This window comes from Schistocerca cancellata, chromosome 1, assembly GCF_023864275.1.
Source record: "Schistocerca cancellata isolate TAMUIC-IGC-003103 chromosome 1, iqSchCanc2.1, whole genome shotgun sequence".
NCBI lineage: Eukaryota > Metazoa > Arthropoda > Insecta > Orthoptera > Acrididae > Schistocerca > Schistocerca cancellata.
In genome coordinates this window covers 114,688,969-114,833,147 of record NC_064626.1, presented here as the reverse complement: position 1 = coordinate 114,833,147, position 144,179 = coordinate 114,688,969, and the positions used below count along the sequence as shown (strand labels likewise).

Sequence of the window (144,179 nt, the reverse complement as noted above, 5' to 3'; positions counted from 1 at the left end):
CCTTTCCCCTTGAATTTTAATTCCGCTCGTGAATCCTTCTTTTATTTCCATCATTGCTTTTCGACGTACAGATTGAACAGTAGAGACTACGTCGCTGTTTTACATGCTTTTTAATTCGATTACTTCGTTCTTGGTCGTCCACTCTCATTATTTGCCCATGGCTCTTGTGCATATTGTACATTATCCATCTCTTCCTATAATCACTCCGTCTTCAGGCCACAAGTGGCCCATCGGGACCATCCGACCGCCGTATCATCCTCAGTTGAGGATGCGGATAGAAGGGGCGTGTGGTCAGCACACCGCTCTCCCGGTCGTCATGATGGTTTTCTTTGACCGGAGCCGCTACTGTTCGGTCGAGTACCTCCTCAATTAGCATCACGTGGCTGAGTGCACCCCGAAACGTGGCAACAGCGCATGGCGGCTGCACGCCCGGCAGTGCTTAACTTCAGTGATCTCACGGGAACCGGTGTATCCACTGCGGCAAGGCCGTTGCCTATCTCTTACTATAGCTTACCCCTATTTTTCTCAGACTCTTGAACATCTTGCTCCATTTTACATTATTGAACCCTTTTTCCAGGTAGGCAGATCCTATGAACGTGTCTTGATTTTTCTTTAGTCTTGCTTCCATTATCAACTGCCACGTCAGAATTGCCTCTCTGGTGCCTTCACCTTTCCTAAATCCAAACTGATCGTCATCAAACACATCCTCAACGTTCTTTTCCGCCCTTCTGTATGTTATTCCTGTAAGCAACCTGGATTCGTGAGCTGTTGAGCTGATTGTACGAAAATTCTCGCACTTCTCAGCTTTTGCACTCTTCGAAACTGAGTGGATGATATTTTTCCGAAAGTCAGATGGCATGTCGCCAGACTCATATATTCTACACACCAACTTGAATAGTCGTTTTGTTGTCAACTTCCCCAAAGATTTTAGAAATTCTTATGGAATGTTATCCATCCCTTCTGACTTATTTGTTCTTTAGTCATTCTACAGTCACTAAACGATGACATCTTCCTGTACACCACAGCATCTTCAACATGCAACCACAGATTGCTGCCAACTATCCTCTCTAGCCCCCTTTCTCAATATCCATCACCTTCTGTCCTCCTCTAGCTCCATTGGCTGCTCTCTCCATCTCCTTGCTTGCCCTATGTATGCTCATCCACACAGGTAGCCTTGAAAAAGAGGTTAATGAAGCAGGCTAGTACTACTCGCACAACATGCCTTTCACGCTGCATAGCCTGTGTGCCAAGGGCATGGAAACCCTTTTTCTTACCCATTATGTGTGGACTGCCCTGTAAAGCAGGCTGATAAAACATGCAGATACTACTCCAAACACAGCATGTCTGTTGTGCTAGGCAGACCCAGCTGGAAAACCGTATCTTGACCCTGGCATGCCGTTGGGCTGTGAAGCAGGTCGATAATGCAGGTGTCAATAATGTTGTGCAGGACATCCTATACAGAGTGGGCTTAAAAAACATGCTTGTCTTCACTCCATAAATATTAAAGCTAGTGCGTTATAAACCCCTCTACGTTGGTCTTCTCAGGACAAGGAGTTTGTTTGTCAGATTTGGCCAATTTCATTCAGGAGCTTGGGAGAATTTCTTACACATACATACATATGCTCTGCTTCACATATTTACAGGTATAGATATGGATTTGACTTTGTGACATGGTTTTGACTTCAATGTAATGTGCTAATGTGCACATCTCTTAGTGAATCGCCTACTTCCACATCTCTGCCCATCACATCCTTGCTTCCCTACCTGTCCATCACCTCCTCTCACTTCTCACCCCGTCTCCCTGCCCTTATTTCTGTCCATCTCGTTCTCCCTCTTCCTCTGACCATGTTGTCCTCCTCCATCACTGTTCATATACGACCATTCTTTCTCCCTGTCCAGCTCCCACTCCTCCTTCCCCCTCGGTGCATGCCCTACAACCCCCTCTCTCCCTTCTCATCCCCTCTTGCCCCTGTTTCTTCCCTATTCATCCTCTCATACTGTCTGTCTCCAAACCCATTCCCTTCTATGTCCATCCAACCTTCCCTCTGGCAAGGTCTTCCACAGTAAAAGAGGTCGATAAGTGGGCTGCTACTACTCCCAGAACATGTCTGTCGTGCTGTGCATCCTGTAAGGCACAAGCTTAAAGAGCACACACACACACACACACACACACACACACACACACACATATATATATATATATATATATATATATATATATATATATATATATATATATATATCAATAAATATTGGAGCTAGGACGTTGGAAACTCCCCTCTGTAGGTCTTTTCAGGGCAAGGAATTTGTGTGCTGAATTTGGTACAATTTACTCCAGGGGCATGAGTGGAGTTCTAACATATACATACATGTACTTGCTTTATTTACCTAGACTAGCCTTTTGCCCACAGCTTCGCCTGTGTACATGTATGACACATATAGTGAACAGATCTCTCGGTCCATCTCCTCTTTCCATCTCTCTGCGAACCACTTTCTCACCTCCCTACCTCCTTCTCCTGTCTCTCATCCCATTGACATTTCACTCCAATCTTGCTGTCTGTCTCCTCTCACTGTTGATCTACTCTTCTTCTTCCCTCTCAGTATATCCCCAACTTGTCCCTCTCTCCCAACCCATCCCTCCTGACGCCCCCTGTCCCTATGCAACCCCTTCTGCGCCGCTCTCTCCATCTCCTTCTCTGTGCGTCTCCATCTTCTCTCAGGTATTCCCTACTGCATGTGTAACACCTGAAAAAGAGGTTGATCAAGCAGGATGGTACTACTCTCTCTGCACACACACTTCTAATGCAGCAGAAACTATATGCTAAGGGCTTGGAAACCGTTTGTGTTCTTTGATGTGTAAACTGCCACATAAATCAGGGCAGTAAAGCAGGTTTATACTACTCTAATACAAAACGCCTGTAGTTCCAGGCATCGTCTAAACAAAAGGGGCTGGAAAACCATTTCTTGCCTCTGAAGTTTAGGCAGGTCGATAAGGCAAGGCGAAAGTAAACAAAGATAACACACCTGCAGTGTGCTGAAAACATGCACATGCCCGTAGCCCCATAACCAATAGAGCTAGAGCCCAATATACCCCCTTTTATATGCTCTCAGGGCAAACGAGTTCATGGGTGCGATTTCAACCAAGCTTCGTGCAACAATCGTCATCTTGGTAAGAATCACCTACCTGTCATAGTTGAGGAGATATGACAGCAGAAAGAACAAGGTTGCGTGAAAATATATCTCGTATAATGTTTAAGTTTATTACGTGTGTGTTACTATTTCCATTCGTAATAATTCTCACTGGCAGTATTCATGTGGAGCTAAATGGATCTACAAAATTATGTCGTGTTCTCACACATAGTTCAGGAGAGATGACGTCATAAACTGTGAAGTGCGTGAAAATTTGTCACATTTTGCATGACGTTTGAATCTTGTTACTTCTTTACTGCTAACTCTATTCACAGCACAATTTCAAGACGGTATCAAAAAATGGTTCTGAGCACTATGGTGCTTAACATCTGAGGTCATCAGCCCCTAGAACTTAGAACTACTTAAACCTAACTAACCTAAGGACAGCACACAACCGGCCGGTGTGGCCGAGCGGTTCTAGGCTCTTCAGTTTGGAACCGCTCGACCGCTACGGTCGCAGGTTCGAATCCTGCCTCGGGCATGGGTGTGTGTGATGTCCTTAGGTTAGTTAGGTTTAAGTAGTTCTAAATCCTAGGGGACTGATGACCTCAGCTGTTACGTCCCATAGTGCTCAGAGGCATTTGACAGCACACACATCACACACATCAATGCCCGAGGCAGGATTCAAACCTGCGACCGTAGCAGTCGCGCGGTTCCGGACTGAAGCGCCTAGAACCGCTAGCCTACAGCGACCGGAAGACAGTATCCACATATATTGCTGAATGAAACTAAACAAATATATCATTGTACGGCATATAGTTCAAGAGATATGGCATCATAAATTCTGAAATTCGTTAAAAATTGGCGCATCACGCATTAAGCACTAATGCATTCATTCTTTACTACAAATACACTAGCATTTGAGTTAGCTTAAGGAAACCCGCGATATCTGGCAGTGCTTTTGACAGCTTCCAACTGTGGTGTGCAAGGGGCTCTAGGCGGAAACAATGCCTACTATAGAGCTATAAATAGACGTTACCGCTTTGTAGAAACGCGAAACAGCTGAGCCCAGCGTACAGAAACTGTCTGGGATGTTGCAATACAAACACAGTCCATATTTTGCTTTTGTTTATAATAGAAAACCAACAAAATGATTCCCCAGCCAATACAGAGTGTATATAATGCATCCTTTTCCCTGTGGTTTTGTCCCTGTATATGGATGTCACATACAGTACAAACATCTTTTCGTCCATTTACTCCTCTAGACTTGTTGGCCGTCACCTCCTCACCTCCGCAGCTGTCCATCTCCTCCTCTGCCACCTCAGCTCGTCTCACCTTCCCTCTCTGTCAGGCGTGAAGATTTTGTAAATGTGCTCCAAGGTTCAGCCGGTGGGAAGAAACTGTAGTGAGCCATACTGCGGGTCGTCTTGGTTCTCTTTGTAGGGTTCCGCGCTCTGTTGGAAGCCAGACCATATCCTTTAGTTCGCATAGTTGCGGTTGTTTGTCTTCTTCTCGTCTTGATTGGCGCCACTCATTTCGCAAGTGCTGCCTGTCCGCTAGTGGCAGCAGAGGCCATTATCGGTATGTAGTAACTGTTGCCCTATCTTTGGGGCTGCGTCGTTGATTTTCTGTGTCGTGTGAGTGTGGCAGTTCGGCTGGGGACTGAGGAGGAGGCAGGTCCGCACAGTGCGCGAACGCGCCGGGACTGCTGGATGGAAGGGCTGTGGTCACGAGGGAGCAGGACTTCGTCGTAAGCCAGATCCTGCAGGCTTTAAGATGAGTGCATTTCAATTCAAGTAGAGACACCTTCACCACTGTGACATCTCGCGATTCTCCAGTGACTTGGGTTCGTGTTACTGCCTGTAGTGTCGCCGAGGCGAAGAGCAACGAGTAGAGTGCTAGGGTAAAGCGGATCTGATTAGCTTTCCTCGACTTCTTATTTCTATTTACTGCGATCAGCTTGTTACAATTTGTTAAGTTCAACCAGCGGTATTTTTCCTGCCTGCTGGCCGCTAACACCCCGGTTACCTGACTTGGGGGTTAGGGGGTTAGTGTACGTAACAGCAGTGTACGTTTCCTCGCCTTGCCGCTGCTGTCCAGTAAGGCGTGTAGTTTTCACAGCTTTCTTGATTTTGTGATTCTTCTACTCTGGTGGTAGTGATTCCTTACTCGTTCGGGGCACTCTAAGCACAGTATTCTGGGGGCGTAGTGCAGCCCGCCGGTTCCGGCTTTGGCGTTTTGTTCCACTCTTGCATTTGGTTTACTGGACGGGAGGTAGCTTCAGCAAGATTATCATTTGTCATTCGTTAGACTGCCACTAGTCCGAGCTGCCATCCTGTGAAGTGAATCCAACTCTTGGCTTCCTATCTCATCGATCGCGAAAGTGTTTGCTGCGGGATCTTCTCAGAGGTCGATTCCTGCAGCACCGTCTACGACTGGTCCATGTGTTTTATTGTGGTGTCATTTATTACCATACCTTGTTATGCCTACATTAAAGATTATGTATGTCTATTTAATAGTTCCGGTTACCTTCTGGAATAAAGTGTAAGGGTTGTGGTATAATGTCACCATCATATTATTTCACCCGTTTGGTGGTCAGTTGCTTGTTTCTTTTAATTATCTTTGCTTCTATTTGCTGTATTACAGCAGATTTCTAAATTTTTTATATAATTGCTGTTACTGGCGTGTAAGGCTTCAGCTGTGATCCAAATTGCTTGTTTTTGTTTTTAACATTATCTGTATCGGTATTTTATGGTTATTTGCTAAATTGTAACGCACTGAAGACACTATTATTCACACAGTTGTTTATTCCTTCATTAATAACGTGAGGCATTTTTTAAATTTATTGTAGAGTGTTTAATTACTGTTTGAAAAATAAATGTGTGTAACTGTAAAAGGCCCCGTCCACAATCATAACCGAATCCTACCTTTCCTTGACTACCACCAGGTCACATGTTGGTCTTTTCTCCCTCCGTTAATCCTGCCACAAATGATATCCACACGTTCAGGTCGCTTTTATTTGCCCATCTTGTACAAGAATGTTTAAAGAAGTAAGTGTTGAACTTGGAGCTCTTCTCGTACAAAATTGGTAGTTTAAGGCGGTATTTTGAGAAATACTAAACCAAAGCTAGGTATTAGGACGAACCCATTACACATAAAATTTTGTGAATCTTGAAAGTAAAACTGCCAGCTGAAATTCGTGAAGAATTTATTCATGCTAACGAAGAGTACCTAGACGAATTTATGTTGGTAGTATATTTCGATCAACGTGATACAAGAAGATCTCAAGATTTGGCCAAGGAAACTTTAGTATTCCAGGCTCAAGCTCGCACAATAGATGTCCAATAACATGCACGAAACAATGCTAGTCGCTAGCAACACTATCATTATGATTATGACAATAATGAACAAAATAATAACAATCATAGATTAAATGGAAAGGGACACGTTTTTCGTCCAAACAGAGTTAGACTGAATAGGCCAGAGTGAAGATACAACTCAGTCTACAACAGCCATTATTCCAATGCCTAAGGCCACCAGTGGAATCAACAGAGTAGTTATGCACAGCAGTCACAGTAGACGAACCAAAACTGGCGATTGTTGCCACCGATAAAAACAAAAGTGTCCGATCACATTGCTCATCAACATGAACAGCGTCCGTTAAACTAGGACCAAATGTGTCGTGCCTTGAAGGAGCGGTCGCGAATTCGTGAAGGGGCTGTGTGCAAGAGGTGAAAGTTTTTCGTTACGAAGATGGTATAGGTACGGCGGGGAAACCTTGTGGTGACAAAAACGCATGTGAATGGGAATATACATCGGTACTGATTTCAGCGACTAAGGCTACATTAGGGAGCATTCCTGTAACTGCGATTTCAGACACAACAGCATCCAACAGCTTTTTTCAGTGAGTATCTCTAACAAAAGTGCCTGCTCTTCCAGTCAATAACAGCAAGATAGACAGAGCAGTGGACACTCGGTCGCAAAATGTTGGGATACGATGTTGGAATTCAACTTAGGAAATGTGGCGGTAAGATTCTCGTTCATAGTAATAAATAAATTAATCGCCGACTATATTTAAGGTCTGGAGAGCGTTCAAGAGAAGGACGGGAGAACGGACTTCTCTGTGGGAAAAGTGATATTTAAGATAGATGGCGAAGTGGTCCAAATAGACTTGATAAGAATGGAAGGTTCACATGGTAGGTATTTCCGAGGGGCTAGCATCCATTTAATAATGAAAAATAGCCGACGAATCAAGAAGTGTCAGGAAATGAGGGGTACTAGGATTATATAATCAAGTAGAGAATAAATTAAACGATCTAGAATGTTTGACTCAAGAGAAAAATAATCACCTGGCATTCCTCCTGAACAATTATTTTCAAGTTCTGGAGGAAAATACTGGAATAATCAAGGGCTGAATAATTTGGATGTTTTCCAATATAAGACCTTTTCCCACCGTTTCTACTCGATTCATTGGAAAGAAAAAGGTAGCAGGATAAGAACGAATAAATAGGATTATTGAATGGGAAGAATAAACCAGTACTGTACTGGCGAACTTGACTGAAAAGGCCAGGCAGAAGAAGCTGCAATATCATAAGAAGAGACTACAGGTGCAAAGATATTCCACTGTAGAAAAGGTGTTGCTGAGGATACACATATGTTACTCATTATTACACGAGGGAAACTAGAAGTGGCAACTGTTAGATGTGGGGCCTTTGTTATACTTTGTACACCATATCCCGATTCATACTTACTGGGATATCCAGAGACAAAGCATATCAATGGTTTACACCAACATCAATATATTCAAAGTTACAAGGAGTGATGGGTATGCAATGACTAAGAATGATTATTACGAAATTTGATGGTATATCTATGGGTACTATTATGTTAAATGTGAAATGTTAGGTATAGACTAATGACAGCTTTAATTTACACAGAATATTATGAATGATGTGTGATCAATTAGGAAGTCTGCAAAATTATTTATTGGTTGTATATATGAACTAATGAACATTTTGTGCACAATTACGTGAGATCTGAATTTATTTCTGTAAACCTGATGTGTGTATCTAATGATTTCTGCATTTCCCCCTAGGAAACTGATACGATTATTTAGTAATATTAAGCTTTTTCAACCTTTAACCATAAGGAATTTCAGCGTTACCCTGAACGAAGGACTAAGCCATTGAGTAAAGTCTGTTCTCGAGTGAGATTTTTAAAATTGACTTAATTTCAATAACATCTTGATTTGTGCCACTGCAATGGTAGGCTGTGTTGATTACACTTAAGAGAGATGTATGATCCTTTCTAAATAAAGTGCGAGTATGATTAGCGCACTCAGATTTTTCAATAAACTGAGTTATAAATCCATATAGTTCATCTATAAGCTATGATCAATGAGTTTGTGAATATCAATCTATGTAACATAAATGGCCATACCTTTTGATTGCATTGACTTAGTAACACAAATTTTTTACACTGCCAAAGAACTGTAGACCTTAGTTTTCGACATACATTTTAACTTGACAATTCTACCCACCCCTGAGAAAATGAGATTTTAACACAAGGACATACAATCAGATGGACAAAAAAAAAAATTTTTTTCATGTGATGCAAATACAGTTTGTTTCTGGAAAGGAGGATATAAGATGAACATCAACAAAAGCAAAACGAGGATAATGGAATGTAGTCGAATGTAGTCAGGTGATGCTGAGGGAATTAGATTAGGAAATGAGACACTTCAAGTAGTAAAGCAGTTTTGCTATTTGGGGAGCACAATAACTGAAGATGGTCGAAGTAGAGAGGATATAAAATGTAGACTGGCAAAGGCAAGAAAAGCGTTTCTGAAGAAGAAAAATTTGTTAACATCAAGTATAGATTTAAGTGTCAGGAAGTCGTTTCTGAACGTATTGGTATGGAGTGTAGCCATGTATGGAACTGAAACATGGACGATAACTAGTTTGGACAAGAAGAGAATAGAAGCTTTCGAAATGTGGTGCTACAGAAGAATGCTGAAGATTAGATGGGTAGATCACATAATTAATGAGGAAGTATTGAATAGGATTGGGGAGAAGAGGAGTTTGTGGCGCAACTTGACAAGAAGAAGGGACCGGTTGGTAGGACATGTTCTGAGGCATCAAGGGATCACAAATTTAGCATTGGAGGGCAGTGTGGAGGGTAAAAATCATAGAGGGAGACCAAGAGATGAATACACTAAGCAGATTCAGAAGGACGTAGGTTGCAGTAAGTACTGGGAGATGAAGAAGTTTGCACAGGATAGAGAGGCATGGAGAGTTGCATCAAACCAGTCTCAGAACTGAAGACCACAACAACGGCAGTTAAAGTTTATGGATGTTCAGATTTTTTTGAATACTTGTACTGTCGAACCTTGCTTCTTGCTAGATTTCGTGATTCTATATCAACGGGGAGCACCTTAGAAGTTTCGATGAGTGAGCTCGCGAGTGTCAAAATATGTGACAAAAATCGCTGTACCTTTTGAATCCACTGACTTAGAAGCTTAAATATTTACACCGCCTAGGAAGCGTAAACCTTAATATTTGACACATATTTCAGTTTCAGTAGCTCTACCTGCTACTGAAAAGAAAGTGATCCTAACAGGTGTAAAAATGGACAGGAGAACAACAAATGATCCTATAAGATTTCCGTTTTTACTGACTGAGATATGGAACCCTTAGAAGCGTCGGTTTCGCGTCGAATTGCTTAAAAACCCCTTATAGACAGCACACAAACATGATAGAGATTCCCAAGGTTTCACTTCAATAAGAAAACTTCTTAAGAATTTAACTTGATTCATCTGATAAACGAATTAGATATACACAGACAACAGATTTTTTGCGACCTGAATTGTCTGGCTGCTGGCTAAAATTGCCCTTGAAACATCTGTGTTTTGACCATAGAAGGCAGCTAAACCTGGAAATTGTTTGTAGACATTCGTTACGCTCACATGGAACTTGAAAATGGAAAAAAAGTAACCAGATTGTAGGACATAATATCTTTATTAGAAGGGAAGCAAATGCAGCATAGCTCATCAGAGTGTTATGAAGGTAGACAGGAATCAGTCATGAAAGAGTTTTACTCTAACGATAAATGTTCAACTTTAATGTCATGTCTACGCTCATGAACTAGAACACAACATAATTTAAAGTAGTGAGTGTCCAACTTTTGTTTTAGGCCCATCTGAAGTCTTTGCACATTGGTACAGATGCGTACTAGGATACTAGCACCCGCGGCCACTTTTTGCACTACGCTGAAGAGTCAGTAAAGAAATAGCAGTTCGTCTTACAGCCACACAAATCACACAATATTGTCTGCAGTTGGAACTCTACGAGAAAACTGCATTCGATTGTAGGCAAACTCCCCTTTTTCACACTAGCAACTTTTGAGCGTTACAATGCATGTTCAAGTTAGTTCCTTCTTATTGTGTAACAGGTACACGTGGTGTAATTCACGCTAGAAGTTTAATTTTAATGACGTCCCAACGAGTGTGTCGGTGCTCGGTTCTGAATGTATAATGGAATATAGACCTCGATGAAGAGAGCTGTTTGTTTAGCTATCGTAGCAATAGCTTCTTTAGCATGAACAAGTGTTGTCAGTACTTCCACAGGTAATAAATCTCTTTCGCTAAATTTGAGGAATTAATTAGCTATCAGTTCTTTGTGAAGTGTACACGATGTCTCTGTGAAATTCAAAAGGGTACATGAATTATACAATCTGAAAGACAGCCAACGCGCTCTTAAATAGATTGAATGTCATTCTCATTAATATTTATACTTTGGACTTCAGTTCATCAATGCTTAATTCGCATAAATAACGCAAAAATCAATGTTAATTTTGTTCGCTAAACAACTTCGAGGTCAATTACTTATCATTCCTATCCAACGAATATTGCTTCCTTGCTGTGCCTTATGATAAAATACACACACAAGTTGCAAAAAAGCGTGGTTATGCCGTCAGCTGTACAATTTTACTTTTATTTTCTAGCAGTTTCTATTGTTACAGTTATCCTGAAGAAGAAAAATCTGGTACATCAGTGGATCAGCCGTACACAATTGTCATATACCAGCCATACAAATAGGAAACATACGTAACTGCAATAACAGCTTGTCTTAACACAGTCGATATAAACACGCTGCGCCTGTGCACAATTACAGTAGCACACATGTGGTGATAAGTCCAAACAGTAAGAAAATGTTGAGTTATCAACACATGTGCACTACTGTAATTGTGCCCAGGCACAATAAGTTGAAATGGACGATTTTAAGACAGACTATAATTAGAACTGTGTATGTTCCACACAGATTAAGGAAAGGCAAACTTACATTTCTAGCATTTGTAGACTTAGAGAAAGCCTTTGAGAATGTTGACTGGAATACTCTCTTTCAAATTCTAAAAGTAGCATGGGTAAAATACAGGGAGCGAAAGGCTATTTACAATTTGCACAGAAACCATATGGCATTTATAAGAGTCGAGGGGCATGAAAGGGAAGCAGTGGTTGGGAAGGGAGTGAGACGGGGTTGTAGCCTATCCCCGATGTTATTCAATCTGTATATTGAGCAAGCAGTAAAGGTTACAAAAGAAAAATTCAGAATAGGTATTAAAATCCATGGAGAAGAAATAAAGATTTTGAGGTTCGTTGATGACATTGTAGTTCTCTCAGAGACAGCAAAGGACTTGGAAGAGCAGTAGAACGGAATGGACAGTGTCTTAAAAGGAGGATATAAGATGAACATCAACAAAAGCAAAACGAGGATAATGGAAAGTAGTCGAATTAAATCGTGTGATTCTGCGGGAATTAGAGTAGGAATGAGTCACTTAAAGAAGTAAAAGAGTTTTGCTATTTGGAGAGCTAAATAACTGATGATGGTCTAAGTAGAGAGGATATAAAATGTAGACTGGCAATTGCAAGGAAAGCGTTTCTGAAGAAGAGAAATATGTTAACATCGAGTATAGATTTAAGTGTCAGGAAGTCATCTCTGAAAGTATTGGTATGGAGTGTAACCATGTATGGAAGTGAAACATGGACGATAAATAGTTTGGACAAGAAGAGAAGCTTATTAAATGTGATGCTACAGAAGAATGCTGAAGATTGGATGGGTAGATCTCATAACTAATGAGGAGATATTGAATAGAATTGGGGAGGAGTTTGTGGCACAACTTGAAGAAGGGATCGGTTGGTAGTACATGTTCTGAGGCATCAAGGGATCACCAGTTTAGTATTGGAGGGTAAAAATCGTAGAGGGAGACCAAGAGATGAATACACTAAGCAGATTCAGAAGGATGTAGGTTGCAGTAGGTACTGGGAGATGAAGAAGCTTGCACAGGATAGAGTAGCATGGAGAGCTGCATCAAAGCAATCTCAGGACTGAAGACCACAACAACAGCAACATGTTCCACATTTGTATGGCTCGCATATGACGTATGCGTAGGGTTGATCCTTCGTTGTAAGACGTTTTTCTTCTTCAAAATCATTGTAACAATCGAATAAGGTAGGGAATAAACGTAAAATCGTACAGCAGATGGCACAAATAGGCTTTTTCCAAATTATTTAACAGCCGTAGACAATCACGAAAAGCTCTATAGCTCTATATACAAACACGAGTATCTGCGAAAAGTTAAAAACTGTGTGCTGTACTGGGACTCGAACCTCGACCTTGGCCTTTCGTAAGCGAGGTTCTTACTGAATGTGTTATCTCGTACTGGCTACGACCCGAAACTTACAGAGATGCCGGTGTAGAGGATACGCTTTTAATCCACCAGAAGTAATTGAGTACATTTCGATATAAAGTGAAAGACATTCGGCTATACATAGGAAGAAGATTGCGTGACGGGTTTTCTGTCTCGACTTATCTGCACCTCTGCCTTGCGCTCACACGGGCGTAGTCCAGTTAGGTGCTAGCAGTGTTCACTAAGAACGTGTGACGGATGAGATGTGTGGCGTAACTCGGTAAGTGGACTTGCACGCTGCTAGTGTGAAGGGGGCGGTCAGTGGGGCGCTAAGCAGTGCTCGTCCAGACCCGGGGGCGGCGTGAGCGCCAGGTCGACGGTGAGGCCGGCGCACAGGTCCGGGGGCGTCAGCGCGTCGCACAGTTCCGGCAGTGCAGACGAGGAGCAGGGCGTCAGCGACAGCGGCGGCGTCAGGCACGACAGGAAGGCCGCCGAGGCGGAGGCGGCGGCGGTGGCGGAGGCGGCGGGGGCGGCGGGCGGCGGCAGCAGCAGCGTCTGCGGGCGGCACAGCGTCGACACCGGCGGCAGCGGCGCCGCCTGCGCGGCCGGCTCCGGCCTCTGCTCCAGGGGCGGCGCCGCTGCCGGCGACGACGCCGAGACCGCCTCCAGTGAGCGCGTCAGCTCGGCGATGTAGCTCATGGCGAGGCGCAGCGTGGCGATCTTGGTGACCTTCTCGCCGGAACGCTGCTGGTGCTCCGAGCCGTCGTCGGAGCCCGTGTAGAAGCCGGAGGCGGCGTCCTCGGCGCGGTAGGCGGCGGCGTGGGGCGGCACGGCTCGCCGCAGCGCCTCGAACGCGGCGTTGATCTCGCGCATGCGCTCGCGCTCCCTGGCGTTGGCCGTCCTGCGGCGGTACCTGCTGAGCGGCGGAGGCTTCCGCTTAGCCCTCCTGCCGCCCCCGCCGCCCCTGCCGCCGCCGCCGCCCCCGCCGCCGCTGTCCTCCGACGCGGGCGACGCCGCGTCCGTCGAGCCGTCGCCGCTGCACGAGCGGCCGAAGTCGTCGGCGTCGTCGTCGTCGACGATGAGGCGGCGCTTCTGCAGCGAGCGCGGCCGCAGCGAGTACTTGATGGTGACCACGCCGGGGCCCCTCGGCTCTGCGGCGCCGGCGGAGTCCTGCGAGCTGTGCTTAGAGTCCTCCGTCTCGCTGCCGACCGCGCCTCCCGCGCTGCAGCCGCTGCTGCTGGCCGCATTGTTATTCGAGTCCAGACTCGGCAACGTGTTCACCTGCAGTAAGTCGTCCATTCTCCTGGGAGTGGCAGCCGGAGGCATGGCCCCGACACTTCTGGTTACGTTCAACGACCGGGACGCTTTCGTCACAGGGAAGAGTCTGTAATACATGCAGTACCCCCTGTTGCGATCTCGACATCACCTCTTGTGTTCATTGTTCCTGTAAGGGAAAAAGAAAACAGTAATTTAGGAACTGAGTCAATGTGCTCGCACTTTTTCCAACTTTTATAACCTTAGCGTAAGGTCCACCGCCGAGTCAACTAAAGCGAGCCTTTTTGTAAACTTAAAGTTTTGAAACAAATTGTATAACTGGATTTTATTGCTATTTCTTATAACTCGTTCCCACCTTACTGGCGGACTACCGTTACAGTATCTGCGTTATTCGTTACTCGTTCTATCTTAGAAAACGCTAGCACTTAACTATCAATGACTTATCATTTTTATATGCAGACTTAGAGAAAGCTTTTGACAATGTTAACTGGAATACTCTCTTTCAAATTCTGAAGGTGGCAGAGGTAAAATACAGGGAGCGAAAGACTATTTACAGTTTGTACAGAAATCAGATGGCAGTTATAAGAGTCGAGGGGCATGAAAGGGAAGCAGTGGTTGGGAAAGGAGTAAGACAGGGTTGTAGCCTCTCCCCGATGTTATTCAATCTGTATATTGAGCAAGCAGTAAAAGAAACAAAAGAAAAATTCGGAGTAGGTATTAAAATTCATGGAGAAGAAGTAAAAACTTTGAGGTTCGCCGATGACATTGTAATTCTGTCAGAGACAGCGAAGGACTTGGAAGAGCAGTTGAACGGAATGGACAGTGTCTTGAAAGGAGTATATAAGATGAACATCAACAAAAGCAAAACGAGGATAATGGAATGTAGTCAAATTAAGTCGGGTGATGCTGAGGGAATTAGATTAGGAAATGAGACACTTAAAGTACACTCCTGGAAATGGAAAAAAGAACACATTGACACCGGTGTGTCAGACCCACCATACTTGCTCCGGACACTGCGAGAGGGCTGTACAAGCAATGATCACACGCACGGCACAGTGGACACACCAGGAACCGCGGTGTTGGCCGTCGAATGGCGCTAGCTGCGCAGCATTTGTGCACCGCCGCCGTCAGTGTCAGCCAGTTTGCCGTGGCATACGGAGCTCCATCGCAGTCTTTAACACTGGTAGCATGCCGCGACAGCGTGGACGTGAACCGTATGTGCAGTTGACGGACTTTGAGCGAGGGCGTATAGAGGGCATGCGGGAGGCCGGGTGGACGTACCGCCGAATTGCTCAACACGTGGGGCGTGAGGTCTCCACAGTACATCGATGTTGTCGCCAGTGGTCGGCGGAAGGTGCACGTGCCCGTCGACCTGGGACCGGATCGCAGCGACGCACGGATGCACGCCAAACCGTAGGATCCTACGCAGTGCCGTAGGGGACCGCACCGCCACTTCCCAGCAAATTAGGGACACTGTTGCTCCTGGGGTATCGGCGAGGACCATTCGCAACCGTCTCCATGAAGCTGGGCTACGGTCCCGCACACCGTTAGGCCGTCTTCCGCTCACGCCCCAACATCGTGCAGCCCGCCTCCAGTGGTGTCGCGACAGGCGTGAATGGAGGGACGAATGGAGTCGTGTCGTCTTCAGCGATGAGAGTCGCTTCTGCCTTGGTGCCAATGATGGTCGTATGCGTGTTTGGCGCCGTGCAGGTGAGCGCCACAATCAGGACTGCATACGACCGAGGCACACAGGGTCAACACCCATCATCATGGTGTGGGGAGCGATCTCCTACACTGGCCGTACACCACTGGTGATCGTCGAGGGGACACTGAATAGTGCACGGTACATCCAAACCGTCATCGAACCCATCGTTCTACCATTCCTAGACCGGCAAGGGAACTTGCTGTTCCAACAGGACAATGCACGTCCGCATGTATCCCGTGCCACCCAACGTGCTCTAGAAGGTGTAAGTCAACTACCCTGGCGAGCAAGATCTCCGGATCTGTCCCCCATTGAGCATGTTTGGGACTGGATGAAGCGTCGTCTCACGCGGTCTGCACGTCCAGCACGAACGCTGGTCCAACTGAGGCGCCAGGTGGAAATCGCATGGCAAGCCGTTCCACAGGACTACATCCAGCATCTCTACGATCGTCTCCATGGGAGAATAGCAGCCTGCATTGCTGCGAAAGGTGGATATACACTGTACTAGTGCCGACATTGTGCATGCTCTGTTGCCTGTGTCTATGTGCCTGTGGTTCTGTCAGTGTGATCATGTGATGTATCTGACCCCAGGAATGTGTCAATAAAGTTTCCCCTTCCTGGGACAATGGATTCACGGTGTTATTATTTCAATTTCCAGGAGTGTAGTAAAGGAGTTTTGCTATTTAGGGAGTAAAATAACCGATGATGGTCGAAGTAGAGGATATAAAATGTAGACTGGCAATGGCAAGGAAAGCGTTTCTCAAGAAGAGGAATTTGTTAACATCGAGTATAGATTTAAGTGTCAGGAAGTCGTTTCTGAAAGTATTTGTATGGAGTGTAGCTATGTATGGAAGTGAAACATGGACGATAACTAGTTTGGACAAGGAGAGAATAGAAGCTTTCGAAATGTGGTGCTACAGAAGAATGCTGAAGATAAGGTGGGTAGATCACCTAACTAATGAGGAGGTATTGAATAGGATTGGGGAGAAGAGAAGTTTGTGGCACAACTTAACTAGAAGAAGGGATCGGTTGGTAGGACATGTTCTGAGGCATCAAGGGATCACAAATTTAGCATTGGAGGGCAGTGTGGAGGGTAAAAATCGTAGAGGGGGGCCAAGAGATGAATACACTAAGCAGATTCAGAAGGATGTAGGTTGCAGTAGATACTGGGAGATGAAGAAGCTTGCACAGGATAGAGTAGCATGGAGAGCTGCATCAAACCAGTCTCAGGACTGAAGACCACAACAACAACAACAACAATGCAGACTTAGGCCATGAATGCAAATTTGTACGAAGGCCAGGATTCGAACCTCGGTCTCTTGCTCATTATGTAGATGCATTAAGCACCACACCACCCAGCACAGCGGCTTTACACAGCCGTGCATAATACTCTACCACGTCTCCCTCCTCGATCCAAATCCCCATTCGCGCTTCAGCGCACTTGGTATTCTCTCTAAATTCGAACTTAATTGCAGAGGTTCTCCCGCTGTGTTGGAAGACCATCTCACCATCGAATTAAATGGCGTGTCCTGCCAGAAACCGAGCAATATGTCCTTTAATTAAATGATACTATACGGTTCGCGAGTGTTTTTCAGGTCTCAGACATGCATATAATTGTGCAGACTGAAGCGACCAGAACCCGGCAGGAATCCTGGCCTTGGTAGAAATTTTATTACTAATTTAACCATTAAAACCACACTGCTCTTAATATTTAAAGCAAGTATTAATAATAATAAGAGAGGACTAACGACCATAAATTGTGAGAGGGTAGAAGTGAAATGAAGAATACAATGGGAAAACAGTAAACAAAGAACAAATTTCTTATAATTACAAATGGTCTGTGGAGAATGTTACAAGTACTAGGGGAGTTTTCGATTGATGTAATGATGTAATGTTGGTGGCTAGAGAACTCTACGCCCAGTTTTCTTTTAGCGCTAGCTTCAAGAACTAAGTGGACCTGTAATGAACTGAAGTATTTCTTGTCTTCTTGTCATCAGAGAGGTGGTTAGGTACTGAATATAAAGTCTATCTTTGAAACTCGACCTCGAGTCCGAAGAAAACTCGGGTTTGGAAAGGAAGATAAGCTGACAGTAACCACAGTTTCTTCCCTTCGTTTTAATTCTTTCTACAATAAATGTAACGCCATCTTGATGTCTGTTCCTTTCATTAGAAATCACATATTTTTGTCTTAATAGCAGATCATCTTCGGATCTAAGTTGGGAAACGGAAATAAAAATGACACAAAACAGTATAAAAAGTTCTGTAAGGGTAGCAGTATACGTAATACCATAAGTGGTACTAAAAACAACACAAAAGCCCTAAAAACTTATTCACTAGCACAGGCAGTATTATTTATAGGACTAGACTTTTGCAACTATTTGTATTATCGCTAGTCTTTTTTTTTTCTTTTCTCAACTTTGACCTGAAGGTCATCTGCTAGTCAGATCGAAACTTGTCAACTTTAACATAAGGCAAAGTGATAATTAATTGAAACCCTCAGCTGCCGACAGATGTTGCTGAGATACCTCGATGGGGACAGCTGAAAATGTTTGCCTCGAACGACAATCGAACGAGTGATCTCCTGATTACGGGGCAGACGCTCTATCCGTCTTAACCATTGAGGACACAGACGAATAGCGCGACTGCAGGGACCTTTCCCTTGCACGCTTTCCGTGAGAGCCACATTCCCAACTGTCCACAATCTACATATTTTTTCCATTATTCTGCTTCAGAGTAGAAATTTTTAATAGCTTTCTGAGGTGGGAGAGAATGAGACACTTTATTCATACTGCATTTGCAGATCTTAAATGCCTTCATTGACAAAAAATTTTCAGCAGCATCTTCAAAATCAAAGAAGTTAGTCCATTAGTATCATATAGAATGTCTCAACAGTCATGTGTAATATCTTTCTTCCATTAGAGAAGTATTAACACTCTTCTTCTCACAAAAAAAAAAAAAAAAAAAAAAAAAAAACTGACTTTGAATGACTTTGAACTGAATGGAGGAGACGTTGATGCGTAGCAGTTGGAAATCCAGAGGGAGGCACTGCTTCACACAAACACCATTTGCTATCTATTAATGTAACTGTGAAACGTTTTCTTCCATTATAGGAGTATTTGATTCAGAGAATATTGCCTTCCCGTAATACCATGCATCTCTGTTTCCAGGCTATTTTAGGGGTGAACATTATGTGATATGTTTTTCAAAGTTAGTCATAGATATCTTGACCCCTACCGGTCGTAGGGATACGGTATTTCACGAGCGCCATTTCTAGAGTCCTGTACAGGAAGTTGATTGGCCGCATAAAACATTTTCAGTTTAGTATGTAGATTATTACCGAGGTGTGAAATTACCTTTTTCTTGTCTTTCTGTTCTGTTATTCCAATTTGTAAAGGATTGTAGACAGATGAACAACAATGAAACATAGGTTATAAGCTAGACGTTAGCTGGGCGTAAGTTCACTCGCAGTGAATCTCGGTCAAGCATCTGGGTGTCCGGTAACTAGATTTCGTCGCTCGTTCCTTCTTAATTAGCTCTGCGATCCATCGTTTAATTACACGGCACACAATATCTTACCCATTACGCTTTCGTTATAGACCGTTTGCTCTAAGTGAAAATTTAATATCAAAACCAAGTGAAGAATCTCCTGTACTGTTACATACAGCTCATTTGCAAGGGAATCGAAGAACTGTTAACAGTTTCGTAGATCATGTTGCTCTCATACTTCTCCAGGCAGAGAATCGTTTACCTATCGGGAAATCGTTTACCTATACCGTTACTCCATATCGTAATGGCAATTATCTAAATTGCCATTTAAATCCACTGATAGTGACGCAGAGTAAACTACGCTAAAATTGAATAAGTTTATTTTTCAATCCACTACCTTAATTGTTGTGGCTAAGATCTTAAACATATTATGTCTCCATTTATTCGACACTAAGATGCAAAATCTCAAAGGTTATCCCGAGGCCATTGATTTGCAACTGCTGTACAGAAACAGTTTTCCCACAGTGAAGATATACTTTTTCAAATAGTGATGTTCAGGCCCCACAGGCACCAAGTAGTCCAGTCTTTGAAGCCTTCCGTCAGTAACTACTGAAGAATATTTATTGTAGCGAAGGAAAACACCACTGACTACTAGGTGACACGAAAAGTCAAGGTATTCTTTGAGCCTGACTTGCAAACGTCAATTTTGTGCAGTAAATGTCCCAAGCACTCACACAGGAACTCCAAACTGCGTCAGGATCCACTAAAAGTACAATGACAGCTAGGCGGGAGGTGAGAAAACTAGGATTTCATGGCCAGCGGCTGCTCATAAGCCACACATCACGCCGGTAAATGCCTAACGACGTCTCGCTTGGTGTAAGGAGCTTAAATATTTGACGATTAAGCAGTGGAAAAACGTTGTCTGGAGTGACGAAACACGGTACACAATATGGCGATCAGATGGCAGCGTGTGGGTATGGCGAATGCCCGGTGAACTTCACCTGCCAGCGTTTGTAGAGTCAACAGTAAAATTGGGAGGCGGTGTTACGGAGCAGCTCGTGGTCGTGCGGTAGCGTTCTCGCTTCCCGCGCCCGGTTTCTCGGGTTCAATTCCCGGCGGGGTCGGGGATTTAAAAATGATTCAAATGGCTCTGAGCACTATGGGACTTAACGTCTATGGTCATCAGTCCCCTAGAACTTAGAACTACTTAAACCTAACTAACCTAAGGACAGCACACAACACCCAGTCATCACGAGGCAGAGAAAATCCCTGACTCTGCCGGGAATCGAACCCGGGAACCCGGGTCGGGGATTTTCTCTGCCTCGTGATGACTGGGTGTTGTGTGCTGTCCTTAGGTTAGGTTTAAGTAGTTCTAAGTTCTAGGGGACTGATGACCATAGACGTTAAGTCCCATAGTGCTCAGAGCCATTTGAGCGGTGTTATGGTGTCGTCGCGTTTTCCATGTAGGGGCTTGCACCCCTTGTTGTTTTGCGTGGCACTATCACAGCACAGGCATACATTGATGTTTTAAGCACCTTATTGCTTCACATTGCTCAAGAGCAATTCGGGGATGGCGAGCACCTGTTTACAATGCACGGCCTCTGGCGTAGTGGTTACATCCTTGTAATGGACTGGCCCGCACAGAGTCCTGACCTGAATCCTATAGAACACCTCTGGGATGTTTTGGAACGCCGACTTCGTGCTAGGCCTCACCGACCGACATCGATAACTCTCCTCAGTGCAGCACCCCGTGTAGTATGGGGTGCCATTCCGCAAGAAACCTTCCAACACCTGACTGAACGTATGTAGAGCGAAAGCTGTCATCAAGGCTATGGGTGGACGAACATCATATTGAATTCCAGCATTACCGATGGAGGGCGCCATGAACTTGTAAGTCATTTTCAGACAGGTTTCCGGATACTTTTGATTTCATAGTGTAAGTGGAGAATGTATCTGATACCATATTACCGGCCCTTTTTGCTAGTAAATCTATATTTATTACTTGATTCGCTATATGTATGACCTGCAGACAAATTTACTGTCTTTATAAATTTCATAAAACGCAATCTGCAGCGAGTAATCCTTTCATTTACGAAGAAGTAAAGTTCAGAAGGTGTAGGCCTGGATTTAATATTTTGTACTAATACTGACGCCAATAACGCAGAACACGCGTGAATACGATGCAGTCAAAGGAAAATTGTTCAGCAAAAGTATAACAAGATTTTCATGAGTCGTGTGTACAGGAGTAGGAGAAAGGGAAGGAGAAAGAGGAGAAAGAAATGAAGAATATACTAATGAGAGGGAACTGAAAATGTGTGAATGAGACTGGAAGGTGCATTACTGATAAAAAGTAACTGTGAAACACATAGCCTAGAAGAAAATAAGGCACATCCATGTTTCGTACGGTATTATAAATTGCATGAAAAGACAAGAACTGATTTACACGTGCCATTCTGTTCGGATCTCTCCGACACCGGCCAAGACGACAAGAGCAAATTTTACACTTTGAAATGCATGCTATTGGCCAGATTAAAACAAGCCGACTCTAGGTGAGTGTTAAAGACTAAGCCTCCTTTTGTAATACGGGTAGCTCTTCAGGATTGATCTATTTCTCAGGGGCAAAGCGGGTTTCCACCTGTGTACTCCGAGCCCTCATCAAAGCTAAACTCAAAGATTTACTTATTCACAACCTCTTTGTTAGTTTCTGAGGTGCAGTAGTCTATTGAGGACGCCCTCTGCAGCATCTGAACTAAGAGAAGTTTCATATGACACCAGCCATGATTTATATCTGTTACAGACTTTCATTGTCCACTCATCTTCTTTTGGGACAAGTGTAACATATGGTATATAAATAGAGTATCACGCTAGACAAGGAGTTGAGGAGTCTTTACGAAGGACCAATTTTTCGTCCGTTACATCCAAAATCTGGAGGCTAAATGTGAGCTCTCGTACCACGTAGCCCCTCGAATTCCAGTGCGACGCAATTTTTTGTGCTGAAGATGATGAGACATCTTCAGAGATTTTTCTACACAGTTACTCCTCTAGCGCATGTTATATTTAGAATTCGTACTCCACTTAGTCGCTTAGTATTACCCGCTGACGCTAAACTACTGCCTCTGTAGCAGATGTGAACTTGTGGGAGTACTATATATCATGAAAATACATCGAGCACCCTTTTGTGAGTTGTACCGGAAAATTCTATGTTCTGTTTCATTGGAAGGTCGCTTAGTGTTACTTCTGCAGATACTTACTATGATAAATAAGCGGATAAACTGAATAGTGATTTAGCAGTCAGTATATCATGGTGGATGGGGATATCAAAAATGCAGATTACACGCTGCGCACTCGACTCATGAAATAAAACAGTCCCAATGAAAAATAATTTTAAACCGATGTAGCCACTCAGTATAAGGACATTATCACCTAAATTATTGATTCTGAATTTTCTGATGTATATTTAGTGGTTTTCACATGAAAAAGGAATTGCAAATATAATCCTCTGAAAGAGAGAATGTTTATTGCAGTATTCTTTACACCAATTACGTTCGGTAAAAAATTCTTAAAAGCAGAAAACTTCAGTCAGTAGCATTAAGTGCCCGTCTAACTGTCACAAAATACTGCACCATTTACTTATTTTCACATTCATTCCTTTTCCCCTTTTCCAAATTTGTCTTTTAGTGTATATTTATTACTCATTCTCTGTTTCTCGAACAAGTCTTCCCATGCACAGGCATAAAGCATACAGAACACACACTCTCTCCCACATACACACAAACAGTGTTCTGAGTAGATATTCACATTGAAAATATTTGTGGTCTTCAGTAATAAAGTAGTCAAAATTGAACTGGGGTCTCTTGTATCGTATGCTATCCGCCTATCGCAGAGACTACATGTAGTAAAGAAACTACTACGGCTAACTCTAATTTATCTTCACTCAGACTTACACTCTACAGCCGCGCGTGCACCAGTAATTATCTCATATTTCTCTCACAGCACATGGGGACATCTTCATAGCTCACATACTCTGCTGCAAAGTGGTAGTTCCATACAACAGTCAGTCTCAGGCGACATACAGTACGTGTCACGCCACACACTTTTTCGTAAGTGTGTTGGTCCACCGAGCCCTTGCAGAATATGGAGGTTTATTACAGGTACTGGTAGGCTAGATGTCAACGTGAATTTGAAGACTTTTCCAGACACCTTCGTTGGCAGTGTGATGGTTGCTATGTGCAAATATTCCGGCCAACTCTCTATTCACAGTTTTTTTCCTGCCAGGAAGGTGTTCAGTCGAGGTCAGATGGTTGTTGTCTTGTGCAGGGTGTACAACTTTGCTTCCGCCGTTTTTTCCCCAACAGTTGAGTCTTTAATGAAACAAACTGGTTACACATGTATAATTCAAAGTATTTTCCATCGCTGGCCACTACTTTCTCCCATTTTTCGGGAAGTGTACGAATTCCGCATCGAAAAAATTGTTCATCTTTAGAAGCGATCCACGAATCGATAAAATTTGTGACCTTCATGAGATCGGAAGTGTTGGTGGGCCAGGCCTTGCGCCATTGATATAAACAGGAGATAGTCAGAGGGAGCAATGTCTGGAGAATACGGCGGGTGGGATAGGACCTCCCATTTTAACGTATCCAAGTAGGTTTTGACCTAGAGCGTTGTCGTGCTGCAAAATCACTTTCTTCGTACCTCTCGCTGTATTGCGGTCGTTTGTCTTATAATGCTCTGCTCAAACGCATTAACTGCGTTCGATAACGAGCGCCTGTGATTGTTTCACTTTGTCTTAACACGTCGCAGTATACGACGCCGAGCTGGTCCCACAAAATGCAGAGCATGATCTTGGAGCCGTGAATATTCGGTTTGGCCGTCGACGTGGAAGAATGGCCGGGATATCCCCATGATTTTTTTGCCTCTACGGTTATAGTAATGAACCCATTTTTCGTCCCCTGTGACAATTCGGTGCAGAAATCCCAACCGTTTTTGCCTCTGAATCAACTGTTCACAAACACACAAACGCTGCTCAACGTATGTTGGTTTCTGGTCACAAGGGACCCAAGTTCTTTCTTTCTGAATCATGACCATAGCCTTGAGACGTTCTGAAATGGCTTGCTGTGTCACTCCCACTAATCGTGTCTTCACTCAGTAATCATCGAAAACTTTCTCTCTTCCACCACTATGCTGGTCTACGACGTTAAAATCACCGTTCTTGAAGCGTTGAAACCTCTCACGACACCTTTCAGTAATAGCCTCCTTACCACACGTACTAGAGAGCATTCTATGAGATTCATCCCCTGTTTTCTTCATTGTTGTTCTTCTGGTCTTCAGTCCTGAGACTGGTTTCATGCAGCTCTCCATGCTACTCTATCCTGTGCAAGCTTCTTCATCTCCCAGTACCTACGGCAACCTACATCCTTCTGAATCTGCTTAGTGTATTCATCTCTTGGTCTCCCTCTACGATTTTTACCCTCCACGCTGCCCTCAGATACTAAATTTATGATCCCTTGATGCCTCAGAATATGTCGTACCAACCGGTCCCTTCTTCTTGTCAAGTTGCGCCACAAACTCCTCCCCAATTCTATTCAATACCTTCTCATTAGTTATGTGATCTACCCATCTAATCTTCAGCATTCTTCTCTAGCACCACACTTCGAAAGCTTCTATTCTCTTCTTGTCCAAACTATTTATCGTCCATGTTTCACTTCCATACATGGCTACACTCCATACAAATACTTTCAGAAACGACATCCTGGCACTTAGATGTATACTCGATGTTAACAGATTTCTCTTCTTCAGAAACACTTTCCTTGCCATTGCCAGTCTATATTTTATATCCTCTCTACTTCTGCCATCATCAGTTATTTTACTCCCCAGATAGCAAAACTCCTTTATTACTTTAGGTTTCTAATTTCCTAGTCTAATTCTCTCAGCATCACCCGACTTAATTTGACTACATTCCATTATCCTCGTTTTGCTTTTGTTGATGTTCATCTTCTATCCTCCTTTCAAGACACTGTCAATTCCGTTGAACTGCTCTTCCAAGTCCTTTGCTGTCTCTGAGAGAACTACAATGTCATCAGCGAACCTCAAAATTTTTATTTCTTCTCCATGGATTTTAATACCTACTCCAAATTTTTCTTTTGTTTCCTTTACTGCTTGCTCAATATACAGATTGGATAACATCGTGGAGAGGCTACAATCCTGTCTCACTCCATTCCCAACCACTGCCTCCCTTTCGTGCCCCTCGACTCTTATAACTGCAATCTGGTTTCTGTACAAATTGTAAATAGCCATTCGCTCCCTGTATTTTACCCCTGCCACCTTTAGAATCTGAGGCAAAACTGTAACACCTACCGCAAATGACGAGAGTTAGGCTCGTAAACAGACATTTTCAATCAAGACAACTTTATGATGCGGACACAAATCGACTAATGTTTGTGTGAGGCTATGTTGACGGAGGTCCAAGCCAAGTGCCTGACGTCTGTGATCTGTTTCTTTCGACCGCTACTGACCGTTGCAACCACATATCGGCAAACGGCGGAAGCAAAGATGTACACCTTGTAGGTAAATACTGAAAAGTAGCCAACTGGATTTTAGTCACTAGGAGCGACGAAATAGATATTCAGAGAGGAAAGAGTGAAATGTTCATTAGGGAAATAATTGTCTGTCTGAACATTTATCATCTATCCTGGCTTCTCCACTGTCATCCTCTTGTAGTCATTACCACATTATTTAAACATAATAATATGATTTCCTTCGGAGGAGATAATTTGCGTATCCTGTGTAGTAAGATGCACTCACACAATTTATGAAATGAAATAAGGGACTGTACGTCTCTTAGAATGCAAAACGCATTACGTAGGTACATGTAAATAAAGAGAGCATTATAACACGAGTTACAGAACTGAGCTTCGAAATCATTAAGGTGCACCCTTTTTAGGCCACCGTCAGTGAGAAATTTCTACAGGAGGTTCTGGAAACGTACATGCAACAGAGAACAAAGTGTATGTTAAAGACGGAGTTTCAGTAGGCTCACAGAAATCGCCAGGAACAGCTGCCAGCAGACTGCGGTGGTTGTCTTCTGGACGAAGCGCAAGGTGGCGGCGTTTCATCCGCTTTCACTTCCTGCTGGCCTGCTGTAAGCTTTCGCAGGACTCACCGAGCACATGGTCGTCGACAAAAGCCTCATGTCGACGACGCATAAGAGAAACTCGCACACTCATCGGCTGCGGCTTAGCTTTCCGTTCGCTAAAGCTCTCCTAACAAGTCAACCTGCTGTCGCAATAAAACATGTTGCCTGTATACGAACAAACGTTGTGGCGATATTCCATTTCCAAGACAGTGTGTTTTCGATAGATCTTTTCACTTTCTTTTTCTGATTGATAAGCAGTAAGTAGTTGCACGCTACAAAAACAGCCAAAATTGCTATGAAAGGTTATTAAAAAGAAGTCAAGGAACATGCACATAATGTCACAATTCAGTACTCCCGACAACAGACTTAAGGCCATAAGGAATGTAGTAAAACTAGAACAGAACAGCTAGCCACAGAACAAGACAACATCACTATTGAACCAAATGGAAAGGCTGCAAATGATTGCCACAACTAGCAAATGTATTTAGTAATCACTTCAAATATACAGTAAAAAGCATAGGGACAAACAATTCAAGAGAAAAATCATAGCAATATGTTGAAAATTTAACTGTAATAAAATTAAGTCATGCGAATCTATTACCAGCTTCTCCTTCTGAAATTAAGAAATTTATACATTCTCTCAAAAATAAAAGCTCATCTCTTTTTGATGGTGTTTCCAATAGAGTACTACAGATCTGTTCCCAAGTAATAAGCCCAGTCGTATCCGAAGTATGCAATACATCACTAACTCAAGGCATTTTTCCATTTCCGTTGTTAATCCCCTCGTGAAGAAATACGAAAAGAGAGTTCGCAGAAGCTACCCACCTGTTTCAATGCCGACATCATTCTCCTAAATTTGCAGAAGGTGATTTATTCTTGAGTAGTATCTCACATTAGTAACAATAATATCCTTACAAAATCACAGTTTTGGTTTCATAAGGATTGCTCTACTGTGAAGCCATTTACATGTTCAGTCACCATATTTTACAAAAATTAAATAATAAAATAGCGTCGGCTGGTATTTTCTGCCTCCTCTCTAAGTCATTTGACTGTGTGAATGATAGTATTCTCCTAGATAAATTGACGTTTTATGGGACTTAGGTCCACTACTTTTCCTCATATATGTAAACGATCTTCCAGCTTATGTACAACAAGGAGAAATAGACTATTTTATATCATACTAGTATCTCAATACAAACATATATACAGAAACAGACTAAATGGTAACCAAAGTTCTTAAAAGTATCCTGGGTGGATTCCTGCGAATGCTTTCACCATCTTTTTCAAAAAGACACAACATATTCAGTTATGCACATCTAGGTGTCAGGACCAACGATAAGCGTAGCACATGGTGAGTACATAATAAATAGGGTGCAAACTTCACAATTCTTAGGGGTTCATATTGACGAGAATTTAAACGGAAAAAAGACGCAATTTGTAGCTCCTAAAGCAACTTAGTTCAGCCACATATGCGCTTACAATCATTGCAGATCTTGGAGAGAGACAAATCAGTAAACTGACATAATTTACATATTTTCATTGAATAATGTCATATGGAATAATGTTCTAGCGTAACTCATCTTTAAGATAGTAAGTCTTCAATGCGCTAAAACGTGCTGTAAGAATAATATGTGGTGCTCACCAACGATCATCTTATAGACTTCTGTTTAAGGACCTGGGCGTTCTGGCTACTGCTTCACAGTATATTTATTCCCTCATTAAGTTCGTTGAAAATAATTCACTACAGTTCAAAAGGAACAATGATGTACATAATAACAATAGAGGAAGAAAAAATGACATTCATTGCTCCACATTAAGGTTGTCTTTAGCGCAAAAAGAGGTGCATAACGCTGCATCAAAAGCTTTGATCACTTATCCAGTCGTATATAAAGTCTGACAGACAGGGAAGTAAAATTTGAAAACAAACAAAAGAAAATTCTTCTAAACAACTCCTCTTGTTCTGTAGAATTTCTATTACCGTAATGTGTAAAAAGTGATTGGTAGGAGTTACTAAGTGGCAGCTGTATATTTCTTTTTCTTTTTGTAATGAAAATATAAAAAAACAGAAATTTTCAGTGTGTAACCGTATGTACAAGTTAATGTGCGATTTGAATGTAAAATGACTCGTTCCACATCATTACGATCTACAGAACAAAATGTTCCATGGACCATGCAGCCATAACTAATTAATTAACTAACTAAGTATTTCAGCTTTTACATGATTGTTCGATATAGCAGCATTTAGTTAAGAGGGAGATCATTTCTGTGATTATGTCCTGGGACACTTCCTTATGGGCTACAATACCTATTAATGATTTCAAACACGCATGCGAAACGAGAGGGATTATTTATTGCTTATTGGTTACCTACGAACGACTAACATTTACGGCATATCGTGCGGATTATATTCTGTGATGTCTGACGTTCACCGTACTGTATTACAAGTGTTTATAACACAGGTCGTATAGTACAGGTACGACTGAGCAGTTTTATGTACGTGCGTAATTCAGTTCGTGGGGTCTGCTTCTACAATCGCACGTTTTCCATTTACGTCGTAGATTCATTCCCTCGATTTGTCACTCGCAGGATGTAGAAAATAATAATTTTACGGACATTTCTGCACCTTTCATTGTGTCGTTTAGATAGTTGCACTAGATTGGAAATCTACAACACTATTAATTATTTGCATTCAGCCGCTCAAAACTAACAGAACAATTATCGTGCATTGGTCTTCTCAGTTTCAGAAACTACACCGTAACATCATAATGAAAACATGGAAAACTTTTTACTTGTTGACTAACAAATAGTACACATGGAGCAGTGCACCAAATGTGGATAAACCAGTTCAGAATCACGAAGCGGACCACTCAGTAGCCTCCCTAAGGTGCCAGCAGCTGAAAGGTGGATTCCTACGCTATCATATCATAACGACAAAATATTGAACTCCTTTTTCAGTAGTAATGGTAATTCAGCATAGTATACCGTCGTCGTTTCATTCTTTCGTCATATATCGCTTCTCTAACCATTTCTTTTTCGTCTCCATCAGCAGGTAAAGAAGGAAGATAAACCTCACGTGCTGCCAGGAACTGGGAATGTACTGGAACAATGGAAACATTTCGTAACGAGAGAATGGCTGTAATGTTTGCTCGAGAATTACGTTCAGCATCTGTTATCCATGTCTCTAACTCAGGTCTCGCTATTTGGACGTTATGGAAATTTGTGGTAAGGTCTTATGGGACCAAACTGCTGAGGTCATCGGTCCCTAAGCAAACACACTACTTAATCTAACAAACTCACGGTATCACGGTTTGGACAACACACACACCCATGATCGAGGGAGGACTCGAAACTCCGACGGAGGGGGGGGGGGGTGGGGAGGGCCGCACGGACCGTGACAAGGCACCTAAGACCTCGCGGCAACCTCGCGCGGCTTACTATATCTACTGTATTTTATTCACAGAACTAGTTTCGATTTACGGAAGCACAAGAGTAGTCAGCCATTGTAGTGACAGACGAAAGCGTTTTATTTGCCTCTTTGAAATGTTCTACACCAGAAATATCCGAAAATGACGATCGGATCTGATTGTTGGTAAAAAGTTGAGGAAGGTGTTTCAAATGCTAAAAATGAGCCTGAAGGAATGTTACATTTATTTCACATTATTATTTTTACTATAAGTGCTGTTGAAAATTTAGTTCAGATCCATTTTAAATTTAGGATGTGATTTTCCTTTTTTATCATATACAGCAATTCAAAATATGTTTATTTAGACATTTTGCTTGCAAGATGTCCGTTTAGTGCGTCAAATTTACTTGTAAGACTAATCAGTAATCAGCCAATCTATGCAATGAAAATGTACGTACTTGATAACTGAATGGAACCATTATTAAATTTTCCTCGTTCTAAGAGATCAAAATGGTGAGATGAGTCTATTAGTGAACGCACAAAATGCTGGATCTGAAAGAGTTCGTTTATTCTCAGTAAATGCTTCCATATTGAATAGAGCTGGATTCGGATACACACCGAACTATTATATATGTATCTCAGACGAAACTTAAATAGTCTGTGAATGAATTACGCTGCTGATGGCAGCCAAGAAAGCATGTCACTTACTTTAGGTTGTTAAAATCGTGAACACATTCTACTCCAGCACTCAGAACCGACGATGCCAGTGCGGTGGTACTCCATCTAAGGGGGTGTGTTCGAATCTCGGTGGTGGACAATGTCTGTGGGAAGGAGAGAAGAACTGATGGTCAACAATTCTTGTACCACGATTGTACGACTGTGGTTAAACCCTATCCGCATTTAATAAAGAACTGAGAAGAAGTGGCAATATTGATTGTGTAGCGTCTGTTGTACACAAGCCAATATTTGATTGCACTCTCTCCCGAGATAATTAACGTCCTAAACATTACGAGGTGCATTCAAGTTCTAAGGCCTCCGATTTTTTTTCTCCGGACTGGAAAGAGATAGAAACATGCGCACTGTTTTAAAATGAGGCCGCGTTCATTGTCAAAACGTCCCAGAGATGGCAGCACCATACGGCAGATGGAATTTTACCGCCAGCGGCGAGAATGAGAATTGTTTTAAATACTTAAAATGGCGACGTTTTCCTTACTTGAACAGCGTGCAATCATTCGTTTTCTGAATTTGCGTGGTGTGAAACCAATTGAAATTCATCGACAGTTGAATGAGACATGTGGTGATGGAGTTATGGATGTGTCGAAAGTGCGTTCGTGGGTGCGACAGTTTAATGAAGGCAGAACATCGTGTGACAACAAACCGAAACCACCTCGGGGTCGCACAAGCCGGTCTGACGACATGATCGAGAAAGTGGAGAGAATTGTTTTGTGGGATCGCCAAATGACTGTTGAACAGATCGCATCCAGAGTTGGCATTTCTGTGGGTTCTGTGCACACAATCCTGCATGACGACCTGAAAATTCGGAAAGTGTCATCCAGGTGGGTGCCACGAATGCTGACGGACGACCACATGGCTGCCCGTGTGGCAAGTTGTCAAGCAATATTGACGCGCAACGACAGCATGAATGGTACTTTCTTTTCGTCGGTTGTGACAATGGATGAGACGTGGATGCCATTTTTCAATCCAGAAACAAAGCGCCAGTCAGCTCAATGGCAGCACACAGATTCACCGCCACCAAAAAAATTTAGGGTAACCGCCAGTGCTGAAAAAATGATGGTGTCCATGCTCTGGGACAGCGAGGGCGTAATCCTTACCCATTGCGTTCCAAAGGGCACTACGCTAACAGGTGCATCCTACGAAAATGTTTTGAACAACAAATTCCTTCCTGCACTGCAACAAAAACGTCCGGGAAGGGCTGCGCGTGTGCTGTTTCACCAAGACAACGCACCCGCACATCGAGCTAACGTTACGCAACAGTTTCTTCGTGATAACAACTTTGAAGTGATTCCTCATGCTCCCTACTCACCTGACCTGGCTCCTAGTGACTTTTGGCTTTTTCCAACAATGAAAGACACTCTCCGTGGCCGCACATTCACCAGCCTTGCTGCTATTGCCCCAGCGATTTACCAGTGGTCAAAACAGACTCCTAAAGAAGCCTTCGCCGCTGCCATGGAATCATGGCGTCAGCGTTGTGAAAAATGTGTACGTCTGCAGGGCGATTACGTCGAGAAGTAACGCCAGTTTCATCGATTTCGGGTCAGTAGTTAATTAGAAAAAAAAATCGGAGGCCTTAGAACTTGAATGCACCTCGTATAATACATTTTTCACGTTACAGTGACAACAATACACAGTACATACACTGAAGTCACAGTACATATACATGGACAAGGGAAAGTCTAACATAAAAGAGGAACGAAATTCTCCTTGTGAATCTATCAACTTTCTATTCTCCCCTAGGCAACGGTGCTAAGAAATTCGTTTTGGTTTTTCTGTATTCTGGACTTCTGAGAAACAATATTATTTGGGTGGTCACGTTTCAAATTTTCATATCCGGTCACAAGATAAAGAGCAATGAGGAGAACATGGTTGAGGAAGAAAACTGCCGCAGCATCTGTGAAAGAGGCATTGCACAAGTGACGCGAAATGTTTCATTCAAATTATACTAGGATCAGTAATGTGTCTCCCTGCGTCGTAGGTAGAGTAGATTAGAATGATGCGGGTTCGTCACACAGTCGTACGAAGTAAAAAGAAACAGCTTCTAACATCCATAAATGCACTACCGGAGAAGAAATCGCAAGACCACAAAAAGTTGTGCGACATAAACGAAAGTTGGTATGCGTGTTTCTGCACGTGGAAGATGATGTCTATAAATATTTCTCTCCAGACACCTAAGAGTGGAGCTAGCAGCGTCACTATGTGTATAGAGATCAAGCTCGCTTCAAGTAAACGTTGCAACGGTCATGAAGTTATTTACCTTTGAGATTGGACGTAGCAAGTTGATGATAGTCAAGAATGCCTTTAAAAGGAAAAAGACGCCATTACCAACATTCCGCTGAGTTTCAACTAAGTCGTGTAATAGAGCTACGAGAAGCTGGATGTTCCTTCTGCGCTATTGCTGAAAGACTTAGCAGGGATGTGGCCATTGTACATGACTCCTGGAAGCGGTGGTCACGGAAATGTACCGTCGCAAGAAGATCGGGATCCGAATGGCCACGTGGAACCACCGAGAGGAAAAACCATGGCGTTCGGCGTATGGCTCTGGCGCATCGTGTTGCGCCTGCAGCAGCAATTTGAACAGCAGTCGGGAACACTGTCACACCACCAACTGCTAAAAATCGCTTACTTCGAGGACAGCTCCAGCCAGAAGCCCTGTTGCGAGCATTTCACTGCCCATAAACCACCAACATTTGCAACATCATGTTTCATTGGAGGTCAGGGTGGATGTCTGCTGTGTTCTCTGACGAAATTTGACATGTCTCGTCGCCAGTGATGGCCGTGTGCTGTTGAAAGATAGGCAAAACGTTTTGTATTGTTGGGAAATAGGGCAGAGAGTGTCACTGAAATTATACAGCATTTGGGGTGATTGTTATTAAAACAATGGTGTTTTCCGTGGCGGCAGAATTTTCTCACGAAATTTAAATCACCAACTTTCTCCTCCAAATGCGAAACTATTTCGTTGACGCCGACCTACATAGGGAGAAACGATCATCGTAATAAAATAAGGGAAATAAAAGTTCGCTCGGAAATATGCAGGTGTTAGTATTTCCGCGCGCTGTACGAAATTGGAATAATAAAGACTTATTGTGAAGGTGGTTCGATGAACCTTCTGCCAAGCACTAAATGTGTCTTGCGGAGTATCCATTTAGGTGTAGGCGTAGACTTTCCATCACCATGGACCGTATAAGAAATTCTTGTGGTTGTCTTGACTCCTTGCTCGACCAGTTCACCTCTTACCTACACAAACGTGTTCCCAAAATTTCATTACACAACATTAATTACATTTTGGTGCTGAGATTTTTTTGCGTCAGTGTACAAACACACGAACCAGAAACATGTTAATGAGAAGCTGTGTTTGGGGCACTTTTTTAAATGGATAAGTAACATGGATAATGCGGCGAGAGAAACAGAGCGATTAGAAACTTCTTATGTCTGGTAGTTCAGTATCTGGTGAACTGGTCGAGAGTCAAGACAACCGCAAGAATTTATTATACGGTCCATGGTGATGGAAAATCTACATCTACATGGATACTCTGCAAAACACACTTCAGTGCCTGGCAGAAGGTTCATCAAACCACCTTCACAATAATTCTCCATTATTCCAATCTCGTACAGCGAGTGGAAAAACGAACACCTGCATACTTCCGTGCGACCTCTTATTTTCCTTATTTTATTACGATGATCGTTTCTCCCTATATATGTCGGCGTCAACAAAATATTTTCGCATTCGTAGGAGAAAGTTGGTGATTTGAATTTCGTGGGAAGATTCCGCCGCAAAGAAAAACACCTTTGTTTTAATGTCAACCACCCCAAATTCTGTATGATTTCAGTGACACTCTCTCCCCTATTTCGCAATAGCCCAAAACGTGTTGCGCATCTTTGAATTTTCTCGACGTAATCAATCAATCCTATCTGGTAAGGATCCCACTCCTCGCAGCAGTACTCCAAGAGAGGACGGACAAGCGTAGTGTAGGCAGTCTCCTTAGTAGGCCTGTTACTTTTTCTAAGTGTCCTGCTAATAAAATGCAGTCTTTGGATAGCCTTCCCCACAATATTTTCTATGTGGTCCTTCCAATTTAAGTTGTTCGTAAGTGTAATTCCTAGGTATTTAGTTGAAGTTATGGTCTTTAGGTTAGACTGATTTGTCGTGTAATCTGGCTGAAATGATACGTGGCTGGTTATCTCAACTCTGGTCCATCCTATTACAACTCTATACGTCTACCAAACCCCGTAGGAAATCTGAGGGACATGTTGGAACAGCGCCGACATCAGCATATCCACCACAAGGTTGAATTGCGCATTCGAGGCCTTAGCGACTGGCGTAAAATGGATGCAGCATACCTTAACTTGGAGGCAACATAGTGGCACAACCTTTTTGACTCACTTCGTAATAGAATCCAGCCGGCTATCAAGTCCAGGTCCGGAATTACACAGTATTAAATGATGACGCCTGTAACGATTTTTCAAGGAATGAACAATTCTTTGTCAGGTGAGCTTGTTTCAAGCATCTCAACATGGGCATCACACGCAGTCAGTGCAATTGATGAAACGGCTCAAATGGCTCTCAGCACTAAGGGATTTAATATCTGATGTCATCAGTGCCTTAGAACTTAGAACTACTTAAACCTAACTAACCTAAGGACATCACCCACATCCATGCCCGAGGCAGGATTCGAACCTGCGACCGTAGCGGTCGCGTGATTGCAGACTGAAGCGCCTAGAACCGCTGGGCCACACCGGCCGGCGCAAATGATGAAGTTCGGCTGCCTGCCTTAAGGGGCATGAAATACTAGGGCTACTCGGGAAGCAAGGTCCAATCGGGCGCGGAATGGAAACCAATGCGAATATCAAAAAAGTTTTATTTGTAACAGTTAGCTCCTGCACCTTCCACCTAGTTGTCTACATAGTCGCCCCTCCGACTTAATCATATGTTTTAGCGTGGAACCAATATTTCAATGCCAACCATCATAGAAGGCAGCCACCTGTGTTTTCCACCCGACAGTTCGTTGTGTGTGCCGAAATGATGTCTTCATAGTCAACGATAGATGTGAACATCAGAGGGAGCCAAGTCGCGGCTGTAAGGGGATGATCAAACACTTCCATCGAAAACTATGCAGGAGCGTCTTCTTCGTCCCTACAGCGTGCGCCCGAGAACTGTCATGACGCATGTCGCATGACGCATGACGGGTGCGTTATGTGGGGTGTATGACATCAGGCCAAATCTGTTGGCTTGTTGATTTGGGGGGGGGGGGGAGGGGGGGACAAACAACGCGGTCTCCGGGGCATTGGCTTGTGGAACGAACCATGCGGGCATTTGCCTACAGCGATTTAGGGAAATCAAGAAAAACCTGAATCAGTATGGCCGGACATGGGTTCGAACCGCCATCCTCCGGAATGCGAGGCCAGTGTGCTAAGCACTGCGCCATCTCGCTCGGTCGCGAAATCTTACACCGGGCCCTCAAACTTCGTGGGAGACAACATTTATCTAGGCATCTTCACGTGTTGTCTCAGGGCTCAGAACTGAAAAGAGCGGCGTGACGCGATCGACGGCCATACTGGAGACACTGTCAATCACATCTGTGCGAAGCTTCATCGGATTATCACTGTGGTTTCCATTTCGCACCTGATCGGACCTTACCTTTCCAGTTGCCCTCGTGGGTTGTAGAGCGTGTTTTGTGTACTGCAAGTACTTACGTAGCGAGTGAAAGGTTAGAAGACGACAGAGAAGGATATGGAGGGTAGACTGAAAATATTGAAGGACTAAAGGAGTAACAAGCAAAGTAAAAAAGTTATAGAACGGATGTCTTAAGTTATCTGTTGAACCACCTTTACTGGTCAGAATAGATTGGAGGTAAACTACTGGGCATTAATATTACTACACCACGAAGATGACGTGCTACAGACACGACATTTAACCGACAGGAAGAAGATGCTCTGATATGCAAAGGATTAACTTTTCAGAGCATTCACACAAGGTTGACGCCGGTGGCGACACCTACAACATGCTGACGTGCGGAAGTTTCCAACCAATTTCTCATACACAAACAGCTGTTGACCGGTGTTGTCTGGTGAAACGTTGTTGATATGCCTCGTGTAAGGAGGAGAAATGCGTACCATCACGTTTCCGACTATGATAAAGGTCGGATTGTAGCCTATCGCGATTGCGGTTTATCGTATCGCGGAATTGCTGCTCGCGTTGGTCGAGATGCAATGACTGTTAGCACAATATGGAATCAGTGGGTTCAGGAGGGTAATACGGATCGCCGTGCCGGATCCCAACGGCCTCGTATTACTAGCAGTCGAGATGACAGGCATCTTATCCGCATGGCTGTAACGGATCATGTAGTAACGTCTCGATCCCTGAGTCAACAGATGGGGACGTTTTCAAGACTACAACCATCTGCACGAATAGTTCGACGACGTTTCCAGCAGCATGGACAATCAGCTCAAAGACCGTAGCTGCGATTACCCTTGACGTTGCATCACAGACAGGGACGCCTGCGATATTGTACTCAACGACGAACCTGGGTGCACGAATGGCAAAACGTCATTTTTTCGGATGAATACAGGTTCTGTTTACAGCATCATGACTCTGAGCACTATGGGACAACATCTATGGTCATCAGTCCCCTAGAACTTAGAACTACTTAAACCTAACTAACCTAAGGACATCACACACATCCATGCCCGAGGCAGGATTCAAAACTGCGACCGTAGCAGTCGCGCGGCTCCGGACTGAGCGCCTAGAACCGCTAGACCACCGCGGTCGGCCTACAGCATCATGATGGTCGCATCCGTGTTTGGCGACATCGCGGTGAACGCACATTGGAAGCATGTATTCATCATCGCCATACTGGCGTATAACTCGGCGTGATGGTATGGGGTGCCTCTTGTTCGCACTGACGGCATTGAACAGTGGACGTTACATTTCAGATGTGTTACGACCGGAGGCTCTACCGTTCATTCGATCCCTGCGAAACCCTACATTTCAGCAGGATAATGCACGACCGCATGTTGCAGGTCCTGTACGGGCATTTCCTGATACAGACAATGTTTGACTGCAGCCCTGCCAGCACATCCTCCAGATCTCTCACCAACTGAAAACGTCTAGTCAATGGTGGCCGAGCAACTGGCTCGTCACAATACGACAGTCACTTCTCTTGATGAACTGTGGTATCGTGTTGAAGCTGCACGGGCAGCTGTACCTGTAAACGCCATCCAAGCTCTGACTCAATGCCCAGGAGCATCAAGGCCGTTATTACGTCCAGAGGTGGTTGTTCTGGGTACTGATTTCTCAGGATCTATGCACCCAAATTGCTTGGAAATGTAATCAGATGTCAGTTCGAGTATAATATACACTCCTGGAAATTGAAATAAGAACACCGTGAATTCATTGTTCCAGGAAGGGGAAACTTTATTGACACATTCCTGGGGTCAGATAAATCACATGATCACACTGACAGAACCACAGGCACATAGACACAGGCAACAGAGCATGCACAATGTCGGCACTAGTACAGTGTATATCCACCTTTCGCAGCAATGCAGGCTGCTATTCGCCCATGGAGACGATCGTAGAGATGCTGGATGTAGTCCTGTGGAACGGCTTGCCATGCCATTTCCACCTGGCGCCTCAGTTGGACCAGCGTTCGTGCTGGACGTGCAGACCGCGTGAGACGACGCTTCATCCAGTCCCAAACATGCTCAATGGGGGACAGATCCGGAGATCTTGCTGGCCAGGGTAGTTGACTTACACCTTCTAGAGCACGTTGGGTGGCACGGGATACATGCGGACTTGCATTGTCCTGTTGGAACAGCAAGTTCCCTTGCCGGTCTAGGAATGGTAGAACGATGGGTTCGATGACGGTTTGGATGTACCGTGCACTATTCAGTGTCCCCTCGACGATCACCAGTGGTGTACGGCCAGTGTAGGAGATCGCTCCCCACACCATGATGCCGGGTGTTGGCCCTGTGTGCCTCGGTCGTATGCAGTCCTGATTGTGGCGCTCACCTGCACGGCGCCAAACACGCATACGACCATAATTGGCACCAAGGCAGAAGCGACTCTCATCGCTGAAGACGACACGTCTCCATTCGTCCCTCCATTCACGCCTGTCGCGACACCACTGGAGGCGGGCTGCACGATGTTGGGGCGTGAGCGGAAGACGGCCTAACGGTGTGCGGGACCGTAGCCCAGCTTCATGGAGACGGTTGCGAATAGTCCTCGCCGATACCCCAGGAGCAACAGTGTCCCTAATTTGCTGGGAAGTGGCGGTGCGGTCCCGTACGACACTGCGTAGGATGCTACGGTCTTGGCGTGCATCCGTGCGTCGCTGCGGTCCGGTCCCAGGTCGACGGGCACGTGCACCTTCCGCCAACCACTGGCGACAACATCGATGTACTGTGGAGACCTCACGCCCCACGTGTTGAGCAATTCGGCGGTACGTCCACCCGGCCTCCCGCATGCCCACTATACGCCCTCGCTCAAAGTCCGTCAACTGCACATACGGTTCACGTCCACGCTGTCGCGGCATGCTACCAGTGTTAAAGACTGCTATGGAGCTCCGTATGCCACGGCAAACTGGCTGACACTGACGGCGGCGGTGCACAAATGCTGCGCAGCTAGCGCCATTCGACGGCCAACACCGCGGTTCCTGGTGTGTCCGCTGTGCCGTGCGTGTGATCATTGCTTGTACAGCCCTCTCGCAGTGTCCGGAGCAAGTATGGCGGGTCTGACACACCGGTGTCAATGTGTTCTTTTTTCCATTTCCAGGAGTATATTTGTGTGAAGAATACTTGTTTATCATGTGCATTTCTTCTTGGTGTAGCAATTTTAATGGCCAGTAGTGTATATTGGTTGCCTTAAATATGGACTGAAGTGTTTCCTCCTTACATGGCAGCATCGACTGACTCTTGATTTCGGATATGCGGCCCTAGGAACCAGTCGGGTGGCTGCGCGCGGCCAGCGCCTGCGGTCGGCTTCTCCGCTACCGAGCGGCAGCAGCCGCGAACCGCGGCCTTTGCATGAATGGCGCTCTCGCGTTTCATTCAAGATCTGTATTCATCGGAGCGTGAAAGCTGCCGCCCTTCCCTTCCCTTCCCTTCTGCGCGGCGTGCGTGCGCGGCCAGCCTTCCGCAGCGGGCGGGGCGCGCCCTGCTCGGCCGGTCACCGTTTGTTTAATTAGCGGCACGCGCCGCCGGCCGCGCGGGACCGGAGCGGCCGTATCTCTGCGGGGCGGCGCTCGCCGCTGCCCGCTGCGAGTTTTATGCATATAGGTGTGGCGCGGCGCAGCCCGGCCCGGCGCGGCAGACGAGGCCCGAATAGCGAGCCGCGCCGGAGATTTATGAAGCACGCGGGAGCCGCGCTGTTGCCTTGTCGGCCGCGCAGCGGGAACAAATAAAAGCGACCGGGCGCCCAAAGAAACAGGGAGGTGCCGCGCGGAGCCGAGCCGGGGGTCCGGCGAGTGCGCAGGGAGTGGCGCTAGCAACTTTCGCCCGCATCGCCTCCTGCCACCGCTCCCTCGTCGTTCCAACGCGGTTCAACAAGCTTCCAAAGAACCCCTTCCATCGATTAAAGTTGTGTGCTCACCGGAACTTGGACATGAGGTCCGTAGAGCCAGTTTAAAATAGTCGTCTCCGTACGCTCGAGGACTCGAGTCTTCACTCTCAGCCACTGCCCAATGAACGCAAGACTCGTCGCTTGAGTCTGTTGTCTGCTACAAGTGGACTATACGAGTTCTTAAGTATAACCAAATATTCTCGGCACTGTAACAACATACACAACCGAAACTTCCCAGCAGATTAAAACTGTGTACTGGACCGAGACTCGAACTCGAGACCTTTGCCTTTCGCGGGCTAGTGCTCTACCATCTGAGCTACCCAAGCACAACTCACGCCCCGTCCTCATAGCTTTACTTGTGCCAATATCTTTTTAAAAAAAAATCTTTATTTACAAAACCTTACTAATTATACAATCTAGCCCACTGCCTCATGTGATTAGTGGGCTGAAGATCTTATACATTTATACAATTGCAGTTTTTCTAAGTGTAATTTAGTAACTAGTTAGTAGCAAAGTACATGGATACTACAATGGGCAATTTTGTATGTTAATTGAGAACTTAGTGGTAACCTAACTAACTAACTATAAACTAGTCACTAAAGCCTGCAGCGTTACAAGTGTGTCAGCTGATAGTATAAACCTACTATAAGGCCTTGCTCATTGAGCTAACCCCAATGAGCGTGCCCCTGACACTGGGCAGGCCATGGAGTTCGTCGCTGCACGTTCCTAAGAAAAGTATCTATAAACTACGTCCTACAACTAAACTTATCCTAAGGTCACAATTAGGTGCGTTGTCTAGATCGGTGAAGTTACACCCCACTCCCCCTAATCCCGAGGCACGGCGGATTCTAGACTGAAGAGTCGACCTTTCCACGCCTGGGCGGTTTGGGAATAGGGTGCTGGCTTTATCGGTATTTCGGTAGGTCAATATCTTGTCTCCTACCTGCCAAAGATTACCGAAGCTCTCTTGCGAAACTTGCTGAACTAACACTTCTGAATGACGGGACCTTTGCTTTTCGCGGGCAAGTGCTCCACCAACTGAGCTACCCAAACACGACTCACGCCTCGTCCTCACAGCCTTACTGCTGCCAGTACCTTGTCTCCTACCTTCCAAACCTTACAGAAGCTCTCCTGCGAACCTTGCAGAACTAGCACTCCTGAAAGAAAGGATATTGCGGAAACATGGCTTAGCCTGGGGGATGTTTCTAGAATGAAATTTTCACTCTACAGCGGAGTGTGCGCTGATATGAAACTTCCTGGCAGATTAAAACTGTGTGCCGGACCAAGACTCGAACTCAGGACCTTTGCCTTTCGCGGGCAAGTGCTCAGCGATTTGAACTACCCAAGCATGACTCACGCCCCGTGCTCACAACTTCATTTCTGCCAGTTTCTCGTCTCCTACCTTCGAAACTTCACAGAAGCTCTCCTGCGAACCTTGCAGAACTAGCACTCCTGAAAGAAAGGATATTGCAGAGACATAGCTTAGCCACAGCCTGGAGGATGTTTCCAGAATGAGTGCTAGTTCTACAAGTTTCGCAGGAGAGCTTCTGTAAAGTTTGGAAAGTAGGAGACAAGGTACTGGCAGAAGTAAAGCTGTATGGACGCCGCGTGAATCGTGCTTGGGTAGCTCAGATGGTAGGGCACTGGCCCGCGAAAGGCAATGGTCCCGAGTTCGAGTCTCGGTCCGGCACACAGTTTTAATCTACCAGGAAGTTTCATATCAGCGCGCACTCCGCCGCAGAGTGAAAATCTAATTCTCGAAACATACACTATTGGGCACGATTGGTATAAGCCCATAAGTTAATATACAGGGTGATCAGAAACAATCTGAAAAGCCTTTAAACCGCGCGAGGTGGCGCAATGGTTAGCACACCTGACTCACATTCGGCAGGACGAGGATTCAGTCCCACGTCCTACCATCCTAATTTAGGCCTTCCGTGATTTCCCTAAATCGCTTCAGGCAAATTACCGGATGTTTCCTTTGAAAGGGCACGGCCGATTTCCTTCCCCATCCTTCCCTTATGCGATGGGGCCAATGACCTCACTGTTTGGTGCCCTCCCCCAAACGAACCACTGAAAAGGTTTCAAGGGTGTTGCAGTGTAGGTTGTGCTGAGAATAACGGTTGAGAAAAAAATTCGATACGTTGCAATATTTCCGAGTTAATTAGGTCATCAGTCCCCTAGAGCTTAGAACTATTGAAACCTAACTAACCTAAAGCCATCACACACATCCATGCCCGGGGCAGGATTCGAACCTGCGACCGTAGCGGTCGCGCGGTTCCAGACTGTAGCGCCTAGAACCGCTCGGCCACCCCGCCCGGCCAAGTTAAAAAGCATTGAAGTTAAAGAACGAGGCCACTGCATACACAAATTCAAATGTCCTGCCAGAAGACGTGTCGCCACATGTGTTCCTGATATGGTTTCCTAAAACCATTCCTCATAGGTTTTCCGAAAACAAAACAAGAGATCAATACTAGACTTGGATATGGGAACGTATCGAATTTTTTTTCTTTGCAGTTATTTCCCAAGCTCACCTTACACTGCTACACCCGTATAAGCTCTTCATATTCAGACTCTTTCTCACTATCTTACATACGTGTGTGTGTGTATGTGTGTGTGTGTGTGTGTGTGTGTGTGTGTGTGTGAGCATTTTACACATACATTCATACTTATGCATACAAACGTGTAAAAACATTGGACGTCTGGAGCTCTGCTGTAAATTTATTCAACAAGAATACAACCATTTTGTATATTTTCGATCTGAAGTGTGGACTGTAGTACCAAATTTTTCCAGAAATCAGTGTTTCTCTTATGTAGGAAATTTGTATCTGTGTGCAGCACATTACTTTTCTTTTGTTTACACCCTGCGTAGTCTCATAAAACGCTGCTTTGTTAGAGGCCATATGATGTCGACAGCCGATTGCTTTCGCCCTCTCAGTTCTATGTTGCAGCAACACGATCTTGCGCTCTACTTGTGTAGTACGTCACAGCTATACACTCCTGCACGCTTTAGTGAAAGGAAACGAGCCACCCAGGAGGAAGTACTGCATCACTACCCAGTTTCAGACTCGCCATACTCGCGAAACTTCTCTGGGAAGGGGGAAGCAAGTATAGCACGTAACACTGGTGCCTTGGTTTCTGTGTATGCAACCCTCAGTTATGTGTTCGTATTCGCTCCATTAACGATCTCTAATTCGAACACAGGATCTTGTCTGACAGACCTATCCAGACTGTACGTCTTCCCAACCTTAAAGACTTCGCAGCTGAAATCATCCCCTAGGCTATGGATAACACAACACTTCTTTCACTAGGTCTAGCCATAAAACGCGTGCTAGACAGCTTATGTTAAAATTAGGAAAGGTGTGAAGGTGGGTGGTGAGTAGTGCTTGGATGGCTGAGACAGGCAAGGTTAATTGTTTGCGTCCCGAACTGCCATACATATTTAATCAGCAAGTAAGTTTCAAAACTGCACACACTAAGCTTCTGAATGAAAGATTCACTGTGGAAACACTCTACAGCTTTACGTGTGCATCAGAATCTTTGGGTGCCACGAGGAGGACACGAGTTCGATTTCCTATACTGCTAGGGATATATCCCAGTTGTGATGTCGGAGACGGGGTGCCAACTGAGGAGCTACTTGGAAAATAAATTCGTAAAGCTGATGAGGGCCAGCAGGGTTGCATGCTGACCACACGTCTCTCAACGCCAGAACAAGATTACGTAGGCAGGTGATGACGTGGTAGCCAGCAACATCACACATTCTTTAGAGCCTGCCTGTAAATTACGTTTTTCTTCCTGTAAACTACTTTTTTTTCCTTTATACGCACCGCGCGGTACGCCTGTTAGTCCGGTAGTATTGTGGTCTTTAGGCGTTTTGACATTATTTTAAGCAATTACTCGTATAGTACCGATTCTCCGCAGTAGAAAATACACAAACAGTTAAAGTACGATAAGAAAGAGAACAATGTTTATACGAATCAGAGACTGGCTGGTCAAGCGATCACCCTCTCTAAAATTCACTGACGAATGTGATGACAGGAAGTACAACCGGCCACAATTTAAAAATAATCACGAAAAACCAGCGGACGACGGGTTCCTTAATAAACACTAGGGAAAAAGGGAGAGCTTTTAATCTGCATATTTACTTCATTAGACACTTCCAGTAAGTTGGTGAATTGTTAAGACATTCATATCGTACTGGGGACTAGAGAAACAGGGCTCAAACCACAACACACCGTTCTCAATTGCTTTATCCACCAATTTCGTAAAAAAAAAAAAAATCATCACTACATTGCTCTAAAGTTTCTTTGAGGAAGACTATGTCTGATTTCCTTTCCCTCACGGGTTGAACTAGTTGGTAGTTCCGTAACACACTGTACCTGTATGTGGAATCAGTCGGCTTCAAATCGCAGTCTGGCTATCGTAGTGCTGATTCTCCTTGTTTTATCTGTAACGCAGCAGCAAAGTCTTTGGGTGCCTCTCTCCGTCAGTTACTTCGTGGTTTATTGCCTCCTGCATCCTTATCCTGAATAATTAACGCTCACCCAAGACATTAAACATTTCGAATAAATGCCTCTGCCATTTGCGTACAAGTGCGCTGTGGGACTGTTCCTAATAACCTTGATATCGACTGGAAGTTGAATGTTCTTCACTGTACTATGACCCATGCAAAGTCCTTTCTCTCCTATCACACTCACTTAGTCCCCATCACTGATCAAAACACAGTAATTTACTACAAATATACATAAAATATTTGTCTTGTATTGTCTCTGCAATCTTTGCGCCATTTTTCGTCATGCCTATGAATGCATGTTCTTATGATTCTAATAGTAGGTCTTGCGTTACTAAGCACCAAGGGAGCTTTATTTCCGAATCATTAGTCTTCTGGCAGGTTTGAGGTGATCAGCCACCAAGTCCTCTCCCGCGCGAACCCCTTCATTTCAGAGTAGGACTTGCAACCTACTTCCTCAGTTATCTATTCCATGTATCTGAATCTCTGTCTTTCCCTACAGTTTATACCCTACACAGCTCAGACTAGTTTCGTCGAGGTTATTCCCACATATCTTAACACATGTCCTACAATCCTGCCTCTTCCTCTTGTCAGTGTTTTCCATGTTCCTTTCTTTACCGATTCTGTGGAGATCCTCTCCATTTCTTACGTTATAAGTCCATCTCATTTTCAATATTCTTCTGTAGCACAATTCTCTTCTCTTTGCTCACAGTCCACTGCTGTTTCACTAACATAAAAAGCTGCGCTCTAAACGTACATTCTCAGAAATTTCTTCCCCAAATCAAGGCCTATTTTTGATCCTGGCGTATTTCTTTTGACCAGGAATTCCATAATAGCCTGCTTGTTATTTCCTCCCAGATTCGTCAGTTAAGGGTTATTTTGCTATCAAGATAGTAGAATTCCTTAACTTCGTCCATTTCGTGATCACCTGCTTTGGTGTTAATGGACTCGATGTTCTCATTACTTTCGTCTTTCTTTAGTTTCTCAAACTCCATTTTCTGCATACATTAGACTATTAATGCCATTCAACATATCTTCTAACTCTTCTTCGCCTTCTCTTAAAATAGTGATGTCATCAGCGAATCTTATCTCTGACATCCTTTCACCGTGATTGTAATCCCACTCTTGAAACTTTCTTTTATTTCCGTCATTGTCTCTTACATATATAGGTTGAATAGCAGGGGCCAAACACTGCATCACGTACCACGTACACATTAGTTCGAGCAGTTGGTACTTGGTGGTCATCCACTCTTATTGTTCCCTCTTGCTTCTGTAAATATTATGTATTGCCCGCGTTTCATTATAACTTACTCTTTTTTTCTTTTAATTTTGAACATCTTTCACCATTTTACACTGTCGAACGCTTTATGCAGATCGACAACTCCTATGGACGTATCTTGATTTTTCTTCAGTCTTGCTTCCATTATAATCCGCTATCTCAAGACTACCTCTGTGGATCCTTTACCTTCCCACAAGTTTCTTTTGAATTCTTCGATGAGCAAGGTAGTTCAGTAGCAAAAGCGTAAGACAACCGTCAGATATAATGATGAAGAGAATCTACATTCTCTGCATCATCCAAGAGGTTGCCAGATTTTTATTCTGGCTTCCCATTTATTCCATTCTCCATCAGAAAAGTACGCAATACCTGACAAAAGGATGTGTCAGTCATATATTTCGAACACGATCTACATTTCTTTCAATTCCGCTCAGTGGATCCTATGCAAGGGTTTTCCCAGACGATCACCTGTTCATACCATTTCTTAAGTATATAATTTTTATGAAAACAACAGAATTTCACGTAAGCAATTTCACAAATATTTGGGTTTTGCATATCAAGGAATTTTAGTGTAAATTTACTGGTAAAAATTTCGTCACATTTACTTAAGGAATCTTGTAAACTACACTGATCTCAGACAATGACTTTCCATTCTACAGTGCTGTGCATCTGTTACGAAACTGTCAACCATCAGCTTGAAAGATGGTGCACATAGTCCACTTTAAACTGTGAGAAAGCCACGTTTTTTACTTCACCCATCTTACGGTCTGAAGATGGACGGTGATGGCCGAAATCGCTAATTTATTATCGAAATTGTGTGTGACTACTCCGGAAAATAGATTGATTTCAAGAGAGTCAAGGCCAGTGGCACATACACGGGAGTAGCTTTACCCTCATTTACTGCAAATATTAACAGCTACCGTAAGAATACTTTTTTAATGTCATCATATATATACCCTTTCTCTAAATTTGTCTCTCAAATGACGTTGAAGTCAAGATGATCCGAACTAATTATTTGTCTCCTTGACTAAAAAAAATTATCTAGCAAGTCGTCCAGATTAAGTGGTGACTATGCTGAAAGCAGTCCTGCCTTTCTATCGAGTCTGTTCCAGTTCCTTACCATATTGGCATGCAGGAACGCGGAAAGCTCGCGAAACATTACGAATAAGAATAGCACTCTGTCTAACAAACGATCCAGATGTTCTCCTTTCTTATGGAGGCACATCTAGAACATTGTTTAAGTGTTTATAAAACGTATCTAGCGGCAGTGTGACATATCGAGTGCTTCGGGAAAAGAAACTTCGACCCATAACTGAATGGTTGTATATCAGTAAGCCATAGAATAATAACACTAAACATCTAATATTCCGTAATTTAACAGTCATTATAGCTTCATCAGGCACCACAACAATATTATTACATTTCACAATACGGTTACTGCGGAAACTTTATTGGGTGAAATCTGAAGAAAAAGCAGTAAATTAGAGGCTTTAATAGTGCATACACCATTAGTTGAAACGTACATATTTAAGTTGTAATTATCACTGCTGTTTTCCACGTTAGTGTGTCTTGTGCTGTAGTACATAATTACCATACCGAACATTTATTTGAAGCCGCTTACCGTATCCAAGATGTGGTCTCCCGCAACGATTGTTACCGCTCATTCGCCGTTCTATTACCAAAATGACTATTCCATGATGCCTCCTTATGTGTCCAATCAATCTATCCCTTTTAGGCAAGTTGTACAATAATTCTTTCTTTCTCCCCAATTCGCGTCTGTAGTGCCTCAATAATTACTCGATCTATCCAGATGATCTTCGTCATTCTTATACAGCATTTAAAAAGCTCTTCTTGCCTGCACTGTTGCCCACGTTACACTTGCGTATAAAGCGACACTCAAAATACTTGTAGGAAGAGACTTCATAAAACGTAAGTTTGTATTAAACTGTTACATATGTTAGTTTTTCAGGAAAGCTTTCCTTGCTAGCGTTGGTATACATTTCACAATCTCTTCACCTCTGCCGTCGTCACATATCTGCCTGCTCAGATAGTAAATCCTACTCTTTTTACAATCTCATTGCTTAATCTGATTTCTTCAGCATCACTGGACTCACTTGGACTAAGTTCCTTTACGTTCATATGTATGCATATAAGTATTCATATGTATAGATCTACTATATACCACATAAACCACTATACAGTGCATGGTAGAGGATACTTTGCATCAAAATTATCGAATCTACGTCCTACTCTGTTCGCGTAACGAGTAAGGAAAAATAACTGTCTAAATGACCCCCCCGTTTGATATTTCCGAGAACGCGAAGGATTCATATATAAGTTCTTCGGGAAATTCCGTGATTGAAGTATACAGTCAAAAATTAATGGCTCTGCCTGGGACTATACAGAGCGTGTAATTTCAAACCTCTCTCGTAACGAAACAAACTATGGTAAATGAGCTATTTAGACGTGATACATATTGCCATCAATAACGTTCAGACGCCAATGCGACAAACAGACTAACATGGTAAGTGCGACTACAATAAGTTTTATTCCAGGAGAGCGGAGATAAGAATGAAAGAGTTCTATTTCAGCGAGTGTTCCCTGTTTAACCAGTGGACGCTATGAACATTACCAGGCGTTGGAGACAATGAAGTCAGACGCAAGCCAGACCCGCCGATGCACCGTTAGATTAAAAAAAAATCTCTGTTCTACGATGAAACAATTTAGAAAAATGTCTAACTCCTTTCCGTGTTCCTCTTCCAGCCCGATGTTATACGGCTACGCTGAGCTGTACTTACACGCGCAGTGTAGATAAAATTTGCAGATACCTTTTAAATTATGATTTTGGGTCTTATATACTGCAACTCATTACAACAGCATATTCTCTAAGTCTTTTCTAAGATATGTTCGTATTTTCGTTCTCTTGAATGAGTAGAACGTTGCACTCTTATGGATAAATATGTCGTCATAATTAAGAAAACTTGAACAAGAAACTTGTCATTATGATGCTGAATATTTTAGAATTATGATTTTTTTTGTTCCGTTGCATTGAATGCTTTATTTTACAAACTCATGTTTATGCGATAAGAATAATGTAGACAGCAGTTCAAAGAGAACAGCTAAATTTTATTAGCTACTGCGAAGGAGAACATGTTCATACAAGCTGAATTTGAGGGTTACAAATATCATGGAGCTAAGAACGGTAGTAGAGACGAGAGGGCAAATTCGCGTGTTTCACTAATCTTCCGATTTTGATACTATCGCTGCTACGGGACAACTTCCTTAGCCAAAGAGGCATCACCGATCCCATTCTTTCTGAAGTAAAATTTCTTAGAAAAATTCTTTCTGGTTTCGTGAGCGTCCACTACTAAAGATAATCATCAGAATGACTTCGTAGGAGACGTTAAACAAGAGAGCTCCTCTCTACAGGCCACAGATAAACGCGAAGGAGAAGATGTTTATACAAGCTGAATTTGAGGGTTACAAATATCATGGAGCTAAGAATGGTAGTAGAGACGAGAGGGTAAATTCGCGTGTTTCACTAATCTTCCGATTTTGATACTATCGCTGCTACGGGACAACTTCCTTAGCCAAAGAGGCATCACCGATCCCATTCTTTCTGAAGTAACATTCTTAGAAAAATTCTTTCTGGTTTCGTGAGCGTCCACTACTAAAGCTAATCATCAGAATGACTTCGTAGGAGACGTTAAACAAGAGAGCTCCTCTCTACAGGCCACAGATAAACGTGTTGCAGAAGTCCAGAAGCTAATCATCAGAATGACTTTGTAGGAGACGTTAAACAAGAGAGCTCCTCTCTACAGACCACAGATAAACGTGTTGCAGAAGTCCAGCAAAAAGTCCCAAGCGGCTGGTAGAAAGCACTGGTGACTCCAGTATAGAAGAAGGGTAAAAGAACTGACCCGAAAAATTACAGGCCAATATAGCTAACTTCGGTTTGCTGCAGAATCCTTGAACATATTCTCAGTTCGAATATAACACACTTTCTTTGAGAAGCTTATGTTCACGAATCAGCATGGTTTTTAGAAAGCGTGGCTCGTGCGAAACTCAGCTTGCCCTTTTCTCACATGATATGCTGCGAATTGTGGATGAAAGCCAACAGGCAGCTTCCATATTTCAGGAAATCATTTGACACGGTGCCCCGTTGCAGGCTATTAACGTAGGTATGAGCACGTGGAATAAGTTCACAGATACGTGAGTGGCTCGAAGACTTCTTAAGTAATAGAAGCCAGCATGTTGTCCTCGACGGCTGGTACACTTTATAAAGACATGGGTATCGTCAGGAGCGCCCGGGGAAGGGTGATGGTCCCGCCGTTGTTCTCTATACGCGTAAATGAATTGGCGGATGGGTTGGGCAGCAGTCTGCGGTTGTTTGCTGACGATACTGTGGTGTACGGTGAGGGGTCTAAGTTGAGTGACTGTAGGAAGATACAGCAACACTTAGACAAAATTTCTAGTTGGTGTGATGAATGTTAGCTAGCCCTAAATGTGGAAAAATGTAAGTTAATGCCGATGAGTAGGAAGAAAGAGCCTTTAATGTTCGGAGACAGTACGGCTAGTGTCCTACTTGACAGAGTCAAGTTGTTTTAATATCTCGGCGTAACGTTATAAATGGTTCAAATGGCTCTGAGCACTATGGGACTTAACATCTGAGGTCATCAGTCCCCTAGAACTTAGAACTACTTAAACCTAACCAACCTAATGACATCACGCACATCTATGCCCGAGGCAGGATTCGAACCTGCGACCGTAGCGGTCACGCGGGTCCAGACTGTAGCACCTAGAACCGCTCGGCCACACCGGCCGGCCCGTAACGTTGTAAAGCAATATGAAATGCGATGAGCATGTGAGAACTGTAGTAGGGAAGGCGAATGGTCGACTTCGGTTTATTGAGAGAATTTCAAGAAACACTGGTTCACCTGTAAAGGAGACCACAAATAGGACGCTAGTGCCACCTGTTCTTGAGTATTGCTCGAATGATTGGGATCCGTACCAGGTCAAATTGAAGGAATACATTGAAGCCTTTCAGAGAGGGGCTGCTGAATTTGTTACAGGTAGTTTCGAACAGCACCTAAGTGTTACGGAGGGCCTTCGGGAACTCACATGGGTTTCCCTGGAGGGACGAAAACATTCTTCTGGAGAAAAATTATCGAGAAAATTTAGAGAACCGGCATTTGAAGCTGACTGCCGAACGATTCTACTGCCACCAACATACAATGCGCGTAAGCACCACGAAGATACGATAAATTAGGGCTCATTCTGAGGAATATAGACAAACGTTTTTCCTTGGCTCTACTTGCGAATAGAACAGGAATGGAAATGACTAGAGGGGTACAGGGTGCACTCCGTCACTTATTGATGTAGATGTAGATCTAAAGAATTGGACTTAAATGTAAGGAAACTAAATGCAGAATGATGCTGATTAACCTGACGGAACCCTACCATGTAGGTTCTCTAGTGAGCTATGGCAGAAAAACAGAATACGGTAACAACAAAGTATCGCAGGATTCAATTTTTTTGCATACTTCCTAAGATACGAAACGTGCCACAGGCATAGGTTGATCTCAACGGCGAAGGAGAAGAGCTTAGATGTGAGGAGCGAAGAATACAGACGCTATCGATACGATCTGTCATAGTTCTGTAGTTTTGTTAAAGCATACGATCACTTCCCAACACAGATACACTATCCAAAATATCTCAGAATATTTAGATGAAAAACGGAGATTAACTATGGTAATACATATTTGTATTTTCAGTATTAAATTAGAATAATTAGATGTGTTTTACCGAGGCTGGGACGTTTCATTTCTCCGGAAGAATTCTGTGTAACGATGGTAATAAAATTATCATCCCATCAAACTTTACAGTAACTTGTATTTAATCTCCAAATGTGTCAGCGTAAGAGAAGGTTCCGTTACCACAGCAAGGAAAATAATTTTCTTGTACTTAGCTTAGTCTAAGGATGCAACATTATTTGCTGGTACAATGTGGAAAATCGTTTGTCAAAACGTAAAGTGAGTCTGCTGTGTACTCTTCCCGAATTATCAAATCTGCACTCAGAAGACATACAGACAGACTGACACACTGACTGACAGTAGATAATAGCACGTACCATGTATCCGGTCGCCATGAAGATATCCACTATCCCCATAAAATACAACTACTAATACATAAACTGTTTACCATAAATATAGTGATTAAAAAACAATTCTAGAGCAATATACGAGTACGTTAAGAGCAAGAAAAATTTTAATTAAATTTATTTTTTATTCCAATAACCTGGTTATCAATAAGAAGCGTTGCAGTGAAAGTGAATACTCAACGTGCTATGAATTCAGTCTGCCTCCAAACTATGAAGTTTTTCAAGAGTACCAAACGCAATGTAACTGAGTATCAAGGAAACTGGTGGACAACATGACGGACACGTGTTGTTGTTGTTGTGGTCTTCAGTCCTCAGACTGGTTTGATGCAGCTCTCCATGCTACTCTATCCTGTGCAAGCTGCTTCATCTCCCAGTACGTACTGCAGCCAACATCCTTCTGAATTTGCTTAGTGTATTCATCTCTTGGTCTCCCTTCACGCTGCCCTCCAATACTAAACTGATGATCCCTTGATGCCTCAGAACATGTCCTACCAACCGATCCCTTCTTCTAGTCAAGTTGTGCCACAAACTCCTCCTCTCCCCAATTCTATTCTATACCTCCTCATTAGTTATGTGATCTACCCATCTAATCTTCAGCACTCTCCTGTAGCACCACATTTCAAAAGCTTCTATTCTCTTCTTGACCAAAATATTTATCGTCCTTGTTTCACTTCCATACATGGCTACACTCCATACAAATACTTTCAGAAATGACTTCCTGACACTTAAATCTATACTCGATGTTAACAAATTTCTCTTCTTCGGAAACGCTTTCCTTGCCATTGCCAGTATACATTTTATATCCTTTCTACTTCGACCATCGTCAGTTATTTGGCTCCCCACATAGCAAAACTCCTTTACTACTTTAAGTGTCTCATTTCCTAATCTAATTCCCTCAGCATCAGCCGAGTTTACTCGACTACATTCCATTATCCTCGTTTTGTTTTTGTTGATGGACGGACACGTATTATTCATAAAGGTTTATCAAACGATTTTGCAATGAAATCAACGAGAGTCGTCAAATGCTAGCGGTTACTTTTTATAATGCATCGTGACACTGCCTGAGCAAATGTTTTCCATAGGCTGTTCGTTGGAAGTAATTGAGACTGTTCATCTAGTTGTTACAGGCTTTCCACTTTCCGCTGTCTTCATATGTACTATTTTTGTCACATGTTTTTCGCATACACAGAAAAATACAGATTATTCATAATGAATCTGTGACACTGTGTATTGTTTAAGATGGACTGGTCCGATTTCCTACTTTAACGAGCGCTAGTAATTAATAATTTTTGATTTCACTAATTCGATAGTGGCAAGAGGAGGTTGAAGGCGATACTCTGAGATGCAGATGTTGCCACAAGAATTCGTGGTCAGCTGCATCAAAGAAGTCAGAAGACTGATGACTCAAAAAAAAAAAAAATAAAAAAAATAAAGGAAAGTACTTTCAGTAACTTCTGCGCTTTTGTAGGAAGTAATTCAGTCATTTGCACGTTACTCCGTAGCTAGTGTAAACTTACTTAAGTAATGGATTGCATTTCAAATATTGCGAGATAGTAGAAAAGGAGAAGGAATATTGTAGCAAACTTGGCGTTGAGTTTCTCATTACATTTAGGGTTAAGTGGTACTACTAAAGTAGTGTATTGTGTGGATACAGAGTAAATCGTTGATTCTTTATATGGATACCATTTAGAAGTCATCATCTCTACATATTTTGTTTCGGTTGTGACAACGTTCTTGTTTTTGAAAACGACTATTAGTAGAGGCAGTTATTTTGTCTCCGAAATATGTTAACTCAGTAACAGTACATACCTTTATTATAGTAGCTTTTCTCATAGTTGAGAGCTTTCTCATGTGCACGAATCCCCATTCAGTAAAATAGCAAATCCAAAGTTTATACTTAAAATCAGTCGATGGAATAAGGCTGATTTGCAGCCCAATAGAAATATGTCAGTATTGTTTTCCGACACAGAAGTGTAGGTGTATTTCACCTTTAGACTGCTTCCTGCATCCACATCAGCAAGGTTGCGCTGTTGTCTCACAGTAGCCTCAAAGACGGAGTTTAAAGCCAAAGGTGCAGAGGGGGGCGGGGGGGGGGGGGACCAATGCTGATAAATTACATGGTTCACGGGTCTTTAGAAGGCACTGTTACCCGCGCTGACGTTGTTATAATAAGGCAAAAGGGAACATACTTACTGTACTAATTGCATGATCAGCAGAAATAACAAAAGTAGAAGGAACACATGTAACGAAACGAAAGAAACTCTGTGCAAAACACCAGAAAATATAATACATTCATTCGGTGAGTATGTGGTAAACGACAGATATTGTATTGTATTGTATTGTATAATACTGGATGGACAGTCACACTTCTAATCTCAGGATCGTCTGGCAGTTTCTAAGGTTTTTCCCATATATTTAGCCTTGGTCGACTACCTATTAGTTCTTACATTTTTTTGGTAGTAAGATATTCACTGAATTATTAGGCATCCTTTTTTTTCCACTGCATCCAGTTGAATCTCTTAGAGAAACGGACAGACAATCTTTGACACTTTTAGCTAGCGTCATTTCCCCTTCATTGGAGTAAACCAGACTTAATTGCTCAGTGTCGTCAAGAATGACGATATACTGGAACTACCACTACTGACACACAAGACCAAGTCGAACGTTAGTTTGGTGGGAAATGTATACATTTCCCATCAGCCTGACGTCCGACTGGGAGCCTCTTCTGAACACGTTACGTGAAACAGTAAGAAACATGGTTCAAATGGCTCTGAGCACTATGGAACATAACATCTGAGGTCATCAGTCCCCTAGAACGTAGAATTACTTAAACCTAACTAACATAAGGACATTACAACACCCATGCCCGAGGCAGAATTCGAATCTGCGACCGTAGCAATCGCGCGGTTCCGGACTGATGCGCCTAGAAACGCTCGGCCACAGCGGCCGTGCGAAACACTAACAAGCAAGAAGAGAAGTACTGTGTTAGGGGAAGCTCAAGTATCTAGATGGCGCTGATTAGGAAGTCCGGTCTCACTGAGCAAAGAGTCAAAAAAAGAAAAAGAAAAGAAGGAAATCTGATAATAAAACTGAAACAGCATGTACAATGTTGAAGCAACTGTGCAGAATAGTAACCTACTTGCGCCACGCGTACTGCATTAAAGTGGAAGTTCGGACTTTTCTTCGAGTTCAGTTGAACCTGTGAAGAATATGCTTCAAAATGTATGACAAATGTATCTGGAATGTTTCGAGCAAATTTTCACCTTAATATTTTGTGCAGAATTAGAACTGACGACACCATACAATAAGTAAGAGGCAAAATATCTACGTGTTGTGAAGTGTCAGACTGCTGTTATGGTGAAAAGTAGTCGATGAAAATGTTTCCAGTTGTCATGGTGGCAAAGTGGTTGCAGCGTACATATTTAAACAAGAACGAGGAGCTTACGTGACTGTTAAAAATAGTACTGTATGTCTTATTTGCGATTTAGTGACTATGGTAATCCGCAAATATTTATGTCGAGTCCCTACAGTTTTCTTAACCTTGATTTAATACAGTATTTCAATAGTTATCACAAGCCTACAGTGCATGTAAAGCTACGCAGTCTATGTTTTAGGTGCTGCGTATTTTCTGATAGTATAGTACAGCATTATCAAATAGGTAAAAATTATAAACGTGCACAATATCCAAAAGAATATAAATTAAGACTCTAACACAGCAATTTACATTATAACCAGTAGTAACTACGAATTCCGTACTTACTAGAGAAATGACTTACTGAAGATATCATATATGCTCGTTACTACAGCGAAACGTTTTGCAAAAGTGGTAAGAGTTCGGTCACTAGAAAGGCTGAATGGTAGTACAATGAGTGACAACACAAAACAAAAAATTGCTCCGAAATCGACATTTCGACCTACTTTAGGGAACTCTCCAGATGCACTGAAAGTGAGGGAGGCGTACATCACATTATTGTTAGGCACGGTATAATGATACAGGGCGCGGCGTTAGCCGACGGCGGCAGCGGTGGGGCACAGTACCGGTAGCGGCATGACCAAGTCCCGTATGCAGCATAGCATCAGGTTAACCTGCGCGAAATTTTCAACATCGTTGCTGCTCATGGTCGTTCATTCGGAAAATATATGTTAATTTGAAAGAGCAATTACCCAGTTCACGTCTGAATGCTTTCCCCACATACAGCCGGAGAAATACAACACACAGTCGTTTTACAGCGATTTGACAGTCCGTCATTTGCCATAGATTAGCTGCATTACTCCACAATGTTAAGGGAACTAAATGTCATATTCCTTTTGAGTTACGATATGTGTCTGTCAGTCATATTCAGTTCTCTATAGAATGGCAATTTGTCATTTGAAATCTACTAAAGGTCGCTCGAATTTGGTAAGTGTTCCTGTCTCTGTCACGCATTGAAGTCTCCAAACCCAGAAGCTGTAGTATGGACAGTAAAAGAATACACACTAAAGCGCAAAAACTTCGTCCGTTTTCGACACAGAACCTCAGCAGAAATAGATTTCTGCGCAGAAACAATGTACAGATGAACTGTTCCTAAAGTTTACAATGTACGGTATACAAATAACACTAAGAATAATTGATAAAAATTTAGTCACTTATGGATATAGTACCTTATCCTGTTATCTATGTGAAAGCTGGGACTGCGTCGGGAAAATACTGCATTCCTCTCTTGGACATTCGCCACGTCGATTCAGCCAGGGATGTCTTGCACAATACAAATAAATAAATCAATGAAAGGTCTCACGGTCGAGCTATGAATGTACGGGCAATCAATGTCTTCGACACTTCAGGACGATAGAAAGTCTTCAATAATTTTCACACCTGTTGCTATTACATTTGTCAATAAAGCGTGCTGGCGGGACGTATGCGGGCAAATATCGGTGCAAACTTGTATACTGGCTCTGAGAGGCGATCGGAATAATTTTTGTGGTAGTTCACTATATGTACATGTGTATTTTCTCGATAATTTTCAGTACTTTACGTGTCATTGTTATTCACACGCAGAAAACTACGCGGCTTTAATTACTCATACGACCGATACTAAAATCAGTAAATAGCGATGGAAATGTTTGTGTCTTGACCATGCGTCGAAGTCTCTTCTGCCGCGCTTGTGGTTGGTGCCTGTTCACCGAAACTTGACACGACGCGTCCTGAGTCACGCCCTCGCGTAGACCGGCCAGCGCGCAACGTTCTCGCGGCGGCTACCGCATCGACACTGACTGGACTGGAGGCTGGCTGGAGACGGGGCGGCGGCGGCACGCGCGCAGCATCCAGCGGGATCTGGAGCCGGTCCCCCACTCCGCACCGCACCGCCGCACCGCGCCTAGCCGCTCCGCTGGCTGTCCGGAGAGGCGGGCCGCAGTAGGCGTGCGCTCGCGCTGCACGCGCCGGTGGCACGCTTGCGCTCCACTCATTTCACGTGTCTCTGGCGGCGTGCACTGGTGCCGGCAGAAAAGGCGACTGAAAGGGCAGCAAAAAGAAACATGCTGTTTATGTTCTCCTATTAGGCACACTTCAGATACCCATGTACACAAATAGTGGGAGAATAAACGGCAGCTGGTTCTTTGAAACTGTTATGACCTGATGAAACTACCATCGTGAGAGATGGTTTGTCTCCAGGAGCACCTTCCATTCGTCACTGCGGATTGCAGCAAAACGTCCCCAATGTTTACGGTATAAACAGGCACTATCGACTTTGCTGTGGCACCGGGATCTTTGGACGATACCATAGAAATATTCTGCCATTCACATGAAGTGATCTATGGGAAGTACAAAAACCTGTGAGTAATTTGGTTTGCTCTGAGAGGAGACTGAGCGAATACTATAAGACGTAAAAGATTAAGTCACTTTATTACAACATACATGAATCACTTAAGCGCACAATCCTTTATCACAGGAATGTCACGAGTATTTATGTCTGTCTCTGAACATTGAAGTATCACTTGATACAGACAAAATTCAAATCTCTCACTCAGTGTACATTTGACAATAACTTTTGGTAGTCTTCTGCATGATAAACTGATCGCACGGCTGGCCTACTAGAAGACGATGCAATGGTCTAAGTTGATGGTCGTGGACTGGTGCTGAGTGGTCCTGTGCTAGGCTGTAAGTAGAAGGGCCGATGTGGTAAAGTAGCGAAACGTTTGTGGGAGTGGTTACGGAAGTGTCGCTCATTCGTCTCTGCGGCCTGCAGAGACTATCTTTTCGTGTGATTGCAATGTAAGGTCCTACTTTGCTTTGGTGCCTCGTTCTTCAGAGGACTCCACTATTTGTTATTCCTATTAGAAGTATCAAAAGAAAGAAATGTAGAAAAGAAGTTACTGAATATTACTCAAAGCGAAAATATCTGAATGCGAATCTGAACGGCCAAACGAGTATTCAGAGTTGCTCAAGAAAATGTTCTTCAGTGCTGGATGCGGGTCAGTTCCGAAAGCATGGCGCGCCGTCAGTGGTCTGCTCTGATCCGCAATAGCTATTGCTAGCTATGAGTGAAAATCCCCATTTTTGGAGATTACATTTTTCAAAAATGTTCAAATGTGTGAGAAATCTTATGGGACTTAACTGCTAAGGTCATCAGTCCCTAAGCTTACACACTACTTAACCTAAATTATCCTAAGGACGAACACACACACCCATGCCCGAGAGAGGACTCGTACCTCCGCCGGAACCAGCCGCAGTCCATGACTGCAGCGCCTGAGACCGCTCGGCTAATCCCACGTGGCTTACATTTCGGTATTCCAATTCCATAGCGTAGAGAGTTAGGAGAGCACTGTGTAGTCCACTTCTCTTGGTGGCCATGGCGGATGTTTCCGGATTGTTGAAGTCAGTGAATGCGACTTGTCCTTTCCATGTTCTGGTAGTATTTTGGATGTAGTCAATTACGAGATATTGTTGGTATTTTATGAGGGTTTTCCTGGACGTTAATCTCTGAACGGCTGGTACTTGGTCATGTAATGGACAGCTAGGTTTGTATCTCCTTCTTGTTCCTCTTGCCCGCATCTCGTGATCGTGCGGTAGCGTTCTCGCTTCCCACGCCTTCCCACGCCCGGGTTCGATTCCCGGCGGGGTCAGGGATTTTCTCTGCCTCGTGATGGCTGGGTGTTGTGTGCTGTCCTTAGGTTAGTTAGGTTTAAGTAGTTCTAAGTTATAGGGGACTTATGACCACAGCAGTTGAGTCCCATAGTGCTCAGAGCCATTTGAACCATTTGAACTTGTTCCTCTTGAAAAGCAGTTCCATACCTTGACCGCCGGTTAAGTGAAGATCGATATAGGCTTGTAACAAAACTTACTTCTTTCACCATAAACAACATTTGTGTTCATATGTATCTCTGTGTACGTGAAATTCGGGAGACTAAAGAATGGAAAAGACTCCATACTGAATGTCGATGTCCTCTAACAGAAGGTAAGTGTGAAACTTCCCCATAGAACAATTATACACGACTGTGCTTAAACTGACACACAATATTTTTAGCGCAACGCAATCTGACTTTCAATAATCCCTACAAAACAATGGCCATGACTAACATTAACCTATACCTTTCACAAATCACTTACCTCACAAAAATCTTCGTTACTCGAACTACTGCAATACAGCAAGCGCCACTACTGCCAGCTAAATAAAAGATTCAAACTACTGAAGACACTAACTACTGATAGGCATAGTTAGCAAATGAAAGGTTTTAATAGAGAACAAACAATGTATTTACCTTAATAATCATAATATATATGCCATCCAGTCTTACAAATTTCAAATCTCCGCCATTTCTCTCCCCACATCCACCACTGCTGGCGGCTCACCTCCAACTGCGCAACGCTACGCGCTGTTCACGTCCAGCTGCCCAACACTACAATGGCAGACAACTATGCAAACTAGCTACAGACTGCACACAGCACAGCCAGTGATTTTTCATACAGAGCGCTACGTGGCGTTACCAATAAGAAAACCTAAACAGCCTACTTACATAGCCCCCATGCTCCCCACAAAAAATTTTACAAATTGTTTTGGGCAGTGGCCAATAATAATTTGATAAAATTTTTCAGAATTACAATAACAAAGATATCAAATGCACACACTTATTGATAAAATGTTGGTCAAAAGCTAAAATTTTCTCACAGCCCATAAAGATAGTCCTGATCATTCATCATAATAGGAATTACAGTTTTTTTTCACAAAGTCTCATTAGTAAAAGAAATTGCACACAGACGTAGTGGATTTCCATGCAGTCTTGAAGAAATAGTGTTGTCCTTCCAACGGAAAGACAGTGCTGACTCTTGACATGCAGACAGGTAATGGACCACAACAGAGCAAACCCACAGCAGAATCAGTCGAAGTTTTGAAGAATATAGGTAGGTAGGTCATCACAGAGCAGACCCACTGTAGTCCTGGTAGAGAATATGGTATTGGTGGACCACCAGAGGCGCAGACCCACTGCAGTCCTTGTAGAAATAATTATATTGGTGGGCCATCGAAGGTGCAGACCCACTGTAGTCCTTGTAGAGATTGTGGTATTGGTGAGTCAGCAAAGGTGCAGACCCACTGTAGTCCTTGTAGAGATGGCCAGCAGCCATCTGTTGTGACTGTGCAGGTGAACAATCACCATTGAAGAGTCTTGTAGATAATAGAGCAAGTTCATAACCACCACTTGTGCACTAAACACTACAATGGCAGACAACAATGCAAACTAGCTACAGACTGCACACAGCACAGCCAGTGATTTTTCATACAGAGCGCTACGTGGCGTTACCAATAAGAAAACCTAAACAGCCTACTTACAAGTGGCACTGGTCTAGACAATATGAACCTGTCGCTGGTCTGCTACCGCATCATTTACCCCAGTCGAGAAGGTTTATATTAGCCAATAGGGGACCAATAGTGCTTGCTGTGCTCCATAGTCGATCCCGCAGAGAGTGGTCGCATTCACGTAAGATTTAGTGAAACAATTTGTGGTACAAGAAAACTAACTACACTTTTGAAATCAGCGTGCCAATGTAACTCTAATGCAGCTCAAAAGTCGAGCTCAAGAGAAAGTGTGCTACAATTTCTTCCCCATTGTTATAGGAAATCCTGTTAACTATGCTCAATCTCGCGGACAGGCCGTTACTGTGACATATACTGACAAGTTCTACAAGACATCGAATTTTAAGTGAATGCTGTAGCATCTGTCTCACTTAAAAACATCTTTACATTTTCTTTCTTAAAGACCCGCCGTTGCCACCTACACACTGATATATTGTTCCTTAAAACACACAACATTTACCACAAAAATTGTGTTCGAGGATGGTTCATATAGACAAGCAGTCATAGGAAAAATGTAGCTTGCAGTCAACAGTTCAGTGGCTGAGAAACATTCGATCTGTCTGGATCGTCCATTCTTTACTCGGTCTGCTCATGAAGTAACTATACGATGCTGAAAATACACCAGTACTTCTTGGCTGCTCTAAAATCCACAATCGACCCCATCAATTTATAGAATTCCGACAAACTCGCGCAATTTGTTGAACGTTTGATATATTTTAGCCAGTCGTCACTGTGGCTGTACATTGATTGGTTTGTTTCTTACCGATAGGTATTAGTTCAAACTCCTTTAGAACTAATAAGCACTCCATAGTTGTTAGAATCACCTGTAAAAATAACTTTTAGCCTAATTTGGCTAGTTAATGAATAGAAAAGACCGCTTGACATCATGTAAAACTTCCGCGCCAAGGACTAGCAAATTATCATAGCAAAAGTTAGCGAGCTGCTGTGTGGCTTGAAACATCTACTTGGTATCCTGGCGATGTAAGAGCCCATACTAGCAACTGAGGCGATCTCTTGCCTGCAATTTATGCTCCTACACAGGATGGTCAGAAATATTCCGAAAAGCTTGTAAGACTGGTGCAGGTAAGGTCGTGCTGAGAAACAAATGTACAGAATACAATTCGATACGTTGCGCCGTTTCCGAGTTAATTGGAACTGAATTTAGCCAATCAGGCCGTTGCGAGTGAAAGTTGAATAAATTCATGTACATCTACAGTGTGTTTCAAAAATGACCGGTGTATTTGAATCGGTAATAAAAACTAAACGAGCAGCGATAGAAATACACCGTTTGTTGCAATATGCTTGGGACAACAGTACATTTTCAGGCGGACAAACTTTCGAAATTACAGTAGTTACAATTGTCAACAACAGATGGCGCTGCAAGTGATGTGAACGATATAGAAGACAACGCAGTCTGTGGGTGCGCCATTCTGTACGTCGTCTTTCTGCTGTAAGCGTGTGCTGTTCACAACGTGCACGTGTGCTGTACACAACATGGTTTATTCCTTAGAACAGAGGATTTTTCTGGTGTTGGAATTCCACCGCCTAAAACACAGTGTTGTTGCAACAAGACGAAGTTTTCAACGGAGGTTTAATGTAACCAAAGGACCGAAAAGCGATACAATAAAGGATCTGTTTGAAAAATTTCAATGGACTGGGAACGTGACGGATGAACGTGCTGGAAAGGTAGGGCGACCGCGTACGGCAACCACAGAGGGCAACGCGCAGCTAGTGCAGCAGGTGATCCAACAGCGGCCTCGGGTTTCCGTTCGCCGTGTTGCAGCTGCGGTCCAAATGACGCCAACGTCCACGTATCGTCTCATGCGCCAGAGTTTACACCTCTATCCATACAAAATTCAAACGCGGCAACCCCTCAGCGCCGCTACCATTGCTGCACGAGAGACATTCGCTAACGATATAGTGCACAGGATTGATGACGGCGATATGCATGTGGGCAGCATTTGGTTTACTGACGAAGCTTATTTTTACCTGGACGACTTCGTCAATAAACAGAACTGGCGCATATGGGGAACAGAAAAGCCCCATGTTGCAGTCCCATCGTCCCTGCATCCTCAAAAAGTACTGGTCTGGGCCGCCATTTCTTCCAAAGGAATCATTGGCCCATTTTTCAGATCCGAAACGATTACTGCATCACGCTATCTGGACATTCTTCGTGAATTTGTGGCGGTACAAACTGCCTTAGACGACACTGCGAACACCTCGTGGTTTATGCAAGATGGTGCCCGGCCACATCGCACGGCCGACGTCTTTAATTTCCTGAATGAATATTTCGATGATCGTGTGATTGCTTTGGGCTATCCGAAACATACAGGAGGCGGCGTGGATTGGCCTCCCTATTCGCCAGACATGAACCCCTGTGACTTCTTTCTGTGGGGACACTTGAAAGACCAGGTGTACCGCCAGAATCCAGAAACAATTGAATAGCTGAAGCAGTACATCTCATCTGCAAGTGAAGCCATTCCGCCAGACACGTTGTCAAAAGTTTCGGGTAATTTCATTCAGAGACTACGCCATATTATTGCTACGCAAGGTGGATATGTGGAAAATATCGTACTATAGAGTTTCCCAGACCGCAGCGCCATCTGTTGTTGAAAATTGTAACTACTGTAATTTCGAAAGTTTGTCTGCCTGAAAATGTACTGTTGTCCCAAGCATATTGCAACAAACGGTGTATTTCTATCGCTGCTCGTTTGGTTTTTTTGCCGTTTCAAATATACCGGTCATTTTTGAAACACCCTGTACATCTACTTGGATACGCCGCAAATCACACTTAAGTGCCTGGCAGAGGTTTCATCGAATCACCCTCACAATAATTCTCTACTATTCCGATCTCGCACAGCGCGCGGAAAAAACGGACACCTATATCTTTCAGTGGGAGCTCTGATTTCCCTTATTATGATGATAGTTTCTTCCTATATAGGTCGGCGTCAACAACATATTTTCGCATTCGGAGAAGAAAGTTGCTGATTGAAATTTCGGGAAAAGGTTCCGTCGCAACGAAAAACGCCATCGTTTTAATGATGTCCACCACAAATCTTGTATCATGTCAGTAACACTCTCTCCCCTATTTCGCGATAATGCACTCCCTTGAACTTTCTCGGCGTACTCTGTTAATCTTGTCTGGTAAGGAAGAGGCTAGCATAATAGAGTTATACTCATGGCATAGATAACGACACACGAGACTTCTCAGCCTTTGGCTGGGCTTCGGCACTTACTGCTGTCTCATGTCCAGTTTTTATACCACTCTCTTGTTCGGCTTCCGGAAACCAAACGAAGAAAGTGTTTGGCGACACCGTCTCTGGTGGTCCGCTTGAATTTACGCGTGCAACGGCCTGATTGGCTAACTTCAGTGCTAATTAACTCCGAAACGGCGCTACGTACTGAATTTTTTCCTGAACAGTTATTTCTCAGCGCTAGCTGTAACACCCTTAAAAGCTTTTCACACTATTTCTGACCACCCCGTATAAATCCTAAGGATTCACATTCAGTGTAACAGGAATGCAGAGTCGGTCAATCGACAGTTTGCTCTCTCCTGAGTGTTGATGGATCATTTGTAGTGTTCTAGGCACCAGTTTCTTTCTGCACGTTGCTGGAGACACTGATACACAGTCAGCTGCCGTTGCAAATAGGTTATCCTGCTGTGCCTCCTTAATCAAGCTGTTTAGGTAACTAAAACACGCAGTACTGTTAGGATGACTTAGATTCTTCAATGGAATCCATGGACGACACGGTATCAATGTTGCTTTTCCGAGATCGTTATTTGTTATTTATAACTTGTAAATAGCGCTGCTCAGTGTTCATCTTCTCCCTTCTGGTCTCCTTTTTGGTTTTCTGCTGTGCGAAATTAAATCCCTACCGTCCACTATCGCCGTTGTTTCTCTGAAACATGACGTTGTTTCGTTGTTTGCTTACGTGGTTATTATCACTTACTTCTTTTACAAGTATTTGGTGTATCAAGGACATAGTGAGGCTAACGGAGGAAGATTAGTACGCGTTGTGACACTAATAGTGAATTTGTTTACCGTACTGTAGAAGATCAATACCTCAGTCGGGGAAGTGAAATTATTTTCTGCAATTATATTCCTATGATGGAGTCTTCTCGAGTCTTCAGCCGAGTCAATATGTCGTTCTGCGGCAACGTTTCGACAACTTCCCTATTCGTCATCTTAAGGTGATAGCAGGAAGCCGAGCGCTGTGGCCGAGCGGTTCTAGGTGCTTCAGTCCGGAACCGTGCTGCTGCTACGGTTGCAGGTTCGAATCCTGCCTTGGCCATGGATGTGTGTGATGTTCTTAGGTTAGTTAGGTTTAAGTAGTTCTAAGTCTAGGGGACCGATGACCTCAGACGTCAAGTCCCATTGTGCTTAGAGCCATTTGAACCGTTTTGAGAGTAGGAAACTGGTTGAAACACTGAGCGACTCCTTGACTCGGCTGATAACCCAAGAAGACGTCATCATCGACATTCGCCGAGAAAGCCCGCGTTAGCACATTGTATTACTATGCTTGCAGTAGTGCCTCATTACATGCAAGAAAATCTTTTTTACGTGAGTAGACTTGGCTTATGCCGCACTGAAGCACGCAGTGCCGCATACAAATATATTTTTACCGTCAGATTTATGAAATTAAAAATTGGGATACACTGTTATTGTTATTTATATGTACACTTCGTCGTAAATAATTCATTTTAGACGATCCGGTATAGAACGTCGGAGTTCAAATATAAATGCGCTGTTCCGCTAAGTGGATTAGAAGCAGAGTTACGGCATTCGTTGAATTAGGCACGCCCAAAAGCTGCTGCAGTGCAAAGCATGGCGCAAAATATGTTTTAGCGGCAATGAAGGCATGGTTTATAATGTACATGGAACCTATACCTTACCTGCTGTGGCGTATAATTGGTGTAACTGCTACACGTGTGCTATTTCTTTTTCCATTTGCAGTCAGTCGAGGCAGTACAGTCCGTTCCATAACCCGATGTTCGGCGGCCTGTGGTTCCCCGATAGACACTGGAACTCCGTAAAAACTGTTAGTTCTTTCCTAGAAAGTGGAAATGTTCATTGTTTTCAGATAATTTTTTTCGTTCGGGGTCGGGGGGAGTAGAGATAACTTTCAAAGTGGGAGTATCAGGTAGATAAGGTGTTTCTGCTCGCATGCGTCTTTGAACTCATCTGTTCATAAGTGACACATAAATAACGGGTTTCCCACCAGGGACTGCGGAAACCATCGTAAATATCTCGAGAAGCGCGCTTTCTCTCCGCGGAATCAACAGAAACATCATCTGCAGTGAAAGTAATTCAACAGTGTGCAACTGCAACGTTAACTTACTGTTGAAATGTTAGAAATTTCACTTCGGTTGCCTCAATGACGTATCCATTGAACAGAGTTACACGCTTGGAGAGTACAGTTTGAGATAATGTGTGGCACGTCTCTGCACCGTGAAGGAGATATATCATGTCGACACAAATGTTCACTTGTGTGAGAATCATCACCGTGGCTCCATTCCTTGTATATGTGTTTCCTTTCGATATCCACTGTTTCCGCTACAACAGTCAGTGCTACTAGTAATTGGTATTCTGCGTTATTGTCGATGCTTTGACAACTAGGATGTAGTGTATTCGCAGCCGGAGGTCTTGTTTCAGTATTTACCACACTGATTCCGACAGAACATTAGTCTCAAAACTTCTGAGACTATTTCCTCATTGGTGCACCTTGCCGTAAGACTAACACAATTGGCTGACAAACACTTCTACAAAAAATTTTGTCACTCTGCATTGCTATAGTGCTAGCATCTAATGGGTGGAGTTCGTTTATATCTGAGAAAAAATTATTCTACTAACATTTAATATAATTTTTTGCCTTATTTCTTAATCAATAAAGCATAACTAGTTTACAGATCTGATTCGGACTTATCACTGTAGAAATTCAATTACTTACCTGTAACGAAGGGTAACACTGCAGCAGCATATCAATTCATATATCTGTCGAGAATAAAATGGCCGATCACTAGAGGACTGTGTGGAAGTGAGTTGCTGTTCAACACTTTATGTCGGACATCTGACATGGTGCAAAAATTAATGGTATAGATCATCAAAGAAAAGGCTGTTTAATCCCTGAGGTATCTGCGAGGATGCGTTTTCAATCGTCAGTGCTAAAATGTAGTGGTCTTAACTAATTCGTTGTTTACTAATGTGGCTAACTTATGCAAAGAGGGAAGGAATGTGTAAAATGGAGTATGAAGAAAGAGAAAGTGGGAGCTGGTCGAAAAGTGTAGTGTTCATTGCTTAGGTACTTCTCACCGTGAGACGCCAATGTCAAGATACTTGTTGAAGGAAGGCGGAGAGCATTAGTAAATGCGTGCGTTACAACGTCATGAAGAGGTGAAAATTGTAGAAAGATAGAGACGAGAAGTAATTTACCATTGTACCAGTCACACGCTATAGGTATGTTGTTTTGCTCCTGCGGTTTCTTTAATCAAATTTCCGTTTCTGATCATTTACGAAATAGATCTTAATTAGTTCAGTGACGAGAGGCATAAGATATACAGGGTTATTACAAATGATTGAAGCGATTTCACAGCTCTACAATAACTTTATTATTTGAGATATTTTCACAATGCTTTGCACACGCGTACAAAAACTCAAAAAGTTTTTTTTAGGCATTCACAAATGTTCGATATGTGCCCCTCTAGTGATTCGGTAGACATCAAGCCGATAATCAAGTTCCTCCCACACTCGGCGCAGCATGTCCCCATCAATGAGTTCGAAAGCATCGTTGATGCGAGCTCGCAGTTCTGGCACGTTTCTTGTAGAGGAGGTTTAAACACTGAATCTTTCACATAACCCCACAGAAAGAAATCGCATGGGGTTAAGTCGGGAGAGCGTGGAGGACATGACATGAATTGCTGATCATGATCTCCACCACGACCGATCCATCGGTTTTCCAATCTCCTGTTTACGAAATGCCGAATATCATGATGGAAGTGCGGTGGAGCACCATCCTGTTGAAAGATGAAGTCGGCGCTGTCGGTCTCAAGTTGTGGCATGAGCCAGTTTTCCACCATGTCCAGATACACGTGTCCTGTAACTTTTTTTTTCGCAGAAGAAAAAGGGGCCGTAAACTTTAAACCGTGAGATCGCACAAAACACGTTAACTTTTCGTGAATTGCGAATTTGCTGCACGAATGCGTGAGGATTCTTTACCGCCCAGATTCGCACATTGTGTCTGTTCACTTCACCATTAAGAAAAAATGTTGCTTCATCACTGAAAACAAGTTTCGCACTGTACGCATCCTCTTGCATGAGCTGTTGCAACCGCGCCGAAAATTCAAAGCGTTTGACTTTGTCATAGGGTGTCAGGGCTTGTAGCAATTGTAAACGGTAAGGCTTCTGCATTAGCCTTTTCCGTAAGATTTTCCAAACCGTCGGCTGTGGTACGTTTAGCTCCCTGCTTGCTTTATTCGTCGACTTCCGTGGGCTACGCGTGAAACTTGCCCGCACGCGTTCAACCGTTTCTTCGCTCACTGCAGGCCGACCCGTTGATTTCCCCTTACAGAGGCATCCAGAAGCTTTAAACTGCGCATACCATCTCCGAATGGAGTTAGCAGTTGGTGGATCTTCGTTGAACATCGTCCTGAAGTGTCGTTGCACTGTTATGACTGACTGATGTGAGTGCATTTCAAGCACGACATACACTTTCTCGGCTCCTGTCGCCATTTTGTCTCACTGCGCTCTCAAGCGCTCTGGCGGCAGAAACCTGCAGTGCGGCTTCAGCCGAACAAAACTTTATGACTTTTTCTACGAATCTGCAGTGTGTCGTGACCATATGTCAATGAATGGAGCTACAGTGAATTTATGAAATCGCTTCAATCATTTGTAATAGCCCTGTACATAATAAATACACTAAACTCCAAAGACTATACGTAATATTTTTTGTCCGTAAGGGAATGTGTGCTAAGGCGGATGACTACAGTGAATTGGAGCGCTGCCAAAGTGGAGACCAACGGAAAAGACTGAAATCAGATAATGATGTCGGTTACAAAAGTGATGCAGTACTATACTTGTGTTTTCTTTAAAATCAAATGTTGCTGCAGTTGTAGCACGTTAGTTAGTCGATATACCACACTACTGTCACTGAGAAAATCTCGGGTGATCAGCCGTGTGGTGGCGCATCGTTTCAGTGAATTTTGTAACCATAATCTTCGGCTGAAGATGATCGTACGAACTGATTGAAACGTTGAGACAAGATGACGTCAACACTAGGCTGACCACCCGAGAAGATTTCGTCATTCGAATAAGCTGACAAAGCCTTCAGTCACAACAATTGTCATTGCAACAGCATCAATATATAAATGTAGTGTTGCCCACCCACTACCCTCAACCTATAGTTTTTGTTTTGATTAGCAAAATAATAGTCGTAACCGCTCCTATTCAGTAATGCACTTGTCATGTTTCGAAAATTCTGATTTCTCAAATATTAAATAAATAACTTAGTAATATGAACGGTTTTGCAAATTCCTGTTGCACACTGTGCGCAGAAAACTGTTGTTATTGTTATTTATTCTGACTAGCCGAGAATCGCAGGCCGCATGATATTTGAAACTGCCAGCTGATGTACACGTGTGTGAGACTGGTTTGTTTACAATATTAGGTGAGTTCCATGGGTTGGGCGCGTCAGTGTGTTTCGGGTAATTGAATGCATTTCTGGGTGCATATTAACTTATTATTCGACAGCATACTTGCAGCAACTATATTTATATAGAGGGTAAGGTTTATTTAATCTTTTTATTCCTGATTTTTGCATGAGAGTAAAGATACGGGGCGAGTTCGTGAGTAATTTTATTCTTTTGTCTTGCGCAGTACGTTAAATGTAGTTCTTTTCGACTCAGAATCCCACAACTGGAATTAATCACTCTGGATTAAGCCACATAGTAGTTCAATGAGGTGACTCGATTCAGCTGTCAAGAACTGCAAGTTTGTCATCAGCTTTACAAATTTATTCTTTATTTTCTGTCGGTTTTGGTCGCAACGACCATCTTCGCAGATGAAAAATTTTGTGTTAGCAGAAGAGCCAACACCGTGTTATGAGTGGAGTCCGAAACGCACGCGTTTTAGCTCACGCAGGCTGACGTGAGGAGGAAAGATCTATACTGACGTGAGATCTGGAACATGACAAGGAATGAGAATTCAGAAAGCGGACGTAATTTGTTTGATACTTAACTTCAATCCATTAATGATGAACGTCGCTCTTAACGGTACATGATTCACAATATTATCTGTTGAGAATGCATTCTTGAAGTAATTATAGTAACTGAGTATGGCGCCTTGCTAGGTCGTAGCAAATGACGTAGCTGAAGGCTATGCTAAACTGTCGTCTCTGCATATGAGAGTGTATGTAGACAGTGAACCATCGCTAGCAAAGTCGGCTGTACAACTGGGTCGAGTGCTAGGGAGTCTCTCTAGACCAGACCTGCCGTGTGGCGGCGCTCGGTCTGCAATCACTGATAGTGCCGACACGCGGGTCCGGCGCATACTAACGGACTGCGGCCGATTTAAAGGCTACCACCTGACGGTGACACCACAAAAAGAAAGCTGTAAATTAGTTGGATACGCAATTAAACTTTACATGGTGTGGTGTCACCGCCAGACACCACACTTGCTAGGTGGTAGCCTTTAAATCGGCCGCGGTCCATTAGTATACGTTGGACCCACGTGTCGCCACTATCAGTGATTGCAAACCGAGCGCCGCCACACGGCAGGTCTAGAGAGACTTCCTAATACTCGCCCCAGTTGTACAACCGACTTTGCTAGCGATGATTCACTGACAAAATACGCTCTCATTTGCCGAGACGATAGTTAGCACAGCCTTCAGCTACGTCATTTGCTACGACCTAGCAAGGCGCCATGTTCAGTTACTATTGATATTGTGAATAATGTACAGTTAAGAGCAACGTTCACCATTTATGGATTAAAGTTACGTATTCCAGCAGCTACGTATTATTTTTGCTAGTATAATTACTTTACCTGTTCCAGACCTCACGCCAGCCTGCGTGAGCTTAAACGCGTGCCTTTCGGCTTCCTCAGAGTGGCTTGGTTGTCTTGCCAAGTCACAACACATGGGATAGACTGAAAACCATCAGAGTCGTAAAAAGTCTAGAACCGCATATGACAGGCCATGATTTCGATACCAAAAGGTGACGTAGAGCTGATGGCAAACATTGTTCTAATACACTTAAGTTCACTCAGTGTGACGTAACGACGTTAGACAAGTTTAAACATGTCTGAGAGCAGCAACTGTTTAAGTGGAGAACTTTATATTTTCGTATTTTATGCTGTGTGACATGAGCTCCTTAGCTCATTATGTAGTCGTGTGTTTACAACTTTTACGTTGTGTATTTTATGTGATTCCTTCGGAGGAAGATAACTTTAATGGTTTCGAAACCTTGTGAAGTTCTTTACATTAAACTCATCCATCCGATTGACTGTGTACGGTACTGTATACACCGATGAAGAGATTAAGTCACCATTTGAGTCGGCACATGTGATCGAGCGGTTCTAGGCGCTTCAGTCTGGATCCGCGCGACCTCTACGGTCGCAGGTTGGAATCCTGTCTCGGGCATGGATGTGTGTGATGTCCTTAGGTTAGTTAGGTTTAAGTAGTTCTAAGTTCTAGGGGACTTATGACCTCAGATGTGAAGTCCCATAGCGCTCAGAGCCATTTGAACCATTTGATTTGATCACACGGACACTTCCATTATTTAAATTTACGTCGAGCAGTCCCGTTGTGTTATAGAATGACGTAACATCTGACTGAGTGTACAATATTTACGTGTCTGCATGTTGTGAAGAGGCGAAAACAGCAAAGAGTATCGGAGAGAATGAAGCGGAACTGCTAGGATCGGGCAAAGTGCGTTGCGGTTAGCGGCCGGCAGGCGCCTCCTGTACATCACGTCTGCGGCGCTCTACGCAGTGCATTGCCACCAGTACGCGTCACTGCGGCGCACTCGCTTTTACTAACGCTCGTGAAGAAATCTCGCAGTATTTTTTTCGCAGTCGTGAATTATATATTTCTATAAAGCCGGGCCTCGTGCCGTTATTTACATAAATTTCGTCAGTTTTCTGTCTCTTCGTACGCCGGGTCCCTATATCATAATTTCGGCGGGAACCCGCCCGACGTGTTTTTGTCCGGATCAAATTTCGACAGCCGACGCCAGTTCAACCGGGAGGAGCGACACAAACACACACACACACACACACACTTCGTGCGGCGGCAACTCCCCGCTCTCACGAAATTAGGAGTTGAGCGGCGGAAAACAGGACAAACGGGAACAGCGGAAAACCGGTCACTCGAATCTGAACAGATCCGGAGTGACGCTAATTAAAACTGATTACAGATTCGAGCTGCTGACCGAATCGAATGGTGGGAGTTCCCGCCGGCCGGCTGTGTGGACGGCGCATCGGGCTGGAATCCCGGCGGCGGGTGACCTCGAGGCTGGACGGCGCCCGGCGCGCCGGGACGGTGGGCAGAGAGGGAAGGGAAGGGAAGGGAAGAGAGGAGGCGAGGCAGGAGGCGCGTAGCGCAGGGGCCCGCCGCGGGAGTCACTAACCTCGCCGCGGCAACGCGTGCAGCCCACGGGCTCCACCCCTGCCCGCTCTCTGCCCCGCACTCGAGACCCGCCAACCAGCGGGAGGTCCCTCCGCAGCTAATGACCAAACACCAAAGTCCGCTTCCAGCGGCGTGGAACACGACTCCAGTAGTTATCCGACCAAAACAACAGAAATCTTCTACATGTTCACGAGTCACACTCCCTCTGAACTGAAATATTCGTAATACAGGGTGATTCAAAAAGAATACCACAACTTTGAAAAGTGTATTTAATGAAAGAAACATAATATAACCTTCTGTTATACATCATTACAAAGAGTATTTAAAAAGGTTTTTTTTCACTCAAAAACAAGTTCAGAGATGTTCAATATGGCCCCCTCCAGACACTCGAGCAATATCAACCCGATACTCCAACTCGTTCCACACTCTCTGTAGCATATCAGGCGTAACAGTTTGGATAGCTGCTGTTATTTCTCGTTTCAAGTCATCAATGGTGGCTGGGAGAGGTGGCCGAAACACCATATCCTTAACATACCCCCATAAGAAAAAATCGCAGGGGGTAAGATCAGGGCTTCTTGGAGGCCAGTGATGAAGTGCTCTGTCACGGGCTGCCTGGCGGCCGATCCATCGCCTCGGGTAGTTGACGTTCGGGTTTCATAACTAACCTTTTTCGTAGGACTCTCCATACAGTTGACTGCGGAATTTGCAGCTCTCTGCTAGCTCTGCGAGTCGATTTTCCTGGGCTGCGAACAAATGCTTGCTGGATGCGTGCTACATTTTCATCACTCGTTCTCGGCCGTCCAGAACTTTTCCCTTTGCACAAACACCCGTTCTCTGTAAACTGTTAATACCAACGTTTAATACACCACCTATCAGGAGGTTTAACACCATACTTCGTTCGAAATGCACGCTGAACAACTGTCGTCGATTCACTTCTGCCGTACTCAATAACACAAAAAGCTTTCTGTTGAGCGGTCGCCATTTTAGCATCAACTGACGCTGACGCCTAGTCAACAGCGCCTCAAGCGAACAAATGTACAACTAAATGAAACTTTATAGCTCCCTTAATTCGCCGACAGATAGTGCTTAACTCTGCCTTTTGTCGTTGCAGAGTTTTAAATTCCGAAAGTTGTGGTATCCTTTTTGAATCACCCTGTATAATAATCCGTATTGAGACAAAATCGGCAACGGCCTTGCAACAGTGTATACACCGGTTCCCGAGAGATCACCGAAGTTAAGCACTGTCGAGCGTGGTCGGCATTTGGATGAGTGACCATCCAGGCCGCCTTGCGCTGTTGCTATTTCTCGGGGTGCACTCAGCCTCGTGATGCCAATTGAGGAGCTACTCGACTGAATAATAGCTTCTTCGGTCAAGAATACCATCATAACGACCGGGAGAGTGGTGTGCTGACCCCACGCCCCTCCTATCCGCATCCTCAACTTAGGATGTCACGGCGGTCGGTCCAGGTACGCCACTCGTAGCCCGAAGACGGAGTGCTTTATTGAGACAAAGTCACTAGTGCAGTGATTCCCAGTCATTCTGAGACCATCACCCCTGAGTGCAATATGTTGCCTAAAACATACACCCCACTCCTTCAAACTCTCCGAACTACCATCAATATGAAGAGGGTCGTTCAATAAGAAATGCCCCACACTTTCTTCTAAGGCCATATTTATTGTTATGAGTCAGCATTTGGTGACAATACACATCAACATGTCTCGTCCATGTCCTATTTTTCTACGCGGTCTCCATCACATTCTATGGCCGTACGACAACGTTGTGAAAGAGCATGTATTCCCTGCTGGTAAAAGCTCTTGTCCTGTAGGTGTAGCCATGTTTAGCCGGCCAGTGTGGCCAAGCGGTTAAAGGCGCTACAGTCTGGAACCGCGTGGCCGCTACGGTCGCAGGTTCGAATCCTGCCTCGGGCAGGGATGTGTGTGATGTCCTTAGGTTAGTTAGGTTTAAGTAGTTCTAAGTCGTAGGGGACTGATGACCTTAGAAGTTAAGTCCCATAGTGTTCAGAGCCATTTGAACCATTTTTTGTAGCCATGTTTTCACTACATGACTGACACTCGCGTTATCTTCAAAGTGTGTTTACCGTAGAGAATCTTTAAGAGGGGGAGGGGCGGTAGGACGTCAAACGGGCCGACTTGGAGCAGTAGAGGCACCACAGGAGATTTTAATTTCCAGTGCCTATACTTTTACAAATAAATTCATAAAACTTTGTCAGCTTGACCAGGAAGGATTCAGGATTCACACTCATAGCAGTTGAAGTTCAAGTTTTTTTACATGTGAAATTTCATCATTTTTTCACTTACAGTTGGCTGCATTTGTTGCTATAGGTACATTTTTCTTCACAAGTAAGAGAGATTCTTTGATGAATTTTGCACAACATAGAAACCATACTTACAGGTGTATGAAACTCTAGAATTTTCCAAATCTATTAAAAACTATGGTAAAAATTGAGATAATTAACTACATTTTTTTCTAAACATCAAGCTTAAAATGTAAGAGCTCATTCATTTTTTCATAAATTAAATAGATTCTAGAGTTTTAGACACCTGTGATTATGGTTTGTATGCTGTGCAAAATTCATCGAACAGTCTCTCTTACTTATGAAGAAAAGTGTACCTATAGCAACAAAGTTGAGTAAGTGAAAAAATGATGAAATTTCACTCGTAAAAAAATTTATTTTGTTATGTATTTGAGCTTCCGCTGTTATGAGTGTGAATCCTGAATCCTTGCTGGTCATGCTGAAAAAGTTTTATGAATTTACTTGTAAAAGTATAGACAGTGGAAATTAAAATGTCCTGTGGTGCCTCTCCTGCTCCAAGTCGGCCCGCTTGACGTCCTACCCCCCTTAAGAAGGCCAATGAGGTGGTATCCGAGGGTAGCAGGTCTGGACTGTGGGGTTGGTGAGGCAATGATGTCCAACCCAACCTCTTTGAATATCCGAGAGTCTCGATCGTTGCAGACGCACTTCCAATTCTGACCAACAACTGTAGAGCGAATTGTAGAATTGTGATGCGTCGGTCGCCACGAATAATGGCATTCGCACGATTCAGCACGCCTGGAGCAGCGACTGTGACAGGACGTCCCGAGCATGGCTGATCGTGGAGCCCCGTTTCTGCATTTACTGAGGCTGTAACTTTCTTTACCCATCGCCTATCTGTAACCCTATCAATTGCAACGTCGCCATGGATTGCACACATACATTTATGGATGTTCGCCATTGTTTCTTTTTCTGCACACAAGAATTCAGTAACAGCACGCTGCTTGTAACGTGACTCATATGTAGACGCCATTTTGACGTTGTACTACGGTTCTGTCATCTGCCAGAACGGTTCGAAACTTCACCGGTGCACAGAACAAACGTGAAATGTGAAGTACCAACAAGGACATTTGTCTTTGTGTATTAATGGCTTTTTTTTTAAAATGTGAGACATTAGCTATTGAACCCTGGTAGCACCTTGCTAAACTTGCACGAAAAAACTTTCATGGAACACCTTTATTTCTAAACAGAACAATCATCAAATGTGAAGTACCAACAAGGACGTTTGTCTTTGTGTATTAATGGCTTTTTTTTTAAAAAAATGTGAGGCATTAGCTACTGAACCCTCGTAGCACCTAGATAAACTTGCATGAAAGAACTTTCAATGAACACCTTTATTTCTAAAACGACGAAGGACACTATTGGCCATTAAAATTGCTACACCAAGAAGAAATGCAGATGATAAACGGGTATTCATTTGACAAATATATTGTACTAGAACTGACATGTGATTACATTTTCACTCAGTTTAGGTGCATAGATCCTGAGAAATCAGTACCCAGAACAACCACCTCTGGCCGAAATAACGGCCTTGATACGCCTGGGCATTGAGTCAAACAGAGCTTGGATGGCGTGTACAGGTACAGCTGCCCGTGCAGTTCATCAAGAGTAGTGACTGGCGTATTGTGACGAGCCAGTTGCTCGGCCACTATTGACCAGACGTTTTCAATTGGTGAGATATCTGGTGAATGTGCTGGCCGGGGCAGCAGTCGAACATTTTCTATATCCAGAAAGGCCCGTACAGGACCTGGAACATGCGGCCGTGCATTATCCTGCTGCAATGCAGGGTTTCGCAGGGATCGAAGGAAGGGTAGAGCCACGGGTCGCAACACATCTGAAATGTAACGTCTACTGTTCAAAGTGCCGTCAGTGCGAAAAAGAGGTGACCGAGACGTGTAACCCAATGGCACCCCATACCATCTCGCCTGGTGATACGCCAGTATGGCGATGACGATCACACGCTTCGAATGTGCATTCACAGCTATGTCCCCAAACACAGATGCGACCATCATGATGCTGTAAACAGAACCTGGATTCATCAGAAAAAATGACGTTTTGCCACTCGTGCATCCAGGTTCGTCGTTGAGTACACCATCGCAGGCGCTCCTGTCTGTGGTGCAGCGCCATGGGTAACCGCAGCCGTGGTCTCCGAGCTGATACTCCATGTTGCTGCCAGCGTCGTCATACTGTTCCTGCAGATGGTTGTTGTCTTGCAAACGTCCCCATCTGTTGACTCAGGGATCGAGACGTGGCTGCACGATCCGTTACAACCACACGGATAAGATGCCTGTCATCTCAACTGCTAGTGATACGAGGCCGTTGGGATCCGGCACGGCGTTTCGTATTACCCTCCTGATCCCACCGATTCCATTTTCTGCTAACACTCATTTGATCTCGACCAACACGAGCAGCAATGTCGCGATACGATTAACGGCAATCGCGATAGGGTATTATCCGACCTTTATCAAAGTCGGAAACGTGATGGTACGCATTTCTCCTCCTTACACAAGGTATCACAACAACGTTTCACCAGGCAACGCCGGTCAACTGCTGTTTGTGTATGAGAAATCGGTTGGAAACGTTCCTCATGTCAGCACGTTGTAGGTGTCGCCACCGGCGCCAGCCTTGTGTGAATGCTCTGAAAAGCTAATCATTTGTATATCACAGCATCTTCTTCCTGTCGGTTAAATGTCGCGTCTGTAGCACGTCATGTTCGTGGTGTAGCAATTTTAATGGCCAGTAGTGTACCATCAATATTAAGGGGGTCGTTCAATAAGTAATGCCCCACACTTTTTTCTAAGGGCATATTTAATTATCAAGAGTCACCATTTGGTGACAATATAGATCAACATGTCTCGTCCATGTTCTATTTTTCTCCGCTGTCTCCATCATATTCTACGGCCGTACGCCAACGTTGTGAAAGAGCATGTATTCCCTGCTGGTAAAATCTCTTGTCCTGTAGGCGTAGCCATGTTTTCACTGCATGACTAACGTCATCTTCAAAGTGTGTTCCCCGTTGAGAATCTTTAAGCAGGCCAATGAAGTGGTAGTCCGCGAGCGGCAGGTGTGGACCGTAGGGTTGGTGAGGCAGTGATGTCCAACCCAACCTCTTTGAACATCCGAGAGTCTCGATCATTGCAGACGCACTTCCAATTGTGACCGACACCTGTATAGCCAATTGTAAAGTTGTGATGCGGCGGTCGGCACGAATGATGGCAACCGCACGATTAAACAAACCTGGATCAGAGGCTGTGACAGAACGTCTCGAGCGTGGCTGATCATGGGGCCCCACCCGCATCTCGTGGTCGTGCGGTAGCGTTCGCGCTTCCCACGCCCGGGTTCCCGGGTTCGATTCCCGGCGGGGTCAGGGATTTTCTCTGCCTCGTGATGGCTGGATGTTGTGTGCTGTCCTTAGGTTAGTTAGGTTTAAGTAGTTCTAAGTTCTAGGGGACTTATGACCACAGCAGTTGAGTCCCATAGTGCTCAGAGCCATTTGAACCATTTTGAGCCATCATGGGGCCCCGTTTCTTCTTTTACAGAGGCTGTACCCTTCTTTACCCATCGCCCAACTGTACTCCTATCAATTGCAGCGTCACCATAGATTGCATACAAACGTTTATGGATGTTCACCACGGTTTATTTTTCTGCATACAAGAATTCAATAACAGTACCCTGCTTGTAACGCGAGACATAGGTAGACGCCATTTTGACGCTGCACTACGGTTCTGCCATCTGCCAGAACGGTTCGAAACTTCACCGGTGCACAGAACAAACATCAAATGTGAAGCACTAACAAGGAAGTTTGTCTTTGTACATTAATGGCTTTTTAAAAAAAAAAAACCTCGTAGCACCTAGCTAAACTTGAATGAAAAAAATTTTATTTGAACACTTTTTTCTAAAATGAAGAAAGACACATTAATTGTTTTATTACAAAGGTAATGAGTCAACGAGACAATGGCTACTGCTCATTTTAATAACCTTTTCTGAAATAAAAATATGAACCGATTCTCAGTTCATCGCGAGTCCTATTTACACTTTCTTCACGAAAAAGAAAGCTAACTTTCCTCACTGAGGGTAGACATTTGTTACAAAACATGCTTCCTCTGCACCATTCCTCACCATACAGATGCATGCTTCACTCGCACCATGCACCCCGACCCTACCCAATTTAAAATGTATGCACTGTACATACTCTTTGTAAAGCCCTTGATTACTGGACTCTTTACTAGCTGACGATGTAACAGTTTTTAAAAGATAAAAAAAAAAAAAAAAAAAGAATAAAAATAAAAAGGTAGAACAGTGTAGGCCGTATGAAGATGTAACAGTTTTTACATAGTGTCATTTTGTTTTTGCCGTAAATTTGTTCGTTAATTGTTGCGAAGTGAATAACGAAGCAGTTTCTGGCCTATTGTGGGAGCTATTCACCACTAGGAAAAGGAATTATCATCAGATAATTAAGAACATGCAATATGTACGTCTCACATTTACTATCACAGAAGCGTGGGACGAAGTACAGAGTATCTACGTAGTGGGTGAACTATGTGAGGAAGCTGGTTATAGATTTGTTTCACAAGCTGTAACCTCCACTGCAGTGTGTTACGCGTTATTGTACGAGAAAAATTAGTTTTGTGACCGAAACAAAATTGAACCATTTTGTTTTTACCCAACAGAAAATTTCATTTTACCTGTCTGGTGGTAAGTACCCCCAGATTGGGAACCAATGACACTGGTGAATCGTTTTGAACAGGGATACCGGGGCATCTTTTCTAAAACATTTAGAAAATGACTCCTACGGATTGTACAAACATATTTGGAGGAAGATACGACAGCAGGGGATAGAATTAACTGAAATTTTGAAAGTGAACGACATAAATCGGGAGTAATGTCTTAAATATTTAATAAAGTTGTGTGAAGGTAAAAAATCACCAGACAACAAAGGAACTCAGAGACCATTACACAAGCAAATGATAATGTAACTGCTTCGAATGGAGAGGTAGAAGAAGCTTTAAGTCTGTTAAAAAAACTGGAAGTTTCCAAGAAAAGAGAGCATTTCCAATGAACTACTGAAGTATGGAAGATATTCACTAGCTGAACAATTAACCAAGAAGGTTAATAACATATAACTGGTAATAAAATTCCAAATAAACGGAGAACTAGTATTAAAATTTTCACGTACGGATAAGGAGATAAGGAAGATCCGTCGAATTACAGGGGGATTAATCTACAGAGTTCAATTCTTAAACTGATTACAAGAAAATGGTAAAAAAGGTAAAAGTATTACAATCCTTGAAGACGAGCACTATGATTTTAGATCTGGTAGGTCATGCTGAACTGCAGTATTCATCCTTCGACAGGTTGTAGAGAAGTTTGCTGAATACAACAGACCTATTTATCTTTCTTTTTTGGTTTACACACTTTCGACAGGATTCAGTTAACAGATCTTTTAAACTCGCTCTACAACAGGGGGATTCCTTCCAACTTATTAAAAACTGAAGACATTTATTCCAACAACGACATCCAGGCGGTTATTGGTTCCAGGTTAACTATCTGCACAACAGTTATTAGTGGTGCTAGACAAGATGACTCTTGGTGAGCCAGCTACTTTCTAAAATAGTCACGGGCGAGGTGATGAGAAAGTTATTGGGTGATGGTGGCTATAGCATAGGAACAAAGAAATAAAAACCATTTCTTTTGATCATGGTGCAGTTCTGCTGGCACACAGTGAAGATAACGTGTAGAAACTTTCACATATATCTGATTTTTAGCCAAAACCTAAATATCGTAATATCCACTCAAAAAACCAAATGTGTGACCCAATCTCTGGAACAAATTCAATGCAAACTGTGAGTGGATGGGAATAGTATTTAGCCAGTAATGACATTTAAATATATTGATATTGAACTTCTCAGCAATGGAAATGACGAAAAGGAAGTCGAAGAACAAGTAGAAAAAGAAAACAAAGTTTTATAGAGTGTTTAAATGATACTATTCCGGAAACAAGCGTATAGGAAAAGATGCAGAGGAAGAACATAGAACACAATAGTGAGACCAGTTATGACATACGTAGCTGGAAACATTAAAAACAAAGACTTTTGGTAGCAAAGGAAATGAAAATTCTGCGAAGGATTTTAGGGAAGACACTGAGAGATAGAGAGAGAAGTGAAAATATTAGAAAAGGATGTAAAGTAACTTCATTAATGAGTGGGTACATAAGAGAACATATAGATGGGATGGATGAACGGAACATTGTGAGGATAGTAAGAAACAAATCACCAGCTGGTAAAAGAAATCTTAGCCGTCCAAGGAAAGAAGGAGTGACAAACTCGGGACAGACTGAGGGCTACTGAAGGAAATAGGCTTTAGCCAAGGAAGAAAGGAAGAAGAAGAACAAAAAGTGAGAAACAGAAGCTGGAATACAATGAAATGCCCGCATGGCATTATCGGCGGAAGGACGCCTGTTACTAGACTTCCCATCTGACCCCATTTTGACGACTTGCGCGTCGATGGTGAGGGGGATTGAATGATGAAGACAACACAAATATTCAGTCCACAGCCGAAGAAAATCTCCGATATGGCCGGAAATAAAAAACGCGACCGAGAAGTAGCGACGATAATCGCTTCCATTTTTTGTAAGTAGACTCGGAACCGCGATGCAATCTGACATCCTTCACAAGCCGTTACCAGAGCTGAAAGTTTTTAGTTTGTTGCAAATAAAATGCATCCATATCCTATTCTCATCCAATGCCGGTTGCGGTAATGGTGGCGTATTTGGGTAATTTTTACACCATAGATTTAACAATATTTTGTGTGTATGTGTGTGTGTGTTTTTACATACTTGGATTTTGCGCCGTTATTTGCATGTCTGCTATAATCCTACCCCGTCAAGCTCGTTCCTGGCAGTCCTATAGAGACGTCATTGTTTTAAACACGCCGTGACATGATTATTTTTAACACGCTAATAATGCACACTTCTTCCCGTGCTACGTAGTCTTCGTATGTAGCAACACTTTAATTATTTAAATACTCCACTAGAGTAGTTGTTATACATTTAAAGTCTCCTATTTACGAGCTTCTCCGCGGGGGGGGGGGGGGGGGGTTGTCCAAAACATTTAACAAATTACCACGAAACTGTAAATAACAATGGGAGATGGTCACATGTTCTTAGAGAAAATGCCCATTAATCTTCTAGTATTGGCACTAATAAAGATAAAAATACTGAAGGGAACCTTTGGGAAAACTAATAATGGTGATAAATAGAAAATTTACCTTTATGTTTAAGTGACCCTATCACTCCGTAGTGGTGTTGGTGGAGGGAACCACTTAACTGAACTCGTTGTTCTCTCTACAAGGGAGGGGGGGGGGAGGGCTGATCTCTGCTGTCAGCCTTCATGATGATCCTTACCCTACAGCATACGAGCTCAAAGAGCAAGATCTACACAATTCGTCCAGTGAGAGTTGGTGGAGGACTGGGAGAGAGGGACAGGAAACTGATTTTGCCGCTGCTCTAACTTCTCCTATCGGTCTAGGTCAATAGCGGGAGGTTGACCTAGATTTTGGTGCTTGTATACCAACAGTGGATGGATGTCTCTAATTTTAGGCAATTTTTGTGTCACACAATTGTTCTAGAGGCGTGAGCGTGTGGGGTGGTTATCATGATACGTGACAGGTATAAGGTTACGTTGTGACATTCAATTCACCACACGCAGTTGCTGCAGAGGTGTGGGCTGTGACCTTGACTTATATCATTATCTGTCTGTGTACCAGCATTGATATCCTACGGCCAGATTGCAACTGAAATGGAAGACACGTATTTTTGTTGCGTAGGCTGACTGTTTCGCTTTCGAATACTATTTTATTAGTTTGTACCGAATTGTCGGGCAAAGGTTGTAGGTAAAGTGATAAGGAGGCTTACATCAACTTAGATATTAAGAACAATGTGCCACAGGTGTAAGAAATACTAATTAATGTTCCATTATCTTATGGACTAGAACTTCACGAAAGAAAAATAATTAAACGCTTGCGTTTAAACTAATGAAGGAGAAAACTAGGACATTAAGTATAAATTAAATGTTCCATGAATTAAGTTGAAAGAAAAGTAAAGGAAACAGTAATGGAGTAGGGATTTGGATAACCGTTCGCGTTTAGTAATTAAATGTTGAGTATGTTCAGTAGATAACTTGAGCTACTGCAGTTTTAAGAAAGTTCGCAACCAGACCAGCTGATAGTGGAGAAATCTCCTAAATTACAGCGTTCTAAAGGTAAAAAGCTTTTCTATTTTGAAATAGTTATACTTTTCTTTATTCAGTGAAGTACGTCGTTTCCAGGCGCTTGGGATATAACGTGACTAATTTTAAGGATGAAGGGGAATGAATTTTAGGATAACATTCAAAGCGTGAAGTTGGCAGTTCCGTCGTGCGCCTCCTTGGTGGCCGGAAGGCGAAAGGGCAACAAAGATGGAGGGTACTGGGGAAATAAAATACCAAGGGCGGACAAACCCAGCGCAGGAGGAGGACACATCTTGAAGCCGCAGAGAAGAAAATCTGTCTAGGACAGATCAACTCTGAAATAAAATCAACTGAAATGAATTTTTAAAGGTGGCAGCCCCAACATTGTCCTTTCCCTTCGCAACGTTTGCGACGCGGCCAGGGGACACTCGAATTGCTTAAAGCTCAAGGAAAATTTCACGCAGAGTTGATCACTATATGCCGACGGCTGAAAGAAATAAGGTAAAGACGAAAGACAAATCACATATATCAGAAATGTTTGAAATAACAACGTGGAATGAAAGAAGTCTGACACATAAAGGAACAGAGTCCAAACAAGAACTACGCGAAGCTAAAATCAGTAACTCTTCCATCATGGAAACGGAAAAGAGATTAGAGGGAATGACTGAATTTTAAAATAGTGTGGCAAAAGATCAAACAGTTACTTCTGGAGTCTCCATGTGGGTGCGAAAAGCGTTAAAGAACGGAATACATTGTACTCTTTTATGAATGAAAAGAGAATAGTGCTGCGTTTTTAACTGTACACGTTCATAAATGAATGAAGAATAGTTCTGTGTCTTAAAGTTGGTAAGGATACGTCTCCATATTCTCTCTGTATTCACCGGAAGAAGGAAGACCTCAAAATGCTAGAAAATACTAATGAATTTTATGACGTGATGCAGAACAATATAGAAAAAAAATTATTCTATAATTCTCATGGTAGGCTTAAATGCCCGTGTGTTAATGCACTGAATAACAATGAAAAGAAGTTTCTAGAGTTTTCCACATGTAATGAATTAAGAATAACGAACACCTTTATTAAACATTGAGATATAATAAATTTACATTGGCAGCTCGAAGTACAATAGATTACATTCTCACAATAACAGAAGCATGGGTGAGAAAAAAGTAAGAAAAAAGTTTTTAGTAAGATGTGACATACCTTTCCAAAAAGATGGAACAAACCATGCCTAACTTACAAGGTACACCTATTTCAAGAATATAGTATCAATTATATCTAGAGAGACAAGATGAGAAAACATGTGAATTGAAACGATTACGTAAAAATACTAGTGGAGAATGGGATATTATTACAGAAAATACATCGCAAGATTCGCTGAAGCATTAAGAATGAGGGAAAAAGTTCTAAAACAGGATTAACGATTTGGAACGTCAACATTAACAAACTAATAAAATACAAAAGGAGGCGCATCTAAAAATTTTTCGTTAACTAAAAATACGAATTACAGGGGTAAATAGAAACGTTAATCTGCTGGTGTAAGGAAGTGAATATAACGTGTAAGTTGGGGTTGAAATATAGGTCGACAGACTATGATATCCATGGAAGTATTCACGGAATACGAAACAAAACAAAAAGAATTATAAAGCACTTAAATAAACAAGAATAACATATTTTACAACGGAATATGATGTCGGAAAAGGAATGATTGCAATACTTTAATTGATTATGGTCTGATAATGAAGAAGAACCAGAAACAAACACCAATACCAGTGACTCTGTACACCTAACAAAAACGGAAGAACCGCAAAAAGTGTTTCATGTAACAGAAAGCAGAACGTCGTTGCGGACTGATGTTATAAACATGGAGCTGATGAAATATGCATCTCACCAACTGATCTATTAAATTTTATGAATGTTTGCTGGCTAAGTGCACACACGCCAGACGAATAGAATGAAGATTTGGCGTATCGTATTTGCAAGTAAGGCAATAAATCACTTTACACAAATCACGAGGGAATCACCCTACTAAAATCCTTTTACAATCCGTATACTAAAATTATAAACAAGATATTACTAGCAAGAGTGGTAGCACATGTGTTAGAGGTATAACATTTAGAATAAGTAGATCATGTGCTGACAATCTTTCTATTTTCCCACAAGTAAATGAGAAAAGGCGTTTGACAAGGCAAAGCGAAAAATGCTACGTGAATCACTAGAGGAAATGGGAGTTTCAGTACTTCTGATAACGACAGTTCAGTCATTACTGAAAAATAATACAGTAAGTATCCATAATGCAAGGATTCCCAGAAGCTGCAGATATTAATGAAGCAGTTAGACAAGACGGGCCATTCTCTCCGACCTATTTCATTGTTCATTTTGACAATATCACTCAAAAATGGTTCATTATACTGTTCAACACATTAAGAAGTGATAATTTTAATTTAATGTTGCTCCTATTCACTGAATCTCAGCTTATGGTAGGAGAGACTGAAGAAAAGATTCTACTGGCTGTGTTTCGGTTTAGTCAAAATACGAATGGGATTATCGGCAGATAACAGAGATGATGGCATATGAAACAAGTAAGAGCCAAAATTGTTGTAAATGGAGAAATAATTGAACAAGTAAGAGGATTAAAACATCTGTCAAATCAGCTAATGTAGAGCTAAAATTTGCTAGATTCCGATACTTGTGTGGAACTAAACAACGTACATTGAAACATAACGAACGCCAACAAACATTAATTCAGCTTTGCCTCTGCTGCTGTGTGACGGTGGATGTTGGTCCCTGACATTCAAACAATTACGACGAATCAGCGCCGGCCCCTGTGGCCGAGCGGTTCTAGGCGCTTCAGTCCAGAACCGCGCTGCTGCTACGGTCGCAGGTTCGAATCCTGCCTCGGGCATGGATGTGTGTGATGCCTTTAGGTTACTTTGGTTTCAGTAGTTCTAAGTCAAGGGACTGATGACCTCCCTTAGTTCCTAGAGCCATTTGAACCATCTGAACGATTCAGACCATCAGTCATCAAGTTCTTCCGCTTTGTAGCGGCACATTCACTATAAAAGAAATTCACCATAAACGAATTTCCGGTATTAGACTAATACTATATGTTGAGCCGATTTCAAACAAGACAGAAAAATACCGATTGAGCTTGGAAGTCCATGTCCACCATATGCCTAATAATAGGATTAGTAAATCTGGAGTACAATGTAGCAAAACAGGAAAGCCAAACAATGGACGTCCCTTAAAGAGATGAATTGTGAGGTGGAACAGGCCAAAAGACCTAATCCTAGAAGACGACGATGATGACGATGCTGATGATGTTCTGAAACAGAGATGGAAGGAGGAGTAATATTTTTTTAGCAGAGTGGCACAACATGACAGTAAGTATCTGGATTGTAACAAATTTGTGCTGCGCCACGTATGACGATCACCAAGAAAATCAGAAGGCAAAAATAAAAAGCTACCAACACTGACACCTCTTCACTTTATCCCTGGTAAATCTGAAGGTAATATTGGCGGAGTAGCGGTTTATTTCCTTCTTTTTTTTTTTTTTTTGTACAAGCTTACATCCGTTTATGGAAGTAAACTCACAGATCGCAGCTACCACAGGGTGTGGGGTTGCTGAAAAAAAAGTGATGGAACCGAATATGTAGCTCCAGACGACGGATGAACACAACTAGCGAGTCAAACTAAGCTGCGAGGAATAGATAACTGCCGGTATATCCGAATACATCGGTTACAAGCAAACGTTTCAGACGAGCTAGAGTAGTGGTAAACACACTGGACTCGCATTCGAACGGACGACTGCTCAAACCCGCGTATGGCTATCCTGACTTAGGTTTTCTGTGATTTCCCTAAATCACTTCACGAAAATGCTGGGATGTATATATGTGTCTGAAATCATATGGGACTTAACTGCTAATGTCATCAGTCCCTAAGCTTACACACTACTTAACCTAAATTGTACTAAGGACAAACACACACAGCCATGCCCGAGGGAGGACTCGAACCTCCGGCGGGACCAGCCGCACAATCCATGACTGCAAATGCTGCGATGGTTCCTTCGAAAGGGCACGGCCGACTTCCCCACCCTTTCCCAATCCTGTGGGACCGATCACCTCGCTTTCTGGGGACCCTCTACTCAAATCAGACAACCGACAAACGTTTCGCAGTGCTTCCTAACAGAACTGGAGGTTCCATTATGTTTCTGACGAATGTTTACCTAGAGATATCCGTAACTATCCACGCGGAGAGCATTCCTGTTTCGAAACTTCCTGGCAGATAAAAACTGTGTGCCCGACCGAGACTCGAACTCGGGAGTTCGAATCTCGGTAGGGCACACAGTTTTAATCTGCCAGGAAGTTTCATATCAGCGCACACTCCGCTGCAGAGTGAAAACCTCATTCTGCATTCTTGTTTCATTTGTTTACGAAACAATCCTCAGTCAAGGCGTCATTCCTACTTCACGATTTGCTTCCCAGATTTATTCCAGTAGTGAAATCCGCCTTGAACACTGATAGTGACTGAAAATGGCTGCAATAATTCGACCAAGATATTAAAGGGTTTAGCGCATTCCCTATATTCCTCATTCTCTTAACCTGAAAGAATATCTCGGCACTGCACTAGGCCTCCCTAGATGGCTTTGATAAGTACTGGCACTGACGTTATCTCCGAATGCCCGCAGAGCCACAGTATCTGCAAAATACATCGATTCTAAATTGGTTACATTCCATGTTTCTGAATACAGTGCTACAGAATGAGCTTTTTTACATCTGGGTCGTTTGTCAGCCAAAACCGGGTGGTGAAGCGAGGGTATTCATCGAAAAGCCTTTCTTTAAGTACATCACAGAAATGTATGTGAGGCTAGTGTGTGTTTGTGTGTGTGTGAGTGTGTGTGAGCGTGTGTGTGTGTGTGTGCGTGTGTGCGTGCGGGTGTGTGTACGTGCGTTTGTGTGAACGTACTACTGTGTGTGCGTGAGCCACAGTCGAATGAGTTGCAGAGAGACAAGTGGATGATTTGCTAAAGTAGCAATCCAAAAGTTAGGAGACGTTTAGAGTATTCGCTCCCATTGTTTACCCACTTATTCTACCGCTGTTTTGACTAGTTTTTGGGAACAATTTCTTGTTTTCAAAACATAAGCGCCATGCTTCCCAGATGTATGAAACAAAGGTCGGCTGAATTACCAGTACGTAATTCAGATCACTGAAGTACGGCAATCAGCGCTGTGCTGTTGTAATAAAAATTTATACCCTTAAGTACCTGTAAAGCACAGTTCTCTTCGAGACTGGTACCGTATTATGCAAGACAGATACTTGCTGCTCTGGGTTCCAGTTAACATTTCCAAGAACTTACCCATAACTGAAGTCAAAATAGAGATGGAATGCTAATGACACTCTCCGACTTCAGTTTGAAGATAACATGTTTGTATAAATAACCTCTTCATAAAACAATCTGCACTGCCACTTGACAGCTACGTAGGAAATTAACTGTACGATTTACATATATATACGGACACTTTACGTCGGACTTGACAGCCGTGATGCGCGGAAAGATCTTTTGCTCCTCCTACTGCACGCTTACTCCTTGCATAATGGATTTTCACATCGCGTATGGTGCCCCATCATATAGCATTACGGCTTAGTAATATTGTTTTAACTTCTCATAAATCTTGACCCTCGCAATACCAAGGGCGTTAGTGGGGGAAGGGGGGGGGAGCGGTACTTCGTGTTCACCTTCGCAAAATATTGTAATCTAGTAATGTACGTAACGTTTAAAAATTTGGAAAAAAATATATGTTTTTAATGGTTTCTTAAACCAAATTCCGCAGCGGTTTTTAATTTTTCAGTGAAACGTATCCGAAAAATGTAAGTCTTAGCAGGAAAAATATGACACTATTGGACTGCGGATCCACCTAGATGTAAAACACTTTTGTTATTTATTTATTCTCCCCCACGAGTTTCAGTGACAAATTTCGCCATCATCAGTGGGTTCTTTGATTCTAAAACATGTGAGCTTTCGCAACAAATGCCATATTCACATCTTCAGGTTCAGGGATCTTCTTACACATCTACACATTAAAAAATATGTTGTGAATAAAAGTCAAAGACACTTCACGGAATTTGAACTTTAAAAAACTACGGTGGTTATAATTGAGAGGCACCCACATGCCTTGCTCATACTGTGGCATCAAGCAGTCAGGCCTGCAAGATGAGTGGCCTGCCAAGCGAGTGGATTCATTTTTTATTTATCAAGTAACATGAGTCCTCGTACTCACAATCAAGTTACAAATTATTCTCCCGTTTGAATATTAACCAACGGAAACGGATTACGCACATCTGACTATTAAAAATTTACACAACTCTGTTCACTACGCACTGGCAATACCACATTTTCGTTCTTATTCAACGGCTTTGATCAACACGTGGCCATCGCACTGAATGTGAATGGCGCACACATTATAAATTCTGGGTATCATGGCAACATACTATTCGAAGGAAAAGACCACCAATCTTTTTCTTTTCACTATCTTATTTATTCCGATAAATTCTATAACCTAAACACACAAATTCTATAACCTATAACAATAACACATGAGAAATTCCGCCCAGTGGGCATGGCTTTACATTGGTGATTCTCTATCTTATGGTTTCGCAATTATTTAAGGCTACAGTGCACTTTCTGGATAGGATGGTCGATCTTTTGCTATGTCTCATACTTCGACTCTCACAACCATCATCACGATACCTTCCTCCAGACCGAGCGGTACAAAAGGAACATGCATAACCCACTACCTCTGAAACTACCTTGCTACTCTCCCATGCAAACCACACATACTTAAATTACAGGACATACACCACACTGCAACATGGAATACAACACAAGGAATAGTCACAACATTATAATCACACCACTTTCAGCTTTCCCACTTCAATTAGTATTCATCCCAGTTTCACACGACACTGCCCCACTTCGTAACTTTTCTTTCCTACTACGAACTCTGGAGGATATATGCACGTCTTCCTGTGCAATGCAAGCCAAGTGGCGTTGCTGGATAGACGGCTGGCTCACCTTGCTTCTCTCTCAGAGTATTATAGTTTGAATCAAGCGTGACACGGAAACATAACACGCAAAGTACTATTAAGAACATATTCATCACACATGCGAGTCCTCAACTGATACCATGGACGAGTACTTCTCTTTATCCTTTGTCTCACACACAGACTGAGACTCACACAGTACTCACCACGTGGAAGTACTCGTCTCTAATTTCAAGTTCTGCACACGCCATTTCTTAAATATTTCCAACTTATAGTACACACGCCAGTAATTCAGCTTAACTTATGCACTCGGAAGTATTTTAACTTATTGCTACACGTGGTTTCATTGTGACCGTTGGTCACTTCCGAAGATTACTACGATCCCGTTAATATTACCTGCCTGACATTTAATTCTCTCCACTAAAGTTCCTGAAATAGAGAAATTATTATTCCAAACTGCTCTTAAGTATTTCACAATGCATACCATGTCTCCACTCTTTTGTTTTTACGGAGCACACCTAAGACAGGTCTTACCAACACTAGATCCAGCAGCAGAGCGCTGAAACATGACCGATCTCGCACCTCCGCCAAGGTGGGGGAGTACCATGCTACCATATTGGTCAGCCACATTTCAGGCGCTCAAAGCTCAGGTAAAAGGTGACCCAAATACCGTCTCAAAGATCATCATATATTGCACATTCACTATCTGTGGTTAGCAGACGACCATACATTCATTCATTTCGCAGATCTCACCAAATTGGATGTAGGGATTTATTTTGTGGCAGTGCACATGTGATCAATTAAATAAATAAATTGTCATTCTTTCCTACACTGGTATCCGACTTCGGTGTATTAAGTGAAATTGAGTTGTTATTACAAAAAATATGTTGTTCTGACAAGAATTACGAAGAATGTTGTACCTATTTTCAATGTCGGGCGGTACTGTACTCTTTCATAATGTACCCCTCCCATCGGTGTACATATTACGTAAAATGCATTGGCACTGCTAAAATGTTCCTAAAATTCAGGTTCTGGACGCTACTTATAGATCAGTACCTATTCAAAAAGTATTCTGTTAATAAAATTTAACAATTAAAGAAATTTGTTTCACTTATTTATTGATTTATTTTGTTTTTTGTGGGACATAAAGTAACCCATTAGGTATTAGACGTGCTATTTGTATAACTCCCCCTTGCTGAAAAACGATAGTTTATTGTTGCCCTGTTACATATCACAATTAAATAATGCTTCTGTAAGTATTAGCGTTATGTATTGGTCTGAGCGGTGTGGAATTAGACAGAACCAATCTTAAGAAGTCCTGAATGCATACCTCTAGCAAATTCTTAAAGTAGACTGCTACTAATACAGTTTATGCAGAAAGTGTAGAAAGATCAGTGCTGAGAAATGTCTGACCAGAAGAATCGATGGGGCGGCCGTTTGTCAGCACGCCATATATTAATTTGCTCTTATAATGGTTAGGGTAGCCTAAAAGTGGCATCAGATACGTGATGAAACTGGTATCGCAGATTTTTTAGCTCGTTTGTTTAATAAGCACTCAGAGATTGAGAGATATTGGTCGATAAGAAATGTAGGACTGCATAAAAAGACTGACGGTTCTAATACGGGAAGGAGGTACGCTTTACAAACAGGAACTGGTAGCCGCATTCCACCAGAAGAATGGAATTCTGATATATTTTATTTCTGAAACTTTTGTGGATCTAATTAAACTGTTGGTTCTTTTCATATACTATCCATTTCATCAATGTGTCTCTGTCAGATTTACCGATATGTGTCGTTTGCTTAGCACAGTCACGGCCGGGACAGGTCTGGTTTCGATGAAATAATTTGATAAAGCTGAGGAAGCTGTTGGGCAGACGGGAATAACGAGACGAAGTTTAATATACAAAAAAGAAAGCTCTCAGTGGGAGTTGACTTCCTTACGTGTACATAATTGGCCGCAGATTGGCACTGAGTCTGCTAGACGCACTCTACTTTCAATACAAGTAAGTGGGTATCATACGTGATGTGGCATCCGCTAGATGTTGTTGCGTATGACATTCAGCAGAAATTACTTTCCCGAAACACTGGTATCTCTTTCTGGAGCACGTGATGGTATATTATTTTCTGGTAGTAAATCACTGTAATAGCCACGAAATATCACAATAACTACAGAAATTAAATGGACGAGTAAAACATCACCGTGAATCAGTTACAGATGTTGGTCATGTTGTTCATATATATATATATATATATATATATATATATATATATATATATATATAAAGAATTTTTATGTCCGTATTTAACAATGTCATTTGCAGACGGCGTTGTGTAAGATTCCTCCCTTCCTCACAAAGTGATGGTCGTTGGCTAATGGTCCATATGTTGGTCCATATGTGAGGTACGCTGACTGTAGTCCGTATTTCACACAAAACCTTTCCTGACTGAAATTCAGAACTTTTGTTGATGGTACGTGTGATATTGAGGAGTAATAATAACAATAATGTACGAGTATAGACTTTCATCCGTTAGTTATCTCCCGTTTTCTGCTCGTGCTTCAGGATGTTCTATTGGCTAAGGTTCCACGTTTCTTCCACGCGCTATATGCGATTGGAGTAATAGAGAATTGTGAAGATGGTTCCATGAACCCACTGTCAAGCACTTAAATGTGATTTGTAGAGTATCCATGTAGATATATATGAAGATGTAGATGTAGATGACTACTCTTGAGAGTAACCAAAACGTTCGTCGATGTAACAAGACAATGAAACGCTCATATATCGAGAAAACATTTCGTTGAAAATAATTGTATGTACAGGTAATCGTCTGATGCTACCACCCCAAGAAGCCGTGCGTCTTAAAGGACTCAAGTGTTAAATGTGACTGCTAGGACTGTATCTAAAGTGAGAAACGATTGTAGGTTTACTGATGGCAATCAGACGGAAGCGTGTGAATAAAGTCCTACACCGGTACCATGCCTTGCAGTCTCGAATGGCCCTCGCATTCTGGTTTCCATCCGATAGATGCCTCACTAGCAGTTTTTTTAGTATGTCGTCCTTCAAAGAAGCACTGTGAAGAGGCCTTGACCTTAACCCAGGACATGAGACGACGTTCGGTGATGGGAAATCTAACGCAGGAGTCGATCTGGCTGTATCTTAACCAGACGCTCAGATATCGATGCATGATGGGTGCCTGTAGTGTGAAACTGAGTGGGCTTGTGATGTGTTGCAATCGACTCTCGCTCCCTGTCAGCATGTAACCGGGAATAAAAGTTGTGGTAGCTGTTGTGTCTAGACAAGACAGTCTAGACACAAGGCGAGGAAACCGAAAGAGCACGCGTCAACTCACGCCGACTGGCGTGAAGTCTGGAACAGGATACGTAACGAATGCTATAAAGAAAAGTACGTAGCTGCGGTTATACTTAACTTTAATCCATCATTTGTATACAGTGTTCTTGATGATACAAGTGAGACTCTCAGATATGGTTAATGGCGCCTTGCTAGGTCGTAGCCATGGACTTAGCTGAAGGCTATTCTAACTGTCTCTCGGCAAATGAGAGAAAGGCTTCGTCAGTGTAGTCGCTAGCAACGTCGTCGTACAACTGGGGCGAGTGCTAGTACGTCTCTCTAGACCTGCCGTGTGGTGGCGCTCGGTCTGCAATTACTGACAGTGGCGACACGCGGGTCCGACATGTACTAATGGACCGCGGCCGATTTAAAGCTACCACCTAGCGAGTGTGGTGTCTGGCGGTGACACCACAGTAGCTGTTGTTGTTGTTGTTGTTGTTGTTGTTGTTGTTCCCAGTCCAAATGGCTCTGAGCACTATGGGACTTAACATCTATGGTCACCAGTCCCCTAGAACTTAGAACTACTTAAACCTAACTAACCTAAGGACATCACACAACACCCAGTCATCACAAGGCAGAGGAAATCCCTGACCCCGCCGGGAATCGTACCCGGGAACCCGGGCGCGGGGAGCGAGAACGCTACCGCACGACCGTTCCCAGTCCAAAGGATGTTTTAAATCAGCTCTCCTCGCTGCTCTGTACTGTGCAGGCCTCTTCATCTCCCAGTAACTATTGCAACCTACATCCTTCTGAATCTGATTACTCATCTTATGGTTTTCCTCTACGATTTTTACCCCGCACGCTTCCCTCCAGTACTAAATTGGTGATCTCTTGATGCCTCAGACTGTTTCCTACCAAGCGGTCCCTTCTTCTGGTGAGGCTGTACCACAAATTTCGCTACCCTCCAGCATTCATCTGTAGCACTACATTTCGATATCTTCTATTCTCTTATTGTGTAAACTGTTTACCGTCCATGTTTCACGTACATACATTGCTACATTCAATATAAATACTTTCAGAAAGGACTTCCTGACATTTAAATCTGTTATACTCAATGTTAGTGAATTTCTCTTCTTGAGAAATGCTTTTCTTGTCGTTGCCAGTCTACATTTTATATTCTTCCTACTTTGACCATCATCAGTCATTTTGCTTCCAAAACAGCGAAACTCATCTACTACTCATTTCTTAATCTAATTCCCTCAGCATCACCTGATTTAGTTCGACTACGGCTCTACGCCTAAGATTAAATAATTTCCCTTATTACTTTGACGGACTGTGCCTGTATGGCTAGCTGAAGTGATGCAGTGAAATATAGTGTAACAGCGAAAATTCAGATATAATACCTTCTACATAATCCAAAATTTTCGCCGTTAATATCCGCTGATAACTTGCACTGTACTTTTGATTCTGTAGCTGCAATATGTATTACAGAACCTACATTTAATACGTGATCTGTTTTTGACTATATGTAATTTATTGTAATTATTATTAAAATGTTGTAAATTGCTGGGTAATCTCCAATGGTACTTTATTGAAATATATCGATAGCAAGCAAAAAATGGCAGTAGCTGTGCCGTTGTTTATCTTTTCGTATGGAGAGTCTCTGTCGCGTTGCGGGCAGAGAGGAGCCAGAGCAGCTTGAGCCATGAAAGAGTGCGGAAGTGTTTGTTGAGCGCTCCCGCCACCGCGGCGTGCGGCTATGCTCGCGCCAATGTAGAGGCGCCTGGTTCGTTAACGCCTGGTTCGTTAACCTGGAGTGAAGAGGCGGAGGAAGCTGCAATTCCAACTACTGTCTGTCCCATAATTATCCGTGGCTCTGTTCTCATCGAACAGAAGCACCAGCAACAACGGCAGCTCATCATTGGCATCGGCTATATTCGCCGTCGTCCGCACAGCTATAAGACTATTAAGTTAAAAATTATGAACTTACGGTGACATTGCCCAGCAACATTTCTTTCACAATGTATGAATAAAAAAAAGGTTCAAATGGCTCTGAGCACTATGGGACTTAACATCTGTGGTCATTGGTCCCCTAGAACTTACAGGGTTATTACAAATGATTGAAGCGATTTCAAAGCTCTACAATAACTTTATTATTTGAGATATTTTCACAATGCTTTGCACACGCATACAAAAACTCAAAAAGTTTTCTTAGGCATTCACAAATGTTCGATATGTGCCCCTTTAGTGATTCGGCAGACATCAAGCCGATAATCAAGTTCCTCCCACACTCGGCGCAGCATGTCCCCATCAATGAGTTCGAAAGCATCGTTGATGCGAGCTCGCAGTTCTGGCACGTTTCTTGGTAGAGGAGGTTTAAACACTGAATTTTTCACATAACCCCACACAAAGAAATCGCAAGGGGTTAAGTCGGGAGAGCGTGGAGGCCGTGACATGAATAGCTGATCATGATCTCCACCACGACCGATCCATCGGTTTTCCAATATCCTGTTTAAAAAATGCCGAACATCATGATGGAAGTGCGGTGGAGCACCATCCTATTGAAAGATGAAGTCGGCGCTGTCGGTCTCCAGTTGTGGCATGACCCAATTTTCCAGCATGTCCAGATACACGCGTGAAACTTGCCCGCACGCGTTCAGCCGTTTCCTCGCTCACTGCAGGCCGACCCGTTGATTTCCCCTTACAGAGGCATCCAGAAGCTTTAAACTGCGCATATAATCGCCGAATGGAGTTAGCAGTTGGTGGATCTTTGTTGAACTTCGTCCTGAAGTGTCGTTGCACTGTTATGACTGACTGATGTGAGTGCATTTCAAGCACGACATACGCTTTCTCGGCTCCTGTTGCCATTTTGTCTCACTGCGCTCTCGAGCGCTCTGCCGGCAGAAACCTGAAGTGCGGCTTCAGCCGAACAAAACTTTATGAGTTTTTCTACGTATCTGTAGTGTGTCGTGACCATATGTCAGTGAATGGAGCTACATTGAATTTATGAACCCTGTAGAACTATTTAAACCCAACTAACCTAAGGACTTCACACACATCCATGCCCGAGGCAGGATTCGAACCTGCGACCGTAGCAGTCACGCGGTTCCTGACTGAGTGCCTAGAACCGCTCGGCCACCACGGCCGGGTGTATGAATAACTTGGATAATAATTGGTACAGTTAAAACTTGTAGGGCACCTGCGTTGTCGTTGTCCTGAGATATTATTACTATGCAGCGTCACTTTCCTTTCCACGCAAGCACCGAATGTTGTAAGAATATGAAAATTAACTATTTACTGCCAGTTTCGTGTATTTGCTAATGACCAGTTTCAGTCTAAATTTTCTGCCTCAGTAACTTTTCATTCTTTTATTGCATAACAGAGGCTACTAAACGTCAAGTAAGATTTCACTGGCAAAACTAACAGCTAAAGATACAGCACTAATTAAGAGTGCGCAATTTCATTTATTCTGTATTTAGCTTAGCGAGTGACTTCTACTGACTTTTTATGTATTTTACTGTTGTTATTTTAAGAACCAATTGCTCATTTGCTTAAAGTAAACTCAGTTCAATCTTTCAATAAATAAAAGTAAATTGCTTGCCTCTTTCCAAATTTTGCATTACGTTACACTGAGGTTACTGAAAGTAATTGTTTTACATAACAAAATTTAAGTTAAGGCACTCATTCATTTAACAAGAAACTTTAATTAATTTTGCTTTCAAAGTTTAGTATTTCAGAAGACGTAAAAGCAAACTCAGTTCTTCCTCATTCGTTTATTTTCTCGTGAACTACTGTTCTGTGGAAAAGTGTGACATTGCCCAGCCATGCAAGTGATTATTTGCTTAAATTTCTTTGCCATTACCTTTCTCGAGATTCTGGAGATTCATTGTCCTAGTTGGCTGGTGACTATTTAATTATCCCTTCTTTGTAGCTAATCAGTGTTTGCTTTGTGTTATCAGTGAATTTTGTTGTAAATATTGCTTGGTACCTTTTTTTTCCTCCCTGTGCGGTTCGTGAGCGAGTGCACTATATTCTACACATTTCAAAATTATCATCAGTATTTAGCTTAAATTAGAACAGATTCTTCCTTCAGAAGAGTCTGTTGTACACTTCCTAACTGGCGTTACTTTCCTTGGGTAACAGTAGCCTTATTCACAGTAAAATTTGATTAGGCATATGCAACCACGGCAGTTATATCGCAATCCAGTAGGCCGATTAGGAAGGGGGAGGTTAAAACTGTACCCAGATTAATGTTATTAACTGATTTGTCTGAAAGATCAAACGTACATTAATCGAAAAAGAAATGCTCTGGATAAAAGACCCTACTCGCAGGGATTAACCAGTTATGTGTAGTGGCAACTTCTGCCACCGAATGTATGAGGATGACCCAATGTAGCGGTAGGAGATAGACGGCACTGTATTAAGACTCGTCCGAGCTTTCCAAGTGATTTATTGCTTCCAATCACAGAGCCGTGTTCCCCTCGGTCTGTGTCACCGGGTCCCGAAATGCTGAGGACACAACTTTGCTGTCTGCGAAACAGCTTGGAGCGGAATGGCTGCCTCAGCGACCCGAGCATGCACCGTGTGTCGGCGCCCGCATCTCGTGGTCGTGCGGTAGCGTTCTCGCTTCCCACGCCCGGGTTCCCGGGTTCGATTCCCGGCGGGGTCAGGGATTTTCTCTGCCTCGTAATGGCTGGGTGTTGTGTGATGTCCTTAGGTTAGTTAGGTTTAAGTAGTTCTAAGTTCTAGGGGACTGATGACCATAGATGTTAAGTCCGATAGTGCTCAGAGCCATTTGAACCATTTTGAACCGTGTGTCGGCCTTGTATGTCAACAGAGTTGCAGCGTCGTCAGGATGCCAGCAGTTGACTCAGCGGTCTGTGTCCCTGCCGACTCAGCCCTGCTCTATGTGAGGTGCAGGCGTCCAGCTGCGCGCTTCTTGCCTGCATGGCTGAGATCGCGGCGACAAAAAGCTCCCATAATCAAGAGTCCGAATCTGTGGATTCACCTCAGGATGCCTCCAGTGTGTGTTGTAAACCAGGATGAATGTCCGCGGTAGCGAGCAGTGGAGTGGCCCGCCGCTGGCTGGCTATGGACCCTGTGTCAGCCTCAGAGGGTCGAACCAGCGACCTGCCGTGGACTGGAATGCTGGCGCCCCATCTGCCGCTGCGTGTAGCCGGTGGTCTGATACGCGCCACTGTCCAGGAGAGCTGCCACACTTGAATGAATCTCGTCAGAAACCCACACCTATTTACATGCAGCTGTGCGCCTCTGTTTTGCCATATGCGCCGCTTCGCGTCATGTATTCAAAACACCATAGGTTGGCCAGTCAGCCACTTCTGCCTGTGGTTTGTGACATGCAAAACTCCTACATATACTCTTTCAGCAATTTGATGGCCCTGTGGCCTCTATTCTACTTCTGGTAGAATACTTCAACTGTTGGTATGCGTTACTCACTGCAATCTGGCCCGCACCTGGCTGTAACTTGTGCTCAGAATATTACACAAAACTAACTTTCCCTATCCTAAACGGTGGTGCCGCTACATTATCCCCTCTGCACAAAGACCCAGTCCCCGGGTCGACCCTTAACTAGCTCTTGACTTGTTTGCGTCGGCACCTATGGCGTATTTCCTTACTATTAGAAAACTTAAATGTGATCTGGTGCCCCTTAGAACCATGACACGAAACAAAACGTAAAAATTCCTTGCTAGACGACCACTGTTCGATCAATCGCTTACCTACTCTTCTCACGCTCTTGGTATCCAATCCCCTGGAACTTGGACTACCCTTGGTTCCCTCTTGGAATTAGCTCTCCGCCTGATCAGAAAGAAAACCACAAAACAAAGTTAAGGCTGCGATGACACTTGACACAGAGGTGTTCAAAATGATCGTTATTTGCCGTTGCCTTTCTCTATAGTGAGCGACATGCTTCACAAGCTGTTCGGCTGACAAGCTCCCCTCTTGCTTTAAAATGAAGTGCTTTATGGATCTCAACAGACCTGGCTCCAGAGTTTGATTCAACAAGGTCGGATTCTGCCTTGGCGAAAACTCTAAAATGACTTCTGGCCATTAAAGCTGTGGCTGCGTAACATTCAATTGTGTGACTCTTGAAATTGACGCTGGCAGGTGGAAGGTTGGTCCTATTATGTTACACCTAGTTCCATTGATTAAAATTCCGCTCCCCTCAGTTCTATACGTTTCGCTTCTGCAAATACTCCCCGCTCAAAAAACCTTGCTACTACTACGAAATTCTCGTAGGTGGAGAATATCCAAGCTCAATTTTGACTCCACGATGTCCCTTGAACAGTCTATTCCTTTCCCCCTGGCGAACAATAACTGCACCGTGCATGTGTCTGGATTGGTACTTACCACCATGGCTGGACATACCGTTACCTTCCCTCTATGGCAGCTTCGTAATTCCTGCCTTACCATCTCGGCGTACCGGTTTCTAGTTGCCGAGATCAGAAATACCTCTTTAGTTTTCACTTTCACAAACTTGCTCAACGATCTCCACTTCACTGGATATGGGTTGACCGTGCAACACTGAAACCTTGCGTTCTTCCCCATAACCAGGAATTGGACCAAAATATACACTCGTGCACGGTCGGTTGTTACCTTTAGTGTTACAACATCGTAAAAAAACCGGCAAATTTTGCTCGATGGGCTCCATTATTAAATATAACCCTGACGGTAGTTCCTTCTGCACCTTGAGCAACCCGCGTAAATATTGATCCAGCAGTAACAAACTAGTACTTATCTGGCCTTGCAATGCGTGATACAGCGCTTCTTGCTGATTCGTTATTACTCCCTGCACATCCCACACACTGTCAGCTACCCCTTGCAGAAGTCTGGTTAACACCACCCTGCTATCTAGCACTTCTAGATGCCCCTGTAGGGTTCCCGGGTTACGATTTATTATGTCTTCCGAGGCCTTAGCCTGTTATACAACCTGCCCTGCTAATGCGCGTAGCAACCGTGTGTTATTCAGGACTTCCCCTTCCAATGTCCCTATCTGAGTTGCTTGCCAAGCTTCCGTTGCCCTTCTCTCCTCTGCGAGTTGTTTCGCCGCTTTCACCGTGTTGTTCAGTTCTTTTATATCGCTTTCGTCTGCGGTTCCAAAAACTGTCTTTAAAATATTTCCTCCTGCTTTCAGCCATCCGTTACCCGTGGCACCGCTTCCCCCATCCATCCTACCTGCTTCCGTAGCGTCTCATAAGCCTCATGCAATTTCTTACAGTCCCCTGCAACTTCCTTCGGCATTCCCTTTGCCTCTGCACATTGACTAAGCTCTTCGAACACTTCCTCAAGCCTCCTTACTCCATTCCGCATTTCCAATACTTCCCATACCACCCTTAATGCCCACTGGTGGATGTGAGCGAAAACACACAACCTATTATTTGGGCTGGTAAAATAAATAACACAGGACTCCTGCATACAGGATGATTCCATGGTGATGTTACGAAGTTTCAGGGATAATTGAGAAGGGTAAATGTATCAATTTCAATGAAGGGACACTCGTCCGGAAACGGCAGAGTCGAAGTTGCAACGCACGTTCAATAAGTAATGCATTTTTTTTCTCCGCCACCTTCGGCTGAAAAAAAATGGGGGTTTTTTGTGCAACATCCCAGAATATTCCCGCTCAGATAGGGTAGTTTCATACGATACCGACGAACGGAGGAGCTATGCGTAGCCTTCAAAATGGCATCTGTAACGGATGTGCGTTCCAAGCATAGAGCTGAGTTTCCTTCGGGGGAGAGCATAGCAGATATTCATAGGTGCTTGAAGAATGCCTACGGACACCTGGCAGTGAACAAAAGCACGGTGAATCGTTGGGCGAGGTGTATGTCATCGTCGCAACGAGGTGGCATCAACCTGTCCGATATCCCGCGTGCCGGCCGGCAAAAATCAACTGTGACCCCTGCAACGATGGAACTTCAGCGCAGTCGTCTCCAAAAAAATACAAACGAGCTTCTCCTTGTCCATGACAACTTAATGCCTCACACATGTCTGCGCAGCCCAGACGAGCTCACAAAACTTCGTGGGACTGCTCTACCTCGTCTACCCTACAGCCTGGAACTCGCGCCTTACAACCTCCATCTGTTTGGCGCAATGAAGGAAGCACTACGCGGGAAGCAGTAAGTGAATGAAGAAGAGCAAGAAAATCAGGCGCACCGCCCTTCCCAGGTTGTCGACCCAATTGGCATCGTTGACACGCTCCTCGCGCAGAAGCGACAGAAGATTTTCTCTGTGTGGAGTTTGCACGACGTCTGAGACTGACATTATGCCTGCCTTTTTTCGCCAAATTTGAACTTAACGGCATCACTCTCACTTCCAGTCCCAACAGGTGGCCATTGTGTTGTATCCCCCCTCCAACAAGCGACCAAGGGCCATGATTAAAAAATAAAAAGAAATATATCTGCATATGCCGCATTGCCTCAACATCTTAACACTCCGTGTTGACGAATGAAAATATTTGTGTCACAACAAAGCTAATACCTGTCGTATTTGTCAAAGGGCCTTTTCATACCACTTCTCAGTTTACCGTTCTACATTTTTGGGAGATTTATGAAAACGGCACGTGCCCATTCACAAAGAGAAAAGCTATTTAAGACGAGGAGTAGAATTTATTCGCTACTTTTTGTTCTCAGCACATGTCTTTGTATCGGTGAAAGGATTAGGAGGATATTATCATTATCAACAAGTACTGTCTTTTCTGTAAAATGAACTACAATTACCAGAAAACCTTTTGGATCGATCATGATGACAGAGAGACCTTTGAAGCCAAGTAAAGGTTTCAACTTAATCTTGATCCTTTCCGTACCGGAGTCTACTTCGGAGGATTAGTTCATCGTGACATTAGTCTTAGAAAATCGCTTGTCTCGTAAATATACTTTAATATTCCTTTAATGTTCTTGGTTTCGTTGTCTTCTGCTACCCATATCAGTATGTAACTGACATTTTATGAGATGTTTACCACCGCAACTGTACTGCACTGCCCACAGCATCCGTCCGGTATTTCATTATCTTTGCCAAGTCTTCTGGAAAACTGGGAGTGCCACTTTATACAGGTACCCGTCACCCATAACATTTAACTTCAATTAAAGATCTACATTCACACTGTGCAAACCAGTGAGACGTGTCTGGTTCAGAATATTATAACTCTGACGTGTGTAAAGGTTTCTTCTAGTTCCATTCGCGTATGGATCAAGGGAAGAATGACGCTGTCAGATTTCACGAGATAGCGCCAGTTCAACGATTTCAGCCTATCTAAGACGCCTCCCGCGAACCAATGAGTGAAACAAGCCTGTGACCATTGTTCCACCCTTACTTGCACACGTTCAAGATACTCTGTTAGTGCTGTTTTGCTTGGACTCCACACGCTTGAGCAATATTCTAGGATGTGTGACGTAAGTGCCTTGTAGCCAATTTCCTTTGTAGACTAACTGCATTGCCCAGTATTCTACGTACATATGTACCGAGTTCTGTCATCTGCTTTACCTTCCATGGAACCTATGTCATCATTACAAATCATATTCTGACAAAATATTACAATCGGGTATTTGCGTAAGTCCACTGTACGTACCACTTGTCTTAAATCATAACGTAATCTTAGGACCTTACGTCCACTCCTTGTGACCGAGTGAGATGGCGCAGTGGTTAGCACACTGGACTACTCGCATTCGGGATGACGACTGTTCGAACCCGCGTTCGGCCATCCTGCTTTAGTTTTACGATTAATTCCCTAAACCGCATCAGACGAATGCCGTGACGCTTCCGTGGATAGTTCATGGCCGATTTCCTACCTCGTCGTTCCATAATCCGAGCTTGCGCTCCGTCTCCAATGACCTCGCCGTCGATAATGTAAGGTAACTTAACGGTCGCTGTACCGCCTTGTAATCTTATCATGCTCTACCTTTATATGCGTGCATATTTCGTAGGTTACTTTAATGTTGTCTGGCAGGTTGTTAATAAACAGCAAGGCTCCAAATACAGTAACCCGGTGTACACCTAACACGGTTTTGAGTGAAAAAAGAGGTGTTAAACATCTAAGCCTTGCACAACGGCAACGGCAACGGCAACATACGCACAAGTGACCACCGACGCCGCAAGTGACGTAATCAAAGAAAGTTCGGTGACTTCATCACCGAAGATACGAACCTTTAAAGGCTATAGATTTATGTGACAATGTGGCTGAAGTCAGATCTTTAATAATAGTTGTCAGTAGTTTCCCCATATTGCGGTCTGGAAGAATCGTGGCTTTCTCGTTGTTCGCCTCGACCCCCGATCACCAAGAGCACGGGAGGTAACCGATGCTACTACCACACCTCCAACACTAGGTTGTTATCTAGCAAACATTACTTGCAACAAAATTATCAAGTTTTTGTGCGTAAAGCTATAAATAACTAAATTCGGGTAACAACCTGCAGGAAAGTTTCAAAAAAGTCCATTGTAATACATAGTCTACACGTTTAATACGGATATGTATCACACAATAACACAAAATTAGGCTCTCGTAGGTTAGCACTTTCCTCCACCGACACTTTCAGTTCTACTAACTGCAAGTTATGTTCGATGAATCCATGTTTTAATTAAAGATATTACAGATGTAAATGGTCTTTTCCTAGCAGAAGATCATCTGTATACTTGTTATCTTGTGATAGAAATTCTTTTGCTGCAAGAAACACCCGGCTCTGAATCATTAGTGGAGTACAACTGGTATAATTGTATCAATAACAAAACAATTACTTGGAAAGACAGTGATATATGTTATCAGTTTCGTAATCTAACCAGAAGGAAGCATGGAAGCAAGTGAATGATGATTAAGAAATTAGCGTGAAAGTACAGATCTCTTGTATGGACTGAAACATAAGAGTGAAGCTAAATTTCAGTTATATTTGGTCCTCAAATATGTCAGTTATTATCTGAACTCATAGCATGGAAAACTGATGAGATATTGCACAACACTCGGTCAGGATGCAGCTACCTGAATTTTCAAATTGCATTTTGCAATATGGTTAAAAGTAGAAAGAATATCTGCAGCTGTTGTGGTCTCACTTACAGGTTCCGCATTAGAAAATAACATTGATTTTATTTATGGCTGTTACCTCAACTGAGATGCCACCAAACAGCTTTCTGGAAACGTGTAAATTGGAGGGAACAGTGAAATTATTTTGTGATAACTTCCGCACTGTTCGTAAACAAAGATGGACGAGCCACTGATGTAGCAAACGCGGCCGTTTGCGTTAGCCGCAGCTACCGAATCTCTCAACATTAATCAGAATGTGCCACTATAAATTCCGGCGCAGCATTTCCTTTTGCTGTAATCTCTGTAGCCGAATGCGGCCATGGTTTTTCAATCAAGAATCTAACCGGTTCCTTCAAATTGGTTTCCAAAATCCAGACTAAAAAGTTATCCTGCTAACAGCGCGGCAGTCGGAAGAATGTAAACCTAAAATGCATAAATTAAATACGACAATCAGCGGGTCCCGTGAATAATTTTGCTACTCTTAAAAGACCTGTAAAAACTGTAGATTGGTCGTGCAAAGGGACATGCTTGATGTCAAGGATAATGAACTGCTATCCGTGTAATTTTTTTTAAAAAAAAGGAAATATGTTTCAGTTTGCTGTACCTTTCTCCCAAAGATTAACTGTATCGTGTTTTGAAAAAGTTCTTTGATAGTTCAACGACCGCTCATGATCGAGACAAAACTTTTCGGTTCGGATATGACAGAGTGGATTAACAATAAGAGCTAATCAATGAGGTGAAAGCAGCTATGCATATAACGGGAGCGATAGATAACAGAATTATAACTTCTATTTAAAAAGAGAACTGTATTCTGATTCTGCTTCAGACACATCAAGAAATCATTAATAGGAAATCAGTAGCAATTAGTTACCTTTCTAGCTACATACTAACTTCTCAATTAACTTTAAATTTCGGTCAATTAACACTTCAATGGATTTATGATTAAATCTCGCTGGCAACAGCCTCATTTGTTGCTGAGCGTTATACACAGCGTGTGTGGACAATATTTTTGAAAATATCTAATTTTAAGACCTTCAAAATTCATGTTCATTTCTTCTTCCTTCTGTAATTATAATTCAACAAAATTCCCCCTACCGATGTATTTTTTGTATAAATATTTGAAAACATGTAATTTTACCCTGCCTTGCGTCGACTTTTCTTTTTTGTTTTATTCACTGTGGCACATTTGCGTTTCAGAAATGCTGCTATAACTTAAGTCGTTTTTCATGTAAGCACCATAGAATATTCTTTATGTTAGAAAGTACACGCACTGTTCTGTTACTCATATGTTTATGTTGCAAATAGACTACCAAGCAACGAAACAATAAATTTAAGCATTATTCCTGATGGACAGTTTTCCGCGCATCTCGGTGTTTATGATTTCATATCTCCTGAACATCATGTTGTACCATGATTTTATTTTGAAGATACATTAAACATAGTACGTGAACACAGTCTCCTAAACTTACTGCGAATAGATTTAGATGCGCAGGGGTAATAATATTGAAGTTTTTCACGAATCTCATGGTTTATGATGTTGCGTGATAATAAGGGATATGTGTTCCACGTTTGGTCGAAATTGATTCAGTGGTTTAGGGGGAGATGTGGAACACACACACACACACACACACACACACACACTCACTCACACACACACATAGATACATACATTTTTGTAATATGTATGGATACTATTCGTTCTAAGTAAACTATTTAACTATTAGTACAACCACTAAAACATTTTATTGATTTATTACAAATGAACTGCTGATACAGTGCGAGCTAGTTATAATTTGCCAGTTATTTTCTACGAATCTTTCAATTTTTGATCTGCATGTCGTGTGGTAGTATACTAGAACAAGGGGGAAAAGAAGCGAAATATGATGGTGTGTTCTTCAGCAGAATAATCCCAAACTCCGAAGAGATCCTGCGTTCAAACATAGTAATTTACGCGGACACAAGTCACATAATTTAAACACAGGCAGTGGTGTTTTCGCGCCTACTACAACATCCGTTATTGGACCTCTCTGTCCGTATTAACTAACGTGTGTTTCATAGGAAAAAAAGTATGAAACGATACCCTCTCCCTAACAACAGTCCCATCTGCAGTATTTCATTTCATACAGTAGCAAAGGTTTAGTTCTAGCATGCGCGTTCCAGAGAAAATATTATATGGATGGTGCGTGAAAAATTATTTCTCCCTCTTTCGTAGAGTTCATCCCAAAACCCCGTGTCGCCGCAGTCACCAGTTAACCCAAAGGAAGCAAGTGTTGCATATCACCTGCCTGTGAGTTGTGTAAACTTCTTTACTTTAACTGACTCTGTATCGGATTTCGTGAGACACAGATTGGGAATGAGCTCATCATTTACTTGAACCAGTGTGGAAAATCGCTTAAAAACCACGCACTGTCTGGGTGGTGTACCAGTCCAGTTGTCGTTAATCCTTCGTGCAGGTTACCGCGCTATGCGTTAAAGTATACGAACAGGAGATATGTGATAAAACAGCAGTGGTAAAATGATAATTGAATACAATAAGCAATAAAAAATTCTTCGCGTGAGGTTTGCTGCACCCGTAACAACACACGAGTGTATCGGTTTCTGTTGCTTCTCTCGTGAAACTGGTAGGCCGTGTCCTTCTGTGTATGTAGCTTGGTAGATGGTTCTTCCAGGACTGGTTTTTCCAGGAACATTCAATAAGTGATGCAACTCTTTTCTTCTGAAAACAGATTTGTTTTTTTTCAGGATTTCTATACACCATTTTACGCCCGACTATTTTGGTTATGAAACGTAGTCTCTGTTCAGTGCGACGGCTTTCACTACCTTACTGGGGATGTATGCCCACATGGTACCACTCTACTGGTCGATGTCGAGTCAGACATCTTGCTGCATCAATAGCCTCCCCATCATCGACGTATTGCATACCGAAGAGCGCATCCGTAATTGGGCTAAACCCGTTGCTCTTTACGGTCTTCCGTTTGCCAGCGAAGAAACTAGGGACACACTTTTGAGTAACGCAAATGGTGGACGAGTGTGTGAGTACTACTAGCAGAGACATCCACTTGTGAACCGGGGTGTTCGATTATGATACGTCGATACCTCGAATAAGAGTGACCGCAAGTTTCAGCGTTGCAGGAGTGACACCAATGTGTGGTCGGCCGGCACTCGGGAGACTGGACAGGTCTGCGCGACCTTGCGGTGATGACAGATGCCTCGCCCAACGGCTCAACGTGCTTTTGTTCAGTGCCAGGTCTCCGTACACATTCTGCAAGTGCCTATGAATCTCTGAGATGCTCTGATTTTCTATCAAAAGAAACTTAATCACAGTTCTGTGTTTGGAATGCATCTCCGTTACAGAAACCAATTTAAATGTTACGTACATCGTCGCCACCTATCGGAGTTTCATGGACCTGTAGCGACTGCAGCGGGAATATTCCACGATGCCCCACAACAAATTACGTATTTTTTCAACAGAGGTTAACCGACGAAAGAAAGTGTTGCATTACTCATTGAACGCCACATATGATCTCGTCCACAACATTTCGAGAACTGATCTACTCATTTAATGAGATTCTGCACAGTGTTAGCAAATGCCGGGAATCGAATACGAGTTGAATAGCTGTGTAACACAAGAAACATCCTCCCAGCCCCCCTTACCTGCTCACCCGCTTACAATCGTGGGCCTAGGCAACGAGTGCTTCGGACTTAGAAATAACGTACCTGAAAATTGAATATTCGAGACATAAAACACAATGATTTATTATTTTAAATCATTTTAGTACTATACGCAGGCAGTCCGTATGAGGCACGTTGCACCAGTTACAGTTGCGTTCAGCCGGTATCACTTATTTGTGAGATAAGCAAAACCAAAAAGCTCTCTTCATAAATTAGTGGTAACAGCGTTGACAAAGGATCTGTAGTGAAATGTATTCACCTATAGTCGAGGTAAAACGTTTCGCAAGGGAAACAGGGTTTCATGATTTTATCATTGGTTCTTCTCCAACTGAAATGGATATTGCCTATATATTTCAGTTACAGACTAAGAATGTAATGACTACTGTCCCCATTTAGACAGGATTTTCAGAAGTTAAAAGCTACATTTTATTTAAAGTCTGTCCCCTGGAGTCCTGCTAGCGTAGCTGAAAGCACAGAGCGACAGATTGTTAGAGGACCAGACCTGTGTCGGTTCCGTTCGTTTGGTGGGGATTTTAGGCGGTTTTTGCGCTCATTTACAAAATGCTTGCCTCATTCCCGATCTACGTCTCGGAAAATACGACACTAGAACATTTAACCCTCACAAAACAAGGTTTCCGTGACTCCAGACAGACGACGCACACAACTTCGCTCCCTTAGCTTCACTGTCGTCCAAGGCGTCAGGATGGGTGTCCAACAAGAAACGCACAAAATCATAAAAACAACGGACTTCAAGTGGCGAGATACACAGATTCCTTTCAAGTCCTCATGTCATTTCAGATTTTGCTTGTTATATATACCACTGATATTTAATGGAAGATCTTCGTATAAATATAATCGTTCTTTCTTCTACCACTGCTTACATTTCTGATATATCGTTCGGTTACACTTAGAAGTGGACTTAACGACTTTTCCCCAGTAATATTTCATATTACATTTAGGGTTCCGTATCGGGAAAAACGTAATCCTTATAGGGTCACTTTGTTGTCCATCAATCCCTGTGTCCGACTGTTGAAAACCCATTTTCTCAGGAACAGGTACACGTATCACATTGAAATTTTTTATTTTATTTATTTATTGTTCCGTGGGACCACATTAAGGAGAAGTCTCCATGGTCATGGAACGAGTCAATACATGAAATTATAACACGATTGTAGAAACAGATAAAATGAAATATAAGAAACATATTCAGGCGACAAGTCGTAAGTTTAAATAAAGAAAATCAACACTGTCACACTGGAATTTGCTTAATTTTTTAGCTCTTCCAGGAGCTCCTCGACAGAATAGAAGGAGTGAGCCATGAGGAAACTTTTCAGTTTAGACTTAAATGTGTTTGGGCTACTGCTAAGATTTTTGAGTTCTTGTGGTAGCTTGTTGAAAACGGATGCAGCAGAATACTGCACTCCTTTCTGCACAAGAGTCAAGGAAGTGCATTCCACATGCAGATTTGATTTCTGCCTAGTATTAACTGAGTGAAAGCTGCTAACTCTTGGGAATAAGCTAATATTGCTAACAACAAACGACATTAAAGAAAATATATACTGCGAGGGCAATGTCAAAATTCCCAGACTATTGAATAGGGGTCGACAAGAGGTTTTCGAACTTACACCACACTCTAACAGCCCGTTTCTGAGCCAAAAATAACCTTTTTGAATCAGAAGAATTACCCCAAAAAATAATACCATATGACATAAGCGTATGAAAATATGCGAAGTAAACTACTTTTCGTGTTGAAATGTCACTTATTTCAGATACTGTTCTAATGGTAAATAAAGCAGCATTTAGTTTCTGAACAAGATCCTGAACATGGGCTTTCCACAACAGCTTACTATCTATTCGAACGCCAAGGAACTTGAACTGTTCCGTCTCGCTTATAACATGCCCATTCTGTCTGATCAAAATATCAGTTCTTGTTGAATTGTGAGTTAGAAACTGTAAAAACTGCGTCTTATTGTGATTTAGCATCAAATTATTTTCCACAAGCCACGAACTTATTTCATGAACTACATTATTTGATAATGTTTCAATATTACACACAAGATCCTTCACTACCAAGCTGGTGTCATCAGCAAACAGAAATATTTTTGAATCACCTGTAATACTAGAAGGCATATCATTTATGTAAATAAGAAACAGCAATGGCCCCAGCACCGATCCTTGGGGAACGCCCCACTTAACAGTGCCCCATTGGGACTGAACATCACTACCACTCTCAATATTGCGGAGAATTACCTTCTGATTTCTGTTCTTAAAGTAAGAGGCGAACCAATTGTAAGCTACTTCCCTTACTCCATAGTGGTCCAAATTCTGCAGTAATATTTTGCGGTCGACACAGTCAAAAACCTTCGTTAAATAAAAGAAAACCCCTAACGTTCGCAACCTTTTATTTAATCCGTCCAAAACCTCACAGAGAAAAGATACTATAGCATTTTCAGTTGTTAAGCCATTTCTAAAACCAAACTGTACATTTGACAGCAAATTACGTGAATTTAAATGCTCCAGTAACTTTGTATATACAACCCTCTCGATAACCTTAGCAAACACTGATGGCATAGAAATAGGTCTATAATTGTCAACATTATCACTGTCTCCCTCTTTATAAAGTGGCTTCACTACCGAGTACTTTAATCGGTCATGAAACCAACCACTCCTAAAGGAAAAGTTACAGATATGGCTAAGTACTGGGTTAACATACATAGAACAATACTTCAGTATTCTGCTAGATACCCCGTCATATCCATGAGAGTTCTTGGTCTTTAGTGATTTAATTATTAACTCAATCTCCCTCTTGTCAGTATCATGGAGGAGCTTTTCAGGTAACAGTCTCGGAACACTTTTTTCTACGAGCGCTATATGATTCCCTGTTGGGACTAGGTTTCCATTTAGTTCACCCGCTATATTCAGAAAGTGATTATTAAATACTGTACATATATGCGACTTATCAGTAACACGGACATTCCCACTACGCACTGATTCTATATCCTCGACCTGTCTCTGCAGACCAGCCACTTTCTTTACGACTGACCATATGGTTTTAATTTTATCCTGAGACTTAGCTATTCTATCTGCATACCACATACTTTTTGCCTTCCTAATAACTTTTTTAAGCACCTTACAATACTGTTTGTAATGGGCTGCTGCATTTAGATTGTGACTGTTTCTAACGTTTTGATATAATTGCCACTTTGTTCTACAAGATATTCTTATCCCTTTAGTCAGCCACCCAGGCTGCCTGTTTGCGCTACTACCCTGCTTTGAACGTTCTAACGGAAAGCAACTTTCAAAGAGCACGAGAAAATTCTTGAGGACTCTTGTTCCTTGATAATGTTTACAAAGGTCTCTACAGCAACTGGATCAACTTTCCTAAAAAGTTGATAACAATATTTAACATGTGTTGCAGCGCAAAAATCTTTTAGAATTAAAATTTATGCATCATGATCTGAAAGGCCATTCACCTTTTTGCTAACAGAATGCCCTTCTAGTAATGAGGAATGAACAAAAATATTGTCTATGGTTGTTCTACTGTTCCCTTGCACTCTCGTTGGAAAGAATACGGTTTGCATAAGATTATATGAATTAAGCAGGTCTACCAGCATCTTTTTCCTTGCGCAATCACTTATACAATTAAAATTAAGTCACCACATATAACTAACTTTTTGTATTTCCTATAAAGTGAACCAAGAACCTCCTCTAGCTTTAGCAAAAATGTTGTGAAATCGGAGTCTGGGGATCTATAAATAAGAACAGTAAGAAGTTTAGCTCCACTAAATTTAACCACACCTGCACAACATTCAAACACCTTTGCAGTGCAGTACTTCGAAACATCAATTGACTCAAGTGGGATACCGTTTTTCACATACATGGCTACTCCCCCACACCGCAAAGAGCTCCTAGAAAAGCTGCCAGCCAACCTGTATCATGGTAAAGGAAGCCTCTGAATTATCTCCTTAGTTAATAAGTGTTCAGATACACCAATAATTTCAGAGTCAACATCTATAAGCACTTCACTAACTTTATCTCTAATACCTTGTATTTTTTGATGAAATATACTAATTCCTTCATTACTCGGATACCTAAGCTTTGTCGAAAGTGGTTTCTTTGTTAGAGAGACTTCCCTTAAGCAGGAATACCTATCAGCTGACTTCAGTCTAAAAAAGGTACAGCTCTAACACCCACAACTACCGGAATTTTCCCATGAGTGATCCCACCACCCCCACCTATGCTGTCACCTATAAGCTTTGCCAACCTCCCGTTTCCATACCTGTTGAGGTGCAGGCCATGTCTAGTGAAACCCGCCCTGCTGATAGGCTCCACCGACACTACTGAAATGTGACTTATGCCTTCTGTCATCAGCGCACCCCCAAATCTCATGTTATTACGCCTGACGGCTGTATTAAGATGAGGCCGATCGTGACGCTGAAACAGTTCCACGAAATGCACATTCGTGTTGCCAGTCTCAGTGGCTATCTTTTCCAGGTCACCATCTATGTCATACTCCCCATCCCTGTCAATACTATTACCAGCCCCACCCACAATCACTACCTGATCCTCTTTAGTGAAATCCCTACATAACCCCCCTATGTTAACAGTCACCTGAGCCAATCATGCATTAGGCTTCACAATGCTAGTGACCTGGTACTCACTCCCCAGCACTTCCTGCAACTACTGGCCTACACCTCTACCATGAGAACTACCTAACAGCAGAACCTTCTTCTTTCTCTTAGACTTTGTAACTTTCCTAGCCACCGCAACTGCTGAGGTCTGCTGCATACTTCCTACATCTACAGCTACTAGAGATTCCTCTCTACTAGACTCTGACCGTCGGTCATATCTATTACAAACACCAATAGTAAAACTATCTGAAAATCTCCTTCTCCTACCAGATCTCTTACCAACAGCCAGCTCCCATTCCCCAACCCCCTTCGCCCTCTTCATCCTATGTAGCTCCGCCAGTGCGTTTTTCAACTGCACCTGAAGGGCACAGATCTTACGCTCCTGCTCCTCTATCAGCTTACTCTTGCTACATAACCTGCAGTTCCAGGAGAGGATCTCACCAGAAAGCCCACTGGCTTCCCCACTGCATTCCCCCCCGTGAAAATACTTCGAACAAGTCTCATACCCCAGTCCACTACTCACGAACCTACGGCAAAGCCCACACTCCTCACTCATGGTAAAATTTTACTTGATGCCCTATAGTAAGGTTTATGGTTCCTTCCCGGTGAAATTAATTTAAGCATCTAAGTCAATGTAGTCAAAAGATACGGCCATTCACGTCACATATTTTGATACTCGAACAGTCACTCATGAAAACCTGTAAGGTATCTCCCGTTGGCCTAGAGTCATGACATTTGTTAGTAAGAAAGGTTTCACAGTACAACTAAAGAAATAAATGCGAAAATGTTTATATCTAATTCTGTCACACGAAAAAATGGTCATTTGTTATTTGACAGTGTCCTTTATATTAATACCCCTTTCCCTCTGGAACGGGTAGACTATCAAGTTAGAAATGTGTATCGCATACTGAAGTCTACGGCCACCTGGTGCCGTAAAAATGGTAAGCTTCTAAGTCAATTCAGTCAAAAGATACGGCCATTTATGTCACAAATTCTCAAATTAATTGATTAAATGCTACATAGTACTTTCCGTTGACCTAGAATAATGGAATTTGGCAAGAATCAATGTTTCATTGAGAACGTAAAGGTATGAAAAATAAGAAAACTGATAACTGTATCACTCGAAAAAAAATTATTTTGCCATTTGTTATCCTACTTCTAACTTAAAATAAGAACATTCTCGGGACCGATAACTTGCCAGTATCAATGTCGATAACAGGTAAAAATCGTTGAGATTCTCGCCTCCCAGGGTGGATGGATTGTATACGCATAATTGCGTTTGTATGGAACCCTCAGAGTATGGCCCATCTTTTTCTAACCAAATATGTTAACTTTTCCCTTTATCTCTGTTTTTCTGCAGAGAAGGTGTTCGTCTGCTATACCATAATACTCGCTTATTCATGCATTCAACTTAAAAACCATGATTTCAGATATTGTTTCAATATAATTTCCCCCTTGCGGGTTCCGATGTTATAATAGGCCCTAGGTCTTCCTGCCGGTCGTAAGAGGCTGCTAAAAGGGATTTCCTGCCTTTCGGCCTTGCGTCTTCCGGTCCCCTTTAGGCTTTGACCTCAAAATTTTCTAAATTTTTTCAAAGGGCGGGTCTTTTGGGAAATAACGACTTCCCTGATGCGTAATGTATCCATCGTGTACTTACACCTTTTGCACCGGTTATTGTCATGGCTCTGCAACTCACCTGCAATCCAGTTATATGTGTGAGGCCACGTTATGGGGTACATCATTACTTCCGCTGTTCACTGTCCTGTTTCGCCCCCATTTCAATGTTGGATTTCTCTGCACGCAATAGTCAGCACGGTAGCCACTCCATCGCGATGCGGCCGTCATGTACCATCTTGGAAGCAGCTCTCTGACTACACAGGGATCGCACAGCTGATGCCTGAGATGCAACCTTCCCATGTATGCCAAGGGGTAGATGCCTGAATTCTTGGGACATCAGGACTCCCAGCAACTACCATCCTGCCAGGTGGCCTATGCTAAGGCTAACTGACGCCCGTGGGTGGCATCAGGGCGGATGACCCACAGTGAAGTGGACCAAGTCAGCTTTTTCTGGGGCTAGCTGGCCCCAACAATCAATAAAAAGGCAAACTGGACTTTAACTCCTAGAAGAATGACCCCCCAATCATTCCCCTTCATCCCTACGTAGGGGTACCGAATAAAGAGAGCCATATTCGCCTAACTACTTAGCATGCTGCAGAACCGATGGGGAATCTTTTCTGATTACAAAACATCTATTTTGTGTAGAACACCTAGAGGATAAGTTTGGGGAAGCGATGGCGCCATCCAAAATGCAAAATGGGTCAGTCCTGATTCAGACAGCATTCCCAGCCCAGCTGTGACAAGCTGGGTGATATTCCCGCTTTGGTCACTCCCCACAAAAGCCTCAACATGACCCAGAGGATTATTTTTCATTGCGCTCCGACAACGAGCTATGCGCCATTTTATAGTGGGCCTAAAGATTAGGAATACTCTCATCCTGGCCTTTGAGGGTGATTCGCTACCTTGAAAGGTCAAGGTGATGGTATACCAATACGGTCCGCCCTCCCCCCCCCCCCCCCCCACACGGTTCTCTAAGTGCTGGAAATTCGGGGCCACATGTCCACCCAGAGCAATTCCAGCGCCACATGTCGAGATAGCAGATGCCCATTGCATCCGAATACTCCATGTGGCCCTCCTCCCACGTGTATTAGTTGTGCAGAGCACCATGCCCCTGCTCACCAGACTGTGCAGTTCTCCAAAAGGAGAGAAAAATTATGAAGACCCTGGACAGGCTGACTTATCAAGAAGCTAAAACGAAGTGTGATCACCTGCACTACATTCGCTTAACATCATCTATGCTGCAGCTACAACGCCATCTTCCTCAGTGACGATTGTAGTCCCTTGGCTAAACCTCCTACAGTGGGCCCTCAGGCCCAGTTAACTGTTGTGGGTTGGCAGGAGAGCCAACACCGGGTACTAGAGGAAGCCGAAAGGCACGCGTTTTAGCTCACGCAGGCTGGCGTGAAGTCTGGAACAGGACAAGGAATTTAGACTTTAGAAAAACGGACGTAGCTGGTGGAATACTTAACTTTAATCCATTAATGATGAGCGTCGCTCCTGGCGGTACATGATTACAGTATCAATAGTAACTGGTAATGGCGCCTTGCTAGGTCGTAGCAAATGACGTAGCTGAAGGCTATGCTAACTATCGTCTCGGCAAATGAGAGCGTAATTTGTCAGTGAACCATCGCTAGCAAAGTCGGTTGTACAACTGGGGCGAGTGCTAGGAAGTCTCTCTAGACCTGCCGTGTGGCGGCGCTCGGTCTGCAATCACTGATAGTGGCGACACGAAGGTCCGACGTATACTAACGGACCGCGGACGATTTAAAGGCTACCACCTAGCAAGTGTCGTGTCTGGAGGTGACACCACATTCCTCCCCCGCAAATCGGCGCACGGTTGTGGCATAAGGGGAGGACCCCATGTTGACATATGTGACGAGGTGGGGAGCCTAACAACAGGCGAGGCTGTGCCACACGCACCCTGCCATTCGGACCGCGGGGAGCTAGGAAACGCCTGAAAACCTGCTCCAGGGTGCACGCCAACATGCGGTGTCTGCGCCCGTAGAGAGACAGGAGGGGCCGAAGGGTCGACCTCCATCGGGCCGGGGCACCCGATGGGCGAAGACGACATAGGGTCCGGAGTGGGAAAGAGTTCCATGTCGGAGGACAACTGGTCACGGGAAGCGATCGGCGGCGCGTGATCCAGGAAGGCGTCCAGCCGTTGCAGCGACGCGTCAACTGCGGGCGTCGCCGGCGGGAGAACAGGAGGCGGCGGCAGCGGCGGCGGCGTCGCGTCGCCAAGGGGCAAAATGGAAGGCAGCGTCGGTAACACCTGGGGCTGCGGCGAGCCAGTAGATGGGTCCCCAGGGCGCTGACCGGACGGCACCGTCGCTGAAAGCAGACGGGGAGCGGCAGATCCAGTGCGACGACAGAGACGCAGCTGATTGAGATGCCGACGCACCTCACCAGAGGCCCCCAAAACCAGATACATAGCGCGCCCGAGGCAGCGAAGAAGGCGCCCTTCGAACCAACGCCGTGAACCTCGATAGTTGTGGTAGTAGACAACGTCGCCTGGCGGATGTAGCAAAGACATCAAGGTTCGATAAGGGCGACTGTGGAGCAACTCAGCCGGCGAGCGACCATCTCGGGGCTGAGAGCGATACGAGGCCAAAAAGAGAAATAACGCATCCTCCCGAGAATGCGACTCTTTCAATTTCAACATCTGTGACTTGGAAGTCCTGACCAATCGTTCAGCGACACCGTTTGACTGTGGCGAAAACGGCGCGTACGTCAGATGTTGAATACCATGGGCCTTGCAGAATGATTGAAATTCTGCGGACATGAATTGTGGGCCATTGTCGGAAACAATAGTCTGTTGAAGACCTTCAATACAAAAGATAGCAGATAACACTTGGATGGTAGCAGATGACGTCGTGGAAGACATCCGGACAACAAAAGGAAAATTACTGAACGAATCTACCACAACCAACCGTCGAGCATTCCAGAATGGACCAGCAAAATCGATTTGTAAGCGTTGCCAAGGGGAAGTGGCTTTTGGCCATGCAAAGAATTTCCGCGGTGGTGTGGATTGTTGTTCGGCACACACCATGCAAGAAGAGTACATATTCGTAATCGCGGCATCGATTCCGATCCAAGTACAGTGCTGACGAGCAAGTTGTTTCATTCTCACTATACCCCAATGTCCTTGGTGGAGAAGCCGTAAGACAGAGGACTGTAACGAACGTGGGACCACGACCCTGGACTGATCATTATCAGAACGCAACAGCAAAACACCACGTCGTACAAAAAGTCTCTCCTTGTGAGCAAAAAATCGGCGAACCAACGGATCCCCGATCCGTGACTTTGACAAGGGCCATTGCGTAGCAACAAAACCCAGAACGGTTGCAAGGACAGGGTCGGCAGCTGTGGCTGCAGCTACACGACGAAAATCAATCGGAAACGATTCGACCACGTCATCGTTTTCCGCATCAATGAACATGCAAGCAAGTTCGGAAGAATCGAATGCTCTATCCTCAGCAACAGGCAAACGGGACAACGCATCGGCGTTTCCGTGCTGAGCAGTGGACCGATACAAGATATCGTAGCGGTGCTGCGAGAGGAAAATAGACCAGCGAATGAATTTCTGCGCTGTACGTGGAGGTACAGGCTTGGTCGGATGAAAAAGCGATGTCAAAGTTTTGTGGTCTGTGATGATGGTAAAGTGACGACCATACAAGAAATCATGAAACTTTGTAACACCAAATACGAGAGCCAATGCTTCTTTCTCTATCTGTGAATAATTTTGTTGCGCAGACGAGAGCAATTTGGATGCAAAGGCAATAGGGCGATCGTGCGAATCATCTTTGTGCGCAAGCACAGCACCGATCCCGAAATCCGATGCATCCACCATCATCAAAAGGGCTTCCGGGGATCGAATGGCGTAAGGCAAGTATTGGAAAGCAACGCCGATTTCAACTGGCGATAGGCGCGTTCGCATTCCGTCGTCAAGACGAACGGAACACCTTTACGGCGTAAGCGATGAAGCGGAGCTGAAATGGAAGAGGCATGGGGAACATATTTGTTATAGTAATTTATTTTTCCCAGCACACTCTGTAGCTGCTTCAAATTCTGCGGCGAAGGCAAGTCTTGTATGGCACGAAGGTGCTCTGGACTGGGATGTATGCCTTGGGCATTGAGAACATGTCCCAGATAGGGTAAGTCACGAGCAAAAAACACACATTTGTCCTTCCGCAAGCGAAGACCATTTTGCCCAAGACCTGAAATAATGTTCTGAGATTGGCTAAATGTTATTCTTCCGTCTGTCCGGAGATCACAGTATCGTCCAGGTAGTTTGCTGCAGTAGGGACCGACGCACAAACAGTGTGTAGATATTGCTGAAACAGTGCAGGGGCGGATGCACACCCGAATGGCAGTCGTTTGAATCGGTACAAACCAAGATGCGTGTTGACCACCAAAACGCGCTGGGATTCTTCGTCCACCGGTAGTTGCAAGTACGCATCTGCTAGGTCCAACTTCGAAAAATATTTACCCGGGCACAGTTTGTCAAAAAGATCTTCCGGGTGGGGTAAAGGAAAAGTTGCAGTCACTAGTTGTGGATTCACTGTTGCCTTGAAGTCCACACAAAGTCTCAATTTTCAGGAGGGTTTTGGCAAAATTACTAAGGGTGATGCCCAGAGAGAAGCCTGCACACGTTAAATTACTCTGTGTGATTCCAAATCGTGTAATGTTTTTGCGACATCATCACGCAATGCACGGGGAACATTGCGCTCTCTGAAAAATTTCGGTTGCGCGTTTGCTTTCAGTTCCAAATGTGTTTTATAGTTCTTAGCGCAACCAAGGCCCTTGCAAAAATGTCTGCAAATTCTTCACAGAGACGAGAAACACTGTCTGAAGTTACAGTCTGCTTCACTGATAGGACCTGATTTACTATAGACAAGTTAAACAACTGAAATAAATCGAAACCAAACAAGTTCAATGCAGAAGAAGAAGAACGAAGGACGTAAAATGACACAAGTTTTGTTTGTCCCTTGTATGTTGCAAGAAGGCTGCACTGTCCTAACACAGGGATCTCTTGACCTAAATGCGGCACGCAACGGAGGTGTGCCCAGCAGTTTGTGTCTTGATTGATCAGTGAAACTGCAGCTCCGGTAACGAGCTGGAATGGTATCACTTCGCCGTTAATGTCCAAGTCCACATAAAGTTTATTCTCCTGCTGACGACAAGAGCGACTGTCTCGTGCAGCGTGAACTGACACTGGTACAAAATCACTTGCGACTTGACGGGAGTTCGACGATGTCGACGCACACTATTTGTGGGACGAACACAGTCACTGTTAGAGAGAGTGGCACTGGGCGGAGTGGAATGGACTATATGAATTTCTGTGGGCGAAGTTTCGCGAGCCTGAGTATCCTTGGTTTGATTCCGATTCCGGCGCGAAGCAAAGGGCCTGGAGTGATTTTGAGTTTCCGATCTGAGCTTTTTCTGGCAAACACTTTGAACATGTCCTTTTTTATTACAGTAAAAGCAAATAGCTTGGCGTGATGGGCAGTTCTCACGCGAATGTCTAGTAGCACACCGCAGGCATGATTTTAGCACTGCATTTGCTTGCCAGCATGGTACACGTGGCTGAGAGTCTGGCGGCAGTGGCGCCCGGGTGCGAGGACTGTTTACTGTTCTGTACAGCTCGCCTGGCGGGCTGGTTAACCTGACACATGGGTGGCGAAGGTTCAAATGACTCCTGAGCAAAGTCAAGTGTGTCCTGCCGATCCAATATGTCCATTACTTGTTGAAGGGAGGGATTAACTAGTTTCAAAATCTGTTCCCTTATACGGACATCAGAAACGTTCTGTGCAATGGCATCACACACCATAGTATCTGAATAAGGGAGTCCACATTGATACTCAAAAGCACAATCCCTAGAAAGGCCTTGCAAGGTTGCAACCCACTCCCAATTAGTCTGACCTGCCGTACATTTTGTACGAAAGAAGGTATACCGTTTGGCAACTGCATTGACTGATTCTTTGAAATATGCATCCAATGCAGACAAAATTTCGTCGTAGGACAGAGTTCCTACGTCGCGTCGGGGAAATAATTTCACTATCACACGGTACGTGTGCACCCTGACGGAGGACGATAAAAAAAGCTGCCGCTCGTTACCTTGAATTCTGTAGGTGGCGAGATGGAATCCAAATTGGCGTGACCACTCTGTCCAGCTTTCCAGTGCAGCATCAAAAGGACTAAAACTTGGTGCAACTGCGTGTTGTGGCTGCATTAGCGGTGGAGCGGCGGCTGCCGCATCGTTTTGCATTGCACATTGACCCTGGACGAGCTGTTGAAGGGCCTCCAGTAAGGCCTGCGTCTGCTGATTCTGTAAGCGATAAAATTCGGACAGTACATCCGGAGATGGTGGCGAAGCCATTACACAAGTAAATCAGGGCTGTATAGTTACGAACGCGGTGTTGCCTCGTCTGCAATGTTGTGGGATGGCAGGAGAGCCAACACCGGGTACTAGAGGAAGCCGAAAGGCATGCGTTTTAGCTCACGCAGGCTGGCGTGAAGTCTGGAACAGGACAAGGAATTTAGACTTTAGAAAAACGGACGTAGCTGGTGGAATACTTAACTTTAATCCATTAATGATGATCATCTCTCTTGACGGTACATGATTACAGTATCAATAGTAACTGGTAATGGCGCCTTGCTAGGTCGTAGCAAATGACGTAGCTGAAGGCTATGCTAACTATCGTCTCGGCAAATGAGAGTGTATTTTGTCAGTGAACCATCGCTAGCAAAGTCGGCTGTACAACTGGGGCGAGTGCTAGGAAGTCTCACTAGACCTGCCGTGTGGCGGCGCTCGGTCTGCAATCACTGATAGTGGCGACACGCGGTTCCGACGTATACTAACGGACCGCGGCCGATTTGAAGGCTAACACCCAGCAAGTGTGGTGTCTGGCGGTGACACCACATTAACTACATCATCCCGTTTGGTGGTTGGAGGCACCTCTTTTCTGTTGCTCCCAAAGCGTCTGCTGTAGGAGTAATGCCTCCAATCCCCAAAAGCTGGGGACATTGGTCCCAACACCCAGAGAAACAACAGCCTCCTCTGGCTCCTCTCACGTGGAAGGGATCTCTTGGGACTCTACCTTCCTAGGTCTCCCCACCCCATGCAAAAGTGAACACCAGCCAGTGGCTGAAGGAGCCACAAGCTGCTGGTCGAAGGGCTTCATAGCCTTCATCCATACTTGAAGCTACTTCAGAGAATACAGTTTCCAGCAATGTGGATCCCAGCCTTCATGGCTACTGGGGTTATTACAAAAATCATACTGACTGTAACAGGATGTCAGGTGGAATCAGTATCTATGTCCTCTGTACGTAGTGCACCTGTGCCCCTTTAGAAGTTGAGGTTGTCAGAGTTAGGGCAATGCAGGACGTCAGTAGCTACAACATTTACCTTCCTCCAGATGATGAAGTACCACACCATGTAATGGCTGCACTAATTTCTCAACTCCCTTACCTTTTCTACTTTTGGGTGATTTTAATGGTCATAACCCTTTGTGAGGTGGAACCAACATTACTGGCCATGGTAAAGAGGCTGAGAATCTACTGACCCAACCCGACCTTCGCCTCCTAATTATAGTTGCGCCCACTCATTTCAGTGTTGTGCATGGCACATACTCGGCCATTGATCTCTCCATTTGCAGTCTTGGCCTTCTACTGTCTACCCACTGGAGAGTTCACGGCGACTTGTGTGGCAGTGACTACTTTCTGCTCTTCGTGTCCCTCCCCCAGCGTCACTCCCCTGGACACTTACCCACATGGGCTCTGGGCAAGGCTGACTGGGACACTTTCTCCTGCGCTACCATTGCTGGATCTCCATACCATGGCAACATCGATGAGGTGATCCAGACCATCAATACTACTGTTGTTGCTGCACCTGAATCGGCAATCCCTAGTTCCTTAGGTTACCCTCAGCAGAAGACACTGCATTGGTGGTCGCCAGAAATCGCAGCGGCCATTAGAGACCGTAGGCACGCCTTCCAACGTCATTAGCGGTAACTGCCCTTGGAACGCCTCATCTCCTTCAAACGGCTCTGTGCTCGGATCCATCAACAAATCAAACGTCGGAAACAGGTGTGTCGGAAGCAATAAGTCTGCACGATTGGAACACAGACCTTTCCTTCCCAGGTTTGGACAACACTGATGCCTTTACGGATATAAAATCCCTGCAGGCATCCCTGGGGTTTCGACGTATGGAGCTTTACACAGCGACCCAGACGGAATTGAAGAGCGTCTTTCTGAGCGTTATGCTCGCATTTCTGCGTCTGAGCATTACCGCCATGCTTTTCGTTTCCCAAAACAGCAGGTGAAAGGAGAACACCTATTTTTGATCCACGACTCCCTGAGCCATATAATGCTCTCTTAAGTGAGAGGGAATTTCTCACTGCCCTAGCTGATTGTCCTGATATAACACCTGTATCAGGCCGCATCCATCTCCAAACGATTAAACATTTGTCAGCGGATTACCAGCGCTACCTCCTTGCTTCCCTCAACCGTATCTGGAGCGATGGCGAATTCCTATCACAATGGCGAGAAAGTATCATCGTCCCAGTGCTAAAACCTGGTAGGAACCCGCTAGGTGTGGATAGCTATCGTCCTATCAGTCCCAGCAACGATCTGTGCAAGCAGCTCGAAATTGATGGTGAGACAGCGTTTGCGCTGGCTGCTTGAGTCACGGGGCCTTCTGGCTCCGTTCCCGAACGGTTTTCGCCACCATCGCTCCACCAGAGACAACTACATGGGGGTCTGCCATCTGAAAGGCCATTTCCCGCCGTCAACACGTTATTTCCGTCTTTTTTGACCGGACGAAAAACTATGATACCCTCAGATCAGATGACTGCAGCATAAGACTGTAGAAACCGGCCATCTTGTCATCTTGGAGCAATAAAAGTGTCTCCACTGCGACCGCAGCGTATGAAATGCGTTCATTTTCAAGAGCTTCAGAGCGTTCGGAAATTGTGAACTGCAGTCTCGCACCACACTTTCGTCAGCTGGTTGCACAAGACCATCAGCCACTTCTGAATGTCTCCCTGCACTACTTTCATCACTGACCTCTGTGTAACCATCCTAGTATTCTCTGCACCACACACAACCTCATACTCATGCAGACTACACAATCGATGATGAATCTCGGTAGCACTGACGCATCCTGCTTGCAGGAAGTGAATAACAGAACGAAATTCGCAGTAGGTGGCAGCTCAGTAAATAACACCGTCGATTTTCATCGCTTGTTGCTTACACACTGATGAACGCAACAGAGAGCTGAATCACGCAAAGTGGCCTTCTGAGTCTACTTCTCCAGCTAAGGAAGAGTCATGAAGCTGCAAGCATTTGTTTATTTTTAATAGGCAGTCCTAGATTAAGTTATGAATAGTCTTATTTGGAGAGTTGCCTCAACACGTGGTGGCTCGAAGGAAGAGAGGCCATTTACTCCACTGGTGGCCGTTACTTGCTGTCCAATACGTGCATCTTCCTCTCAGTCGCTCAATCCCATGTACATGACTTTTTAGGAATAATGATTTCGATTTCCCACAGACAGTGACAGCAATGCACAGTGCCCACAGCAGTAACGTGTGGTTGTGGTACTGCCTGACGAAGCTTCCGCCTGATAAAGCTTTCTTTGCTGAGAGTTTGGCCCCAGCTTTGATGAAGTATCCTTCCCCCACTAGTAAATTGTGATAAAATGTTGTGAACCAACGCTGGAGTGAATCACGAGACCAGCCGAGGCCCGAAAACAAGTCAAAGTAGTCACGAGTCAGAGCAGAAAATCCTCAAGCGTAAACCAATTACCACAGCCGACGTGCCAAACTACAGAGGGCTCCATTCACTACACTGCAGTACTGTGTTCTCTCAAGAGTACATAATCTTCTAACGCAGGCTCACTACTTGGGGTCGAGCACAGCATGCACCCTGTTGGCGTCCCGTGTGGTCGCGATGAGAGGGCGATGAGGAGGACACTGCTAACGTTTCTGCCTCGAAATCCAATTGACATCGCCGTCACAATACACTAAAATTTCCATGAGCATGGTTGTACCTTGATCAACCACAGTAAATGTTTAAGCTTCTCTTTGTGACACTTCTAACGGCATCTACCAATCGTGATCAGAACCACAGCACATTTCACTAGCACGCTTCCCTCCTCAGGCCAAATTCCCCTCCACAACCCATAACGCTTGGTATTCCCCCCCCCCCCCCCCCCCCACCAAACTCGAACAGCATTGCAGAGGCTCTCGAACGTGATGAAGTAGCACCTCAGCATTGAACAAAGCATGAGATCCTGCTTGAAATCGAGGTGCAGGGTCTTTAATCAAATCAATCTATGGGTCCAGAGACGTCTACGTTGTATACATGCAGACTGAATTGGCGAATAAATATTTTCATTCGTCGCTTCAGTCGTTGCTTCAGTCTACATATACACACGTATCAAAAAAATTTTACATCACCTCGGTTCCGAGAGCTCCGGAACCTGTACTGAAAATTGGAATAGAGATTAACATAAACATGATTTCCGCCCATTTTATTACTCATGAAATCCACACACTGCATGTTGTACCACCATACAGCGAGACCATCACAGGTGGTGGTCCAGATTGCTGTACACGCCGGAAGCTCTAATACCCAGTAGCACGTCCTCTTGCATTGATGCATACCTGTATTCGTCGTGGCATACTATCCACAAGTTAATCAAGGCACTGTTGGTCCAGATTGTCCCACTCCTCAACGGCGATTCGGCGTAGATCACTCAGAGTTGTTGGTGGGTCACGACGTCCATAAACAGCCCTTTTAATCTATCCCAGGCATGTTCGATAGGGTTCATGTGTAGAGAACATTCTGGCCACTCTGGTCGAGCAATGTCGTTATCCTGTAGGACGTCATTCACAAGATGTGCACGAAGGGGGCGCGAATTGTCGTGCATGAAGACGAATGCTTCACCAATATTCTGCCCATATGGTTGCACTGTAGGTCAGAGGATGGCATTCGGGTATCCTACAGCCGTTACGGTTCTTTCCATGACCACCAGCGGCGTAGATCGGCCCCACATAATGCCACCCCAAAACATCAGGGAACTTCCACCTTACTGCACTCACTGGACAGTGTGTCTAAGGCGTTCAGCCTGACCCTGACCAGGTTGCCTCCAAACAGACGATAGTGTGGTTAAAGACATATGCGACACTCATCGGTAAAGAGAACGTGATGCCAATCCCGAGCGGTCCATTCGGCATGTTGTTGGGCCCATCGGTACCACGCTGCACGATGTCGTGCTTGCAAAGATGGACCTCGCCATGGACGTTGGGAGTGACGTTGCGCATCATGCAGCCTATTGCGCATAGTTTGAGTTGTAACACGACGTCCTGTGGCTGTACGAAAAGCATTTTTCAACATGGTCACTTTGCTGTCATAGTCCCTCTGAGCCATAATCCGTAGGTAGCGATCATCCACTGCAGTAGTAGCCGTAGTAGTAGCCTGGGCGAGGAATGTCAGCGGCAGTTCCTGTCTGTCTGTGTCTCCTCCATGTCCGAGCAGCATCGCTTTGGTTCACAGCGAGATGCCTGGACACTTCCCTTGTTGAGAGCCCATCCTGGCACAAAGTAAAATGCGGACGCGATCGAACAGCAGTATTGACCGTCTAGGCATGATTGAACTACAGGAAAAAGGAGCCGTGTACCTCCTTCCTGGTGGAATGACTGGAACTGATCGGCTGTCGGACTCCCTCCATCTAATAGGCGCTGCTCATTCATGGTTGTTTATATCTTTGGGCGTGTTTAGTGACATCTCTGAATAGTGAAAGGGACTGTGTCTGTGATACAATATCCACAGTCAATGTCTACCTTCAGGAGTTCTGGAAACCGGGGTGATGCAAAACGTTTTTTGATGTGTGTGTATCATAGATATTCGAGACCTGTAAAGGTCTGTGGAACCATAGTTTCATTTTGTTGTGTACATAGTTCTGTGTAGTCAGCACGTACACAACTCTCCCAATAGAGCGCGCCCCGCTAAGCACAACAGCGCACGCGCAGCGCTCGTTCGTCTCCGCACTACGAGATGGCGCTGTCTTAGAGACGGACCAAATTCTGCTTCCGCCGATCCGCGGATTAATATGTAACGCAGCCAGTGAGATTGCTGCTAATGTAGAACCTTTTCTCCTCGTGGATCACACTCACACAGTGATACCTGAACGCGCGAGGTATTATAACGAGTATACAGACCTCCGATTAGTCAGTCTGCATTAGTCTGCACCAGTCTGCGCCTAATAAGATTACCATATTCCTGTACATAGCCATGAAGAGAAATGTACAGACACTTTGTCAAGTATCAAAGATATGTGAGAATAAGATTAACGTATCAAGACCAAGGGAAGATTGTCAATTGTAAATAGCATCCAGAATCAAGTTATGTAAGGTTTATGATTATTATAATTTTAATAAATGTGTGTGAAAATTAATCAAGTTCTGTTTAAAGTTGGTCACCGTCAATCTGCTACTCTAAGCGTGCAAGTGGCATTTCTATCGTCTGACCTAACGGCAGAAAATAAACACGCCACGATAAGACCACGAGACATATTGCTGACACTCGCCTACTTCGTTAGAGCGACAAGTCAAATAATCTGATGGTGTGTGTAACGAAGGTCTTACAGTACGCACACCACACATTTGATAAATTTATGTGTCAGAAAATATTTTCTCAAAGTATTTATATGGAATGTAGGCTTAAATGGAAGTGAAACCTGGTCCATAAATATCTGACAAGAGGACACAGAGCTTTTTGAGTGTGGCGTTACAGAAGAATGCTGAAGATGAGCTGGGAAGACCGTGTAACTAATGAAAAGGTAATGAAATGACTTGATAATGAAGTACCATTATGGCACATATCGAAGAAAAGAGGGGACAGGTTGGTGGGACACACTTTGAGATATCGATAAGTAATTAATTTGTTAACGACCGGTAGTGTGGGTGAAGGAGAGTAAAATTGTGGGGAAAGCCTGAAGTAGTTCAAATAGATGCGTGTTACAGTAGCTAGCCAGAAATAAAGCGACTTGCACAGCAAGATAGACTAGAAGGGAGAGCTGCAGCAAACAATAATAACAGCACCAGGAGCAACAACAACAAAGTTCTTATACTACCACCTTCAGAATAAGAACGGGGACTATTTCCCTCTAGAAACCGCTCGATCATCTTATGGATTGTTGTGGTCATTATCCTAAGAATATTCTGTTGCAACTGGACGACTAAGCAGAAGAGTCGTGTGATGTCCGAGCTAAATGATTCACAATCATAACCAAAATTTAGCTGTTAGCTCCCTCGTTGTCAAATTAATGAATCTGACGGCAGCTTTAATAACACAAAATAAACATATTGACTGTAGAAATCCATAAGAAAGAAACTATTGCCTTATTAGGTTATTAATCTGTCAAAAGGAGTGGATCTTTCGTCAGCCGGAATGCAGTATCAATCTCAGGCGGAGTGGACACTAATTAGCACCGCCGCTAGCACATAGGTGACATCCGGAGTGGCGGCGATGCCTAACGGAAAACAGAACGTTCGGGTTTACCAGGAAGTGAGGAGGATGTACGCGTCAGTTTTAACGTGGAAATCACATTACAGCGCACGGAAACAGATGTCACACAACCCCTCTGCGATATACAGATATCAATTTAAAATGATGAGTGATATATCATCAATAAAATTTAAATATGGAATCTTCCAAGTTGTAAAATGGCTCTGAGCACTATAGGACTTAACATCTATGGTCATCAGTCCCCTAGAACTTAGAACTACTTAAACCTAACTGACCTAAGGACATCACACAACACCCAGTCATCACGAGGCAGAGAAAATCCCTGATCCCGCCGGGAATCGAACCCGGGAACCCGGGCGTGAGAAGCGAGTACGCTACCGCACGACCACGAGCTACACCCAAGTTGTAAAAACGAAACAGAACAACGCTAAAGGCTTTCAATACATGTAGTGAATGGCTTTACTCTAAAGATAATTACCAAATTGTCATAATTTCAAAACCAGAAGACCTTCTGTGAAGTTTCGAAGGTAGGAGACGAAATACTGGCGGAATTAAAGCTGCGAGGAGGGGTCGTGAGTCGTGCTTCGGTAGCTCAGTTGGTAGAGCACTTGCCCGTGATAGGCAAGGTCCCGAGTTAGAGTCTCGGTCCGGCACACACTTAATCTGCCAGGAAGTTTCAGAAATACGAGTATTTACACAGAGGTGACAGATGTCATGGGATACCTGCTATTACCGTGGCGGGCCGCCGTTTTCTGGGCCTAGTGAAGAAACTCGATGTGGCATCGACTCGGCTTAGCCTGCTGCAGTGGCCGAGCGGTTCTAGGCGCTACAGTGTGATGTTCTTAGGTTAGTTACGTTTAAGTAGTTCTAAGTCTAGGGGACTGATGACCTCAGATGTTAAGTCCCATAGTGCTTAGAGCCATTTGAACCATTTGACTCAGCTTATCGCTGGAAGTCCCCTGCGGAAATATTGGGCCGTACTTCCTCTGTAGCCGTTCATTACTGCGAAAGTGTTACCGGTGCACGATTTCGTAAGCAAACTAACCTTTCGATTTCGTCCCTTAAATGTTCGATGGAATTCGTGTCGGACGATGTGGGTGGTCAAACAATTCGTTCGAACTGTCCAGGATGTTCTTCAAACCAATCGCGAACAACTGCGGCGCAATGACACGTCACACTGTCGTCCATAAAATTCCATCATTGTTTGGGTACGTGGGGTCCTTGAAAGGCTAAAAATTTTCTCCAAGTAGCCGAACACAACCATTTACGGTCAATTATCGGATCAATTTGACCAGAAGACCCAGTACATTCCACGTAAACACAGCCCTCACCGTAATGGAGCCATCATCAGCTTGCACATTGCCTTGCTGACTTGGGTCCATGGCTTCATGGGGTCTGCACCACACTCGCATCCTACCGTCAGTTCTTACCAACTAAAATGGGGACTCATCTGATCAGGCGACGGATCTCAGTACTCAAGTGTGAAACCGATATGGCCACTGGCCCAGGACAGGCACTGCAGGCGATGTCGTGCTGTTAGCGAAGACACTCCCGTCGTCCGTCTGCTGCCATAGCCCATTAAACTCAAAATTTTGCCGCAATGTCCTAAAGGATACTTTTTGTCACCTCAGTGGACAGAGCACTTAATGCGAAGCTTGGCTCTACCAGAAACAAAGTTCAGGGTTCTTTCTTCACTTAGTTATATCTGTGCGCGAACAACAGAAAATTTGATGAAGAGCGAAATTATTAACCGATGAAAATGATTTGCAGGAGTGCACGTGAGAGTGGTGCTGCGTGTTGAGTTACAGGAAGTGTTCATGCCGCGCAAGCATTATACTCGTGTTTTCGATATGTGGCGATGATGATTTCAGTTGTGTAGTGCAAGCGCTAAAATAGCACGTCTGTGTTCTATAGAGCAGCTGTGATGAGTGACTATGCCTGAAAATGTTACGTCCCATGAACTTGCAAAATCTGGTTGCATAGTTGCGGCCTCCAAAAGCACGCTCGTGCATGACTGAAGCAAATCATCGTGGTAGAAGAAATTTTCAGACGTGATATTTGGACGGCATATGGAAAACAGGTTGTAAAGTAAAGTTCCTGTTAATCTCACTATTACTCAATATCCTGCATAAAATCGGAAAGCTGTCATCAGCGTATCATGGAGTAAGAATGTGGTACACTTTTGACGATGTCGTTTTGAGGTTGCGACTGACGAATCGACATGTCCCTGGGGACGCCAGAAAGGTATGTGTAGAGTGACGTTACCGGTAACCACATTGCTTCCCATAGGAACGCGTGAATTTATTCACAACTGCTGTGCAATGGGAAACTTAATTTAAAAAAAAATGATTCAAATCTCTCTGAGCACTATGGGACTCAACATCTGAGGTCATCAGTCCCCTACATTTAGAACTACTTAAACCTAACTAACCTAAGGACATCAGACACATCCATGCCCGAGGCAGGATTCGAACCTGCGACCGTAGCGGTAACGCGGTTCCAGACTGTAGCCCCTAGATCCGCTCGGCCACACAGGCCGGCTGGAAAACTTAATGAACAGAAATTTATAAGACAGGGATGGCCGTAGCATTTGTGAAACATGGATGCTATAACAAACATTATAAAAACAGGGAGTTCATAAAAGTATTAAATCAAAAAATGGTAACCATGAACTCCTATTTATTTCGAGTGAAACACAAGTGCACAAAGACAGGGAACTGTTTCGTTCTTAAATAATAGTTCAAATGGCTCTGAGCACTATGGGACTTAACTTCTGAGGTCATCGGTCCCCTAGAACTTAGAACTACTTAAACCTAACTAACCTAAGGACATCACACACATCCATGCCCGAGGCAGGATTCGAACCTGCGACCGTAGCGGTCGCGCGGTTCCAGACTGTAGCGCCTAGAACCGCTCGGCTACACCGGCCGGCCTTGTGCATGATTTTCATCACCAATGACAGCAGTTCTTCCCAGGGCTGACCAGTCAGGTCCATTATACAAAAGTCACGTGATAGCGGTGGGCACATACACAGATGTCGGTAGTATCGTGTACACAGGTATAAAAGGGCAGCGCACTGGCGGAGCTCTTATTTGTACTCAGGAGATTCATGCTAAATGGCCCGCGACGTGATTATTGCCGCACAACTGAGAATAAACAGGCTCTGAACACGGAATAGTAGTTGGAGCTAGAAGCATAGGACATTCCGTTTCGGAAATCATTAGGGAATTCAATATTCAGAGATCCAAAGGTTCAAAAGAATTGCGTGAATACCAGACTTGAGACATTCCCTCTGACTACGGACGACACAGTGGCCCACGGCATACGTACGACGAACGTTTCCGTTGGGACAGTGCGGCGCAATTCTGAGTTAATGGACTACGGCAGCAGACGACTGACGTGAGTAGCTTTGCGAACAGCACGACATCGGCCGCAGCGCCCCTCTTGGGGTCCTAAGTACACTCCTGGAAATGGAAAAAAGAACACATTGCACCGGTGTGTCAGACCCACCATACTTGCTCCGGACACTGCGAGAGGGCTGTACAAGCAATGATCACACGCACGGCACAGCGGACACACCAGGAACCGCGGTGTTGGCCGTCGAATGGCGCTAGCTGCGCAGCATTTGTGCACCGCCGCCGTCAGTGTCAGCCAGTTTGCCGTGGCATACGGAGCTCCATCGCAGTCTTTAACACTGGTAGCATGCCGCGACAGCGTGGACGTGAACCGTATGTGCAGTTGACGGACTTTGAGCGAGGGCGTATAGTGGGCATGCGGGAGGCCGGGTGGACGTACCGCCGAATTGCTCAACACGTGGGGCGTGAGGTCTCCACAGTACATCGATGTTGTCACCAGTGGTCGGCGGAAGGTACACGTGCCCGTCGACATGGGACCGGACCGCAGCGACGCACGGATGCACGCCAAGACCGTAGGATCCTACGCAGTGCCGTAGGGGACCGCACCGCCACTTCCCAGCAAATTAGGGACACTGTTGCTCCTGGGGTATCGGCGAGGACCATTCGCAACCGTCTCCATGAAGCTGGGCTACGGTCCCGCACACCGTTAGGCCGTCTTCCGCTCACGCCCCAACATCGTGCAGCCTGCCTCCAGTGGTGTCGCGACAGGCGTGAATGGAGGGACGAATGGAGACGTGTCGTCTTCAGCGATGAGAGTCGCTTCTGCCTTGGTGCCAATGATGGTCGTATGCGTGTTTGGCGCCGTGCAGGTGAGCGCCACAATCAGGACTGCATACGACCGAGGCACACAGGGCCAACACCCAGCATCATGGTGTGGGGAGCGATCTCCTACACTGGCCGTACACCACTGGTGATCGTCGAGGGGACACTGAATAGTGCACGGTACATCCAAACCGTCATCGAACCCATCGTTCTACCATTCCTAGACCGGCAAGGGAACTTGCTGTTCCAACAGGACAATGCACGTCCGCATGTATCCCGTGCCACCCAACGTGCTCTAGAAGGTGTAAGTCAACTACCCTGGCCAGCAAGCTCTCCGGATCTGTCCCCCATTGAGCATGTTTGGGACTGGATGAAGCGTCGTCTCACGCGGTCTGCACGTCCAGCACGAACGCTGGTCCAACTGAGGCGCCAGGTGGAAATGGCATGGCAAGCCGTTCCACAGGACTACATCCAGCATCTCTACGATCGTCTCCATGGGAGAATAGCAGCCTGCATTGCTGCGAAAGGTGGATATACACTGTACTAGTGCCGACATTGTGCATGCTCTGTTGCCTGTGTCTATGTGCCTGTGGTTCTGTCAGTGTGATCATGTGATGTATCTGACCTCAGGAATGTGTCAATAAAGTTTCCCTTTCCTGGGACAATGAATTCACGGTGTTCTTATTTCGATTTCCAGGAGTGTATATCGATGGGACCCTGAATGGGAGGAAAACCGTGACCAGGTCAGATGAGTCCTGATTTCAGTTGGAAGTTTTTGTTAGAGTGTGCCGCAGGTCCCAGGAAGCCATGGACCTAAGTTGTCAATAAGGCACCGTGCGAGCTGGTGGTGGCTCCATAATAGTGTGGGCTGTGTTTACGTGGAAGGGACTGAGCCCTCTGGTCAAATTCAAGCTGTCATTGACTGGGAATGTCTAAGTTAGGCTAACTGATGGCCATTTGTAGCCATTCATCGATTTCATGCTCCCAAACTACGACATAATTTTTAGGGATGACATTGCGTCATGTCACCGAGCTACAGTTGTTCACGATTGGTTTGAAGCACATTATGGACAACTGTAGCGTGCGACATGAATCCCATCGAACATTTATTCGACATAATCGAGAGGTCAGTACATGCACAATATTCTGCACCCGCCAACACTTTCCCAATTATGGACACCTATAGAGACGCCATTGCTCAGTGTTTCTGCATGGGATTCCAGCGACTTATTGAGTCCATGACCGGTCGAGATGCTGCATTGCGCCGGACAAAAGGGGGCCAAGGCGATAGTAGCAGGTATCCCATGACTATTGACACACTCAATTTTAATATCGTTAATAGGTCTTGGAAGTTTAGTGTTGAAGCTCACAGACACACAACATCTAATTCCCACTATCTGTTCTATTTCATTTTCCAGGTAATCAAGGCTTGTCCATGTACCAACAGATGAGCTCCGTTCTCCCACTTCAGAACTTCTTGTACTATCCTGTGGGAGCTGTTACTACTGTTTCATAACAGAGTCAACAACATTTCACTTAAATTGGCGCCAGCCTGACGGTTGCAGGTGCTGTGTTCCTAAGCACAAAAGAGCCGGATTGTCTCGTCCTTCACTCTATTTCGGAGTTTTTCCCTTTCAGTATCCTGCGCCTAACGTTCCCAGAACCCGCAGGGCATTCCAACACTACACTCCTCATCATTGTTAACTCGTGATGTGCTCCCTTAGCACCAGCGGACACCCCACATTAAAAAGTACACAATTGCTTTCCGACATTTAGAGCACAATGTACAGGTTCCAACTTCTACCTAGATTCTACTCCTCTGCTGTAGCAGTGGTGTCTACCCTTTAGTGAGGACCGTTCTTCCACCGGCCCCATACTCCCCCCCCCCCCCCCCCCGCACCAAAAAAAAATCACCGGACACTGACTTGCTCTACATCTGCATCTACATACATACTCCGTAAGGCATCGTACGGTGCGTGGCAGAGGGTACCCAGAACCATTACCAGTCCTTTGATCTCCTGTTGCACCCGAAAACAGAACGAGAAAAAAACCTGTCTATGCCTCAGTATGTGACCTAATTTCTCTTATCTTCGCGGTTCTGACGAAAAATTTACATCGGCGGCTGTAGAATGGTTCTGCATTGAGGTTCAAAGGCAGTTTCTCGAAATTTCCTCAATAATGTTCCTCGAAAAGAACGTATCTTTCCCACGAGACATTCCGATTTGAGTTTCCGAAGCATTTCCATCATAATAGTATGTTGCTCGAAGCTACCGGTAGCCCGCATCTCGTGGTCGTGCGGTAGCGTTCTCGCTTCCCACGCCCGGGTTCCCGGGTTCGATACCCGGCGGGGTCAGGGATTTTCTCTGCCTCGTGATGGCTGGGTGTTGTGTGCTGTCCTTATGTTAGTTAGGTTTAAGTAGTTCTAAGTTCTAGGGGACTGATGACCATAGATGTTAAGTCCCATAGTGCTCAGAGCCATTTGAACCATTTGAAGCTACCGGTAACGGATCTAAGAGTCGACTTCTGAATTTCTTAGATATCTTGCTTTAATCCGACCTTGTGCACTCGAATAGTACACAAGAATAGGTCGCACTTGTATCCTTTACATATGAACCATAATCTCGTAAAATTCTACCAATTAACTGAAATCGACCATTCGCCTTCCTTATTGCAGTTCTTACATTCTCATTCCACTTCATATCGCTTTTCAGAGTTTCGCCCAGATATTTAAGCGACGTGACTCTTTCAAGCAGCACGCAACTACTGTTCGGCAGGCATCTGCTCCACACACAGTAAATAGCATTCCCAAGTACACATTTAAACAATCCTCGAGAGTAAGAAATTAACATGGAAATTGGTAGTTAGATGTGGCAGTCACTGATCTTAACTTTAACCATACTCGTGCTCTCATTTACAACTCGTAATTAGTTTCGATTGACTGTGTTTATTAATTGAATGGAGTTTCTCTATGGTACGGAGCAAGTTTAGACGAAACAGGTCACGTAACAATACCTCAGTCAGATGCAGATACTTATTCAGCGGCCCCCTTTAATCTGTCTCTGAGAAGTAGAATATAAGGCGGCTCCCCGATATTCAGGCTCCTTATTATCATCATACGTAGTAAGTAGTTCAAACACATACAGTGCGCTGCGGAATTACTATTCAACACCAGAAAGACCGTTGGCCATTCATAGTAGCCAGGACGGGTGCTAGAGAAAATCATCTTCGCTATCAGAATTTCCAAGATGGCAGTCGGAAATTCTTATTTTTTTTCTAATACTGACGCCCATACAATAGCCGTAACCAGGACTGTTACACTTCTAGAGACCGACATTCACAAATTACGCCGGTTTTGCAGGTACACGAAATAGGAGGCTACTGATGAGCCAAAATTTTCCGACGACATCCTTAACGGCATGTGGCTACCACTTTGAAATGCAACACAGCAGTGATTATGTGTAGCATGGATTCGAAAAGTCTATGGTAGTTTACTGGTTTGCAGAGATCTGTAGCATTAGATGTCTACATACAGGTCACGTGAATTAAGGGCTGGTAGTTTGTCGGCGCAGAAAATAAGCCCAATAGCATTCTAGATGTTATCCATCACGTTCAGGGCAGTCGAATTTGGTTGGCAAGACATCAGTGTGAATTCGCTGTCATGATTCTAAATCCATTGTAGCAGCATTTTGGAATTGTGACATGGACAGTTACCCGGCTAGACAATGCCATCAATTTTGGCGAAGTCATCAAGCATAAAGAGATGCAGCTGGCCTGCATTAACGTCCACGTAATCCACATCCGTCCACATCCACCTTAGATACCTACGACAGGTTCCATGAGATTCCGTGCGAGTGTACCACACAACGTAATAATGCGCCCACCGGCCTGATTCCGTGGCACGGTACACGCTTCGAACAGCACTTCCCCTGAGCCACAGAATATCCGGACATAACCAACGAACTCGTGTAGCAAGAAACGTAATTCATCCGACCAAACGTCACGCCTCCGTTGATCCACAGTCCAATCTCGGCGTTTCCATGCCTACTGGAATCGTAACTGACGGTGTCGCTGGGTCACCATAGCAATACGTTTATTTAATCGTATGGCTAAGGCCACACGTGGGGGAACGCTGTTAGCTGGGTGCCGGTCTTTCAATTTGACGCCACTTCGGTGACCTGCAGTCGATGAAGGTGATAGAATGATGATGAGAACAGCACAACACCCAGTCCCTGGCCGGAGAAAATTCCCTCAGGTAGCCGGGAATCGGACCCGGGCCCAGAGGATTGACAATTCGTCACGTTGATCATTCAGCTACCGGGAGTGGACATAGGGATACGTAGTGCTATAGAAATACGTAGCGACCATTGCTGCGGAGCCACACGTTGAGCAATTTGCGCTGAACGGTATGCCCCGAAACACTTGTACTGGAAGTGTCCTACCTGCCAGCATTGCAGACCAGACCGGGTAAGCCTGCGACCTCTGCCTTATAATGAGACGTTGAAGCTACACATCATGTCGACAACTTGTCGTTTCATCGTTGTTCAAGTAATTTCCAAAGACGCTCACGACAGTAGCACACGATTTGCCGATCTGCTTCGTATTTTCTGAGATGTTCGTTCCAAGGTGCAGCGCTATAACATGCTGTCCTTCGCTGAAGTCTGTTATAACAGTGGATTTCCCCTCTTCCAAATCGTATTGTCTCTAAAGCGTTTCTCCGTTCATCGCTGCTCTGCTTATATACTTTCCCTACCGCAGCATCCAATCCAATATGGCGGTGTGCAGCGGTCATTATGTTTCAATTCATTAGTGTACGAGATGTACCTATGCAAACTATTTTGGTTGGTTTGGAGAGTAAAAGGAATATACCATAGGGTCATCAGCCTTTTTCTCATCCAAACACGTCTCGGATTAAAAGCATTCCCCAAAAGAATCTGGGGAAAGTAAAAAAAAAAAAAAAAAAAAAAAACACACACACACGTCAAACTAGCAGGGAACAACGCTGAAAGAGACGAAAGAAGCAAGGCAAAGGGGGAAAACTTGCAAAAAAAAACACGATAGACGGTATTAAAATAATATAGCAGATGGCCTGGGCTGGCTGATCTCAAGAGTAAAAAAGGATTAGCCAGCCACACTGCAACCCAGTAAAAGCTCCAGCCTAAAAACACAAGGGTAGAGAAAGAGAGATAGAGAAAAGATGAACATCCAGGCGAACAAACAACAAACAAAGGACGATGAATAGGTAAAACGGTGGGAGGCTGAAGGCCTGAGAGAAAAGGCCAGACATCCACCCTTAAAGTGAGTGATAACCTCCCCCCCCCCCCCCCAAAGAAAACGTAAAACTAGATCGACCGTTGAGGCACTGTCACCTAACATCGTTGGCAGTGTGTCGAGAAGGCTAAGATTACGCCTCACGGCGGCAAAAATTGGGCAGTCCAACAATATGTCGACCACAGTCATGTGGGAACCACAGCAACACTGATGTGGTTCCTCGCAACGGGGGACGTGACCGTGTGTCAGCTAAGTATCGCCGATGTGGAGTCGCCAAAGGTTAATGGAGTCCCTGAGAGTGGCTCGCATGGATGAGCTCCACACATTCGTTGTCTGCCTGATCAAAGTAGTCTATCTGGTTCACTGAGGGTGTGCCATTTGGTTTCCCAGATTCCGAAAACCTTACGTGAGACCGATCGTAGATCAGCCTCCGATATGTCGATCTGTAGAGTCGGTTTACAGGTAGCCTGTTTGGCCAGCCTGTCAGCAAATTCATTTCCTACGATTCCGATATGTTCCGGGCTCCAGACCAAACCCACTGAACGTCCACGGTTTAAGAGGGCATAAACAGACTCCTGGATAGCGAGGGAAGCACTGGTCGAGAGCTTGTAGGCTGGTTAAGGAGTCACTACAGATGAGGAACGATGAGTGGATATGTTTAAGAGCGTGAGAGATGTCTACCAACTCTGCAGTGAAAACACTGCAGCTATCCACCAAGGAGCGCAGTTCAGTAGGATCAACGTGAGCCTAAGTGAAGCCAGCGTGACCATCGATCATCGAGCTGTCGGTGTATGGAAACACATGAGACATTCTCCTGTCCTGAAGCTCGCCGAGAATACAGAACAATTGGCGGCGGAGGGCCTCAGGAGGAAGTGAGTCTTTTGGGCGTTGTGATAGGTCCAAACGAAGCTGTGGCTGAGACATGGAACATTGGTGTGGACGAGTGGACCTGGAGGAAAGGTGGTACAAGAAAAGTCTCCAGTTCAGTGAGCAGGGACTGGACATGGACTGCAATTGGAATCCCTGATTGGGGCTGCTCTTGAAGGAGATAAATCGCCGTGGTAGGGAAAAGGGGACGGTGATTTGAGTGTTTGGGCCAGTTGCTAATATGCACAGTATGACTGGCAAGTAGCCATTGTCTCCCAATCCGCAATGGAGGAGCCCCAGCTTTCATGGGGAGGCTGTTCGCTGGGATCGTTTGGAAAGCTCCCATCACAAGTTGAACTTCACAGTGGTGTGTAGTGTCCATCATCAGCAACGCTGAGGGTGATGCTGAACCATACGCCAGGCTCTCATAGTCTAGACTGGATTGTACCAGGGCTTTGTACAGCTGCAGCAGTGTAGGACGATCTGCATCCCAGTCGGTGTGACTCAGGCATCGAAGAATGTTAGAGTTCCACCGGCACATCTGCTTAAGCTGACGAAGATGTGGAAGCCAAATAAGCGGACGTCGAAAATCAGTCTTAAGAAGCAATGAAAACGACTGCATTTTCATTTCTGTGTTCATAGTACGTAATTGCAAATGTTTTGTAGAAAACCCACTGTAATCGCTACGTGACGATTAAGATGCCAAAAAACGTCTCAAGCACAGTACTTTTAGCAAATAAAAACAAATGCCTCGACCCAGAATCGAATCCTCGATCTCCCTCACGCTAACCCAAAACGGTGTTCGCCGCACCAACTCCACAGCACTGCTGCTTCTACTGGCATAGGTAGTTGCCATATGTGTGATTACACTGTTGCCAAATTTCCAATCTGCAACGTCCGTTTACTGCCCGAAATATGTGCAGGACCAGATTTTGTGACAGACACTTTTGTATTGCCAGCATGTGAGGAATAGCGCTGCAAAGCACGATAGCGCGTGTTTTTCTTCATCCTGTATATAAAATTACCAGCGGCGAATGCCCATATAAAATCTATAGTAATTGTATACTAAGTGCTTACTGACAATTCTAGAACAACAGTAATAATCAAAAACTTAAAAACCAATAACATTAATTTGCAAATCAGTATGATGTAGAAAAGGAAAACCGCACTGGTGCTGGAGCGAATGCTAAACCGGCCAGACCTAGGGGGGAGGGGGGGGCAGGGAGTCACCGCGAGGTATCCCCACGAGGAAAGTGGAGGGGAGAGGGGTGGGCGCGCAGAAACCATGTGGTGTTGAACTTACTTCAAAAGTTATCTAATCCAGAGGCAGTAGCAAGCCTTACTGGGTGCTAGGTGTTTACTACAGAATCAACATAAATGATATACGAAGTATAACGGAAAAAATAATGTAGATGACTATAGTAAAATTAAATACGTGAATGGCTCGTAACAGTGTATATGCAAAAACGTCATACAGTGTGTAGAGGATATCTGCAATATATGCTGTGTGTCAAGAAATACTGTAAATGAGGGCATTTGGCCAACATAGCAATAACGAAAATCAAGCAGATGGACTTTATCTGAGGTCCATGGTTAGTATTATGGCTGATGGGTGAGACAGGATCTGTAATGTCTGCGAGAAGGGTATATCATAATAACGATTCAAAATAATGGAGTAGAGATGAAATATTAAACGACTGCTATATGAGATACCCGTTAAGTGTTCGATGCAAAGCGTACTTTCGTCACACAATGTGATTTGCAGGTAAAAGTATGAAACATACAGCCTGTTCTACTGTAAGCGCCTACATGTCAGTATACAGCGTGTTACAATAAGGTACGGCCAAACTAACACGAAACATTCCTCACACACAAAGAAAGAAAATATGTTATGTGGACATGTGTCCGGAAACGCTTACTTTCCATGTTAGAGCTCATTTTATTACTTCTCTTCAAATCACATTAATCATGTAATGGAAATACACAGCAACAGAACATACCAGCGTGACTTCAAACACTTTGTTACAGGAAATGTTCAAAATGTCCTCCGTTAGCGAGGATACACGCATCCACCCTCCGTCGCATGGAATCCCTGATGCGCTGATGCAGCCCTGGAGAATGGCGTATTGTATCACAGCCGTCCACAATACGAGCACGATGAGTCTCTACATTTGTTACCGGGGTTGCGTAGACAAGAACTTTCAAATGCCCCCATAAATGGAAGTCAAGAGGGTTATGGTCAGTAGAGCGTGGAGGCCATGGAATTGGTCCGCCTCTACCAATCCATCGGTCACCGAATCTGTTGTTGAGAAGCGTACGAACACTTCGACTGAAATGTGCAGGAGCTCCATCGTGCATGAACCACATGTTGTGTCGTACTTGTAAAGGCATATGTTCTAGCAGCACAGGTAGAGTATCCCGTATGAAATCATGATAACGTGCTCCTTTGGGCGTAGGTGGAAGAACATGGGGCCCAATCAACACATCACCAACAATGCCTACCCAAACGTTCACAGAAAATCGGTGTTGATGACGTGATTGCACAACTGCGTGCGGATTCTCGTCAGCCCACAAATGTTGACTGTGAAAATTTACAATCTGACCACGTTGGAATGAAGCCTCATCCGTAAAGAGAACATTTGCACTGAAATGAGGATTGACACATTGATGAGTGAACCATTCGCAGAAGTGTACCCGTGAAGGTCAATCAGCTGCTGATAGTGCCTGCACACGCTGTACATGGTACGAAAACGACTGGTTCTCCCGTAGCACTTTCCATACAGTGACGTGGTCAACGTTAGGGTTATCGTCAACTGCACGAAGAATTGCCTCGTCCAATGCAGGTGTCCTGGTCGTTCTAGGTCTTCCCCAGTCGCGAGTCATAGGCTGGAATTTTCCGTGCTCCCTAAGACGCCTATCAATTGCTTCGAACGTCTTCCTGTTCGGACACCTTCGTTCTGGAAATCTGTCTCGATACAAACGTACCGCGCCACGGCTATTGCCCCGTGCTAATCCATACATCAAATGGGCATCTGCCAACTCCACATTTGCAAACATTGCACTGACTGCAAAACCACGTTCGTGATGAACACTAACCTGTCGACGCTACGTACTGATGTGCTTGATGCTAGTACTGTAGAGCAATGAGTCGCATGTCAACACAAGCACCCTCCTTCAATTGGGCCAACTGGCGGTGAATCGAGGAAGTACAGTACATACTGACGAAAATAAAATGAGCTCTAACAAGGAAATTAACCGTTTCCGGACACATGTCCACATAACATCTTTTCTTTATTTGTGTGTGAGGAATGTTTCCTGAAAGTTTGGCCGTACCTTTTTGTAGCACCCTTGATACACACTTTATTTATGAGCCAAACAACTTGGCACTCTGCAGTCTCTTCCTTTGGCTTACCTGGTTTTATAACACAACATAAAAATGGTAAAAATGCCGGCCGCTGTGGCTGAGCGGTTCTAGGAGCTTCAGTCCAGAACCGCGCTGCTGCTACGGTCGCAGATTCGAATGCTGCCTCGGGCATGGATATGTGTGATGTCCGTAGGTTAGATAGGTTTAAGTAGTTCTAAGTCTAGGGAACTGATGACCTCAGATGTTAAGTCCCATAGTGCTTAGAGCCATTTGCACCATTTTTTTCGTGCTGTGATAACTCAGTCGACAGAGTGCTTGGTCGCGAGAGGCAAAAGTCGCAGATATGTGCCCTTGTCAGATGCACAGTTGCAATCTCCTAAGAACTTTCAAATCTGCACACACTCCACTGCAGACTGGAAATTCATTCTGGAAACCTTGTATATTATCTATTTACATCCGCTTCTGACAGTCGCAAAAGCTAAATTACTCGTAATGCTGAAGAAAATACTTTGTCTCCTGTTTCCTGAACACAGAGAATATACCGCGAAGTTGTTGACGTCAGTAGCAGCAGTAGTGATACGGCGTGTTCAAGAAGTTGTCAGCGAGTCAGAAGGACGAGCAATGCTAAGGTGTGCGCGAGCTGACAGTGAGTCAGCAGGGTGAGGGCAGCAAGAGCAGCACGTGACGCTGAGTGAGAGAACAGAATTTTAATTAGGCGTCGCGCGGCTCCATCGGATGCACAGATCAAAAAGCGGACTGTTGCTACCGGAAGCCGTTAGGAGAATTACTCAGGTCAACGGCACGAGAACACGCAGCGCCGTCTGTCTAATGAGGCGGGCGTTAACAGTGTTTGACATCTGTGGGCGAGGGCTTCCGGTCTATGGCCACTCGATCTTCGAGCCACGACCGTAATTTGATACATTAGCAGTGAGTGCGGAATTGTGAATCATACTTCACCTTCAAGATTAACATGACTGCGCAATCCAACGTTGAAGACCAGGAGTGCAATATTCTAGGAATAGGTCTACGGGAGTATTACAAGTTGCATTAAAAACTTGATAAGACTGGAGAATAACGGCCAAGCAGCTGCAGAGTTAAAGGTTTATCAACCCTCACCATGTGTTCGATAAATATACAGGGTGTAAACGGTACAAGGTCCCAAAATTATACAGACGGTACATCTCAGTGCTCAGTGTGCTTTACAAAAAAGCTTAATGAAATGTCATTTCATCACGTCCTTTTTTTTTTGTATTTCTAAGAGACAGATATCTGTAAGTTTGATAGTAGACGCATTTCTGTTTACATAATCCGCTGACAGCACACGACCTTGCTTGCTTCTTACCAACATCGACGCGGCCGTCAGAGAAAGGTAGTGGACGAACCAGAACAAAGTAGACATTGGACGTGTAAAACTACGCGGTGTGGTGGCTAGGTGCTACTGAAACAAGCAATGTAAACAGTCAATGGGTTGTCAAGAACATGTAATTAGTTTTACGTAGATAATGAATTAAGTACAACCGACACTACCTCCTTTACAACATTACCGTAACGAAGGTTGTGGAAGTACAGAAAAGCTAATATCAAGTAAGATGTGTTTCTCTTGGTACTACGTAAATAGATGTGCGTTAATTACAATCATCTGTTTCCTCTTTTGAACGCAATACCATAACGAAAATTAAATTTAGATTATTTTCCTTTTCTACAACACTACGGCAACGAAACTGAAACCCACATTACTTTGTTTCCTTTTACAGCAATGTTACAATAGTGTTCAAGATGCCCACCATTTGAGTCAACACATACTTCACTACGGTGAAACCAGTTTCGTCCCACTCGCTCACACACGTACGCACATTTCCCTTTGTGATACTGGTTGCATCGAAAATCCTCAGCGTAAGTTCGTCCACATTATTCACTTGCTGGGCATGAATAAGTTCCTTTATATGGCCCCAAAAGTAAAAGTGCAGTGGACATAAATCAGGACTGCGTGCTTGCCATCGACGTGGACCAAAGCGTCCAAATCATCGTCCTGGAAATCGTCTGTTCAAAAATATTCGCGCTCTGTGATCAATGTGCGATGGAACGCCATCGTGGAGAAAGCACATGTTATGACGTGCGTCTAACGGAATATTTTCTAATGAAGTTGGTAGCTATGTTTCCTCTAGAAAGGTTCGGTAGTTGTTACCAGACATTGTTCAGGTAAAACGTAAGGCCGAATACTGTAACCATCGCCCATCCTTTTTTGGAAAGAAATGGTTCAAATGGCTCTGAGCACTATGGGACCTAACTTCTGAGGTCACTAGTCCCCTTGAACTTAGAACTACTTAAACCTAACTAACCTAAGGACATCACACACATCCATGCCCGAAGCAGGTTTCGAACCTGAGACCGTAGCGGTCGTGCGGCTCCAGACTGTAGCGCCTAGAACCGCTCGGCCACCCCGGTCGGCTTTTCGGAAAAGCGGCTGTTCCAACTACTTGGCGCGGATCGTGTACACTCTACGTGTGCATGTCATGGATATTGGATATTCCATCGTGAGTGAAGCGCGCTTCATCTGTGACGAGTATTTTGCTTACAAAATCATGCTGCGCACTTTGCAACAAAAACCACTCTAAGCATTCTCGTCGCGGAGGGAAATCTTGCTCTT

At 44.0% G+C, this 144,179-nt stretch overlaps 1 protein-coding gene across 1 annotated transcript; it reads right to left on the bottom strand.

Moving 5' to 3' along the window:
• Positions 1-13,131: 13,131 nt before the first annotated feature.
• LOC126092999 (helix-loop-helix protein delilah-like) lies at positions 13,132-16,229 on the bottom strand. Its single transcript, XM_049908725.1, has 4 exons — positions 16,213-16,229; positions 13,638-14,077; positions 13,456-13,577; positions 13,132-13,368 (listed from the first exon to the last, which is right to left on the bottom strand). The coding sequence occupies exons 1-4, from the start codon at positions 16,227-16,229 to the stop codon at positions 13,132-13,134; spliced, it is 816 nt and encodes a 271-aa protein (XP_049764682.1).
• Positions 16,230-144,179: the final 127,950 nt, after the last annotated feature.

What these genes read in the sequence shown, in the direction of transcription:
- LOC126092999 (XM_049908725.1), bottom strand. An exon ending in GCTGCGGCGAGCCGTGCCGC is followed by an intron (nt 13,578 to 13,637) that starts CCCACGCCGCCG and finishes CGGGCTCCGACG; the next exon opens with ACGGCTCGGAGCACCAGCAG. An exon ending in CGGTCTCGGCGTCGTCGCCG is followed by an intron (nt 13,369 to 13,455) that starts GCAGCGGCGCCG and finishes TGCCGCCCGCAG; the next exon opens with ACGCTGCTGCTGCCGCCGCC.